At 45.5% G+C, this 133,840-nt stretch overlaps 3 protein-coding genes and 1 long non-coding RNA gene across 6 annotated transcripts; 2 read left to right on the forward strand and 2 right to left on the reverse strand.

Annotated features, from left to right (window-relative positions):
* Positions 1-3,748: 3,748 nt before the first annotated feature.
* AMOTL1 (angiomotin like 1) lies at positions 3,749-79,737 on the forward strand. 2 transcript variants are annotated; one of them, XM_066175704.1, is made up of 15 exons: positions 3,749-3,802; positions 11,021-11,156; positions 13,709-13,759; positions 34,448-34,594; positions 37,044-37,929; positions 48,199-48,469; positions 52,452-52,596; positions 53,661-53,750; positions 60,490-60,635; positions 66,373-66,522; positions 69,996-70,186; positions 71,502-71,627; positions 72,826-73,052; positions 73,752-74,021; positions 75,423-79,737. In XM_066175704.1, the coding sequence occupies exons 2-15, from the start codon at positions 11,072-11,074 to the stop codon at positions 75,524-75,526; spliced, it is 2,889 nt and encodes a 962-aa protein (XP_066031801.1). In that variant the 5' UTR covers positions 3,749-3,802; positions 11,021-11,071; the 3' UTR covers positions 75,527-79,737. The 2 variants fall into 2 exon arrangements, with proteins under 2 accessions (XP_066031801.1, XP_066031802.1); XM_066175705.1 differs by lacking the exons at positions 3,749-3,802; positions 11,021-11,156; positions 13,709-13,759 and adding an exon at positions 23,327-23,424.
* A 12,802-nt stretch (positions 79,738-92,539) lies between these two features.
* CWC15 (CWC15 spliceosome associated protein homolog) lies at positions 92,540-107,220 on the reverse strand. The gene is made up of 7 exons (XM_066175707.1): positions 107,113-107,220; positions 104,509-104,647; positions 102,343-102,455; positions 101,354-101,442; positions 100,506-100,616; positions 93,170-93,288; positions 92,540-92,888 (listed from the first exon to the last, which is right to left on the reverse strand). The coding sequence occupies exons 2-7, from the start codon at positions 104,637-104,639 to the stop codon at positions 92,759-92,761; spliced, it is 693 nt and encodes a 230-aa protein (XP_066031804.1). The 5' UTR covers positions 104,640-104,647; positions 107,113-107,220; the 3' UTR covers positions 92,540-92,758.
* A 2,457-nt stretch (positions 107,221-109,677) lies between these two features.
* LOC136285902 (uncharacterized) lies at positions 109,678-110,977 on the reverse strand. 2 transcript variants are annotated; one of them, XR_010719583.1, is made up of 3 exons: positions 110,855-110,977; positions 110,317-110,370; positions 109,678-110,109 (listed from the first exon to the last, which is right to left on the reverse strand). It is a non-coding gene; the product is annotated as an uncharacterized lncRNA (long non-coding RNA). The 2 variants fall into 2 exon arrangements; XR_010719584.1 differs by having other exon boundaries at positions 110,219-110,370.
* A 10,145-nt stretch (positions 110,978-121,122) lies between these two features.
* Positions 121,123-128,691, forward strand: ENDOD1 (endonuclease domain containing 1). Its single transcript, XM_066175708.1, has 2 exons — positions 121,123-121,701; positions 127,339-128,691. The coding sequence occupies exons 1-2, from the start codon at positions 121,408-121,410 to the stop codon at positions 128,503-128,505; spliced, it is 1,461 nt and encodes a 486-aa protein (XP_066031805.1). The 5' UTR covers positions 121,123-121,407; the 3' UTR covers positions 128,506-128,691.
* The last annotated feature ends 5,149 nt before the right edge of the window (positions 128,692-133,840 follow it).

Genomic DNA, 133,840 nt, shown 5'->3' on the forward strand with positions numbered 1-133,840 from the left:
GGGGGAGATCAAACCTGTGCACTGGTGAGTCACAGGAAGCAAAGGTGCTGGGTCAGCCCTGAACTGAATGAGGAAGGATTAGGAGCCAGACCAGGTGCAGGATGCCATAATCCTTTTAAGAAGTCAGATAGGGAAGGATGGACAAGGCATCCTTCACACAGGCCTGGTTTTGCCATCAATTCCTTGAGTAGTAACCCACATCACCACCACCTTACCAGCCTCTTTTATGCTCTTGTCTGATCCTGAGGAAAGTAATTCAGCGAGAGGCTGGTTGGATTCCCTCTGTATTTTTCTCTTCAGAGTTCTGATTTTGTTTAGCACAGAAAGATTGCCCCAAAACCAGGTTTCTCTGAAGAGACAGCTGTAAATATTTTATGTCTATGTCAGTCCTCTGGAAAATATTACAGCAAAAAGTGTTTCCTACCTGCCCATAGAGATCCTGCCTGAGCCTCAATTGCATTGAAGGATATATGTGGATATTTGAGCAAAGAAGCTTCCTTGGCCTGTCCTATCTTTCACCAGGGAGAAAATTATGGTGATTATGGCTATGCTGTCTGTCAGGGTCTCAATGAGACAGAAATCTTCCTCTCTGACTCCCATCACTGAATAACCCATGCACTGCTGCCCATCTCTGCCTGGCCCTCAAGTAACCTGAGACTCCCCACTGGCTGCACCTGGCCTTCCTACCACCAGTCACATTTTCCTCCTCTCCCTTGCAAAAGTAACCCAGCACTGTCTCTGAATAAGACAGCATTATAGGCATGGCATGGTCTAGGTATGGTGATTGGGACAAACCAGCCCTCAGCCAAGAAACTCCTCTGCTTCTCAAGAGGCAGCTGTGCAGGACCCCAGCAGTGTTCAGGATATGGACAATCTCCCACCCAACCTCACTCATGCCTGAGCTGCCCTGCAAGGTGAAGCCCAGAAAGGCTTTCCTAGGAAAAAGTGTCTGTTTTCAGACAATTTTCCAGGAACAGTGGGATGGCTCCTCTCCTCCTGTTGACTGGGATGACCATCTGTCTCTCTTTGCTCCACTCTTTTGGGGTAACACAGTGTTTACATCTGGGCAGATGTGCAGCAGAAGACAGACCGCATTGTGAAGACTTCTCCCACCAATTCAGAAAATCTAGTAAACAGGATGAGGAGCAAGGGATGGGAGTTTTTTACCTGGGTACCCAGGGGCATGGCTCAGGTCATGTGGCTGGAGAAAGGACAGGAGGCTGGTAATATCCAGCACCATGCCTTGTCCTCACCACAGGGTAGGAAGAGAGGAAAGTGTGGTTTTACGCACTTTGCGGGTAAACCTTTCTGCAGCAGATGCAATACAGTGCAATGACTGCTCATCTCTGCCTTGCCCAGACTCACCTGGGAGCTTGGCTTGGGCTGAAACTATCCACTCCACTTGATTCAAGGTAAATTGGTGCCTCTGGCTGTAAATCCCCTGGGAAGCTCATGATTCACAGCAAAAGAGCGGTGGAGTGCCATGAATTGTGCAGCACTGGCTTCTCACCCTCCTGAAGGCGTTTCTGGCTCCCCAGGATGTTTGTGCAGGAGTGGATGAGCCTGTGCCATGGTGGGGTGACCATGGCTCTGCACAGACATGCCAGGAGGATAGTAAGAGCATGCCCTGAGTCAACAGGCCTGGAAAAGCCACCAGGACTTGGTATTCCTGTCATTACAAGCCTACTATGCAGTAGTAGGGGTTTTTTGTGGTTTTTTTTACTTTTTTTTTTTTTAAAGAAGCTTAACCCAAAGTCTCCATCACACAAATGTTCATCACTTCACTTCTATCCAACCAGTAATTTCTCCAAGTTTCTCCCACTACAGAGTTGAAGCCTGGTGGAATCCCCATCCTCCAGGATGGATTCTGGTGCATCAACATGTCAGGGGCTTGGTGGGAGAGCTTTGACATTGCCAGTGCTGCTCCTGCTGCTCTACGGCTGTGGTGAGTGAGCCTGGGTGTGAGCAGGTCCTTGGGACACACCAGCACATCCAGGGCACTCTCAGATCCTCCCCTGTGCATAGGTGGTGGCATAGCCCAAATCTTTCACTGCTCCAGACACTGGCTGACAAGACAGCCAGCACGAGCTGGCACCCTGCTGGCATCATCAAAATGTCACTTGGTAGGAGCTTGAATGCTCTTTCCTTTGTGGCCAGAGCTATGCCATTGGAGAAGGAATGGGAATGCAGAGTATCTGAGGGTCTTCTTTCCCTGGCTGATATTTGCTGTTCCTAGACCTGGTGGCTTCCTGAATACATAGGTGGTCTGCAGCCCACCTCGTGCCTGGCAGCATCCCAACCTGCTCACACTGCATGAAGGGGCCAAGCACAGCCGGATTCTGATGGATGCTTTAGGCAATGCTGGCCAATGGAACAGGGTGATAAAACCAAGCCTCAGAGTCAGCTCGAATGCTGCACAGCACATTTCTTTGTCATCCAGTACACAGGGGTGCTTGAAGCCCTCCTGGCCCTGGAAATGGTGGCTGTTGGCCTCCTGGGTGTGAGGTTTTCTGTCTAACCTGGTAGCTGGAAGCACTTAACAAACAAGTTCAAATTTTATATAGTCTCTGGAGCACCATAAGCTGTCAAGAGACATCATGGATGGTGATAGTCTTCCAGGAGATGGAGGAAAACTCAAGATCTGTTCACATCTGCCGCAGGTGTGTAGGCTGCCTATGCTCAAGCGAGCTTTTGGATGGCATCTAGGATTTGGAGCTTCACTTCTGAGATGTCCTTGTTAGAAATCACGTAGAAAAACTGGTCACTCTGAAATAAGATTGCAGAGTGTGAACATCTGCTGGAGCCATTCTCACCATAGTAAGACCATATTTTCCCTTGCAAGAAGTTGGGGTAATCAAAGCTCCCTTCACTCTTTGCTCTTCATTGTCACCCTTATCTCCTCCCATCTGGTTGGTAGAAATGGCTTTTCTGGAAAATTAAGTTACAAGATATCCTGTTCTGTCATGTTATTTATTCCTCTTCTGAGACTGCCTGAGGTGGCATTTGATCAAGGCAGATATCCCTTTCCTGGTATCACTTTCCCCAGGTGCTTCTGACTCAAGGGAAAACCCAGGAAGACATCCACTGTCCTTATCAAGATGTAACTAGCCCAGACACCGCTGCATCACATAATTTTTTCATTCCGTGTCACTGATGACTCAGCCTTCATTAGCAGCAGTCATCAGGGACTATTTCACCCTACACTTCCTCCTGGCTAGAGGCCATCTCATAACCTGTGCAACCCAATGAGCTTCGGATTGTCTCTTACAGTGCCGTGGTTGCTTTTGAGACTGGGCTTTTCCTTCCTGGCACTTCCCACATGTGGTGCTGCAATACTGCTGAGGAAGGCGGGAAGCAGACAGCTCAGCATCTCCACTAGCTTTGGCATTTTGGACATAGGAATTAGCAAAACCTCTGAGAGGATCTCCTTGCAGGGCTACTTCTGGCTGTCGAGGGATTTAGACAGCCAGCTGGAGTTTTTTTCCCCTCTGCTGTGTTTCCACAGGTTCCTTTCCCATAGATAATTACGTGACTCAGGAAGACGGACACATACCTCGCATACTTGTGGGAACCATAATGCGATAGGTGGTGTAGAGCATTTTGAAGCTCTTTGAACATGCAGGAGCAGCTGAACTCACGTGACTTACCTACCCAAACTAAAGCAAGTCCAGGCAATGGCTACATAGTTTTTGTGGAGCTCTTACCCAACAGAGGACAAACATTTCCCGGGAAAGTTTTGGTCTTGCAGCACCAAGGCACAGACACTTTTTGTCTCCAGAGAAATCACAGGTGTTTTTTTCAGGTAAGATTTACCATTTCTGTGTTACCATTTTTTTTAGGGTGTTGTCTGAACTGAGGCTAGAACAGGAACATTTTCTCCTTTGACTGTAAAAAGAAGGCAGTCATGTATTTTCTGAGAGGTCAGGGAAACAGCACAGAGAAATTATCCTCTCTTAAGCAGATAAGTGATTGTTATGGCTAAAGTATCCTGGCAGTTAATTGCTTGTGAAGATAACTGGCAGAGCTGAGGTGTGGTGGTGTTTGGTGCTCCTAGTTTAGTACAGACAGCTCTGCAACAGACACAAAAAGAGACACAGGCTTTGCTTCAAGTGTTTTAACATTTGAATTGTGGAGTTGCAACTCAATTTTCTGACTTGGGAAGAAAAACAAAGAAGTAAGATAGAGAAATTTTTTTCCACATGGTGACTTGGAGGACCTTACAAATCTTAAACTCACCCCAAATCTGTATTGATATGTACACCCAGCACCTCCTGTATGGTGTCATCAGAGCAGCGGTCCTGGAGCACTGTGAAGTGGATCCTGGTGTCCTGCCATACCTGTGAGATGGCTGGGACAGGTTTGTGAGCAGCTCCTTTGGGACTATTTTGCGGGGTACCCTTGCTCAAGAGTGAGAGGAAGAGTTTGGCTGAAACTAAGGATAGTAATTTCAAAGGTTTTCAAGATTTTGTCTGGTTATCTCTGAGGATGGTTGCCCCTAGTAAGAGGTGGGCTATTTAAATGAAGTCATGACATATAAATAGGGATTTATTTATTGGTTTGCCTCCTACCTTTACATCCAAAGAGATGTAGAGGATAGATAGGAGCTTCCAATGCCCAACCCTATGAGTGCAGGTGTCCTGAAACTACCCACCTGCTATTATGTCCCCCTGAGTTCAGACTGGGGCAGGACCTCCAAAAGGGTTTTGTCCTACAGAAAGCTTATCAAAAATGCCTTAGGGTTCCTGAGCATTTGCTGGGATCCTGTCCCTGTACCCCTTCCCTGTCTGGTCGTCCTTGCAACCCTGAACTGAGTCAGGGGGATGGTAGCTGTGTTTTGGGGAAGGTTCCCTTTGGAGGAGATCGTGTGTTTCCTGGCTTGTGAATGTTTTTGTTTGTCAAGGTGAGGGGAGCAATACAACTTGCAGCTTGCCCTGACATGTGCCTGCTGTGTGTAAACCTGCAGCTTTTATAAAAAGGGCTCCTGTCTTGGGAGCTGTGGAGTGTTCAAGTGCTTCTTGGCTCTGGGCTTCTCCTTTAGCTGTCGTAAGATCAGATTAATGATGTATTAGTTTGAGATAACTGCCATGAGATCATGTAATTAGCTTGTGATCATGCTCCATGCCAGTTGGCTGAAACTTGATGCTTTAAAAAAAACCTTTTTCAGACTAGCTACGAAAGAGCTTTTTGATTGATGATATTAACAAATAGCTCATTAGTCACCTTTTGGGCTAATTAAAGGAGAGCACATCCAAGGCAGTAAAGAACATCTGTGGCTGATTAAAGGCAGCCATCAGGCTGAGCTCTCGGGTACAGGGGAAGTAGTTTATCACCTTGTGCCTTACACTATGCCCACACTGCTCTAGGTTAAATGAATTTGTAATGTCCCCCTCAAAGTCCTGATCCTGCCCTGCTCACATCTGTAAGGCTCAGTCAGATCTTCCCATTGCCTCTCATATTGCCTTTGGGCAGATGAACAGCTGCAGGAAGGCAGTGCCTTCACAGAGCAGTGATACCTGCCCAAGAGCAGCTGCTGCTTGCCCAAGGGACAAGACTTCCCCTTGGCACTGCTCTCGCATTCTGACTACACCACCTTTTTGACACAGAAGTTGTCAAAAGTTACTCAGTTTTTACTCTGGGCAAAACTATGGGTCAGGGGATACTTGAACTTCTCTGGACTCATTGGGATTGGGAAGGATCTGGGTTATTGTGCAGGCACCATAGGGCCCCTTTCATGAGCATGGGGAGGGAAGTTCCCAGTGCCTACCTGAAGAAAAGAAGGCTATCCCTGTATTATTGCAGGGTGCTGGGAAACATCACTGATAAAGGGATCTGTCTCATAGTATTTAATTCCATGTGTGATTTTTGCAAGACTGAGACCTTCTCCCACAGTCTGGCCAATCTTTTTTCCTCTTCTCCAGCTGGACCAAGCTCTTTTCTTCTGTCCCTGCTTCTTGTCTCAGCCTCAGTTCTGCCTTGGCTGCCCATATCATCTCTTTGGTGTGGTGAATATTGATCCCAAACCTCAAAAGTTCCCTGGAAGCACATGTCAGTGCCCTCTCTTGCTGGAGAACACAATAGCAATGGCCAGACACTGTCGCAGGGTTTGCAACACGAACAAAACCAGATTTTTCTCCCTTGTCCCAGCCTCTCTCTCCAAACTGATACTGAGCCCTGCTCTCCTTGGTGTGCTCCCTGCTGCCCCATCTACCAGGCCTCCTATGACTTGTGACCACTTCAACTGTTGTGTAGCCTTTCTCTTGCCACAGTCCCATGCTTGCTCTTACACCAGGCTGTTACAAGCCGGTGGTGGCCCTGCAGTCACCAGCCCTGGGCTGGCCACCAAGCAATGGGATGGTGTGGCTTGGGGCTGCTCTGATCCCAGGAACCAGTTTTGTGCATCCCACGCTGCCTGGCCCCCCAGGACTGATGCTACCCAGAAGGGATCACATGTGAACTCTTCTTAAGTGCTACAAGGTGTTGGAAAGGTTGCTCATCTAAATCAAGAAATCATTAAATGCAAAAGGCCCTAGTGCGCTGTTCTAGGGCCTCAGACCAGCAGGATGGTGTGTGAGTATCACCAGGCCTAAGTGATCACCAGCCTCAGCTGCTCACCAGCCCTGGTAGTGATCTAACTGGATCAGATTGAATTGAGTATCTTGTGACACTGTGCCCTTGTTTGTTTCTCATGGAGAAGAGGAGAAGTAACTGAGTCTTTGTCTTCTGGAAGAGCCATTGAATTTTACTCACAGTCAGGTAGGTGGATGCAGTTAGAGCTTTAAAACTGAACCATAGGCAAGGAGACAGGATAGCTCAGAGAAATGTGAGATCCTTTGTACAGCATCTGCATTTTCACTCAGCAGCACCTGAGCCATATTGATGGAGCCAATTTTGAGGGCAGTGCTTGGGCAAACACTTCCAGCCTATACTTGTCCAGCAGATCAAGCCCCTGCATGCTGTAGCATTTAGGGTTTGATGCTTTAGTCTCTTGTCTGTCTGGGTTAATCTCAGGTCATTAACTTTTATTTTCCTGCTGTTCTGGCCATGTGAATTCTACAGTTTATGATACTAAAAAAAATATCCCCATGCAGTTGCTGAGTGCCCTGAGAGGGCGTGTGGCAGATTGTCTTGAACTGGAAATGCTCCAGAAGAGGAGCTTAACTGGGACTTGTGCTCCAGCAGCCACTCCTGACAGATTAGAGGATTGTAAAACATTGCTGAAATGGTCATTCCAACATTATGCTATATTTTCCCCCCCGGTTTGGAAGAGTTTTGCAAGTTAGATTGAAAATGGACAGTGCTTGGTGATCTGCATTGCTGTTTTTGAGGTGCAGTAAAAGCTGCAGAGTGGAAGGTGTCTTTATGTATTTAGCCCCTATTACTTTTTAATATTGTGTCGGGATGTAGGAGGAATGTGAGTCTTTTCTCACCTTGTTTTTCCTCAGAGGAATGGTGGAAGTTGTAGGTGTGTAAAATGAGCACCCCTTCCCCTAGGTGAAGATTGCACACAGAACATGAGAGCAGGCCCTTTGGAAAATCTCACATTTGATTTGTCTTTTTGAAAGATGAAGGTAATGGGTGTTGATTTTTGACCGTAGCAAGGCTGAGCAGCTGGAGCTGTCATCCCAGTCCTGGTGAGACACCAGCTTGAGCAGTGATGCCTCCTTCTCCAGCTCTGCATTTTAGCAAGATGTCTACTGCATGAATGTAAGTGCAGCTAGTGGGCCCTGTCTTGTGTTTTCACCCATCCCTTTCCCTCCCATCCCATCATGTTGGGAGAGCAGATGGTGGGCACAGTGCACGCTCTGTGGTGAGACAGAGACCACAAACCCATCTCTGATGCTGGCACTGAACACCTGACACCATCAGGCTCTGCTGACATCAGGCTCTGCTGTGAACGGAAGAGATGGATGCCCCAAAGCTGCAGCAAAGACTGAGCTTTATGATCTTCTGGGTGTTTGTCATTGCTGATGTTATTGACCCAAATAAATTTTTGACCTTTGCTTTCTCAAATGTTGGTTAGACCTTACATGCCAGTGAAGCCAGAAGGTTTTACATCTGCAGTTAATCTGTGTGATGAGAACTCAGGACTCGTGTCTATATGATTTCATGTCTATATGATTTTGAGCAGAGTGGGGCAACAGGCAAAGACCTGAGGTTCCTTCTTTCAGAGAAACAAGTAAATGTCGAAAAGCTGTTTTATCATATGTGCTACGCTGATAAATTGCCCTTTTGTTCTTTCTCTGTTATACTTTTATTGCACTTGCAGACAAACCCCTCCCTTGGCAGGTAGAAAGAAAAAACTGCCAGCAGTACACATTGGAGAGATGCCTTTCAATAGTGTAGCTGTACAAATAATAGGTTTTCCATTTCAGTGGCTGAAGGGAAAAATTGAAAATACTTTTTGGTTTGGATCACCCCCTAAAGGAGAATGTTTCTTTTCTTCTTTGATTTCTTTTCATAAGCATAGCATGAGACATTCTGGTTTGAGATTATTTACTGCTTTTCATGACTTAAAAAAATAAGAAAAAAGAAAAGAAAAAGAAAACTAGGTCACTTTCAAACTAAAACCAGCACTTGAAAGAACAAGAAAAAAATTTCATTTTTAAAATGTCAGAATGGAGCCTTGCTGCTCTTCTCAGGACTCTTTTTCTTCTCTTTCAGCTTAAACTAATTATTTAGTCCACCTAAATTCGCCTGAAGTCTCAGTACCTCTTAATTGAAATTGAGGTGAATTTTCTACATCAAAAAACTCCAGTCCTGCTCTGCCTGTGCGTGCAGTGACCTGTCCTTCTTGCTGCTCATCAAACATTAATGGACAAGTATTTAATTCCACTCAATTAAAGTGTTGAGCAAGAGAATGTGTGAAACGACTTCTTGCAGGTCTGGCCAGTCAGAGACACCAGCACCAGCACACTCCCAGTTCATGCTGGTGAGACCTGGCAGTGGGCTGAGGCAGGGGCTTGGGCTGTGCCGTGCTGGGAGCCACTGGGAGCTAAATACCTCGGCGTGGGGATGCTGCCCCTTCCTGCAGCCCCCATCAGCAAGATGGTAGCTGAGAGGTACCAGTGCTTGAGAAGTGCAGTGGGATGGCTCAGCCATGCTTTGCTTCCCTGTGGAGACAAGACACCATCCATCTCTTTCTCGGCCTCACTTCCTAAGGAGATGGTGCTGGTGTGATGGTGTCTGTCCATAGCTATCTGCCCATTCCTCCCTGGAGAGCCCTGAATTAGGGTCGTGACAGCATTAATTTGTAAAAACTTCCTACAAATAATGACAAAGAAAATCAGAGGCTGAGTAGTGATGACCAGCTGCCAGTGTGGTGGGTTCTCATGGGACTCACCTCACCATGATATCAGCTCCATTGCTGCCATTTGGGTTCTGGGTTTGCCTCAGACAGTGCTAGGGAAAATTCTTGTTGCCTCCCTTTCAGCATCTTCCAACAGAGGCAAAAACTTTTTGTTGCATCACAACACTGTTATAAGCTTCCTTAATAAACTAAAGGTTGCTGATACTGCAAGCACTCTATTCCCTTTCAAATCCATGTAATCCTGAAAGCATTAAATGCATGTATGTACTACCCCACCAGGGATCATAGAACCATAGAATCACAGAATTGCTTGGTTTCCAGGGACCTTAAAATCATCTAGTTCCAGCAGCCTTGCTGTGGGCATGGGTGCCACCCACTAGACCAGGTTGCTCAAAGCCCCACCCAGTCTGGTCTTGAAGACTGCCAGCTGGGCAACCTGTTCCAGTGCCTTGCCACCCTCACAGTAAAGAATTTCTTCCTAATATCTAAACCTTTTTATAAGCCACCTTTAAGTACTAGAAGGTGTTATATGGTCTCCTTGGAGCCTTCTCTTCTCCAGGCTGAGCAACCCCAGATTTCTCAGTCTGTCTTCCTCCACAGGAGAGATGCTCCAGATCTCTGATCATCTTCAGGGCCCTCCTTTTGATTCACTCCAACAGGTTCATATCCTTCTTTTGCTGAGGACTCCAGAGCTGGACACAGCACTGCAGGTGGCATCTCATGAGAGCAGAGCAGAGGGGTGGAATCCCCTCCCAGCCCTGCTGCCCATGCTGCTTTGGATGCAGCCCAGGATGAGGTTGGCTTTCTGGGCTGTGAGCACACACCATTGATTCATGTCCAGCTTTTCATCCATGAGAACCTCAAGTCCTCCTCAGGGCCGCTCTCTGTGAATTATTCTCAGAGTCTTTGCTCACATCTGGGATAGCCCAGATGCATGGGTCCAAGGAGTGAAGGGAAGGAAAATGTCTCTGCGAGGATTCCCAGGTGCAACAAACCTAGGAATTCAGTGCAAACCTGTGGGTTGCACTGAACAACTGATAGTCAGGAAAATAATTTAGTGTCTACACCAGAAAGGAATGTTTTAGGGTGGGTAGCTCTTGTGTTAACTACTCAGTAATCCCCATCCTTCCCTGGTGGCTCACAGGCACTGCTCCAGGGCTGGAGCTCCTGTGAGAGCCAAGTGGGCAATGGTAGCATTGCCTTGGCATGGATGTCTGGCTGTAACTTCCAGACTGCAACTCCCATCCATGGAGGAGCTGGGATGTGGGAACAAGGGCCAGCAAGCCGGCCCACTTCCCTCACTTGCCAGGACATAATGGCTGGGCATGTAAAGCCAAGACATCCCCTATGGATGTCCCTGTGAAACATCACCCCACATCACCCCAGAGGTAAAACACCATCCCTGCAAGTATCATGATGGATTAGGAATTTCTAAGTGCTGGTTGTACTGATAACAGAAATTTAGGAGGTGCAAGTGTGGGTGGCCTTTTGATGCAGTGGGGAGGCTTGTTGAAAAGTTGAGTAGAGAAAGCAACTCCTTGGTCCAAGAGTTCCTTGTGAGCTGTGTGGGTTTTTCCTCAATTTTTAAAAAATTATTTTCTTTTTTTCCTTAAATATTGACGAGATTTTCCTTTGCTGAGGTGAGCCTCTCAACAGCTGTCTGTGGCCTAGCAGCATGGCAGATGCTCAGAGTATCTTTTGGTTATTCCCCAGAGAGAGAAGCAGGAGGCATTGCAAGCAGATCTTTGATGCTGTGGATCAGAGATGGACCCTGGTGAAAACTGGAAGCTGGATGAAACAAACTGGTTGTCTCATGGTGGGATCCACCCCTTTTCCAATGTGAAAGGAGGTAGGATATGGTTGCTGGCTCTTAATCCACCCAGGGAAAGTGCTGAGAGCCTTCCCAATGTGCTGCTGCTGTTCACTGTGCTTGCAGTGGTCCCAGGGGTTTTGCTGGGCCTTGTCCAGAGCCAGGCAGTACTTGGTATGAAGGTGGGAAAGGTCAGATCCAAACTGTGACACTGACACAGTCACTTGGTCTGCAGCTTGTTTTCCTTCTTTGGAGTGGACTTAAAAAAAAAAAAAAAAAAAAAAAAAAAAAAAAAAAAAAAAAAAGCCCCCAAGATCCATCTTTTGGCCAGTTCATGTGCCACTTGTGCTAGATATAACCACCCTCACCCTCCACTAGGAGGACCCTGCAGATGACCATGGTTGGGAAGGAGTGACAGGAGAACTCATAAAATATTCTCTTCAATCATATTTTGTGGGACAATTCAGGTTGGCTGCAGGGATACATGCTATCCTGGCAATGGCAGGGGGGCTGCCCCAACTGGAGCTTCCTGTGCAAGGACTGTTCAAGGCTTCAGCCCACCTTAGCCAGACACAAGATGTCCCACCCCTAAGGGTCCTTTGCTCTCTAGAAATTCCCTCTTTCAGGAAAGCACTTGGTGCAGATGCAATAAGTAGCCAGTAGTTCTATTTCCTTTATCACTTCATCTCTACCTAAATTCCAGTCAGCTGTTCTTACTGGCTTTTTAATCCCCATTTGAACATTTGGCAGGAGCAGCCACAAAGTGCTCCTTGCTACAGCCACAAGTGCACCAGGTCATCTTTTTTACCAGAGGTCCCTGTCCCCTGGGCCAGCACAAGCTGTCCCTCCCTGGGCAGTTCCTTCTTTGTCTGGGATGTGCTGTGCCCCAGATTAAAATCAAAATACACCCACAGCCTTCCAGATGGCAGCACCTTGGGAACGGAAACACTTTGCTTTGGTAAAGCGCTCGCTTATCTCCATCTGTTTCCCTTGGCTTCCCGCTGATAGCCCAGATGCTGGGGGAAGGGAAAGGGACAAACCAAGATGTGGCATTGCCTCCCTTTCTGTGAGAGTTGAATTACATAAGTAGCTTTATGCTTTTGAACCCATAAGTAGATTTATGCTTTTGAGCCCTGGGTTCAATAACCCCAGCAAGGCACCACTGGGCAATATCCTTATGACAGAACATTTGTTGCTTCTGCAGGTGCCATGCCCAGGGTGGCTCCAGGGGAACAGCACAGGGATGCTTTCTGCAGTCCATTCTTTTCCCCCATTAGAACAATCTCTGCTTCTATTGTTTCTTAAAAGTCTTTGCTATGTGCATGATTTGTGTTACTGTTTATAACTGTATTGGTTAAATGCCTGTAGACTTCAGAATTGCACCGTGCTTGTGTCTGTAAAGTAGAGGATGGCAGAGTCACTGCCGCCAGGAGTTCATAGAAATCCAAACCAGTTGAACAATTGAATGTGGATATACACTGGCTTTTTGTTTTGTATGCAGCCCATTGCTATCCTAAACTCATGGCTCAAATTTTTCTAACCGTTGGGCCTAAGAGCATTTTATAAAAGGAGCAAGATCTCTTAGAAAGGGCACAGGTGTGGGATTGCTGTAGGGCATTATGCACCTGCCCTTCTCAAATGTCCTCCTGGAGCCCCTAGGAATACAGGGATTCACAGATTCTAGACCAAAAGTTTTTTGAGTCAAACCCATTCATCGAAAACACCCCATGAATCGTAGAGGAAAAAAAACCTGCCACAAAATCCCCCACCCTCTGCAATTCAAGGTTTTTAAAATTTGCATTGGGTTTTTCAATTTAGCAGAACTTTTGACACTGCAAGAAATGTTTGAAAATAGCAAAATCCCTGCGACCTTCAAGCCACAAACAGAATTCAGCATTTGGTCACATGTTCCTGTGTGGTCGTGGATCTTACTGGCAGTGAGGGATCTGTGTGTGTTGTGCTCTGCAGCTGGGAGCAGGCAAGATTGGGTGGGCTCATTTATGGGATGCAAAATAAACTCTGACAAGTTTTTGGTGAGAGATGCCACCAGCTCAGGGATTTCCAGAGCCTGTGGTCTCACCTGTCACAGGCACTGAGTTACTGCAGTGCTGTTATCAGGTGACTCAAAGATTTGGTCAGCCTCTGAATGATTCCTGATCCTGCTGGTTAAACCTTCTCCAGCTGCTGTTGTTGGAGGAGACTGTAGCATACAGAAAAGCTTTGCTGCAGGCAGGGTGCTCCTGGCCATGTCCTGAGCACTGGGTAAGTTGAAGAAAGGGAGTGAAGAGCTGTGGTATGGATAAAATGGGGAGCACTACTGGGGATCCCAGGGAGGGTACAGATGGGGCAGTGGAGCTTCTGCTCTTCAGGGTTCATCCTGACAAGCCTCTGTCTTGAGTTAGTTGTGAGGCTTTTCAATAACAGCGGAATTAAAAGACAACCCACAACACGCACATGAAAGCTGTCAGGATGAACTGGAAGCAAGCTGAGCAGGGGCTTATCTACAGTGTGATTAAAACAGCATTGTCACCCCATCTGTCCTCATCTGCCTCTCCAGCTGACTTCCCTAGCATTTGTTCTTCTTCCCTCAGACAATGAGCTCTCCGAAGGTGCCCCAGCCCTCTTTGCTCTGGATCAGCTGGGTAAGTCCATGCATGACCATTTTCCTCTGCCTGATTTTTATGTTGAGTAATTAGGAGATGACTTAAGCAACAGGGCAGCTGCTAAATGCTTTTAAATTTATCAGCACCAACGCCTTCTTTCTGTGCTGTTTTTGAATATCATCCATCAGAGGGATGGAATAGCTTGACGCTAGATGTGTTTGATAGGTTTCTGTGTTAAATTGATGCAGGGTTTTTTCCCCCAGGAGAAAAACTGTTACCCTTCTGGTGCAGAGCACTATAGGATGATGCTGTTTCTTGGCTGGGGGTTTGAGGCTTAGCCAGCAGCTGGAGTTTCTTTGACTTTCTGGCACCTTGCAAAATGATGAGGGATTTTTCTTCACCCGGGAGGCAGAAGTAGAGATGTGTAAAGCAAGAGAGAAGAGTAAGACACTCAGAGAGAAAACAACCTCAAAGGAGCAATGGAAACTGAAGGCTTCAGCGGCTGTATCCGTGGGGAAACCTCATCTGGCAGTGATCTCCCCCTAATCCCAGGGCCAAGGTCAAAAGAGGTTGATTCTCAGGATAAGTTAGAGGTGTTCTAGGTAAGGTGTGGTGAGGACTTGAGCTGCAGGATGGGAAACTTCTGAAGGAGGGTTTTTGGCCACCCAGCACTGGAAGTCTGATGTATATGGAAAGAGGAAAATGACACAAAATGGGTAAGGCTGGAAGGGACCACAGTGGGGTCATCTGGTCCAACCTCCCTGCTCAAGTGCCATCAATTGCACAGAATTGCATCCAGATCCAAAATATCTCCACTGAGGGAGATCCCCCAAACTCTCTTGGTCTGTTCCAGTGCTTGGTCACCCACACAGTAATGAAGTTTTTCCTCATATTCAGGTGGAACTTCCTGTGCATCAGTTTCTGCCTGTTGTGGCTTGTGCTACTGCTTGGCTTCACTGAGAAGAGCCTGGGTCCATCCTCTTGACACCCTCCCTTCAGATACTCATAGATATTGATAAAGTCACCTCTCAGTCATCTCTTCACGAGGCTGAACAGGCCCTCAGCCAGTCCTTGTAAGAGAGATGCTCCAGTCCCTTAATCCTCTTTATAGCCCTCTGCTGTATCTGCTCCAGGAGCTCCATGTCTCTCTTGTACTGAGGAGCCCAGAGCTGACCAGCTCACAACCCCTCCTGAGAAGAGCATGCTGGAAAGTGTGAAATAAGATATGCTGGGAGATATGCCAGTCTCAGGACTAGGTACCCTGCCTTGCCCTTCGGCAGCATGGTGGGAACTGCTCCAGCACACTGCAATGTGCATCTTGACATGACCGAGCACTGGCCCTTCCTCACAAGGAAAAGGAACCCTCCTCTTCATTTTCAGGGCAAGAAACTCCCCATACTTGGAGATACTAAAAAGCTCTCTAGACATGGACCTGAGAAATAGGCTGTAGGTAGCCCTGCTTGAGCAGGCGATTGGACCAGATGAACTCCAGATATCCCTGTTAAACTCGGCCTTTCTGTGAGTCTGTGACTACCCTGATGCTCTTGAAACCCACCTTGACCCCAGTAAAGATGATCCACATGTACCCACTGGGTACTCACCATGTATGGCACTGGTGGAAACTTGGGATCGAAGGGTAAAACTGCAGGAGCCCAGAGAGTGGTTTTTGTCAAGTATGACTATCTCTAATGTGTATTTCTGCTGCTAAGAGACAAGTTCTTGAAAAAATTTCCTAGAAATACAAAAATGCTTAAAAACTGTGTGGTGCCTCACTGGTTCTAGAATGGGTGGTACATCGAGGGGTTGTCCTCCTGCCAGTGAGGATATACGCTGGATCACATTTGAAGTAGTTGGTGTGAGCTCTCTCCACTTGGTGTCAGGATAGAGACTGCTCTGACATGCATTCACCCAGAGGAGTGTCTTAGCAGGGAGTGGGAATAAAGCCAAGAGCCTTCCTTTGGCTGCCTCATTCATTACCTGATTGTGGTTAAAACATGTCAAATAACTTTAAAATGCATTTTCTGTGACAGAACTCAGACCAGGTCCTTTTTATCCACTTGGTCTTCTTTCTCTTATTCCTTGAACAGAGTCTTTCCTCATGTGCCTAACCTTGCCAAACCCTCCAGATCTTACAATTTAGTGACAAAAAAAAGGCTCCCTGTCCCAAATAACAAGTTGTGGTCGATTTCAGGAGGAACTCCTTGGACACCACTTTTCTCTGCACAAGAGTTTAGACATCTCTCAGTCTGGAAGAGATTATCCAAACCAGTGCTTGTATCACCTTACAATTCCACTCTGCTTTCCAAACATAGCACAAGATGTGATTATTCCATCCAAGGTAGACAAGACAGACGAAGGATATGAGATAGCAGAACAAGTAATGGAAATATGATTTCTCCACTTGCCTTCCTCCCAGCTGGTGAGTTTTCAGCTGGATCAGTCCCCTGACCTAAGTCAGGCACAGCTGTCTGGTTTGCAGTCCCAGGTAAGACAGGAGGTAAGACCAAGCACAGGTTAGAGAGGTAGAGGACAAGACCATCCCAGTAGCACCTTGGATTTATGCTATTGAGTGATTGTGTAAACAAAGAATCAAAATACCAGGTCAAAAATACTCAGCCCTGGTCAAACCACCCACCTGAACAGCCGGAGTTATTAGTAGAGGAGCAGCATATAAAGGAGTATTATAATAACAACATGCTGAGACAAAACACCAATATTGTACTAAAGCATCATAATGATAAAAATCACAGAAAGGCAGGTGTGAGCAGGACTTCAGAAAGACAGATACACCCCCACTTCTGCCTGGAGGCAGGGATTGTGTCTCCTGTTCACCCATCACCCTGCATGCAGGACCAACTCATCCTAGCAGTTTTCCCAGGCAACTCACCCCAGTGCTTTGCTGCCCTGGAAGGGTTTCCTCAGTGTCTAATTAGATTTCCGTCATTTAAGCCAAAGGCAGGCATGAGCAGGAAAAAGGCCTTCCATGGGTCAGATTGAGAGTTTCTTGCCCACTCTGCAGGGGCTGAAGGGGGGCATTCAGTGGAGGATCAATGGAGTGTATCCCTTTTTTCCTGCTCATCGTGTCTTCCTTGACCTCTAGTCCTGTGTCCAGCTTTCTGTCAGCTTGCCCCAGCTTGCTATTGACTGCAAATGTAAAAAGCTGTGCTTGGATTTTGCATTAGTTGTGGAAACACTGATTGGGACCAGATTCATGAGAGGTTATTTGCATCACATCATACCATGAGTAACTAACCTCTAAGAAAAGTTTTGACCAGTCGAGCATCCATCTTTTCGTATTTTATTGTAGCCCAGGTGTTCTTATCTTGTGTATAGTGACACCACATGACACGGTACCAGAAGTCACTCATACACCAACACATACAGCATCTGCACCTTCTCGATCATCTCCCAGTTTTATCACCTCATCCCAGCAGGTCAGATGAGTCTGACAGCTCTGTTCTTGCTGAATTTGTGCTGGATGTTACTCATACTCTCCTTTTTTACATGTTTGCAAAAATTTTAGTGATTCCAAAGCTTCCAATGATGGAATGAATGGGAAATCCTTTCCTAGCTCTTCTTTCTCTCCTTGTCTTAAAGATTTGTGCTCTGCTTTGCCATGCTCAACCTTTGAAAACTTTTCTGTGGTCTGCTGCTATTTAAGTCAGTGCATGGCTCACCTGTACCTTGTGCAATAAGAACATTTCTGACATTCCCCGGAGAAGTACCTGGCAAGGGAGGCAAAAGTGACTGAGGGAAAGAGCAGCTTCCATGAAAGCAGGCTCTGAGTAAACTACAGCTGAGTTAGGTGGAAAAGAAATGCTTGAAGGAAGGTACAGTAGCAGTACAAGAATTATGAATGGCATAAAAGTAAATAAATGTAAGAGAGACATGGACATCGTGGATGTAGTCCAACAAAGAAGGGACTGTGGCACTTCTCCTGTGAGAAAAGGCTGAGAGAGCTGAGTCTCATCAGCATAGAGAAAGAATGGCTTTGGGGATCTCGTCAATGTGTATAAATACCTGTAGGAAGGTTGCAAAGAGGTTATAATCGGACTCTTTTCAGTGGTGCACAGTGCCAGGACCAGAGGCAATGGGCACTAACAGAAACGTGGGAGGTTCCCTCTGCATATCAGGAAACAGTTTTTTCTGTGACAGTGACTGTGCACTGACACATATTTCTCAGAGAGGTTGTGGACTTTCCATCCTTGGGAGTTATTCCAAAGCCATCTGGACATGGTCCTGGGAAACAGGTTCTAGGTGGTCCTGCCTGAGCAGGGTGGTTAGACCAGATGACCCTTTTGACCTCAGTCAGTCTGAGATTCCGTGAAAGAGGGAAAGGCTTAAAGCAGCCCAAAGGAAGTATGTCTTCACTCAGCACAGAGTTCCACTGTGCAGCTTGCTGCCACAGAATGTCCAGGGTGCCAAAAGTATGAATGGGCTCAAAAGGTGATTGGAAAACATCACGAGAGAAAAGTCCATGAAGGGCTCTGAAACTTGATGATGCAGCTAAAACTTCTGGCTCAGGAAGGGAAATGGGATCACGTCCTAGAGGAAACAGCACTTGTAATGTTCTATGTATTTTCTCTGCAATCACTGACTGGAGTGGACACTAGGAGCTCTTAAACTTCGCAATAATCCAGTGGGGTCCTTCTTGTCTTAGGTTAACAGTGACTAACCAGAAGAAAAAAAAAATCCAAAAAAACCAAACCATCCTTTCCTTCTTCATCTTCTCTCCCACAGCTTAAGCTGCTGGATTTCAGCAGATATGAATCAGATGGTGACTGTTGTGTTCCTTTTGTTCTGTAAATTATTAAAACAGAACATTTCACACTTGCTTTGTGTCCCAGCAGAGAAATGCTACATTTTTGCTTTGGCAAATCCCGAGGTGGAATTTCTGGCTACGGAGAAAGTGAGATCAGGGAGAGAAAAACTATCCCAACAGAGGAACATATGCAGACTGCTTTTCTGTCTCTCCCGTGCTTGGCACATCTTCTCCCCATTTTCCATTTCCTCATCCCTCCTCTCTTTTCCACCTCCTTCCCACCCCACTGGCATTTTTTTCTGCTTGCTACTTGCTTAAAGATGATTTAATTGAATATCAGAAAAAAAAGGAAGCAGGCTGAATACTGAATAAAAAATGCAAGGTGAAAGCCCCCAGCGCAGAAAGTCCTGGGCAGAGTAATGAGAATGTGATGAAATGGAAAAATAAGGTGGGAGTGGGGGGTATGAACCTCACCCTGCCAAACTCGAGATGAATATGTATGGGAAATGCAATATATCAGTGGAAACCCCTAGGACCTGCGCCTCACATTTCCCGACAGCCGACCAGGGGAGGAATTAGCTGGCTGTGCTATTTATAAGTGCACCCTGGGCATGGTCAGCTGCTGGAGGAGGCTCCCCACAACAGCAGCTTGCAGGAAATACTGCTTTGGTGATACTGTCTGCCTGGGGAATAAACACGCCCAGAAACGAAATCCCATTGGATATAAAAGGGAAGGAAAGAAAAAGCCCTGGTCCCTGCCCTGTTTCTTCCCACTGCTTCATAACCATCCAGCTGTTTTTTTTTTTCTTTGTTGTCCTGACCTCATCCCACACTGGAGCGATTCCAGAGAGCGAGTGCTCTGCTTAGCTGTCTTCTGCCAGAAACCAAAGAGGTCAAGTTATTAGAGAAAAATGAAAGCTCTTTGGCAGAACTGGAAAAACAGATGTGCAGAGATATTTCTGCTGCTTCCAAATACAATGCTGCCTACGAAATGTGTATCAGAGGCGATCTGATAAATGTGGACAGTTGTCGTGGTAGAAATCTTAACAGTGGCTAATTATTTAACAGGATGTGTTTCTTTGGGGCTCCAGGTTTACTGGAGCTGAGTTTACTGACTGCCATGTTACATCATTACTTAAAAACCTTCTGCAGACGTGATTTAGAAAGTGGTGCTTCAATGCTGTAAGAGGACATGCCTCTGCCCAGTAGTTAGAAATCTCTGCAGGGCAAGTAAAGCCTGTGACTACCAAGAAGAGAGAGGGTATTCTCCACCTGAGGTATGGTAAGGACATCTTTTATGTCAAAGGCTTTGTGGCTTTTATTTACTAAATTTGCCTGGGTGGAAGTTTCTGTGCAGTGTATTCTGATTTCTTGATTCAGCTCTTGCTGTGGTCTCCGCATTGCAGGGCAGCTATTTGTGCCATCCCCAGAGGTGGTGTTAACGGGGCTGGAACCCTCTGGCTGCCCATCAGCCACTGTTGAAAGCAGCAGTGACAGCAAGAAGTGGAATTGTGTGCAGGCATTTGGGGTTGCCGCAGTGTCAGGCGGAGTGGGACAATTATTTGTTTGCTTGCAGCATTTGGAATCTGTGGGATTACATGCATGGTTGGCTGCAAATGTAACGAGCATCAATACCCGGGTGTGCTCGTGGTTTGGGATGGCTACATCCCTGCTGCAGGGCCTCAGGGGTCCAGTCCCAGGTCTGTCAGTAGCAATTGCTCAGAGCTCCCCAGCCAGCAGCTCATTGGGATGGTGCAGGGATGCTGAGTGATGCAGGGGGCTGCTAAGGACCAAGCCATAGTGGCACCTGGAAATGCTTCTCCCTTCCCATGTAGCTCACCAAAATGTTTGGGATGTCCATGAGAGGTGTTTGCTTTCCCTAGCAGAGTATAAGAGACATGAGATGTGTGGATAATGTGGGTCTCCTGAATCCATGGCTATCAGGGAAAAGCGGGCAGGAGGCAGTGAACAGAGATGGCACTGTCATATCCTGGAAATAGATATCACTGTCATATCATATCTGCTGACCTTACAACTGGAGCTCTGGTGACACTTGGTCCTAGTTGAGCAGGTTAGAACCAAAAGGGGTGAAAAATTAACTTCTTTCCTTCCCAAAATTCCTTAGAAGAATGACATAAAATAACACAAAAAGAAATATTAAGATATTGTAACTATTCCCAAATTGAGGGAACAATACATTTTAATAAATATATATAAATAAACAAATTACTAAGTACATATGAAATTTATTAAAATATTGGAGCTGCAAAGGGGAGAAGTTTGAGTGGCAGTTGCCTTGCCCTCCAGGGTAGACACAGCTCCCCAGAGGTTATCAGATGTATCAAACCACAAGGGGTTAGAGAACTCCCTCTCCAAACTCCCTTTCCAATCTGCCATCCTTTGCGGCCACTTACCAGTTTATCAAATCAAAATGGAATTGAACAGCAAAAAAAATTTTGAAACTCATGTGGAAACACACACTGGAAAATAAATAACGTGAGAGAAAATTGAAGCAATACTTCAGCAGAAAGAAAAGAGTCATTTCCTTGGGAGCATAACAGCATGATTCACCAGGTCCTTGCAATTCTACTGAAAGACAAGATGGCAGATAATATTTTTTCTTGATATATTTGTTCTTCTAGCACCAAAACCACCACTGATCACCATGCATCAGTAGATGAAAGGGGAGCACAAACCCTGGGGCCAGAATGAGAAACAATATAAGCCCTCGAAGAGGTTGGATCTGCTTGGCCAAGGGCAGTACAGCCAGATTGCCCCCAGGCAATGACACAGACTGGGAAGCAGAAGAACCAAAATAATGTGTCCCATTTTGCCCAACCAAGTGATAAAGTTGGAACGTGACAAAAAAGTAGCGCTTGAATTGCCACTTTGAACTGGACTCAGTGGCCTCACTGGACAGCAGTGCCCTCATCCCTCTTCATCTGCCACAGTGAACAGGTCCTTGACAAGCAAGGGCAAAATTTCGCCTTCATTTTATAGCTGAGCTGGTTCATGGTTCACCTGCGCTTATAAGCAAAGCTAACCTCTCTGGGGGAAGTAGGAAAATCTGAAAAATCCAAGGCAAATTCCTCTTGGGGACTGAGGTGGCTAACTCTATTGTCAAGGTTCTCCATGACTTTGCACAGGGTTTAGGCATTCAGAAACCTGAACTTGGGCTTGATCTTCTCCCACATAGTCAGGGCAGCTGCAAATGACAAAGGGATTGAACTTTTATCTCTAATCCAAGCCTGGTACCCTAAGCATTGGCCTGTAGTTTTTATCCTGAAGAGGTCAAGGATGTGATGGTTCCCCTTGCCCCCACCTCAAAAAGTAGCACATTTGCAATTCGCTGCTCTCCTGTTTGAGCACAACCCCAGCCTGTATTAGGCAACTTCAGGGAGACCGGTAAAAGATACTTTAGTTTCAGAGCTTCAGAGAGACATGGCAGGGACATCACCTGACTGGCACCTCACCTTGCATACAGGCATGGAGGGAAGGGCACCTCTGAGGATGTCCAGCTCACATGGCAAACATCGTTCTGGGGTAACTTCTGTCATGGGAGATGCACTGATGCAGAAACTGAGGAACCTGATTTCACCACCAAATATTTTTTCCTTCTTTGCCTGTTCCCTTATCCTATAGTTTCCCTGTGTCTTTCATCTGAGCAAAACCCAAACTTTGAGGAAAGCTGGGTTTTGTGATGCAAAAAAGCAGTCCCTCAGACTGCGGTGAACCACAGTACACTTTCAGTGCCTGGAGCTGCTGAGGTTCCTCTCTGCATGCATCCAATCCTGTAGCCATAGCACTGGACCACCTACTGTCTTGCTGTGCCCCTTTATGGGGCTATGGTGACAGTGAGTGGTTTCTTCTTCACCCTGTTGCTGCATTTCTTCCTACCTGCCTTTATCCATTTGGCACAGTATTGAGGAGGGAGAAGCCACGATCAGTGCCTGGGAGAAAGAAGTACAAATACAATGGACAATCCTGGCATCTCTGGGCAGCTTGCTGGACTGAAGGAGGTTCAAGCATTGAGATGGGGAAACCCAAGCAGTGTCCTGGCAGTGCCACTCATCCCAAAAGATGCCTACCCTATGGGGCAGTGCTGGGAATAGGGTGCGTTGGGACTATCCAGCCTGGTCTGTGCCCACATGGCTGCAGGGATGGGAATGCAGTGCTGTGCAAACACCAGAGGAGCACTTCTGCCATGTCCCCTCTGTCAAACCCTTGGCAACAGGGCTGGAGTGGCCTGGGGAGATGGAGCAGTGGGTCACTCCAGCCCTAATGAACACTCATCCCGTGGAGCTGGTGTGCCAAACCACAAAGACATGTGATGGAGCAGGTGGGCAGCAGGGTAAGGGGCTGTGCTCAGGACTGGGGCTCTGAGTTTAGGAACGGGGAGCTGAGTTTAGGAACGAAATATCCCCAGTCAATCCCCGAACAGCCATCGGCTCCTCCACGCACAGAGAGAGAAGCTAGAGCTCTGGAAGACGAGGAGGATGACCAGGGTTAATTCACGGACTTGGGACTCGGCGAAACCCCCACCAATTGTCCCGCAAGGGACCAGGCGTCCTGTGCCGATACCTAGGTCGGGATTTAGATCCCGAGCATCCCCAGACTTGAGGCGGGGCAGTCGTGCTGCCGCACAGGCTCACCCGGGGCGTACCCAAGTGTCTACAGCGGCTCCGGGTGGGGCTGCGAGCCTCCACCCTGGGGTGTGAGGCTCCCCAGAACGTGCCTCCCCCACACCCCCGACAGGAGGGGCGAGAGGGGCGGGCCCAGGGGCGGTGCAGGCACCTCCCGGCGCGGGGCGGCCGCTGCCCGCCCCACCGGCTGTCCCCGCCCCGGCCCGGCCCGCGGCGGCCGGCGGAGCGCGCCCGGCGGCGGCGGGGAGCGGCGCGGATGGCAGCGGTGCTACCGGGGACGGCGGGGCGCGGAGCCGGAGGTAATGGCGGGGAAGGAGACGGTGTCCGTGTGTCCCCGCACGGGTGCGTGTCCGTGCGTGCATGTTTGCGCACACGTGTGTCTGTGCATGGGGGGGGTGCGGGCTCCCCTGTCCACGTGTGTCCCGGGGAGCGCCGGCGTGCGCGGGGCTGCCGCTGCGGGATGCCGCTTGTCGTACCCACCCGTGAGAGCTGCCGTGCCCCGCCGTCCTCCCAGGGGGATGCGGGAAGGCCTGGGCTCCCGGACCCAGCGCACCCCGCTACTCCCCCGGGCTGCGTGGAGCTCGCAGGCGGTGCGGGAGCGGGGCCGGGGCCGGGCTAAGCCGCCCGCCGCTCCGTTAGACCCGAGCCGCCAGCCCGGCGGCCGCCGCTGCTCCCGCTCCTCTGCTCCCGGAGTGTTCCCCGGGAATCTCCCTCCCTCCGGGAAGGCAGAACAGCGCGGGGCGAGCCCCGAAACAAGCCCCGGTCAGAGCGGGGTGTCCGCAGGATATTCTGAAGGAGGAACGCGCTGGGGGTCCGCCGTCCCGGCGCTCCCGGGAAGAGCGAAGCGCCGGCCGGGAGCGCCGGGAATGTTTCCAGCGGCGCTCGGAGCGGCCGCTGCCGTTTCCGCAGCAGCGATGGCAGCGTCCCCGCGGGTCCCCAGCGCCGGGCTGTCACTCGGAGCGGCCCCGGAGCACCCACCGGGGACACCGGCCCCGTCCCGTCCCGTCCGCGGGTGCGTGGGGCGGCAGCGCCGGCCGCAGGGGACACGCAGGAGGGGCCTCCCACGCCGGTAGAGCGCTTTCTTACGTTGTTGTTGTTGCAGGGGGATGGTGAGAGGGAACTTTTTTATGTTTAACCTTCCCACCCATGCAGGGAACAAAGATAAACTCCGGTTAAAAAAAAAAAAAAAAAAAGACACCATTGGAAGGAAAAAAAAAAAAAAAAACCAAAAAAACCCACGACGTGCATTTAACCCGAATCCTGCCAGGTTTTGTGATTCATAGCTTTAAGTACAGGAAGGTCGCTGCTTGGGCTTTTTCCTCTTTCGATGGAAAGAGTTTTGTTGTTTTTTTTGTGTGTTTTTTTTTTGGTTTTTTTTGGTTTTTTTTTTTTACTCTTTCCCGGTGCTGTGTGAACATCCCGGGAGCTGTGAGCAGCTGCCGCCAGAGATGAGGATCTGGTGGCTGAGGGTCTGCGAGGCCCTTTTCGTGCATCCATTGAGTTCAGGTTATGTCTTTTTACGTATAGAAATAAGCATAAAAGCTTCCCGAGACAAGGGTGGCAGTGGACATGAGTCCTATGAGTTTTCCTGAGCACAGCTAGCTGGCAGCGCCATTCCTGCTAACAGGTGTGCATGTATATAGTTACATATAGATGTTAAAAAAATATATATAAATACATGTAGATATATGTTTATGTATTTTTATATATTTACATACATATATGGCTGCATATATGATATATAAATAAAATATAGACCATATGTATGTATTTCCTTTTACACATATATATGTGTATGTATACATAGTAATTTCTAATGGCCAGAAAAGCTTTTCCAAGGGTTCTACAAATACCTTATCAAGAAATGCCTGAGTGGAGAGGGCGGGGAATATTGGGTGAGCAAGAGCCCATAGTAAAACCCTCTCTGGGGCTGTGCTGGGTGCATGGTATGGCCCTGCATGGAGGGTGCATGTCCTGCCCAGCCTTCCTCATCCCCAGCCATGACTGGAGCAGTGATGTGAGGGGATGAATTCAGGGAGGCTGGTTTTACGTTGTTAAATAGGGAGGATGTGTGGCCCATAGTGTTGCTGCGGCTGGGCCTCCCAGTTTCCCCAGGCTGTGTGGGGCCAGTGGGATGCTCACAATCACCTGCATGTCCATTCTCATCTGTCCTGATGTCCATTGCTCTCCTTTTCTCTCTGTCAGCATTTGGCAGAGGAAACTTTGCTTTCCCTCTTCTTTTGGAAAGCACTGAGCTGCTGGAGGAGGGCAGCTTCAATCCAAAGGGGTGTGTGTCGAAATATCTGCAGGATTGGTGACAGGTGTGAGGGCAGTTTCCAAGTCCTGGCCTTCCTTGGCGATCTGGACCAACCCTCTACACATTTTCCCTGGATGGAGGGAGGGATGGATGCATGGATACATGGTCGGGTGCTCCTTGCAAGAGTTCCTGTGTGTAGAAATGCCAGCACAGAGCCGAAGGTTTTGCATTTCTCCAGCAAAGACACACCTAAGGGGGTTGGAAGGGATCCCAGCAGCAGCCTGGGGAGGGTCAGGCACAACCAGACTCTGTGCACACAAGTGTTTTAGGATTATTTGGAGATGTTACTGCTGACCATTGCAGCTTTCCTTCAGGAAATGAAAGCCTGAGTCCACAGTGCCTTTTTTTTTTTTTTCTCACTGACAGGCATGTAACTCGCTTTAAAGGCCAGATCTGGTATAAATGTTATTTGGTGCTAAGGCAGGAGTGTGTGCCCTGTGCAGCCTTCTTGTCCTGGAAACCATTAGGAGGATGGTTGCATACTTGGATTTTCACACACAGACTATCTGCTAATGTAATAGTCCCAGTGGAAAGTTTAGTGCTCGGGAATATTTTGCGGATTTGAGAAAAATCCCGGGAGGATTTTTGGCTTCATACAGCAATTGCTTTCTGGCAGCCTTGGGATAGATGTAATCTGGTCCCCATTTGTATCCTGAATTTTTAAATGGAACGGCCTGCCTTCCACTCAGGGCAGAAGTAGAAATAGATGGAAGTAGAAAATAGTAACAAGAACATCATCACCTCTAAAAAAATTAAATTCTTAGGGCAACTTTTCTGTTCAAATGTTGCATTTGGGAAATGCATATGTCCATTTTTGGTCCTTCTAGTGACTTTTTGAGTAGATGAGATACTACAGTGGGTGTAAATTTCAAGTAAATCCGTAGAAGCTGGTGAAACTGCTCCAGGTTTGGATTGGTGCATGTGAGAGCAGAGTTTGGCCACACAGTAAGGTGTATCCCATGAGCGGCAAGAGGTCCTGCAGCATTTGCTGGCATTCAGTGGCCTTGGCCAGGTCAGATGTGTCCCACCACGGTGTGTGGCTGTGGTTTTCCTGATGCATGTCTGTCCTACATCTCGAAGTTGTAGCATGTCATTTTTGTGCAAGCCAGGCAATGGACAGCCAGCACGTGTCAAGGCAGCACCAGCTGAGGAGAGGGGTGATGTACAGGGGTATGCCACATCTGAAGGACACATAGCATGGGATTAAATAATTGAGTAGCACATGGCATTATCTGCTCTGACCACATTGGCTAACACAGATATAAATGTGCTTTAGACAGCAGTAACTCCAGTGATCAAGTCTCAGGCTGGAAAATAATGATGTTGTTAATTTAATTCAATGAATGATTTAATGATTTAAAATGCTTTTAGTGAAACTCCTCCCTGTGATGGCTACCTGGGACAGAGGGTCTGTGCTAGTGACATGTCCCATTCCCTGGGATGTGTCGCTCTGACCAGCACCATTTTGAGACTGGTTTTGATATGATGGCTCCACAGCGGTGGCTGTTGCTGTGATTTTTCCCCGTTCTAAATCTGAGCTGAGACGTCTAGGAGCAAGATCTACAGGCAATTATCTTGTTAACACTTCTACATATAACACCTTTATTGAATTTCTGCATTTTCAAAGTGGCTGAATATAAATTGCATGTAATGATTTAATAATGGAAGGGGCATAATTGTAATATATATTCTGGTGGGAAGAAGGTTTAATTTCTTTTTGCTTTAAGTTATGACACTTAAGAATTGTGCAAAGACTCTGCTTAATGTGGGGTTATCACAAGCAGTTCTTCACACAGATCAAGTGAAGGACTTGGATCCTTACAATGGTTTGTTGCTTGTGTTAAAAAAATGGAAAAACTCTAGAAATCCATATGATAGAGTTCAATGCCCGCCTTTTCAGTTAGAGAGTACTGTACAGCCTTTGTACTATTTTTGTTCTGTCCTTATCCCAGGCTCCTTTGTACGCTACAAGTTTGTGGGAATGACTCAGGGAGAAAGCTATTTAACCTAAAGGACACCACTGGAAAAAAAAAAAAAAAGGATAAAGAGCAATGTCCGTGACTGTGAGTGGGAACCAAGAGGAGTATTAGTGTGTGTCTGAGGAAGAGAGATCCCAAAACCTCCTCCAAACGGGGTGAAAAAAACTCCTCTTCTTCAAGATGCTGTTTATTCAGTTCAAGAAGAGAATTTTATAACATAGTTGCTTGAAGTAACAAGGAACTAAGACTGAATGATCTGCAGACCTAGGTCCTATTTCCCTTCTGGTTAATTAATGGAAGGGCTTAAATATCCAAGTGACATGGATCATGCCAGTGCTTTTCTGTAACGTGATCATTTTTAAAGGGAGTAAGTACAGCAAAATTTATCGTGGCTTAAACTCCTGCTCTACAAGTGTCTTGTCTGTACGTTGTAGCTGATTGATGATTTTGCTTTTTTCCCCCAGTGGAAGAAGATTTCCTTCCCTAAGAATTTATGTGATGAATTTTTATCTTGGAGGGTTTTTTTATTGCTTGGAAATCAGGATTTATAGTGTAATGAAAACGTCTGCAGACAGTTGCTGGGGCGGTGTGGCTGTAGTAGAAGTGTTCTCTCACTCGTGAGCTCCATGTCAGCCTTTGTATTTCACTCTTATACCGGGAGCTTCTTCCCCTACTTTCAGCTCTGAATAATACTTATCCTTTCATCTTGGAGCAGCAATGCTGACATGAGTTGTCATTGTGCCACTGGCACTTTGATCAAAGCAGGAGTTTCAATTATTGATTCAATTCTTTGAATAAATTTGGGCTGGCTGTATTTGTAGACTCAATGTTATAGCTGTGAAGGAAAATGTGTAGCTTATAATGTAGAGGGACCTTAAAAATGCACGTATTTTTTGCAAAGCCTGGCACAGCTGCCTAAGGAGTATGCATCTCTTCCTCCATCGGGTTAATGCCCAGGTAACTGTTTGGCACCTGGAGGTGTGATGAGAATACTGCCTGTATCCTGTCTCTCCTCTGGGGTGAGCCTGGGTCGGGGGAAAAAACCAGCATGTTTTTCTAGCATTATAAAACCTGTTACCATCTGAGATGAGAGAGTGGTGATGGGCACTGTTTGCCCCTACACACCGGCACACCTGACTTCCATTGGGAAGGTGGAGAAGTGCAGGCATCCGAGGGGATCTCCCGGGGAGGCAGGCTTGGCTCCACTCTTTCCTGTATCCATCTGATCTCATGCCAGGTTTGGGAGCTGCTTTCAAAGCACATTTGCTTTGCTTCTCTCCGGTTTTTTTCTCCCCTGCTTTGGTTTTTGCTGAAGGGAAGTGTATATGAAAATAAGCACGTGACGCTGAAATTTCATGGAGAATGTTCATCCTTGTCGGCAGTTAAATTTGGACATGTTAGCACAATTCTCTGGGAGAGATGGGGTTTGGCTGCCTCCATTGCCTATTCCCATCAGTCTTGCTTGTGCTTTCTTGGACAATGCACTTTCTGGAGGGTGAAACGACAGTACCAAGGATGGGTGACTCCCGGAACTCCTCTTGAGCAAGGGAATAGCACAATGTGGATCCTGGAGCTGACACTGAAGTGAGGATATCTTTCCCCAGAGCGGTGAGTTGCGGAGGCGTAGCTTGGTCTGATAGTCTTGCCAGGCACAGGGGTGCAGCTTCTCTTGCTTTCATGTGGGAAATGAGAGGTGCTTCTCATTCACATCTGGTGTGCATTATGTATGTTGGATTTTTGTCCTGCAAGATATTGCTTTGCTCCTGTGAAAATAATACTGGTGATGCTTGTTCACTCCTTGCAGGGCTCAGGAGCCCTGGCAGAGGATGCGAGGTTCACAAGCAGGATTATGGGGTGTGAGGATGAGTCAACCACCCCAGAAGTGACCTAGAAAACTTGTGCATTGACTGGGGAGCTGCTGATGGAAAGCAATCACTAGTGGGTGCCTGAGCCCCTGCACTTCATTGGAGCTGTGGCTGCAAAAGAATCCCAGTGCTGCTGGAGGTACCAAAAGCATCCCTTGTGACATTGTTAGGAGTCCAATTTTTATACCTAAACCAAGAAGTGAGACAGATGAGTTTATTTTTTTTTTCTGTGCCAAAGGAAATTCAGATCTTCCTCCCAGCTTTGGGAGAGTGGCATGGCTGTGTGGCTGGGGTATGGCAATCCCTGTTCTCAAGACTGGGCTAATGCTTAGGAGAGAAAGTGGGGTTCATGGGCCAGGATGCACGTGGAGGGGAGTCCAGCCTCAACAGAGGGTCCCTGTGACCCACTGCAGGGACTGAATTGTCCACCCTGGACAATTCGTGGCACAACCTTTGTGCAGCCTCTGGCACCTTGGAGTGCGGTACTGTCCTTTTGGTATTTCCCTTAAATAATTCTCTTCCTTTTTTGACCTGAGATTTTTATGCAGCAACAGGGCAGAGAAAATATTTTTAATGTAGAATAAGGTATTTATACTCCTTTTTGGCATGGCTGTGATACAGAAGGACAGATGTGGGCTTGGAAATGATGTAATTTTTGTTTTGTCATTTTTAGACTTCCCTTACATACTGTGGCAGGGTTTATAGGAAAGTGTAAAGCTGCCTTACTTACTTTTTAATTTCAGATGATTGCTTAGGAGGATATTTGAAACACCTCAGTCTGTTTTGAACTGCTGGGTCAGTAGGGTACCGATTAAAAGAGGAATTTTTGGAGGTCACCTCTGCGGTTTTGTTTGGCTGGGTGGCTTTTGGGTGGTAGAGGAGGAATCATATGTGCTAGCAGCATGGGCTAGGCTGTGGGCAGCCACATTATGTGACCTGGGTGGGCAGTGGGGTGTGATGCAGAAACTCATTACCTGGGCTCTGCCTTGAGGCGTTGCCTCTAAACAGCAGCAAGCTGTGTTTTCATGGCTGGCGTCTTTCAGTGTTCTACTGAAAAGGAAAGTAGTAGTACAGTTTGACTGTAAGAAAACCATCTTCTCTGACTGTTTTTGTAAATTTGTTTCTTGGGGATGCTGTTACTGCTCTAAAAACATGACTTCCCTCTCATGTCACAGCAATGAGCTTCCTATGTGGTTTGCTTTAGATCCTTTTTAAAACCAGACTGAAGCCACATCAGAAACAGGAAATATTTAAGTATTTCTCCACTGTCTCTGGGTCCTGGCTGACTGTCTCGTGTTAATCTTAGCAACTGATTCATTTAAATAGCTCTGAATCTTCAAATGCATTGCACTGCTGTGCAGTAACCTCCAGGATAATATGTCTGCTTCTGTACAGTGGAATGCATGCTTATCTAAAAGAAAAGGAAAACAAATGAATTGGTGTCAGGCAGTCACTTAGATGTAGGGGAGTCGGTAGAGATGCAGAAATGAAGGCCTGGAGCAGCTACCCAATTTAGCGAGGACTGAACAGGGCCAGAAATATGGTCATGTCTTACAGAGCTGGCTATTAGAGACACTAGATACATGGCAATTGAAGGCATGATGTCTATGGACTAGGCTGCATCCTGACATTCTGGGGCTGAGGGGGCTGGGCTGGCTTTGGGAAGGGGAGAGGAGAGGGCACAGCACAGCTGGCAGCTGCCTGCAGGCATCTACAGATGTGATGAGTTGGTTCTTCTTGGCAGTGGCTCTCACAAAGCATGGGGCAGCAGCGGCAGCAGCTGTGGTTTGTGGCTTGTTTGGACTAGATATGGGTAAAAAGCCATTCCCCAGGGGCACGCCTCTGGTGGGGTGATGGTCTTCATCCTAGATTGCCCTCAACTAGCTTCTTACTCCTGCCTGCTGGGCACCACTGCTCTGGCCCCAGGAATCAGTTATAGGGGTGAAAACTGCTCTTGTGGTGAGCATTGTAGAGGAATGAGGAGGTCTGGGAAAGGAACGAGTGCCTGACCATTGGATGGGTGCCTTGCACCGTGTCAGAGCTGGATATAATAAAGCCTTTCCCTTCAGAGAGGGAAGCTGGGATTTGGAAGGCTCCAGTGAGAGCAAGGGGAGAAAGAAATGAGGCTTGTGCCTTGCTCCAGTTGGTCTGTGAGGTTCCACTAAGCTTTCAAGTGGTGCCTTATTGCCCATGATCTGGATTGTGGCTGTGTGCCAAGCACTGATCTCTTGGCAACTGTTTTCTGTGTCAGTTGCAGCTTACATTTTATTAAAACCTACTGTGAATGAGCAGAAAATATTGTTACATCATTCTTAACATCATAAAGCATCATGACATCATTTTATGATGATTAAACATGAACATGGGTACAACATAGTCCAGTAGTTTCTGCCTGGATTGGGGCTACTTGTTTTTGACTTTGGTGTAACAGAGATCAGAAACTGAGCAATTTGGCAGATGCTGGCATTTACCAGTCCTGATTTTAGTAGAATATTGTTCTGCCATGACAACCAAGGGCAAGTGGTTAGCTAAGAATTTCTTCTCCTGTTAAAGAAAAAAGATGTCTTTGTTTTCCATCTTGTAAAATTTGAAACCATGACGCAAGGGTGCCTACAGACTCGAAATGCAGAAGGCAAGGGTACTGTTAGTTTTACTAACAGTTTGTTTATTTTGAATTCTCTTTGGTGAGTGGTAGGGCCAAGCCAGTATCTGCTGGCTGTCTTGGTTGCCTGTAATGCTTGAAGCTGCTTGTCTTCTTCCTTGGGTGTGCAGCTTCTCTTTGCTTCACCCCAATCTACTTTTTATTCATAAAACAGGTTTGGGTTTGAAATGCAGTGGTTACATACAGAATTTCAAATTCCAAGGCAGGACTGTGTGTGTGGAGGAGCAGTGAAGCAATGAATTAATCCTATTCTCTACCAGAATAGGCCAATAATTTTGGAAATTAATGTCCTTGAGATTTTTCTTGGATCTGTGTCAGCATCAGCACAATTTACCGACCAGTCTCCTATGCTTGTTTTCACAAACATATATGGCTTAAATCTACTCAAGCAAGCAATCTTTCCCTCTTGCTCTCTAAATATAGATAACTGCCATACACATTCATGCATAATATGAATGGTAAAGTGATGAATTCATTAGCATTTTGCAGAAATGCCTATTTCCTCTCGTCTTGGCACAGAAGAAAATAGTATCTTCGTGCCTGTGGAAATGACAGGCTGGATCCTACCCTCTTGTTATCCCCCTGCTGCCTTGCTCCATGCAGTTGCATGGAGTTGGCGATGACCTCTGTAGTATATGCAGGGAGCATGCAGTTAGCTGAGCACAAACCAAGCAGTCAGGATTAATAAATCCAAGTCATTTGTGGCTGTCTTTTTCCTGCAGAGTGGGGTGCTGCAGGTCCTGGTGCCTGTGGGCTTCCTGCCCTGCAGGGATGGCCAGATGCCTCATCAGTGGCACTTGGAGCACTCTGCCTCCTGCTCAAACAAGTCCTTGGCAGTGGCTGATGCTAGGGGTTGATGACCATTCTCTTAGCCTAAAACCTGTGACAACCAGTGGGGTGAGTGGAGAGTGAGCCTGCCGTGTGCCTGTTGTGCCAGGGTACTTGGCAGCCAGGAGATTCCAAGGTTTTTCATTTCCAAGGTTTGAACCTCAAAGAGCCTCTCTCTACAAAAATAAGTAAGTTCTCAGTAAAATGAGAAAGTAAAAAAGCTTAAAATCATAGAACAGACCAGGTTGGAGGGGATCTCACAGATCATCTGGTCTAACCTTTTGAGGGAAGGAGACAATTTAGATGAGATTATCTAGGACAGCGTCTAATCGCATACTGAAAACCTCCAGTGATGAGGAGTCTGCCACATCCCTGGGGAGGTTGTATAGTGAGTGATTGTTTTCACTGTAAAAAGTTTCGTCCTTATGTCGAGATAAAACATCTCTTAGTGCAACTTGTGCTTGCCACCCTTTCTCACTGTAGCTCCTTGAGAAGACAGAGACTCTTTCCTCTCTGTAGCCTCCCTTTAAATGCTGCAAGTCTGTAGTGAGTGCTCCCTCACAGCCTTCTCTTCTCCAGGGAGAAAGGACCTAACTCCTTCAGCCTTTCCTCGCAGAACAGGTTCTACAGCCCACTCATGAACTTTGCAGCCCTCCTTTGGTCCCTGTACAGTCTGTGTCTTTCTTGAATTGTAGGATTATGCCAATGTCGTTTGTGGCTTGAAGTATAGGGTCAAGCCAATATCATTCCTGGCTTAACACTGCTGTGATGCATTTTGTGTCAGCTTGTTAAAGCAAGCAACCCTGAGAACAGATTTAGGATGAGCCTTGTTGTTTGCCAAGTTGCAGGCAGAAAAGGCCTTAAAGCAGTGTAAGTGCTGCTCACTAGAGACGAAAACATCCCTGTGTTATCAAGAGTGTTTCCAGCACAAATCCAAAACATAGCCCCACACTAGCTACTGAGAGGAAAATTAACTCTGTCCTAGCCAAAACCAGCACAGTCCAGCCATCAGTGGCTGTGGGATGCTGGGGCTGGGGCATGAAGCTCCTGTGCAGTTGGTCTGCCAGACAAATTCCCATGGCCCTCCAGCTACATCCACTCCATACCATATTAAGAACATCTGGACAAAGTGATTTATTAACTCTCTCTGTTGATAGCACTGGTTGTATTTTATGTCTTAGCAATTTTCTGTGTTGCTGAACTATTACTCATGAGCAGATTTTGTGGTAAGGCCTTTCCCAGACTATGGCCCTATTTAATGGGTGGCTGTGTCCTCACCTTTCCTTCTTTTTACCCACTCCCTTGTTCAGTTTTGTGCTGGCTCTGTTGGTTTCATGTCCTGGGGCTATGCCTTGATTTGTGAGCTTGTGACTTGTCACTGTTAGCTCTTACAAACCTTTCTTTGTACTTGGACTGAGGACCTTGTAGGCCAGGCTGGGTCAATGCATGAAACAGTGCTGGTGACTTGGTATTTTGCCTCTTGTTCCTCAGAGCTAATGTGTTATTTGAGAAGTGTGGACTGAAGAGGTGGTTTGCTCCCTGGTCTCAGAAGGGCTTCTCAGCACCTAGCCATGCTCAAGAAATCTTTTTGGACTACTATCATAAGTTATGGCCTCACATATTGTCATTCCTGCGGTTTCTTTACTGGCATTCCATTCTTCTTTCCTACAGGCTCCACATCTGTTTGTTACAAGCCTACCAGCCCAGTCCAGGTACTGGAAGACACTGGCTTTCTTTACCAAGATCACCAGTTGTTTGCTGGCAGGCATGAAGTGTCCCCACTAACAGCTGAAGTGATCAGTGCCAAAGAAAAAGCTGGTAAGTGCACGGCCACACTTCTGTATGAACCCACTGCATATACTTCCAGGTTTTTCCCAAAGTATAAATCAAGCAGTTTAAACCATTTGCAAATAATATTTAGAGAGCTGAAGGCCAGCTTCTCATTCTTTGTAGAGTCAAAGTTACGTTTGACTTGTGTGTTGTCACCCACCTGTATTTGTGGAGGGTGCATCATTTCCACTTGTCCTTTCGGACACGGTTGCTTTTTACTGCACAGCTGGACCAATTTCCACGGCTCTTCTGCTGATGGAGCCAGACCATAAGCACTGTGGAAAGCTCACTGTGGTCAGTCTTTCTGGTCTTCAATAATAGGCAATTTAAGGTACACCTCCCAGATATAAGGATGATAACATGACTAGCACAGAAGTGGGAATCCTGATGTATTATAAAGAACTACCTTGACTGTGTGATGTTGGCTTTATCCCCTCTCCTCAGGCTTTTCTCAGGTGTTGTCTTACAGCCTAGACTGTGAGATTTCTGGTGTGTTAGAGAGATGTTTTTGCTTGTCTGCAAGAATGTCCAGTGTGATGAGGCTTCTGTGTGCTGTGATAACAGGAACAAAGCGGCAAGAGTTTGCTGTAACTGCAGGGACATATTAAGCAGCTGGATAACTTGGCTGTTGAGCAGACAGGTAGATGGAGATGCACTGTGTGTCTGTGCATCTTCCTGAATCAAAGACCATCCTGAGGAGCTGACAGACCCTCTGAGAGCTGGTAGCCAGGCCACAATCCCAGCGGGTGAGGCTGGCAGGCAGATATCATTGTTTCAGGGAATGCAGGAGAGGTGTATCTTCTAGGGCAGGTGTGGAGTGAAACAGCCTAGCAGTCTTCTCTCCCTCTTGAGCCCCCACAATCATCTTTAAGGCTTTGCCACAGAAATGTTAGCAGAAGTGACCTCTTATCATTGTTAAGAGTCAAAGGCTTTTCTTTCCCTCTGGCATCCAAGTTGTATATAAGTTATCCCACAGCATGTACAGTAACTGATGAAACCTCAGGGAAATGACCAGACCTCAAGAGAAAGTTTGCTTTTAAACTGCTTTCAAATGCCAAAAAACAAATGTTACAAACTCCTCTGAGGATTTGGAACACCAGCAGGAGAGAGAAAGTTTCCAAGAGTGACCTCAAGAAACTGAACTGCAGAAACCACCTCCTTCATGCCTAGGGATATGTGAAGACCCTTCTCACTTTTGTCTGCTCTGGAGTCTTTCAGGAACATTCCTCTGAGCTCAGACAGTATTCAGATAGACATCTTACAGCACTTCTGGGATGGAAGAAGGGCTCCAGGAGGGAGGAATTCCAAAGGTCTTAGCCATGGTTAAATCATAGAATATGCTGAGTTGAAAGGGACCCATTGGGATCATCAAGTCCAACTCCTGGCCCTACGCAGGACGCCCCAAGAATCATACCATGTGCCTGAGAGCTTTGTCCAAATGCTTCTCGATGCTTAGCTTCAGGCAAGCTCCACTGCATATTTAGTGCCATTGTCTTTGAATGACTTCAGTAGCCTGTGTTAGGGTTGTGTAGCTAATCTGTCTGTGCTTTTTTTTTAATGCTGGCATTAAATCTATGACCATAATGCCTTCCTCATGTTGACCCAGCAAAATTACAACAGTTAGTATTGATTCCCATAGAAATAGTGTTTTCAGCCAGAAGGGAAATTGCAGTTTTAGAGGAAGATACCAGAGCACAGATGATTCTCAGACCTTTAGGACTGTTTCATTTTCAGTTCTATTTCACAGTTTTTCTGTGACACATTTTACATTTTATTTTGTCATGGCACACAGTACTCTTACACCTTTGACCATCAACAGTACAGCAGTTGGTATTGCCATGCAGGCTCCCTCTGTAAGTTGTGCAAGCCATCTCCAGGGAGAGGTCAAACACTGCAACGGGCTTCCTAGAGAGGTGGTCAATGCCCCAAGCCTGTCAGTGTTTAAAGAGGCATTTGGATAAGGACCTTAATAAAGTGCTTTTAACTTTTTGTGAGCTTTGAATTGGTCAGGCAGCGGGATGAGATAACCATTGTGGGCTCCTATCCAATCCAATCCGTGTTGGAAAATACCAGATTTCTTTGTGACATGGAACATTCCTTGGTGACTTAGAGGGAGGTTCAGAGCTGTGGGTATGGGATGCATGAAATATTATGTAGGAGAAGGCCAGAGAGGGGACTGGAATGTGTTCCTAGGGGTCACTACCAAACAGAATTAGGGTTTGGGGATGGAGGATGATCAGGGAGCAGTGCTCTGCCTCCTTTGTTGGCTTCCATGTCCCCTGTGCTGCCAGGGGAATCCTGGCAGGACACTCACTGCCCATGGGGGCATCCTGGGCACAAAGGTCACTGTTGTGGGATGGAGGAAGGGAAGAAAGAGCAGGGGGAGTTAGACCTCCTGGACAGCAGAGCTAATGGCCACCTCTCTCTCCCTGCCCAGCCGAGGAGACCCTCAGCACCCTGCGCCCACCCAGCTTCCGCCGTGTGCCAGAGGCGGAGATGCGAGGGGCGGAGGAGGTGGCAGCCGGCACGGTCCTGCAGCGCCTGATCCAGGAGCGGCTGAGGTATGGGAACCCCAGCGAGAACATGAACCTGCTGGCCATACAGCACCAGGCGACGGGCAGCAGCGGCCCCTCCAACAGCACCGCCAGCACTCTCTCTTCCGCAGAAAACCTTGCTCCCGAAGACCTGCCAATGGTCCAGCCGTCAGGGCGGCAGGAACCACAGGGGCAGGAGCACCAGGGGGACGGTGCTGCCATGGAGAAGCAGCCTCGGGCCCCGCAGCCCCCGCATGGCACTGAGGAGCTCCCCACCTATGAGGAGGCCAAGGCTCAGTCTCAGTTTTTCCGTGGCCAGCCCGCACCACCAGCCACCGCTGCCACACCGGGTTTTTATGGCTCCTCCAGCCAGAAGTCCAGGACGGAGGGGAGGCCGACTGTGAACCGGGCCAACAGCGGGCAGGCGCATAAGGATGAGGCGCTGAAGGAGCTGAAGCAGGGCCACGTCCGCTCGCTGAGCGAGAGGATCATGCAGCTCTCGCTGGAGAGGAATGGGGCCAAGCAGCATCCCCCAGCCCCAGGAGGTGGGAAGGGTTTCAAGGCAGCCCCACAACCCAGCAAGGCCACGGACCCACGGGGCCCACCTCCTGAGTACCCCTACAAAGGGAAGGCAGCAGCCCCAGGCAGCAAGGCACAGGAGCACGGGCTCTTCTACGGCGAGCAGTCGTCACAAGATGTCCTCAAGGCTGCCTATGCCGCCCCCCAGCCCGCCCGGGCGGAGCTGGCCCTCGTCCGCTACCAGCCACCCCCGGAGTACGGGGTCAGCAGGTAATGGCCTTTGGGGTGGGTCTGCAGGGGGGCCTGGTCCTGCCTGCGCTGGAGGAGCTGGTGTCTGTGGGGCTTTGGGCTCGTGTAGACACGGCCAGAGTGAGCTGTATTCTCCACGGTGGGGACATCACACCCCGCAGTGGGGACATAACCTCCTGTGGCCCAGCTGGTGGAGGCACCTGCATCTCTCAGAGGACTGTATAAAGCTTATATTCCACTTATGTGGTACTTAAATCTTCCCACAGAGCTCACGTGGGGCTTTCACAGAACTGGGCCCCTCATGCCAGGCCTCCCTGTGTGCACAGGTTTATTCCAAGCGCATTAAAAGTAATCCAGTGTTTGCTGGCTGTGCTCTGATCCCTGTGAGTGGTGCAGGTCCTGCCTTCAGACATGAGATGGTGTGTTAAGGGTTCTTTTTCCTTGCTGTACCTAAATGGAAGTGCTTCTCTGTCTCATCCCTGTCTTTTTGACATCTCAGACAGTTATTTCGTTGGGTTTGGAAATCTGAAGTTGTTTGGTGTGAATGTGAGCAGTTTCCATGTTGCAAGCTGCCTCTTTGGGTCTTTACTGACCCCAGAATCCCCAAAGGTTTTGTTGGTATCACCTTAAAGTTGCACACAGTTATTTTGCCACAGCACAGGCACAAAGAAAAGGTGGCGCAACTGACCTGGCTCTTTCCGTCCAAAATATGTAAGGCATGAAATGCAGGAGGGAATGCTCTGCTTTTCCATGTTTGCGGAAAGGATGGGTTTTGCGTTGAGACAGGTAGAAACCCGTAGTTTCAGTGACAGGGATAAGGTGGCTGTGACAAGCGGCAGGCCTGCGCTGAGTCTTTCTGCAGCTATGTGCATAGCCAATATGCAGAGTTTATGCAATTTTTTTCAGAGCAAGATGGTATTTTTAAGACCTCAACAAAAATGCCTGTTTATGCAAAGAAAGACCTATATGGATGTGAGGGCAACTGGGGCCACGCTTTCCTGCAGTTGTTTGTGGTGCTAACAAAGATCTCCAGCACCAGGCAGATTCATCCCCACAGGAAAGGAGCAGGTTTGGGTATTTTTATCACTCTTGGAAATGCTTGGAAAATGTTGGTTTAATCGCTTTCTGAGTCTGTGCAAGTGAATGGAGCTGGGTGCTGTATGCACTGCTTCAGCTAACTGGGAACGTTGGTGGGGTCAAGTGGAAAACACTTTGGGGCCACTACTAGAGCTTTTCCCAGTTGCCTTATCAGCAAGGTTAATGCTGAGAGAGCTCCTTGATTCTGTGCAGATTTCCATGCCAGTCCTCAGCAAAGGCTGGATCACCCCAGCAGCTGTGGGGAGAAATCCACTAACTTGTGATGGTGGTCACTGCTGGTTCCTGGCAAGGCAGCATCGTTTACCCCCAGATCACACTGCAGGAGGGATGTCTGCTACCCCTGTGTGCTATTTTCTTTGTATGATACTGGAGAAATCTCCCTCCTGTCAGGTTACAGGGGCACCATGGGGAGGGATAGGTGGTGCAGCAGAGGACTGGCAGTGTGACAGAGCAGAGCTGCCAAGTTTTGCACACTTACTCAAAAAATCTTCAGTGGTATCTTTCTTGCAACTCAGCAAGGGCTTTAATACTTCTCAGTCTGCATATATCCCTGCTGGCTATGCCAGTAGGCTTGTACAGATATAGGTTAGGGGGCTGGCATGGCTGAGGGTTGTTTCACCAGGCTGGGTTTGCTCTAAGGTATATGGTGTCTCTTGAGTTTTATTTCAGGCAGTTCTGGATCTTGATGTACAGGTCATTATTTTCAGGTCTTTCTTGGCTCCCTTCACATGGTGTCAGGATTTAGGGGAGGTTTCTTTTTAGTGAATGGAGGAACATTTGGCTGTGTTCAGATGTCAGACAGTGAGTCTCTGGGTCTCAGCAAAGTGATGGTCTTCATCCTCATCTCAGGTTTGTCTATATTCTTTAACACAGGGGGGTCAGCCTTTCCTTTGGCACACTGAAATATTCATTACCTGGGCTTCTTCTCAATTACTATGAACTGCTGTCACTAAACCCCAAAAAATTAACTCACTTAGTTTATTCTGTGCTTATTGCAGTTTATAACTGGTCCCATGGTCTGTAGGATCTCTGTATGGTCCTGCCACCCAGGAAGATTTGGTTGACAAAAGCATTTAGGGGGTGACTGTAGTCCCTGTGTACTTATTCATCACTTGTCATTTCTCTCTATCTTCAGCAGCTGTGCTCCAGTGCATCCCTGCATGCATCTTGGGCTGCATGACAGGATGGGCTTGCCCACATCTGGGATGGTTAAAATGCAGTTTCATGAAGTGGTCTCTGTGCCAAATGTTTCAATCTTTGGAAAGGATAAAGGCAGGTTACCTGTTCATGGGTGTCAGCCCTGTCTTTACTAGAGGGTTTTTCTGGGCAGCAGTCACTGTCTGAGCCCTGCTGGAGGAGTAGGGTGTGTGGGGGGGCTGTGTTTCACTCCTGGGTTGCTCCCAAGCACTTGCTCACTTGACTCTGCGCTTGCTTCTCCCCTTAACTAGGCTCTGGGGAGGCTCACTGCCAGGCATCTGGCTGGGATGGAGGACCTTGCCAGAAGAGGTTGAGATAGGGGACTACCTGATTTCATAAGGTTAACAGTAGGGATAGGGTTTGGAGAGGGTGGTTCTTCTGTTAGAGGAGTAAGTGAGGTGAGGAATTTCAGCTTTCATCTCATCAGGAGTGTCTGGAAAAGAAGCTGATGGGAACAGAACTTGGCTCACTGTCAGACGGGGGTCTCATATACCCCAGCATCTCCCTCCCTCTGTCTTGTTCGTATTAATTCCCCAGCCCATCCATCCTGGCATCCTCTGGACAGGGACCATGCAAAAGGCTTCTGTGTTCCAGAAAAGAGGAGAAACACAGAGTGCATCAATCCAGAGAAAGCACTCACAGATACCAGGGATGGAAAAGACCCAAAGGGTCACTGAGCCCCCAGTTCCCCACAGTCCTTCTTTGACAAGGGAAATGTGGCTGGAAAGGGATCAGTGCTGGGAGGGAGTTGTGGAAGGATAATGGAGTAACTGTAGCTGCTGCTTAACTTCTTTTTTTGGTTTGACTTTTTCTTTTGCACAACTGGTTTTGAAGGAAACATTGCCTTTATAATCATCAGTGTGAAATATTGTAATTTATTGTAAATTTCAAGATAATTGGTGTTGTACTGAAGAACTCCTAGAGTTATATGATATAGGGGTAGTCTCAGCATTTATATAAATTAGATTTAGTGACTTCTGTTTCACGGACATCACAATTGCAGAGCAGAGCTTGAGCCTTGAAGCTTAAAGGACAAAACAACAAGAAGGCAAATAAAAATGAAACAGTATTTTTTCCTTTTAAAAACCAGTGTTTTTAAGCCAGTTGCTCGATGTTTGGGGCCCTGACTCACAACTTCCAAATGCTTTAAGTTGGCCAAGTATAATAATCTTTAGAAAACGTTTCCTTTCCTAGATGTGCAGCTATTCCTGAACGGTGTCTTTGCTAACTTTCCTTAGGTGGAGGTTCAGAAAGTCACAGCTTGTTAGGTAAAAGGGCTTAGAACTAATCTAATTTAGTTTATTTGCACAATGCCATGAATTAATTCCAGTTTGTGAAACATTCAGTCCTGGTGAGTATAACAATCTCCATCTGGAGAATCCATCACGGCCTTTACAGCCTTGTTCCACTAGCTAATTGCCATCTCTGGCATAGATCTCCATTTTAGTTTCAGCCTGTATTTTCTAGTTACCAGGGTTTTTGCAAAGTCTTGGTCAGATACAGTGAGGAGACCTCTGTTATCAGTCCTTTAATACATTTAACAGATGGAGCCCAGAGCCCTGTATTTATGTCATTATTGTCAAAATCCCTTTTTTTCACTGTGGAAAGCCAACCTGAACACTGGTTCAGTACCCGCTGGACCAGAGGCTAATCAGGCTAACACCTCTGATTTGACTCAGTGTTCCTTGTTTACATAGCTCATTAACACTTGCAGTTGACATCCTGGGATCTCTCCATGCAGCTTGTTCTCCGGCCAGGCATGTGGCGGTTGCCACAGCCCAGGATAGTATTTTCCACCCTTTTACTTTAGCTTGCTGTATTTATTCCTGGATGGATGAACTTGGACCAGCTCAAGTCGATATTGTTTCTCCATGTCCTGCTTAAACAGTGATCCAGATCGCTTGGTGCATATGAATCCTCTTCATTGATCCCAGTGGCTCTTGTCAGATCCTGGTGTCTTCTATTCAGAATGATTTCTTTCTCTGCACTATTAATAAAAAGCGTGTATAATGCAAATTAAGCCTTGAACTGGAAACTCTGCTTCTTACTGAGGGGAATTAATCTGTGGTACGTGCAGAAGACAATCATGGAGGCACCTTTTCATTCTGATTTAATCCATGCGTTTTGAAAGTCAGCATGCAGAATCAATGAAAAGAATAAATCTGGGCTGATTTTAAATACATCCCATTTTTTATGTGCCTCATAAAATTCCACCCTGCCAGAATGTAGAAATCTATAATTAACTGCCAAAATAGTCTGCTGCTTCTCCAGTTATTTGTGTATTTATTCCCCCCACACATATTATTACTGTTTTCAGACAACCTGTTGATATTTACCAATTCAGCCTTGTCTGTAGCTGCTGACAGGACACAGGGAGCTGGTTTTCTTCCCTGAGACAGCCCAGGCAGGCAGGTTTGCTAGCTGTGTGGACATACTGAAGGCTGTTAGACCCAAACTGACTTGTCCTGGCTTTTCTCTCCGAGGATAACCCAAGCATGAGCGTGGGTTGGAGGCTGCACTTCCATCTGACGTGAATGCTGAAAGCCCTGCAGATGAGCTTTGCTTTGTATTCTCTCCTTCTGGTCTAATACGCCTTACATTAAAATAAATGAAAGAGAAATGAAACTGTTTCCACAGCTTGGGTGATGCCCTGTCGTTTCTCCTTACCTTTCTCTATTATTATCTCAGCTGGTTCCTCTAGAAGTGCAGAGGTTGAGGAAGGCACCTTTTCCTTATGCTGAGCATCTGTTCTGAGCATGGATCTCTGTAAGGAAATACAATATCCTGTCCCTCTCTTAACTACTGAGGATATGTTTGATACAGCATATGTCTTTTTAGATTATAATTTTACCCTGCAAAATCTTTACGTAATCATGCCAAAGAAGCTGGGCCAAGTCTTTCCAGAACTAACAAATGTCACCGACAAAACAGTGAATTCGAGAGATGTGAGTCCAAGTCTGCAGAATGTTTTTTGAAGCAAACACTTGTGTTTACAAGGTGCTGCAACTGTTGCTGATTCCATAAGGCAGAGAATACCACGAGGGCCTTGGGCTTTGGCAAATGTTCTCCCATTTCTTTCTGTATCATCATTTAGTGACGGATATATAACTGTGTTTCCTTGCACCGTTACCATCCGACTGGGCTTGCTGACTTTGCCAGGATCCTGGTTTTTTTCCTGCATGGCCATAATACTGTTTCTTCCACGTTATTCACAGTGAGACAGAATAGCGTTTGAAGTCTGCTTTGTGAGTGCAGAAATCATAATGATATCAGGTAGACACCTGGTCTGAGGTTAGTATCCAGACTGAAGGCTCCCAGTCAATGGGCAGGAATAAGCACATTTCACACACTTTTTTACTCTCATTGTAAGGTAAAAGCCTGAGGCAACTTCAAAGAACTGCACCCCAGAAATGCCTTATTCTCATCGCTGACTCAGCCGGAGCGTCCACAGAAGACGCATGAAGTTGTGAAATAAAGTTTCTTGGGAGAGTCTTTGGAAGATAAAATAGGCCAGTCTGCCCTAAAGGCAAAGGAAGGCAGAGCATTCAGAGAAAGATGAGCTAAATAGGTTAGAGGAGGGCATTTTAATTATGAATGTAGATGCCATGGTGTGTTGGAAACAAAGTCCTTCCTCCACTGGCCCCTTTCTGTCCCTAGACAGAAAGAGAGCTTCACTGTACCTGTAGCGAGGCTAAGGTGGAATTTCCTTTCCAGAACATTTACAGACATTTTAATTTTATTACTAATACTGTGCTGCTTTATCCAACAACAGCTCTTCTGTATTTATGATTTCCTGGTCATCAACAGCAAGGGGACTTTATCATTAGTTTTCCCTTCCAGGTTTCTTACTCCTACATAAAGTTAAAATTCTCCTCAAATTCCTCTGTCTTGGTAATTCTTGCTCCCAGGTGGTCCAGTATAAGAGGGGTATTAAGACCATGCCTAAATTTGGGGGCTTGGGCAGCGCCAGCATCTTGAGGGATTTCTTATGAAAGTGAGGTCCGTTGTCAAGTATTTTGCTGAAGACATTCTATTGCAAGCTATAGGTAGTAAGCTGTTATATATGTATCACAAGCTGTATCTGTGAATAGAAAGAGAATGCTTGATGACCCCAGCACAGTAGCCCTTGAAAGCCTCACTGCCTGCTGGTGCTCTTTATTCAAAAAGCTGTTTTCTTTAATTTTTTTTTCTCTTTTTCCTTCTTTACAATACATTGCAGAAGCTTATGAGGGCCCTACTTCTACAATAATGCCAACAAAAAATATGTTTTTAATAGAAATGTAGCTGAAATGTTAGAGAGATGGCCAAAACTCACAATATTCCACTGCCACATGCTTTTAAGGATGATTTTCTACTAGAATGTGTTTGGCTGAAAGATTTTAACCTGCTCTAATGCAGAGTAAGATCAACATTAAAATACAGTAGAAGCATTGTGAAAATGTCATTCTTTACTAAGCCCAAAGGACCTCAGGATAATCCTGATTGCTGCGTTTCTTTGGAGCTTTACATGAGAATTCGGATAGGAACTAAGCTGATGTTATAAAATTCCTATTTTTGCAAATGCTGATTTGTTAATGTGAGTTGCTGTGTTTATTTTATTGCGTATGTACTCAGAGATTTTGCAGTTGGCTAAGTCAGAACTAAATTGGGTCAGATTAAACAAGTAAAAAGAAAGTTAGAAATGTTAATTTTGTTGAATAGCTGTGTTTCAAGAGGTATAAAGTCAGTTGTACCTGTTCAGTTTCCACGCTGGAAAACACTGGAGAATCTTTCCTGTGGCCCTGGCTGCTGAGACTCTGGTGGCTGGCAGCTGCTACAGGGTGTAAATCTTTAGCAGTTGTAAAAGTCATTTGCAGTTTAAGAAAATAGAGATCTCTGTGGTCTTTCTTTCCTCTGTAGTGTAAAGCTAGACAGATGAAAGTGACAAGAAAAAGACTAAATGGGTGAAAGGCTAAGATTTCCCAAAAGTACAGTGTCCAAAGTCCATGCAAGGGTCTCAAGGGTGTATCTGTGGACAAAGATTGCTGTGCTTCATAAAGAAAAATAAAAACTGCTGCATCTCCACTGGTTTAGATTCAGAGTTCAATTTAATTCTATTGCTCTACGCTATTCCCATAAAGAAGGGAGAAAATCTGTACCTGCAGCAAATCTTCCAAATTTTCTGCTTTCTACTAAGTGTCTTTGTAGGGATGTAACTGTATCCAGACAGTTGGGCTTTTACTTGCATAAAACCAGCGGTGCCTTTTTTTTTTTTTTGGTAAAGGCAAACAAACTTACACTTAACTGAATTAATTGCTGTGGTAAAGCACAGCACAGACTGGCTGTCAGCAGCACTGAGGAGGTGTCATGTGCTTGTCTGAGTTCACATTCACTTGTGGAGCATCTTTTGCATTGTGAGTGACATCCCTCACTCATGATGTTATTTATTGCTCAGATTTTTGAGCAAAAGAATATTCAAGTCCCACAATGGGTATAAGGTCCCTTGCACGCTGGAGGACCAGAAGGAAAGGGGGACTGTGGGGATGGATGAGGACTATGCCCGTGATCAGAGGGCTGAAGCACCTCTTCTGTGAAGACAAATTGAGTTGGAGTTGTTCAGCCTGGAGAAGAGAAGGCTCCAGGGAGATCTTACTGCAGGCTTCTTATACTTAAAGGGGGCTTATAAGAAAGCTGGAGCAGGATGTTCTACCAAGGCCTGTAGAGATGGGACAAAAGGAAATGGCTTTGAACTGGAAGAGGGTAGATTTAGATTAGATATAAGGAAAAAAAAATTATGCTGAGGGTGGTGAGGCATTGCAACAGGTTGCCTATCCAGAGAAGTTCTGGATGCTTCGTCATGGGAAATGTTCAAGGCCAGGTTGGTTGGAGCCCTGAGAAGCCTCATCTAGTGAAAGGTGTCCAAGCCTATGGCAGGGTGGTTGGACTAGATGGTTTTTAAACATGACTTCCAAGCCAAGCCATTCTGTGATTCTATGAATTCCTGTGTGATTGGTTGTGAAGTGTCATATAGCACCTCCCTGGCTTCCTGTCTTTTGGGAAGTTTTATCCTCTTTCAGTAGACATTTAGCTCCTTAGTTGTTAGCTTGCACCTATGCCAGAGAACTAATATCCCTGGGACTGAGAGCAGCTCTTCTGGTCCTGGGAGCTGCCCAGAGGGAATGGTCCCTGTTCTGAGCTCTTGAGTTGCCCCTGTGAATGTTTAATTTACGGGAGAGACACTGCCTTAGATCATGTCTGTGCTAGGCAGGTAAAAGCCATCTCAAGGCCAGATTGAGCTCTGCACAGCTTTCCTCAGTGCTGGCTGCATGAAGCTCTACTGGGATCTTCTTCCCAGGAACACTGGTCTGTACTGCTGACCAGGTTAGCAGTGCACTTGTGTTCAATGTTTCCTCCGTTTCAGTACCTTTCTGTGCCAGAGTGGATGCATTGGGAAATGCTGGGATGAGAGTGTGGGACTGTGTGTGTGCAGTGTCTGGGGGCCTGCAGAGCCTGATTTGCTTTCACTCTAGTTTGGACAGAAGATTAAGGCTGAGTTGCTGGCTTTCTTTGCTGTCGTGCAGCTTGGTGGGGACAAGTTTGTTTGAGCAGTGCTGTTCATTTTCTGGGGCAGGATTTTAAAATTGCCTTCACTTTTCAGCTTTGTTCTGCTGCAGTTGAAGGAAGTGGTGGGTTATTGTCAGTAGAATTAGGCCAACACTGAAGGTTTTTGAAAACCCTGTTTTGAGAAGCTGTGTAGGTACTGAAGATGACAGTAACCATAATTACTATGTATTCATATAGCACTAAATTGTCTGTCTAAGAAAATGCATTCATGGATCTTTGAGGCCCAGTGGGGTAAATGTGTCTGTTTATTATGTCTTGTGCCTTGTGTAGGGTACAGAAATAAAGATAATGATATCAACAGCAAGCCTAATAGCTTGTAGTTCCATTAAAATACAAATCCCGGAAAGTACTTGATTGCAGACTTTCAGGTGGGGTCCAGCAGCCAGCTTATTTTCCTGCCTAACTGGGCCCAGACACTGAGGTACCACATGGCCTGGGTTGAGTCTCTTTACAAGATCAGTGTAGAAATATCAGAACTTTGGCATCAGGGCTGAGGAATGGCTCAGCCTGTGCACAGTGAGATTTTGCCTGGGGCTGCTTCCCCTGGCCGAGGCTTCAAGGGCTGCCTATGCAGTGGATGGAGGGATGGAGATGGGTTGGGTCAGGGACTCTGATCCCACCTGGCTGTCAGCTGCAGGCTTACCCTCACTGCTGAGACATCCTCCTGGGTTATCTTCAGCCATTGCAAATTATGATTCAGGTGTATTAAAGAGCTGCCTGCTGACAGCAAGCCTAGCTCACAAGCAGATCCACTACCAGCTCACTTCTTATTCTTCCCTGATATGAGTCTGGTGAGTGATAGATGCCCTTAATGGGGGAGTGACACAATGAGGTCTCCCACTGGAAGATGGCTTTCATGGTTCACTGTGATTGAACGTGGCTGTGCCTCCAGCAGTTCCGCAGCAGCACTTCCCTCTTCCACTTGCCAAAGCCACTCAGGGATGCTGCTTTGCTTGCACCACTTCCTCTCGCCTCCTAGCTCAGCTGATCCACTGGTCTTGCTCTGGGCAGGGAGCTGTGTTCCAAGGGTGAGTAATGCATCCCTTGTGTTTTCCTCAAGCCTGCCAGCTTATGCTTCTCAGCTATGGCGTTTGTGGGAAGGGGAGGCAGGGAGAGGCTGGCTGCTGCTGAAGCATTAGCTGCACACCTAGGCAAAAATGCTAGTTTTGAGTCAGTGCTTCCTTTGTCCGTTCATACCAGATGTGTACGTCACTGTCAACAGCAGGCGAGGAGACAATTTACCCAGTCTCTGCTGCGACTGTTGGTATTTAGTAGTCGTGACTGTCCGGTTATAACACTATTAATAAACCGTGCAGTCATTAGGTGGGAGCTCCCGTAAGCGTTTCGAGGGCGTGCGGCTCTAACGCTTCCCCCATGTGTGCTTTCCCACAGCCGACAATGCCAGCCGCCCTTCCCGCCGGTGCAGCAGCACAGCCCCATGTCCTCGCAGGCCACCGCTGGCCCTCTGCTCCCGGGCTCCTTGCCCCCGCTGCCGGCCCCTGCACCTGCCCAGACCCCGACGCTGCCGGGCCAGCAGCTGACACCCGACGCTTTTGCCATCGTGGAGCGGGCACAGCAGATGGTAGAGATGCTCTCCGAGGAGAACCACGTGCTGCGCCAGGAGCTGGAGGGGTACTACGAGAAGGCAGACAAGCTGCAGAAGGTAGGTGTGGAGATTGGGATGGAGTCTGTGCCTTTGGGCAGCTGTTCTTCATAGTTCTGTCACTGCAATGGGGATGCACCACTGGCCATTTCCAGCTGCTGCTTCTCTATGGTGGTCTCACAGAAGGATAATCCTGTGCCTTGTGGGCTCTGCTGCCTTTAGGATGAAACAGGGCAGCCCATCAGATATCTCTCAACTGGATATTTTCCCCTTCTGTCCTTCCATGCTGGCCTGACTGGAGCTTTCCCTGGAAGCCTCCCATGGGCAATATGTTCCTGGTGCACCATCTGCACAGGGGTTAGAGATGCAGATGAGAATGATATGAAGAGCACATCCACATTGGTCCCAAGCAGTCTTGTCCACCACAATTAGTTTGTGTGGTGCTCCACACTCTTTGGAAGTGTAACAGCCACCAATGGAGTTGTCCATTGTTTGGAAATAGATTACCTGGGTTGTCTTAGAGGCTTTCAGTTACTACTCTTTGAGTTTCTGAGAACTGATGTTAGATGTCCATTTGACCATGTTGGTTCTAAAAGCATTGCCCCCTTATCTGAAAGAACCATTTGGTAAAGATTTTGCTCATAACCCATTTTTCTAAGAGATCCTGCATCTTGCATCCATACCTGTAAGTATGCAGGTTTTTTGGTGGAGAATGGTGATGCCTTGTGCACTGCCTGGGGTGGGATGAAGAGTTGTATCAAACAGAGTAGAAGTTGCTTAAAACGGTGGCTTGCTGAAGGCAAAGCAGAGATGCTCCCCACATCTGCTGGCTTTGGGTCCCAAGGGCTTGGACCAAATAACTTATTTAGGACCCTGCACTACTATTTCATTTATGTCTTCCCACCACTTAGTCACAAATGAGCTTGGACTGCAGGTCTTTTCTCCTGAATTTAGGAATCTATAAAGGAGCTCAATTTCTTTCTATGCTGTGTGGATCAGGATGTTCTTGGAGACAGCCTTCACAGAGGAAGAGGCAACTCTGAGAGACCATGCCCCAGCCTCAGCTTTGGGTGAAATATGTGACAATCTTTTGAAACAGATCAGAAAAAAGACCAGATGTTTTGTAGCTGCTTTCTCTTCTGTCTCCTTCTGTGCAACAAGAGGAGTTGAGTTTATTCACAGAATTTCCTAAACTTAGTTAAAAAAAAAATACGCTGCAACATTAACTATCCGTGAAGAAATCTGCAAAAACTTTAATACTGACTTCCCTGTGGCCTTTGTGGGCAAAAAGAAATATTCCAGCTATTAATTTTACAAAAGCTGCGTTGTTCGGTAAAAGGTATTTAAGTGTAATGCCCTATAAATATTCTGGTTTTTTTCACTCTGGGAAATGGCTCTCTCTTTATCTTGGATGCCCTGCAAGTCTATTGCATCAGACACCAACAGAAAGGTATTCAAGCATGGGCTGAAGTCTCACTTCAGTCGATGAAGTGTGGACTTGAGTCCCATTGACTTTGGGGGAATGTAAGCGGAATATTAAAGTGAAACACATACTCAAGTGCATTCTTTCTTCAGGAAACCAAATCTCTTAACACATGGTATCCCTCCCATGCTGCTTTTGCTGTGTTTGAACACAAGGTCAGAGCAGGTCTTCCTTGGTTCCCACAAACATTGCCTCTGAAAATGTGATTGAGTACAACTACATACTTTGGATGTGAAAACTCTTCCCGCTTGTTGCAAGTGGAAAGGTCAGGAAGGAGTACTTCTTGTTTGTGGGTAACAATTTTATTCTAGGTAGGACCGCCTTCCCATCACTTTTATTTGTTACAGAATAGGAGAAGTTAGAGAAAGTCAGCCTGACTTACAGGTCTTCCTGGGCAGTTGTACAAACAGACCAGTTCTGAGGGTTGTCACATTCTCAGTTGTGTGTGAACAGACTTTTTTATAGAGATTACAAGGTGGTGATGAATCCCTGTGCTGTTTGATGAGTTGCCTCTTTTTCTTGCCTAAAAAGAGTTGGAAAAGGAATTGTGTGCATTTAATTTTGAGCTTTTTGCGTGATTTTCCCTTTTCTGGGTGGTGTTACCTTGCTAAATTGAATTGCCAGGCTGGGCTGGCTCTTCTCTATGCTACATGTGTGGGTTGTTTGAGTGGGCTGGCTCCAGGAGCTACCAGGCAGAGAAAAAGCTGAATTGTTTTTTTTCTCCTGCATGGAAGAAGGAGAAGGAAATCCCAGGGCTGTTGAGAAACGCCAACACAATTTATGGCTGTTCTTCTGTTCTCCTTTAATTTTGTTCAGTGCTGATGGAGCACTTGCTACAGCAAGTTTTTGCCTCCAGGGCTGCAGGCTGTGTGGTGATGTGTTTTGGGAAATACCAGCATATAGAGGGCCAAGCAGAGCCCTTGTAGTAACCAGCAGCATTTGCCCAGATTGTTAGCCTGTGGAAACCCACTTTTGTGCTAGCAAATCTGCTTTGCTATGGTAGGAGCTCTCTGGAGAAAGCATCTTCTCCTGCAAATAGTGGCTTACCAGCTCCCTGAACAATTCTTGAGTGAACCAAATTAAAGCACCTTGCTAAGGGCATTGTTCAAATGCCTCTAAAGCACTGACAGGCTTGGGCATCGACCACCTCTCTAGGAAACTTGCTCCAGGGTTTGACCACCCACTTAGTAAAGAAACACTTTCTAGTCTGAATCTCCCCCCTTGTTTCAGCTTTTGTGCTTGTGTACAAGCTGGAAGCAGAAACTGGGGAAGGTAATCTGGTTTCCCCATCATGGCTCTGCCAGGCTTTCCTTGGTGCATGGTTTGAAGGTGCTGCCTGCCCATGGGCTGTATCTTGACAGAGTGACTCCAGTATTATGGGAAGTGTAGGTCCATGCTGCTGGTGCCTGGCCACAGGTTCCTACACACACAGTGAGGTGACAGCTCCAGCATCCCTGGAGCTTTCATTCTCCAGGTACTACAGCTGGAAAATCATGCCTGAAGCTTACTGAGAGGGATTGAACTCTTCAGCAGGTGGAGGTGAGCTCACACCCTGGCTTCAAAAATCATGAATCTGTCCCATCCATGACTCAAGAGGCCAAAAAAGTGCCAGATTTAGAAAGGTATGTGGGAGGCTGTATATATCTTTTGGTTTCTCCAGCCTGTCTCCACAAACAAACGGGCCAGGCATGCAGGAACAGATACCCACATCAGTGTTCACCATCTCTGCAGCAATGATTTTACCAAAGCTATATCACTTAACATGACATTATCTTATTCAAAGAGTTGGATGGATTGAGCTGAACAGCAAAACTCTACCCGAGACTATTCTTCTATCAGTCTATTGGACTCAGGTCTTAAGATGCGAGTTCACCACTAAGGGGTTCCTCTGCATACCCTGCCTGCAGTTTGCCAGATTTCAGGGAGATGAAGTTAAGATTGAAAACCCAGAACAATTGGTTCTGTCTGTTACAGAGAGTCTCTCTTGTATAAAGCAGTCTTCAGTCAACGATGGAATGGATCACAATAGTTTAAAAGTGACATGAAGCCACAGCTGAGTCTAAAATACTTGTGGTGGCATTCGGAGATCAGAGATAAGTTTTGGATCAGGGACCTGTTGAATAACAAATGTTGTCTCCTACACCCTTTCTAGGAGAGTATACAGCTCACACAAGTACACCATTTCCTGTTTTTTCTCCTCTTGGATGGCATTAAAGCAGTCACCATGGTAATGGACTAAAGGCAACCAAGCAGTTCCATCAAGTCTAGCCCACCTCAAGGTTTTTTGGGAGCTGCCAATGGGGTGTCCTGGGGCGTTGTGACATGGTGAGCTGCCCCACAGGGTGTTTACAGGGATTCCCACCTGCGGGAGCCACCAGCATTGCTGGAGCTTCATGCCATCCTCTGCCAGGGAGATTGGTCATTGCAGAGTTGGTGACTGGTGTGACACTGGACATGAGCATTGCCCTGACCCCTTGTGTCTTATTGGAATGTGCTGGGCAAACACTGGGATGGGACACATTCCTGCAGGGCTTTAACAGGAACTCTCTCTCCTTTCAGTTTGAAATAGAGATTCAGAGGATTTCAGAAGCTTACGAGGGTTTGGTCAAGACCACCACTAAGAGGGAATCTCTGGACAAAGCAATGAGAAACAAACTTGAAGGGGAAATTAGGAGACTTCATGACTTCAACAGGGATCTCCGTGGTATGTTACAGTTGCTTGTGGCTTTTTTCCCCCTCCCATGGTGGGAGGTTGATATGGTGTTTCACTTACAAGCTCCAGAGCAGCAGGCTTTAGAGGAGTGGCGTCATACAATAGTCAGAAACACATCATGAGAAATAAGGTCCTGCGCATTGGCATTAGACAAAACTGCTGTCACCCCCTTGGTGGCAAAAAAACTTTCTGGCATAGTTGGCTCCAGTTGGTGTCTTTGTGTTCAGCGCTTGAAAATATGGATTTGACAGCAAGGCCACCAGTCACAGTATCCTGTGCACTCCTGAAGGGCTGAAGAGCAAATTGTAGTGTAGAACAACGCTGCACTACGCATAAATCCCCAAAGTCAGTGCCTTCGCAGACCACTAGCGAGTATCAAAGGGTATCTCTTTTAAAAAACTTTAAATTGAGGATGTATCCTTCTGAGAAAGTAAATGGGGGATATGTTGGGTAACTATTGCCCATCTAAGTTCCTGAGAAGGGGTTACTTTGGTACTCACTGCTCATGCAGTGAGGTGCCTTCTGCAAACTGACTTAAAATTTTGCAGTGGTGGGTCACATGGTCTTTCTGAAGGGGGGGAGTTTATGAAGGCAGGATCTTCCCAGGGAAAGTGGTCCTTGGCTGCAGAAAATCCCTTCTTTCCCAGGGCATCCCCAAGGATTGGTGTCGCTGGGCTGGGGGCTGCCTTTCTCCCGGATGTCTTGCTGCACCCAGGGGCAGCTCTTCACTGCAGGAAAGCAGCCATCCCCTTGCAAAGCTGGGTAATTCAGATTGCAGATGCCTTGTGCATTTTGAGTAGTGTGAGAGATGATTGCCTGGGCATGTCAGCTGTGAATGGCAGAGGCTTTCCTCCCAGTTTCTGTGAATCTGAGTAACACAGCTTCATGGAAGAGGTCAAAGGCTTCATCTTTTATGTATGTGTCAGCCTCCATTTTAATATCCTCCTTCAGAGAGTCTATTTATACTGCTCTGCTGGCATGCATCTTATTTTCTTGGTTGGCCTACAATTTTATATACATTTATTTATACTTGAAGTATTTCCTGTTTTTTGCAGAACGGCTGGAGACAGCCAATAGGCAGCTGGCCAGCAGAGACTTCGATGGGCACGAGGATAAGGCAACAGAGGGCCTTTGTGCCACTCAGAGTGAGTACTGTGCTTATCTGTTTGAAAGATGCAGGTACACATATATATATATATATATATATATATATATATATATATATGTATATATTTGCATATGTGTACTTGGACACTTATATACATGGTGGAGTGGAGGTGAATACTTTGCTTTTAATTGTTATCCTGCTTGTGGCTTGGTGTTATTCAGCTGATTAATCACGTACTCGTGTTTAAACTGCAGGCCGGATTGTTTAGGGTAGGGTTTTTTCTCTCTGAGCACCAGAACCAAGCAGTGGGAGTTAATGGTACCATAACTCTATCTTGTTTTTGATAAATATTTATCTGAAATTGTGAAGTGTTGCTTGTAGAGATAATCTCTAGAGATGCATGCTTTTTAGAGATGCCAGATGTGTCTCTTTGCTGGGAAAAGCTCAGAACGAGCTCTGCTGACTAGTTTGTCAGTGCCATGTTTTGACTAATAGCAGTAAGAACAGAGCTCAACCATGCTTTTTACAAAGGACTGAAGTGACAAAGATTTTACGGCTTCTGTTGCTGTGGAAGCATCCATTCCCAGTGGTAGGCTCCCATAATGACTGGCTATAGTGCTGCTGATTTCCTTGCCATGCACTGATGTGTGTGTGACCATCCAACCTGAGCAGCTGGATGTTGTGTGGCAGTGTGTGGCTTCTTTTGTATCCTAAGCACCTTCAGCACGCTTCCAGAATGGCTTGGCCACCTGGAAGCTGTGCAGTATCTTGTGAGCTTAAATCCCAGTGAAACTCATTGCTGTGTACAGCTCATCCTTCTGTTTTATTGCACCAAGAGCTTCCTTGGAAAATGAGCTGCAACTGCAGTGGAGAACCATCCACCTCCATTAGCACTGAAGAGTTTGCTACTACTCAGTATGCCTCACCACTAAATGTCCAGCAGCTGCTCCAAATGCTGGAGAGCCTTCTCCTGGCTCCCACCAGCAGCAGTGATGCCAGCATGGCTGATTGTTTGGTACGTGTGTGCACAAACCAGAAAAGAATCCAGTGATCTTTTCCATGACGTGTTTCCATGACACTTTGCCATATTAGCAAATGACATAAAGATGTGTAGACACTGCTGTAAATACAATGGGATGACGTCTTAAGGAAATGGCATTGATGTGTAAATCTTGTCATCCTCAGGAAGAGTTCAAATGGGATAAGCTGCTCAGTGGAAATTGGAGGCTGGGATCTGCTCTCTTCATGTAGAGACAGCCTGGCAGTGTTGCTATATGCTATTAGCTACAAGGAGGAGTTAAATCCCCAGGATGGACTCAATTTGAGTTCTTTTCCAGTACACAAACATGCTGTGTACTTCTACTGATAAATATCTAGCAGTGAAACGTTGCGCTGTGCACTCAGCATATTGCTGCAATCAATTCACAGCTTGCAAACAAATATAGCTTTTCAAATTCTATCACATAAGAAGGTCTGGATGCTTGAAGTGTCTCCTGGCTAGGCCAGAGAGCTCAATGTTACTAATGCAATGCAGAGTGCTTCCAAGAATAGAAAAATGGGCACATGTAAAGCAGGTCCTCTTCAGTCATGTTCTTTGGGCTGTTGGGACATGCACCGTACTGACCTCGATTTCAGGGTGTCTGCCTAAAACACTCCTCTCAGAGTCCATAAAAGGTTCTGCTTGGAAATCCTCTGCTACTGACTGCATTTATACACTGATGTTTGTGTGTTTCTGAGTCTCCCACAGGGGCAGACTGTGACTGGGGTTTGGTTGTACCTCACTTCTGACCTGGGGTTTTTGCAAGCACAGTTTGTACCTTCCCCATGTCTTTTAACAGGATGCACAGGCAGAAAACTGCAAAGAAGGAAACTGAGTTTTAGCCACTTTATATACACTGAGATTTAAATTGTCATTTTTAGAAGAAGAGAAAAAACTTTGTTGTGAAAGTGATGTTCTGATTTTCTCCTAAGGGTGGCAGGTTATTAAGTAAATGCAGATTAGCAAATGCAGATCTTAATTTTCATACTAGGAAAGCAAAAGCAGATTTCTAGTCCCTATGTTTGTGGAAGACAGCTGGGAAACATGACCCAGGTTGTATAAGAAGACTCCAACATCAGCAGTTTCCTAAAACTTGTCATTTTTAAGCCACTCTGGTGATGAGCTAAAGAAAGAAGGCTAAGATTCTTGAGGTTGGTAATACTGCATACCAATTTTTCTGTGGTAAAACTCCAGTAATGGGAAAAACTCCCTGAAAAATCTGGCAAGGCAGGATGTTCAAGTATCATTTCTCAGTTCCTCGCAGAGCTTTCCATTAGCAGTGCAACGATGCAGAGCAGTCATGTGCTCTGAGATGAAGACTGCAAGTGACAAAAAAAACTTATTCTTTGCAATAATAATAGACAAAGCCAGGCCACATGCCTCTAAGTATTGAGTGCTAGGCATTTGTGCCTAGGAGAAATGCTACTGTTCTATCAGGGGCTGGAAAATACTCACATCGTATTAGTTTCAAGATAATTGTGTGATGTTTTGTCAGGGAAAAAAGGGTTTTTGAAGGAAAGCCGTGAAGCAGTCACTGATGAAGGCATATGGGTCCATACAGGCAAGAGAAGAGACACTTAGGAGGAGGCTAGGAGAGGCTGTGGAAAGAAAGAGGCAGGAAGATTGAGGATGGTTTCAAGGGCATAGGGCTGAGAGAAAGCTTGCAAAATCATATATTGGGAAAAATATGTTTTGGTGGAGTGTGAGAATTTTGTGTGTTTTTGGGGTTTCTGAACTGTGAGAGCACTGTTTTTTCAGGTGTCTGAGATAGATTGAGGTTTGTGCCCATCCACATGGCTCTGCATCTGTTAGTGGGGATGTGTGGGCAGTTTTAGTAGTTTGTTGATACAGCCTTACACTTTGTGGGAGTGTTCAGTTCATGTGCCATGAACTTGTGCATATATCTCTGTCCCAGATATCCCAGGCAAAGAAATGTTCCCATTTCCAGACCGGAAATAATCAGGAAATAATCTGCATTGCTGCTCCAGACCTCCCTTGGCCCAGCTTTGTCAGCATCAAACCACAGCTGCCGAGAACTGAGTGAGGCCTGGGCAGATGGACAGATGGACAGTAGCTCTGTTGCTCCTCTGGAGGGAAACCTCAATGTCTGGACCTGGCAACCTGGCCCTATTTAATGTGCAGAGAATTCAGTAAAGCTGTGGAAAACCTTTTCCTGTTTGGCTGCTTGGTGTAGATACTGATTCATTTATTTTGCTTATTGTTTTTGGGTGGATACCAGCTGCTGAAGGTCTTTGGAGCAGGCAACAAGGTCCTGTCCTAATTTCAGATTCCTTCTGACAGTCAGACTGGGGAGACTGTCAGAGCATGAGGGCCCATCCTGCTCTTGAGCCCTGTCTCACAGCCATGGCTGTTCAGGAAGGTTGGGCCACTGGAGTTGGCTGGGGCACAGCTTGATCTAGGTGGGCAGAGGAGGTCACTCTTGTGCCCCATCCTGCTACATCAACTGGTTGGAGGGTGGCTGGCAGCAGCTGCCATGTGACTAGGGAGGGCAGATGGCAGAGCTCCTCCACACACTTGGCGTGTCAGGAGCTGCAAGACTGACGAGAGGCTAAAGAAGTCCCTCAGGTTTCACTGAGGAAAGGCATGGTCCCTGGAAAGCATCTGTGGAATTAACAGCTGTGAGTGAAGAGCCACCATTGGGAAATGAAAACTTGCATAAGAGAAATTATTGGAAGTGCTGTAAGGGATGTGGTATGGGAGCTACTCTTGTTTGCAGGAAATCTCCTGCAGCCAAATCAGTCTCTGGCTGCCGTAATTTGATATATTTTCTTCTGCCAGCAGTGGTCATTTTGTAGTAGCAAGGACTGTCTGTAAAATATGTCCATGTTGCCACTCTGTAACATCAGAGCAAGGCAAAAATGAGCTTGGGATGTACTGAGATAGTCATTAAATTGGTCAAATCAGTTGATTCTCAGACGGAATGTGTGCTAAGGTAGGAATCACATCTAAGTTACACTAAATCTGTATCATCTCATGCCTGTATCTTTTTGTCTAAAATTTCCAATTCAAAGCAGGTTCAAGACTTGTCTACTTAAGATTCACTTGCCCAGCCTGACAAGTCAGAAAGCCTGTTTGAGAAGTACTGAAGCAGCCTCCTTGCTTTATCCACTTTCTTCTACCCAGCCAGAGTATAGGTGTAATATCCACGGTGTGTGCAGGTGCAACAGTCAGAGGCAGTCTGTAGAAAACTGTGAGACAACAACTGTGAGCTGTAACAGTGAAGCCTTTTGGGAACTGTTCTGTAATGGGGTGTGGCAGGGACCCACCAGAACATAAAAATAGTTACTAATTCGAGTCCTTTAGTTAAAAAGGTGTATGCAAGGGTAATGTAGTGAAACCGTTTTTAGACTTTCAGGTACTTTGTTTGCACTTGAAGAAGATTAAAGGTCTGTTCGACTAAGTCCTCCTTCACTAAAAATTATTGCAAGTAAAGTACTTATAAAATGTACCTCCGGGATTTTACAGGATGAAACTGACATAGAGAAATATTGAAAGGTGTTCAGGAAATTTTTCTTGCCACCTTTCTAGTGGTGATTATTTTGTGAATTTGTATATAATTTGTCTTCTTTTGGTGGGATAGAAAGCACAGTGCAACAGGGTAGGCTGAGGGCTTCAAGTTCCATGAATGGAAGTTGAAAATGAAGATCTCAAGTCCTGTTTTGCTGTGTGTTATCCACATGTGTAACGTGAAACACAGGTTTCAAATCCAGAGCAGAACGTGTGTAATCCCAGCATGAGGTGGTGGAGTGGAGGGCACATGTGAATGTGCCTCATATATATGAATGCACATAGCATTCATCTTCCAGCTTCCTCACCCTCTAATGACATTAGCTCCCTGATAATTTTCCCAATTTACACTTTTCTACAATATTAATGATATTAATTAATATCATTAATTAATCAGATATTAATGTTCATTCTGCCTAATCTGATTGAAGTAAATATTTTTGTATTGGAGGAAGAGATCTGCATGGCTAATATAAAATCCCTTGCCAACAAGGGTAGAAGACGGCCACCATCATACCAAGATGGCTCATGGTGGCAGTCAGTGGTGTGGTGTCCACAGCGCTCACTGGGTCTTGCTTGTGGGCTTTGCAGTGACCAGCATGATGGTGTTGCTGCCAGGATTTTTTATGAGGTGCTGAGTTCCTCCTTTTAGGATAAATGAGAACACAGCTGGGTGGGTTTGGGGTCACCTCATCCACTTTTGCCTTGTTCCGCGTGGCTCAGCTTGTGTACATCTCACCTCGCTGCAGGCACCTGCTGATTGTGCATGAATTAAACCTGTTCTCATCCCACCTCACCATCTGCTGGGGGTAGTTCAAGTCTGAAATGGAATGGCTTTGGCCATGTGAAGATTTCTGACCCTGCTTGGGGGAAGGTGGATGGTTGGGCTTTCAGCTTGAGTGGTCACATTTGGGTGGCATGGGCTGAGTGTTTGGGGCAGATTTCCCATGTTTCTGTGTTTTTGAAACAACTTTTCACTTCAGTTAAAAAGTAATAAATTATGTAATGCTATGTTTTAAAAATCAAAAATCAAAACAACATTTAATTGATGCCAAATAAATTTTTGGAGGAAATTTTCCTTCCTGGAGGTTTTCCAAGTATCTATTTTTGTTGTCATTCAGACTGAAGGCCAGATTTTGAAATTTAAGATGTCACTGAATGAAACCTTGATCCTCTGCTCACCCCAGTTATTAACTACTTGTGTTCTGACATCAGGGATCCAGTGATTGTCCTGTGACACTTGTGTGCCCAGGAATGGCTTCTCAGCACTGTCAGGGCAGAAGCAGATGGAGCCAAGCATTTCCCCAGGCAGCTTGCCAGCAAAGTCAGTGGTGGGCCTGCAATTTGTTGCTGAAGACAAAGATGTGAGCAGAGCTGACTGAACTTAGCCAGTTGTTTATTTTTTTAATGTTGTTTTAAATCTTACCCAAAAAGGGATGATTTTTCAGCACAGAGGTTGTCTATGTGCTTTAGTCTCGCTTGTGATGCTTAACAGAAGGGGAGCACTGGTCACTGGATCCTTAAGTCCTGCAGGTCTGGAAAGCCACCCAGGGCCCCCATAGGCCTGAAATGGCTCCCACAGCCTCCCTTTTCTCTGCATGGTCCGAGAAAGCGTGTACAGAAGCCTCCTATCTTATTTTTCATTACTGCTTCCTCGTCTTTCCATTTTCAGGCTGTCTAGCACAGATTTGTATTTACTGTTTGGCTTCTTCAAATTTTCTGTATGTCATGATCTCCATCCTTGCAAATAAAAAGCACGAGGCACAGCACAGCCCACATCCATGGGGCTGAGGTTTCTTGTCCATTACAGAAGGCATTGAAGCTGGCAGCTATAAGCAGCTCTTGAGGTAGGGTGTTGTGGAAAAAAGGAGTAGTTGGTGCAAGCCAAAATTTTGCGGGGGGATGTGCTAGCAGTTCAGCAGAATAGAAGGCTGTGAGGCAGTGCTGGGGGCCGCAAGCTCTGCTAATGCAGATGCAGCCCAAGCTGCCACTCATCTCTGCTGCTGGTGTAAGGCTGGGCACTGAGGAGCTGAGCCCTAGCAGTAGAAGCTCCTTGCCCACTGTGTCTCAGCACTCTATTGTAAAGGCCCTACTCGCTGCCACTTTTCATAATTTTTGTTTTTCTAGGGAGGTGATAGCTTACCTCTGGTGTGTGGCCTGGGGCCTGTGAGCTGTCTGATAGTGGCTCTTGTTCTTGTCTTTCTTTCAGACAAAGAGCACTTGAAGGAGAAGGAAAAGTTGGAGATGGAGCTGGCAGCTGTGCGTTCAGCCAATGAGGACCAGCGGAGGCACATTGAAATCCTTGACCAGGCCCTAAACAATGCACAAGCCAAGGTTATCAAGCTGGAAGAGGAGGTGAGGCATGGACAGTATTTCTGTGCTCTGAGGATAGACATGGTTAGACCTTTCTCCATCCCTGATTCTCTTCTACCCACAGAGTGCTAGGTCTTCCTGTTTCCCTTGCACTTGCCCTTTCATAGAGAAAGTGGAGGGTTACACAGTATTGAGCAAACAAGCAAGCAGAGGAGACCATAGGTGTGTCTAGAGCAAAGTCTTCAAAGTGTAACCAGGAACAAAATCAAATTCAACTCAGCTGGTGGCTGAGATAATGGTAGGATTTAACAGAAAAATTGAATAAAAAACTGACTACTCACTGGCCTGGGACTGTGATAGAGACTTGAGGTGTTAGTGCATCCCATTTCTCACCAAAGAATACCAGGAACCTTTTGAGATGCACACAGCCCTGTGCTGCTGTGTGCGTCTTTTAAGATGTGGCTTTGCATCTTAAAATATCTGGCCAATCTGGCTGGAAGCAGACTGACTGACCAGGATTTTGAGCTGCACGAAGAGCACCTATCATACTGAGAGATCCAAGAAGGGTAAAACTCCCAAGAGGTCTTTAAGCAGTAACCATATAAGCCTGATAGTGAAAATAGGAATTCAGATAGGAAGAGAAATCCTAGGCACAGGGCTCTTTAAACTGACAGACAGAACAATACCTAGTAGTTGGAAGCTGAAAGTAGACAAATTCAAAGTGGAAATAATGCTTACTTCTAACTATGACTAAGAGTGACATTATCAGTTCTCTGTTACTGGTGAAGAATCTCTCAATTTATTGTATTCTTTAAGGACCTTCAAATCAGGAGGTGTGGATCTAGTAACTATTTGAAAGTTTATGCATTCCAGCAGATTGGAAAAAAACTGTCAAAACAGGCCTTTTTGACCTTTTAGACCCCTAAAATCTCTTTCCCAGGGACCAAGAGAGGGAGAATGTTTTATGGAAATTAAAAGGAACATGATCTTTACTACCTAAGTGGCCAGGTCATTGGTGATGGAAAGGCCATTGATGAACCTGTGCCCTAACATTTGGTAGAGGTTCAGGCTCTGGCACAGATCTTGGGCAGCCCTGTTCCCCTTCAGAGCCTCATTTTCCACCTGCAGGGCTAGCCAGGGGAGCAGGGGATGCAAAGGGTCTTGTGGGGCCCAGAAAAAGCCTTTCCCAAATACCTGCAATTAAGTGCCATTCGTTATCTTGGAAGGATGAAGGGAAAATTGACCTCTGTGGTTTTTGAATCGTTTTTATTGACAATAAAATGACAATGACAGACTCCCTGTTAGGCTAACCAATGGTTACTTAGAGTCTGGAAGATTTAAAGTATTATATGTGAGTGCTGAAGGCATTGCTGGTTTGTACCTGACCCTTGGTCCATTCTGACTCCCTGTTTAGAAACATTTTAAAAACTCCATTTCCTCAGATGGGTGCACTCAGCAGCAAGAAGAGGATCACATTAAGTTTAACTGCTCCTTTGTTAGTTAGAGTAAAGCCTGCTCACCATCAGGGTGTATTTGGGGCAGTCCCTTTGGGGTAGCTGCAGGAGCCAGTATATCTTTAGTCTGTACATAATCCACTTGACACTCTTTGGCTGAAAGGCAGCCTGAGGTTTTATATTTGCATTTCATTACAAAGGGCTGAATAAAGGAATGTTTTAGGTGGCAATGCCTGCTTCTACAGTCATGGCATCATGCAGGGGATGGGAAGAAATAGTGTTATCTTGTGTCTGGTCCGCAGACTGTCAGTGTGGTATTGGCAGGTAACTTCGGCTTGCTGAGTAGAGACTACTGAAGGCAGAAGCGTATACAGTGATTTCCAGGCAGGTGGTTCAAGAACCTATCTTGTGCCTGCTGTGTTGTAGTAAATATGTTTGCAGCCTTAGAGCTCTAACAGCTTGGCAGTAGTCAGGTTTTAGTCTAGTCATCCAACAGAAATGTGCCTCTGCTGGATCCTGGATTGTGGACTGGTAGAGCTGAGAAGAGGTTAGATGTTCCCCTCTAGGAAGCTCCTAACCTGCCCAGGCCATGGCAGATGTTCTGGAGGTGGTAAATTCCTGCCTGGAGCACTGTAGGTGTTACAGACATGGTAATCTCCTGCCTTGGGCATGGTAGATCCCAGAGGTGACACAGGTGCAAGTGATGCTGTGGTATTTGCCGTAGTATATCAGAGTCCTCATCCTGACAAACCCATATTGATCTGGTACCTTTTAACTTCTTTTTTCATTCTAGGGGCAGTTCAAATGAATTTTAGCCCAGCTGCTGTGTTTTAATTGTTCAAGGCAGTGTCAGGCAGCTTGGGTGAAGTGCAGTTCATCTGAGGCTGCCAGCGTGTGCCCAAGCTCCAGCACTCACTTTCCCTTTTGTCCCATTTCATGGCTGAATCAGAGCACCCTTTTCAACAGTCTCCACTGTTTCTGGATCTTAATTAGACACATGCAGAAGATAAGTTGCAGTGTTAAACCTTCATTTTAAACCAGGGATTTTTACTATAATTTGGAATATATTGAGGAAAACACAAATTCAGTCAAATCAAAATGACTGTTATTGTTAACAGAGCTCTAGCTCATGCACTGCTTTGTAAATCCGCCCAGATTTCTTCCACCACCAGCATGTAATTAACAGCGTTTTAAATCAAGCCTTGAGAAATAAGCAGTAGCTACTAAGTTGAATTATCATAAGATAGTGTTCTATGTAAATCTGCATTATCCTGGGTGCCTGCTAGTAGAAGGATTTAATTCAAAATGTGTAGGTGGTGTTATCACCACATGTCATTTAGCAGACTGTTGCATGGAATCAAACTCAGTAATTGGAGAGGGCTGTACAATTTATTTGGAGTCCAGAAGCTGTTCTTTGCTGGGAAAAATTAAAGTGAAAAGTTGTCTGAGCTTCGATGAGTGCACCTGAACATAAATCACTGAATGGGTAAGATTAGAAGTGATGACAGTGGGTCATCTGGTCCAGCCTCCCTACTCAAGCAGGGTCATCCTAGAGTATGTGGCACAGGATCATGTCCAGATGGTTCTTGATTACCTACAGTGAGGGAGACTCCACAACCTCTCTGGTCAATCTGTTCCCATGCTCTGTCACTCACAGAGTAAAGAACCCCCAGTCCTTCCCTGTAGAGCTGCTTTCCAACCCTGTACTGGAGTTTGGGGTTATTTCTCCCCAGGTGCAGGGCTCTGCATTTGCCCCTGTTGAATTTCAGATGATTCCTCTCTGCCCACCTCTCCAGCCTGTCAAGGTCCTTCTGGAGGGCTGCACAGCCCTCTGGGAGTATTGACAACTCGTCACAGCTTTGTCTGCAGGGAACTTGCTGAGGAGGCATCTGCCCCTCCACTCAAGTCATTGATTAATAGGTTTAACAATGCTGAGCCCAATATTGAACTTTGGGGGACACCACTAGTAACAAGCCTCCAATCAGACCCTGTGCCACCCTCTGGAATCTACTGTTCAGTCAATTCTCAGTCCTCCTCACTGTCCACTCATCCAGGGTTCCTGAGTTTACCCATGAGGTTGTTGTGAGAGACAGTATCGAAAGCCTTGCTGAAGTAGTAGACAATATCCATCCAGAGATAGATGAAGAAGGGAGATTAAACATTGCTGTCAGAGAGATTAAACATTGCTATTTAACATAAGAGGAAATAATGAGATGCAGTGTTTGGAGGTGAAGCTGAGCAAATCAGGCTGAAAATAAAGAGTTAAGAGTATTTAACACTGAAACAATCTACTTAGAGTAATAGCAGATTCTCCATCTCTTACAGTCTTTCATTCAAATCTCATATCTATAGAATTCAATTGTTCAAATTGGAGTTACATTTCTAGCATGGATATTTTTCCAAGACCTACTCATCTTTACTCAGATTTATTTGCTTGGATGTCCCCTTTTAGCCTTAGCTCTTCTTCATCTTTGTTCTCCTAATCTCCAGGACAAGGTCAGTGTTCAGGCAAGTTTGCTGATCTAGTGAAGAAGTGAATTGTTTAATTAAATGCTTCTTGCTCTAGTAGATCACAGTTTGGAAACAGAACAAGAAGTAATTTGCTTAAATTGCATAAGAGAAAGCCAGATTAGGCATTAGGGTAAAAGTTTTCTGGCAGTAAAAGAAAATAAGCTGTGAAGTAGTTTGCAGGAATAGGCTGTGTAATTCCTACCCCTGGGTGATTTTGTAAACAGCTTATACAGATGTGTGCCAGGTTTTATGTACAGTTGATCCTACCATGCAGCAGGAGGATGGATTGGTACCTCTCCAGTTGCCATCCAGTTTTGGGGTTTTTTGGAGTCTGTGTGTCTGTGGGGTGTTGGAGCTTAATGTCACATCTCTGATTGTAGTCACTTCTCTCTTATGGATCCATGCTTCACTGGCAACCAACTTAATTTGAATTACAATATTTTATACCTTGTGTTTTAAATGCATTGGTGATTTTTTTTTGTTTGTTTGTTTTTGTTTATGAATCTACATGCAGAATAGAAAAGTCAGAATTGGCTTGAGAACCTCCCTATAAAATTATGAATGTGAGAACTGTCTTGTTGCATATCTCCTGCAAAATTGTTTTTGAGGCGGTGGGCGTGTGAGCATCGCCTCACCCACAAGGGCAGAGGTGTGTGAGTGTGAACCCTGGGGCCTAGAGGTCTGCTCCAAAGCCAAGTTGTGGCTGCTATGATACAGATGGACCCTGCAGCATTTGGCAGGACATGGGAGAGCAGATGAGGTCTGCTGCCAAAGAGAGACCGTGGGGGAGCTTCCTAACCCTTTCTATCCATGCTGGTGTGACTGGAGGTGACACAAATACCTTCCTACTGCCAAAATAGCACATTCAGTAAGAACCCTCTGCTCTGTGGAGTTGCCAAGTCATGAGCTCCTGAGGAATGCAGTCTTCATGCTGCTGCCAGAGACTAGTGGGGATTATAATCTCATTAATTTTCAGGGGAAGGCCAGAGTGCTGTTAGCATTAGCCTAGATTGCAGCAGGGCTAAGGAAGTCACTCTGCCAGTTGTTGGTGCCAGGGGTTAGGGAGGTTTGTTTAGACCAAGTTACGCTTTTGCTGTGAGCAAGCCTGTATTTCACTTCACCTGTAAGATGGATGGATTTAGGGTGACAGAAGAGGAATTCATACCCCTTTTGGGGTATGCTGCTTGAGCAATCTCTGGCTGTAAAACTCTGCATTACAAAACCTTTGTGTCAAGTTCAGCCCTTCAGTAATTGCATTATAGATGTAAAGAGGACTTGGCTTTAGCTGCCTGGACATCCCATCTACAGATCAGTGTGGACAAGCCTGTGAGCAGAATGGAATAGGTGGAGCACTTCTGGCTGTTGGCACTCCTCTTGTTTCACCAGTGTAGAGCAAATATGCAGGAGTGAAGAAAGAGCCCCTCTGTTTGGGTGCAGGTGGTGTGCTGAGTGTCAGCAGTCAATAAAACTCATGGAGATTCCTCTTAATTGGGTCTGTCCTGTGTGTTTGCCCAAAGAGTATCCACCCACATGACAGCTCTTGCTTAGAAATGGCCTGGGGGGTTCATGGTTAATAGATCCCCAGTGGGTGGAAGATCTGGGGCGGCATTCCTTCTGAAAAGGGTAGCTCTGCCCCAGCAATGCCTGCTGTGCACATTCGCTGCCCATCAAAGAGACACTGTCCTTTCCCTAGAGAAACTCTTGGAAGCAAATGACCAAAGCCATGCTCAAGCTCAGTGTGTGCCTGCAAGTGCACAGGGGGCCCAGGGTGGGGTACAGTGCCCCACAGGCTGCTGACCCCCTGTGCCCCACAGCTGCGCAGGAAGCAGGCCTATGTGGAGAAGGTGGAGAAGCTGCAGCAGGCGCTGACCCAGCTGCAGGCGGCCTGCGAGAAGAGGGAGCAGATGGAGCGGCGGCTGCGCACACGCCTGGAGCGAGAGCTGGACTCGCTGAGGATGCAGCAGGTGAGGACAGGGTGATATGGGCAGGACCCCAGCATGGGGCCTTTGGTGTTGCTTTTAACAGAGATGGTCACTTGCAGCCCTGCCAGGTGACACCTTACCTTTGGATTTGGCTTGGTGGGCTTTCCTCTTAAACCGTTCATTTGGATAGGGTTGTGGATCACTGGAAGTGTTCAAGGTCATGTTGGATGGGGCTTTGAGCTTGTGAAGTTTTCCCTGTCCATGACAGGAAGGCTGGATTTAGATGACCTTTGAAGGTCCCTTACAATCCAAACCACTCTATGATTCTTATTCCTGATCTTCAGCAGAGGATGGGGCCGTTCTGCTGTGGGGTTGTTGGATGCAGTTGAGCCCTGCCTGCTGCTGGGCTGAGATGTCCTGGCTCCCCTGCCCAAGGGCAGGCAGGGCAAAATGTCCTTCCAGGTTTCTCTCTCTAGTAATGGCAGATTGGGCAAAAACCGGCTTCACACAGAAGGAGAAGGGGAAGGCTGAGGTACACGTGAGATTAACCCCGAAACTTTTAGCTAATGTTTCATTGAAAAGGCCAAGTAGGATGATGTGGGATCTGGTAGGAGCAAGACCTAGGCCCGTATTTGTTCTGTGAAAATCTTGATGTGTGTGGTTCACAGAAACTTTGACCCATGACAGATCTTGACCCAAGTGATATCATCTTCAGCCAATAAATTATTTATATCTCAGTCCAGAATGGGCTAGGAGCATAGATTTGAATTTCTGTATGTGTCCCCTTGTTTTTCAGCAGCCCTGTGTCCTTAGACGGGTATTGTTATGCTTGTATTTTATGCACAGTTATTCCTTTGTTATAACACCTTCATCCCTAAGTCACGAAGTCCAGTCATCTTGAAAAGGAAAAAAACCCCAAAACTAGGAGGTTGCAGGGAGAATTTCCAGGCTGCAGCCTGCACCAAATGCCAAATATATGGGCATTGGCTTTGGAGGAGAGTGAGCAGATATGCTGATTGTATCAAACTACGGCTTGGGGAAAAAACAGCAACATAAGCAAAGCATGATGCTCTTGGAACTCTTGAAGGGCTCACTCGTATCTGTCATCACATGCATCTGCTACTATAACCTTTCCTTATTTGTAAGCCATTAGTGGACACCAAAGCAGCTGTTACACAGAGCTTGTGCTGCCAGAAAGCAGAGGAGCTGATCCTACTGGCAGGATGCCATTGGGAAATAGTTCTACGGTCAGGGGCAGTGTCAGTGGTTTGCAAAGTCCTGAGGTGGCCAGACCTGAGAGCATCCCCTTCTTTCTGGCAGACCCAGGGCAGGGCAGGTCCTCCAGCACCCTTCCCAGGGTAGCACTCTGCTGCTGTTCCCTGCAGACCCTCATTCATCTATCTCTGCTCTTTCTTGCTGCCATAGAAGTGTTTTAAGTCTTTCTTGCCCAGTCCACCATGGGCTTGGTGTTCAAGAGTTCTCAGTTCCCCCTTAGCCAGCTCTCTTCCAACTTAACAAAGGAATTACATGGAATATGACATGCTAATGCCATTTGAGAAAAGAGCATCTGAGAAAAATACAATTAAAATTCAAGTGAAGGTAAAACTAGAACTAAGAGAGGCTGAGATACAGAGGCAAGTTGATATATTAAATAACAGCGATGGACTGTTGCTGAAATCCTTGTTTTGGGAGTTCAGGCTATGTTCAGTTTGGCAGAAAATTCCTCTGTAATTTACAGATTGTTTAATTTTAAATTATTTTTGGTACTGTAATTAGCAATTGGATTTTGAGTTGACATAGTTTTCAAATGCCTGCACCCATTCCATCTGGTAAGTTTTAAGAGGAAAGATTATCTTAACTTCTTGTCTTACCTGTCAGCTTTGAGGGAAAACTTCAAGGTGTTTTTACTATTGTTATCTATACTGTTTGTTTATGAGCCACAATGCTGCTCATAATCATGTGGCATCAAAATACCCCAGCTTTTTGCTTCAGAGCTGTCTTCTCTGAGTAGTCAAAGTTACAGTTACTGAAACATTTTCTCATTGCAGAGAAAGAAAGGAGATGTTCTTTTATCGTTTTTACCAGAGTCAGCAGAAGGGATCCAGAACACAAGGAGACAGTGAGCCAGAATCTCTTCAGTCCCTGGCTTGCTGGTAGCTGAGTCCAAATGGCAAATCTTCCTTATCACTGACGCACGAATTGGGACCAATAAACAAACTCTTTCAGTCAGCACTGCAGGCTCAGTTTACAGGGATGGCAGATGTTTTGACTTAGAAGATGACAAGCACCTGTGATGTACCAAGATACTATTTGTAGATCAGGACCACAATTCCAAAATACTACCTTCCTGACAGAGGTTTGACAATATTTTTGCAGGAGCAGAGTCACAGCCATTTTTCCCAAGGGCCACTCTATACTGCATTTCCAGAAAGCGTCTTCCAAACATGTTGTTACTGCACCAGAGGCTAAGGCCACAGCCCTTCCCTGGTATCTCTAGTTTCAATGGTACAGCTTTGCCAGTGGAACTTCAAGGTGCTGCATCAATGAGAAGCCAGTGCCCCTGAGACATGGTTTCCTCTTTAGTACAATACTGTTCACTGTGGAATATAACAAATCTCTTGCATTTTTGTGTCTGAAAATTAATTTATTTCTGCTGAGTTCTCCCAGAGCTTCATGCCTCTCCCCTCAATGTGCACTCATCCTTTTGCTAAGCCAAGGACTGGATCTCCCTCTGCTGCTGCTCTCTATCAGCAGTGAGAGGAGCTCAGGGTAGCTACCCATGCTGCTTAGGTGACTTAATTAAATACTGTAACTGGGTGAAATGAATCCTGCCTGGACAAGCTCTTTTCTTGCAGCATAGATGGAAAGAGTTACACACCCATTGCTGCTTGTCAGCATCCCATGGGAGCCACCCCACAGGTGCCTGGGGATCTTCTGCCCCTCTAGTTAGGAAGTTAGCTGTTACACCACAGAAAGCATCCCCTGAGGGCACAAGAGAACTAATGTGCCAGAAGGGACAAGCTTAAATGCGTGGCTGGGATATTTTCCCAGCCGCTGCTTTAAACAGGGTGCATGTAACTAGGTCACAAGGTGCTTTTTTTTCAGCTTTCATATATAAACCCTCTGGTAATAACTGCCTGTCCGTACTGAGCACTGCCCAGCCATGGGCATGAAGTCCCTGCAAGAAGAATATCTTTTAAAGCTTCATTGCTTCTTTTCCTACCAAGTTTTTTTTCCTACTTGTTCCCTTGGCTTGGGGTATCCCAGGAAATCTCTGCACATCAGGGTAGCAGCCAATTCCTTGCTTCTGTCAGCATGGTCTGGGGAGCCATGTGCTAGGGTTGCATATATGGTCAACTCACCTATTCTCCTGCAAGCTAAGAGGTTTAGCCTGGGATTTCCACCTGCCCCTGTCAAAATGGGATGACTTTGTATGTGCCAGAAAACTGAGGAGGAAAAGGGTTTTTCTTCATGCTCAGCAGGGCATGAATATCTGTCACTGTTTCCACTGACAGAGGCAGGGCAGCTACCAGACAAGCAGCCTTCCGGAGCATAATGCCCCAGCCCTGATGGAGCTGGTGCGGGAGAAGGAGGAGAGGATCCTGGCCTTGGAAGCTGACATGACCAAGTGGGAGCAGAAGTATCTGGAGGAAAGTACAATCCGGCACTTTGCCATGAACGCTGCAGCCACAGCTGCGACAGAGAGGTAAGATGACCTTGCTGCAAGCAGGCAGCCCTGTTCACCATGGAAAGCATGGCAGAATAATACAGAAGGGGTGTTTTCTTAAGGCTGGATGTTGCTTGCCATTCCCTGCTGGGTTGCGCTGCCAGAGTTAATGCACTTCTCCAGGGTGTTGTGCCACTGAAATAGAATTGTTGGTTGAGACAGGTTTTATCCTTCTGACCGGGTCCAAAAGTTTAACAGATCTAGGCATCAGATTGAAGCAATGTCCTCTGGCAGTCTCAAGGTGCCAAATTACACAGCACAGTAAGGCAGCTCCCAGTATCCCAGCAAAGTGAGCAGGGACTTCATATATGGCTGCACCCATCCCATGGCCTGTAATAAGGTTGTTTAACCTAGTTTTAAAAACCTGTAAGAAGGGAAATTTTGTTGCCTAAATAACCTTTTTCACCACCTTATGAATCTTCAAAACTTAAAATGTTTTTCTTGATAGCTAAGCTAGACTTCTTCACTGCAAATTACCTCCATTGATTCTTGTCCTTCCCAGGCATACAGGATGAACAGCAGATCACTGTTGATGTTCAAACAGCCTTGTAAATATTGGAAGACAGATATTCCCTGTTGTATTTTCCCTGGTCTGAACTAGCTTCCTCCCCTCAGCCATTTCTAACATGCCCTAGTGTAAACCCTTTCCCATTCACATGGCATATGTCTGGACTATCTGTCTCCAGTTTGTCTGTGTCAAAGTGTGGTGGCCAACAACACAAAAGGCGGTGACCCTTCCCAGCGGTCAGGAGGATAGGATAGTTATCTTCTCACTCCAGTTTCTTAGGAGCCAAATCCCCAGAAAACATCCTAAAACGAGTTTTGCCTTTGAAATGCCTTTAGGTGTGTGACTCAAGATGGACTTTCCTTTTGCACTCCAGTTTTGGCAGCAATTCCTGTGCTGTTTTTCAACTTCCAAAGTGTAGAGCTTTGTTACTGGTTCATACTGTAATCTTGTTGACTTGGGATCTGGTGAGTGGGTCCCTCTGATGTCTGACCCTATCCTTCTGGGTTAGCCCTGTGTGGGTCACCCATGATTCCAGCATGCTCTCTGTTCCTTTAACCTCGTTAAATTAATGGCATTAATGACCCAGCCCAAGTCAAGAGTAGCCTGCAGCAGGATCCCCCCATGCCAGGTAGCCATCCACTTCAGAGACAGCCATCGCTGGCCTGCTCTTTGAATGTGGATTTGGGGTTTTCTTTGCAAGTTTCAATCTCACTTTTGCACTGAGGGTGCAAAAGCCACCCTCACAGTCTCAGGAGCCTGACTCTCTGTGGTGAACCTCTTTGCCAGGGATGCCTCGGCCCCGAGCCACTCACACAATGGCAGCTACGGTGAGACAGCGCTGGAGGTGCGGGGCTGGCAGGAGGAGGAGGAGATCGTGCAGGCCAACCGCCGCTGCCAGGACATGGAGTACACGTAAGACATGCCCTGCTATTCCTGCTTGTTGTGTGTTGGGGCTGGGTTCACATAAACCAGGATACCTGGATAAGATGGGCTTGGCTTCTTCACTTAGATTTAGTTTTGCTCTTCAGCATTCAAACAGGGATTAAAGAGGAGTCGTCATTAGATAACTTCCTCCCTAGCTTCCTGTTAAGCCTTCTGTGGCAAACCCAACATTTTTACAAAGCAGAGATTTTTCCACTATTAAAAGTAGTCTGGTATGCCAGGACACAAGTTTGCAGACACTTTTATAAAAAATATGCATTTGTTTCTTGTGGAAAATACCAGTGATTGTTTTTACTGGGTTTGTGTTTTGTTTTTCATTCACAGATGCAAGCTAATCCTGCTTCCAGGGAAGTGCATCTTGTGTTTACATTGCTAATTAAACATGTGATGATGAAAACTAATGCTTTCACTATTTACAAAATGCACCTGCATTGTGTTATATATTGTACACCACAGTCAGGCTAGTTATTTGACTGTCAAAGTGTACAAATTTTTTAAAAATATGGTTTTGTAGTTGTTCAGTATGATTTGGTGTTAATCATTCCTGGAGAAGAGTTCAGATAATCCTAATTTTTTTGTGATTTGAGAGTCTTCAGGGTTTGTATGAGGGAAGTAGCGAGCTTTGCTAAGCTCCGAACACCATGTGCTGATTGTTTTTGCAGCAGTGAGGGAGAAGGAAGAGCCCAGACCACCTCTCAAAGAAACCAAAAGGAACCTTTCTACTCACTTCAGCAGGTCTTACTCCAGCTGACAACAGACCTGAATCCTGGGGTTAATTCAGTCTGCCAAAGCACTGTTTCCACATTTGGCCCCAGTGTATTACAGGGGTGAAAATTGCCTTTGTGTTTGTATTGTAAAGGTTGCAACATGCAGCCTGGTCAGGATACTGCCCACTGCTCCTGATTGGTTAGTAAAACCATAGCAGAGATGGGTTCAGTTAACTTTGCAGAAAAGTTTGGGTTTAATAGCTAGAAATGCTGTCTGTTTTGAAGTGCATGGTTATCCTTGGAGGAGCTGCTGGGAGCTGTCTTGCCCAAATACCCAAAACCAGAGAGGACAGAGCAGCAGGGCACCTGTGTGGGGACCTCCCTGCTGCCTCCAGGTGTGGAGACCTACCTGTATGAATGTTTTTTCCATTCCTGTAAGCAGAGCATTCCTATTTTGGTAGAATAAAGAATCTCCATGCCAAGATAATCGAGAAGGATGCCATGATCAAGGTCCTTCAGCAGCGGTCACGAAAGGACCCTGGGAAGGCTGACAGCGCCAGCCTGCGGCCGGCCCGCTCCGTGCCCTCCATTGCCGCTGCCACAGGCACGCATTCGCGCCAGACCTCGCTCACCAGCAACCAGATAGCTGAGGAGAGGAAGGAAGAAAAGCTCTGGAAGGGAAGCATAGGTGAGTTCAGCTTTTGCTTAAGCTATGGTTCATCCATCATTTCATCCTAATCCTTCTGCTGGAGCTCAGCAAAAGTGCCTTGGCACACATTGCCCTGACAGCTCATTTCCAGAGGACTTTCCAGGGGCAGAATGTGTGTCCTTGTGCTTAAGTCAAAAACTAGTCATGCTTTAACCTTGCATTGTATCTTAATTACATCTTTTAATCATAATAAATCGTTCTGCACTGATTATAGACAACCTTAATTGAGGGAAGTCCTCCCAGATACAGGCACACAATGTTTGGAACTTTATGGGAGTAAATAACAAATTTGGACTAGAAATAAAGCCTGAATAAAGTTAATCAAGAGGGTGATTATCCCTTTGGATAGGACAGCATTATGTGATGTGTCGGATAATTCAGAAAATCAGTGCAGGACTGCCTGTTGTTTGGGGCCACATAGGATGGGGTGTGGAGGTGTGCAAGGCTGTGTCGGGAGTAAGTGCCACTGGGATGGATGTGCAGAAGGGGAGGCAGGGAAGAGAAAGCCGCTTTCAAAAAGGTAGGAAAGTACCATATGAATGCCAGAAAAAGCAGCATCAAGGGGAAAAGCTAAGCCGAACGAAATGAGCCATACCCAGCATCTTGTAGCTCCGAGGTGGGATGGGGGACAGCACATACATTTGAGCTTGGATGTGACTGACCTCTGTGTGTTTTCAGGGCTACTCTTGGGAAAGGAGCACCATGACCACCCATCAGGCCCCTCACTGCCTCCGCCTCTGCCCTCCTTGTCTTGCATGCCTGTGCCGGTGCCGGCAGCCTCCCACGCAAAGACGGGCAGCAAAGACAGCAGCACCCAGACGGACAAAGCGACGGAGCTCTTCTGGCCCGCCACCGCCTCCTTCCCAGGCCGGGGCCGCCTGGGTGCCACCCCAGCACACAGCCCGGCCCCACGGCCCCTGGGGACACGAGTGGCCAGCGAGAAACTGGGTGAGCTCTGCCAGATCAGATCCCCCATCAGTGCAAAATGTCAGCACCCCCGGGGCTGTCAGCAATCCCCAGAGACACATCAGTATTAGTGGGGACAAGGTGTGGGGATGTGATGCTGCCACAGTTCGTAAAGTAGGGTGGAGGTTTCTTCAGGGAAACTAAAATTGTAGAGAGAGAACTTTCTAAGGCTGCCTGGAGTGGCTTTGTGCTTGGCAGTCTCTGTAAAGCTCTGTTTGTGACAGGGAGAATTTGCAATTATTCATGCTGCCAGATATAAAATTGTGCAGTTTCACACCTTGAAAACCCTCCACACCTGCTCGCATACTCAGACTCCTCTTTTTTTGCAACTGAAACCATGGTTAGTTAAAGCACCATTTTCTCCCTAATTTTTAAAGGAAAGCTGTGGGGAATAGTAAGGAGAAAGCAGAGATCTATTTTTAGAGGGGGTTAAAAAGTACAATTTTAGTTATTTTTGAAAGGTGGAAATTGATGGTTTCCAGCCCTAGCAAAGGAGACATTTATTTTATGCACATTATTTTGAAAAAGCCTGTTTCTTACACATTCATCTCCTCTTGATGCCTTGGAAGGCTGACCTGAAACAGAGACTGGACAGAGCTAGAGAATAAAGTAGGTATTTAATGAAAGGCCTCCAGGATCCGCCCTAGGCAGGACAGGAGCCCGACCAAGGCTGCACCCAGGGTGGACCAAGAATAGTCACAAAAGAATGGCTGCCTGGTCATGGGATCATACAGTTTTATAAGTTTTGGTCCATTTGCATATCGGGGTTTAATTGTCCCATTACAGCTTCAGGTTGTGAGGTCCCATCCTTCTTGTTCCTCCCTTCAGTCCACCGTTGTTTATGCTTTTGGGCCTGAAAGGTGTCCTTGGTCCTCAGCAGGAAAAGGATTTGTTTTGTCTACCTGCTCTGGGAAGAGAACTTACTAGCACTTAATATGAGGCTCAGAACTACATCTCTAGGCAGCACAGAATCTGCAAATATGAAAACTAAAGCTTAAGGCGTCACTCTCAAAAGCAAATTTTCCCTCTAAAAACGTGCTATGTATCATTAAAAGAGCTGACTATCACAGAACTAGATTGTCTGTAGCATCCCTTCCAACCCAGACCATTTTATGATTTTAGCTAATGAGATTCTTTGGTCTGTATCTCTCAAACGTCATCTTTATGCCTGCCCTCGGGGTCTATGCACACTGACACACCTGCTTTCATTGTGCAGGGAATTCAGCATCACATGTTCCTAGTGTCCTGAACAAATTTGGCTTTCAGTGTGTAGGATGTACAGGGAATACATGCCCGACCTTCAGGGAATGGGATGATACTTACTTTGAACAAATTACTGTTGAATTTGGACTGAAGATCGACTTTCGCTTCTTTCCATTGCAGAGAACTCCAGCCACGGCAAGCTGCCTGACAGCAAAGGCAGAGTGAGCAGCCTGCTCCACAAGCCTGAGTTTCCAGATACAGACATGATGGAAGTCCTCATCTGAGCAGAGGACAGCATCTCTGGGGTTTTGTGTGTGTTCAGCCAGGCCCAAGATGGTCCTCAGTGTGCCAACCTTGAAAACTAACCCTGAAAATCTGAAAAAACAAAGTTTATTCCCAAATGGAAGCTAGAGTCTGATATGTTGAGACTTTTGACCAGGCAAGAAGTCAAGAGCAGTGGAGTGATAAAATGAACGTCTGAGATTTTCTGAACAGAAGGGGTCGTTGAAAATGGAAAGTGGTGTGAGAAGGGGAGTGTTGAGGTAAAAGGAAACTGTTTTCTGGTGTAAAGAGAAAGTAGTGAAGTTACAGACTGGTTGCACACTGCTGTCTTCCTGCCTCCACAACCAGGACAGGGAGCGAAATCCTGTCTCTTTGGAGGCCAGAGAGAGTTTCTGAGTAATCCAGGAAAAACTTGCATCTTCCTCAATATCAATACATTTCTCAAAGGTTTCAGTCTCAAAAATTTCACATCTTAATTTTTGTGAATAATTGGTCTGTAAATGTACATGGCAGATTCTCGTAAGTATGTGTTTGAAGTGGCATTGGTGTGGCTTTCCTGGGCAGGCAAGTCAGGTGCCTCTTTCCTGGCTGGACAAGTGTTTCTCTTGGAGCTGAATTTATAGTACAAATATTCATGTCTTGCAACCTCAGAGCTTGCTGAGACTTCTTTTTTTGATAGGAGCAGTTGTTGGCTGGAATTCTCCTGGTGGATGAATGTAGAAGGGGGAGGGGGGACCCTGCTGAAGTAAACCCTGTTGTAACTGTAGGAAAGGTGGGGGAGGATCCCAGCAACTCCCTAAAAGGGCTGTGCATTATAGAGTTCCTTTGGGGGGAGCTGCATGGGCTTGTTTTTAGAGAAGTTAAGCTGGGTTTACTTACGGGATCAGAAGATACCTCTTTCTGGACACTGGTTCATAGTATTGGAAGAATCAGTGTGTTTGTGGCAAGAACAAGATTTTTCCTTTCAATTCTTATAGCCAAGTCCTACCTTCCTTGAGCATACAAACCTGCTGTTCAAGCTGATGTGGGGCTGGACATTAAGGAGTGCAGGAGCAGGCTGGGAAGGGTTTAACTGCAAAGCAGTATGTGAGCATCATGTGTTTTCTGTGCTGAGCTGTGGTTTCTTTTCACCTTATTTTACCCAGGGTGGAACATTTCTTATTTCCAACTTTGTCCCTGAATTCAGTAAGAGGCAGCCAACTCACCCGCTGTGTTACTTGTGGCTTCGTGCACTGCACATGCCGATGGGGAAATTTTCCTCTGTGAGGCATTTCTGTATTGGCTCTGCAGTTGCTGAGCCTTGTGGTGCACCATAATGACTTTAAGGAGAGCTTGACTTTGGGAAAAAGAGTGATGGGATCTAATGTGAAGCTGCCTAGAGTGGAAAAGTAATGGGTGCTAAAAGTAATTGTGCACTCAGGGCTGGCTCGAGGTCACCTCCTCCCATAGGTGACAAATCAGAGCCCTTGACTGCTGAGAACACCAGGCATTTTAAACTCTGCTTTTGCCAAAAACTGCAGTCCTTGTGAGCTCAAAGCCTTCACAGGCCAGAGCCTTGTGCTCAATACTGCTTGGCTGATACCTTTTTTTTTTTCAAAGAACAAAATTGCTATGTTAAGGCTATGCACTTATTTCTGCGTGTACCTAGAATTAGACATATGTTGTTGTCACCCTCTTTCTGAGTTTTGCACTTGTTAAACAAAGTATTGGTAGGTAGGTTGTGCAGGAAGCAAACTGTGTTTCAAGTATTAGCAGCTTTGCATTGTGAAACCAAAGGTGTAAAACCCTTGGAAGATGTTATGCAGCTTAATATATGCCTTGTAAGATAATTTTTTTTTCTCTAAAGTTAATTTAAATGTTGTAATTGTTTGCATAAAAGCCGGGACCGTGTGTGGCATCACCACTGACCCACTTTCATGGCCCTTCCTCAAGCGTCTGTGGTAGGAATGGGGCAGGAGAAAGACAGGTCAAGGGAATACAAGTAAAATGTTGGTGAATTTTTCATTGCATCACTTTTTATCCAAGAAATAAGGATACCCAGGTACTTGGAAATCCCTAAGCATTTTGTTACCAGCTGTAATATTTCTTTTGCTGAAACTCTTCAGTAAGTTGTGTGCAGGCAGACAGTGAGGCGTCCAGGAGAAACAGTGCTGGATCAGTATGGATCAGCTCTCAGTTATGTTTGGTAGTGGTTCAGCTCGATTTCTCCAAGTCAGCTAGAGCACAGCACTCCTCCTTGGGGAGACCACAGTCACTCCAGTTTCTGCTAGCCAAAGCTGGCTTTACACTTGATGCTGCCCCAGATTCACAGTCACATACAGGAAACTGTTAGAGACAGTGCATAGGCAACTGTCATTGTAGGCAACAGCTCAAATGAACCAAAAGATTAATTCTCACCAATTGTGTTGAATTCAAGAGATGTTAGTTTTCCAGGAGGGAAAGTCTGGAGGACTGGTGTGTCTCCCTCCAGCCCAAGCACTAGCAGGACTTGCGTGGAGTACTACTGCCATATATCAGCCCTGCTGAGCAGAGCGGCACAGCTCCATTTGTGCTGACTTTCCCAGCTCTTTAACTGTTTAGTGTTGTTGGGAAACTGTGCTGTAGCCATTCCAGGTGATGTCAGTGGTAACTAGTTGTAAAATACTGTCATTTTTTATTGTTGTTGGTTGTATAGAGAAGTTTGTGTACAATGTTGTACAGCTGGAGGGTTATTTGTACATAGGGGGGGGAAATGAAGGCTGTTCTGTGTCACCCCCAGCAAATGTTGATATTGTTGGTCAGCCAAAGATTTCTTATTCTTTGCTGTTTAAATTTGTGCCTTACTATTGTAGATAATAAATGTATAAACATGTTTATTTTCTCACTTTTCCAGTGTGAATACATTCAGTCCTCCAGAAGAAAGGACTTTAAAAAAATTCTTTAAGCTTTGCAAACAATGTGCTAAGACTAAGAGGGGATACTCAGGGACTTTTAAGGTTGCATCTTCCCCATTTTTCACAGGTGTTAATGAAAGGCCGCACAGCAGGTGACACCAGTAGGTGTATGTGAGCATGGTATCAGTGGGTTTCCAAGGCAGAGGATCAAACTGGGAGTTTGCCCAAGCAAGAAGAGCATGATTTTAGAGATGATCAAGAAGAGATGATTTTAATGAGATCATCTTCACTGGAAGGAAATGAGAGGGGAAACTTAATGAGATGCCTTGGTGAAGATACACATATTTTTTAGTCCTATGTTCCTGCTAAGCATAGAACTCCCACTGATTTTTTTGTATTTTTTTTTTTTCTGGAGGGTCTGGGGCTTCTTTATTTGACAGATGTTGGATCAGTGGGAGTGTGGTATCTAGATATCTTTTATATCTAGACATTCTTGAATTATATACTGTGCTCAGTAAGGAGTAAAGACCAGATCCCATTTCATGTACAAGGGGAATGCTCCAGCCTGGTGGAAATATTGTTCCTATGTTTGTTTATGCAACTGAAATAAATGGGGGGAAGGGAGCAAAAGTTAGTCAAGTGTCTGGCTTTGAGTTAGGGGTTGAATTGCTCAGCAGGCTCTCACATGCTCTTGAAAGTGTCTGTTAAAAAATTCCTGAATCAGGTCCCAGGGAGCTGCAGGCATGAAAGGCATGAATGCCACTAAGGGCCTCTTTCTTCTATGAGTTCTTTGCCTGTACCAACCTTTTCTCCCCAGATCCTTGCACACGTTATAAAAACCAACCTGTCCTGAGCAGAAATGTGTCAGTAAAGATCCAGGGGGGTTGCAGAAGCTTGAAGAGAAGTTTGTTTGACCCAGATCCCAGCACCATGTGTTCCCCATGTAAGCACAGGTCAGCCTGACCCATCTGATCACTCCATCTTCAAGACATAGCAGCTGGTAGTATTTCTTGTGCCAGGAACAAAGGTTTGGTGGTTGTTGAGATTGTGGCTTTTTGACTTCCTTCAAGTCAAGATTTGACAGTAAAATTTGGCATGTATCTTGTTTTTCAAGGCCATGGAAGAAAAAAAAACTAACAGAGGCCAAACCAGTATTAGGATGGGAAAAGCCTCATGGCCAGGTGTGTTCAGGTATAACAAGGAGGAGGCTTATTCCATTTTTCAGTTGTGTCTTCACCACAGATCCTCCGGCCAAAAAAAATGAATGTCACTGTAACACTGTCTGCAGGTTAAATATATTTTGCATATTAATGTCAGGAATAAATATGTAAAGAAGCAAACTTCGAGAGTCAGTTTGTTTAAACATTAAAATCCATTATTCCAAAAGCAGGTAACAGACCTGCATCATGTAAAGAAAGAGCTCAGAAGAGCTAAAAATATTAGCAAGATTGCCATTTAGAAGTATTCAAAAATCTAGTCCCATCCAAAATGACAAGACATTTTCAGGATTCACTTGGATTCTGTGCACTGTGCAGCTGTGACATCTCTTCTGCCCTGGTTTGTTCCACATTCAGGGCTTTCTCCTCCCAAAGGTGGAGAGGGACAAACATACAAACAGCAGTGAGGTGCATTCTTGGGGAAAAGCTATGATTTCCAACATCTTTAAATACCTTCTGAGTCTGGACTTAAAGTACACTGCAATGAAACTTGAAAAGTTCAGATCTCACTCCCTGGCAGGAAGGATGCTTGTTGTCAGGATTCCCAGTCTGGGGTCTGGATGCAGTCCAACAAACTGGGCTGGTCTGAGCACCCCGCTGTGTTCCTAGACCACTCTGAGTCAGGTAAGTCGGCCTGAAGGTAGTAACCCCCCTCTCTGCAAACCAAAGCAAGTGGGGGAAACAGGGTACAGTGTCCTCAGTGCAGTCCCACCTGAGAGAGGGGTAAAAACACGAACAGCTGTCATTGTGCCACTGTGATTAATGTTCATCCAGACCTTAAGCTGCGGCTTCGAAGCCTTGTAAAACCAAACACGAGTGCCCAGCATTCCTGAGCTATAAAAGGCCCAGGAATTCATTGACTCGAGGTATGAAGACCACAAGCTATTTTCTTTCATACCGACCACTTCAGCTTTAGATGAACAAAATATCAGTGTGCATATTTTCCAGAGTAACCCTGCATGGCCCTGCTGCAGTCCAGAACTCAGTGCTGTGCCAGTGCCCTCCAGTCTGACACAAAGCAGGGCAGCAATTACAAGGTGAGACCTAGGTCCATGTTGGCCCCACATCCTGTGAGAAGCTGGAGACCTGCAGCAAAGTTTAGTGCTGAAAGGGAATTTTTTCCCCCAGTACCACATGATGAGGCAGCGATGGAACTTTTGGCAAGCTAAAAGTTGGAGGAGGGCAGTGCCACCGCCTCTCTGGGGGTCATACTCACACCTGACCATTGTGGTGGCTTTTCCAGCTGCTTGGTGGACTCTGACTCCTTGTTCATGGCTCCCCTGGTGTCTGTGTGTCCTGGGAACACCTTCAGTCCCCTGCAGAAGCAGGGTGGACAGCCAGTGACCCTCCAGGCATGTGAAGCTTCCTACAGGACAGCTGGGCTCAGAATGAGAACAGGGGACTGTGATGGCAGCTGACATCCCTCCACCAGTCCCTGGTTTGCGCCTTGATCAGCCCAGGTAGGAAAAATCTTGCTGGGATGAAGCTCCAGGAGGGAGAAAGGTGTTGTAAGGTGTGAGGAGATGGAGGTCCTCCTGCTTGACCAGTTACTTGGTCATTTAAGGTCATTTTTAAGATGACCCTTTCTAGTAGGCTTGCTATTAAAACTGCAATGCAATTTGGTGTGCAAAAAAGAATGCTGCTTGCTGCAAATCCCGTCTGAATTCATAGAAGGAACCTTAAAGACCACACATAGTTCCAATACTCTTACCCTGGGCAGTGACACCTTCCATGAGACCAAGTTGCTCAAAGCCCCATCCAACCGGATCTTGAAGGTTTCCAGGAACAGGGCATCCACAACTTCTCTGGGCATCCTGTGCCAGTATCTCACCACCGTCACAGTGCAGAATTTCTTCCTTATGTCCAGTCTAAACTTTTCCTCTTTAAAGCTGTTACCCCTTGTCCCATCACTAATGCCCTTGGAAAAACTCCTTCTCTGGCTCTCTTTTGTAGCATCCCTCTTGTAGCTCTGGCCTTCATCCTCTCAGTGCACATCCTACCCTGCTTCTCTGCTGCACCCTCTCACCCTGCTGCCTCCAAAATCTTTTTCCAGCTCAACCATGCCAGAAACAGGCAGAGAAAACCCAAGCAGTCAGGTTTTCATATGCCACCAGTTTTACTGTTCAGTTTTAAGACTGAACAGCTTAAGAGGAAGGGGCTACTCTCATCTAGGTGCTTGTACAGTGCCTGGCACGGTGGGGCCATGTGTGGTAGCCCCAAATCATACACTCAAGCTATATATAAGGGTATTTGTTGATGGTGATGATTATCCGCGTGCCAGCTCTGTGCACCTCTGCTTTTAAAATGAAATCATTGTACACATTCCTCAAGCCTAAATCTGGTGCACAGGTCAGAGCCTCTTTCACTTAAGTTGTTAAATAATGCCTTATCCCCACCACAGGGCTTTTTATAGATGGCTCAGCCTTTCTTTTCAGATGCCATGAGTGCCTTATCATGTTACCCAGATTGGCTGTGTGTGCTGGCTCTTCTGCCTGCAGGGCTCTGAAGCCTCACCCGACCCCGAATAGGACTAAACCACCAGCCTACATCATCCCTGTCCCCATCCACCACTAACAGGTCCCCTGTGCCATTCTCCTGCAGCCATGGGCCGACTCCTGGGCAAAGCCAGTTGGCATAGGGTGTCCGCCCCTGTGCCGAAACAGCGTGGGAACCACTCCCTCTGCTGGCTCGTCCTGCCTGCTCTTACCTGGTGCTCAAACTGGGAAGGCTCTGAGATTTGGTCTGAAGGGTGGGTCCAGCACGGAATGATGATGCTAATACCAGTAGTACTATAGTTACAGTAATCACAGCAGCAGCAGTAGTAGATGGAGAGAGCAAGCGGAGTAAGACTGACTAGGAAGAACCTGATCTAGTTCAGATGGCCGCTGTCATTGCATGGGGGTTGGACTAGATGGCCTTCAAAAGTCCATTGCAATCCAAACCATCCTATGATAAGGCTATAAATAAAAAATAAGTATAGGAATCAGAACAAGAAAATAAGAAGGATAGGAATAGGAATAAGCATAATAAAAATTTTGGTTTGTTACAGGGAACAAGAAAATTAAGAAGGAGAAAAAGAAATCTGATCACCTCTAGTGGCAGAAGAAAGCTTAAGTATGAAGAATTTGATTCTAGACTGAGCTAGACATTCATGCTAAGGGAAATTTTTCTGTTATCCCCCAGTGACCCCTGGCCCTAGCAGTGGCCAGGCCTGCTCAAATGTAGGCTTTATCAGGTAAAAAAGCTTGATCTAAGCACAGGGCTTTGAGCTTGCAGTGAGAAAGTGGGATTATGTGTGGGAACTGGGTCTGCATTTGAAAACTAGTTTATTACATAGCCCCTGAGTGTGAAAGTTCTCTGTGCATCATCATACAGTTGAACTGTTCAGACCCAAAACATCTACCACAGACCAGGTTCACTTCAGTTTTAGAAAGGAATTTCATACACCCCTTTAGAGCAAGTATTTCCCAGCACTCGACAACCTTCACCCCACACATGTCAGCTTTCTCCTTGGATCCTTCACCAGTGGCATGGTTTTTCCCATGTGAAAAATGTGCTTGAGGTTCTAGACAGAAGAGATTTTTCTGAACACAGGAGCTGTCCCTCAGCCTGCTGGAGACAGGAATGCCATTTAGAGGCCCCCTTCAGGAGCAGCTCCAGAGTTGCACTGTGCTAGGCATTTGTTGGGGGGCATGCCCTGGGGTCCCAGAGGCCCTGGCAATCCTGTGTTCTCATACTATGCAAAAATGTGATCATCATATGCATCATATGCTGGATGCAAAAATCATGACCCATGGCTAGGCACCCATTTCCCTCCTGATCCCAGCAGAGCTGGCACAGAAGGGTGCTGCAGCCCGGGATTACTTGGGCACTGGTCATCAGCTGGGAATCTCTTTGGCAAGCTCCTCCTCAACCCACCAGCTCCACGTGTCCCTTGTGGGGACAATCAGGAAAGTACCATGGAGTCTGTACCCAGCACTAAAGCAATTTATGTGGATTGTCTTGCTAGATGCTGGATGTGTCAAAAGTTTTCCCTTACCAGAGCACCAGAGAAAGGGGGAGAACTGTCAGGAAAAATTCATCACTGAGCATTGTTTGTTGGGCGGTGTGGGACGTCAGAGGGCAGAAACATTGCGGCCCTGCCATGATCCTCATGGCCTGCATTTTCTAGGCCCAGCATCACTGGACCTCTAGGCTCTTTTCCTCTCTCAACCCTAACAGGAAGCCTAATGCTGTTTTGTTGTTGGGCCTGAGGTCACCATCACCATGGGTGGTCCAGATTAGAAAGATGTAGAAGCGGCAAGGTTGGGGCCCTGCTGGGATCGCCTTGGCAGGACTTTTCCAGCCCCAGTTTTCCTGGAGCTATAGGCTTTTACTCTCTCAACCCTGACCCTAACCCTAAGACTAACCTTAACCCTAACGGCAGCTTGGCACTGTGGCAGAGGTCCTCCTTGCCATAGGTGTACAGATTAAAAAGTGTTGGGCTGGCAATGTAGCACCCTGCCCTGATGCACTCGCACTGCCTTTTCAAGTGCCAGTGTCCCTGAAGCTGCAGGCTCTGCAGCAATCTAAACCCTAACCCAAACCCTAATGGCAGCTTATTGTTGCTGAGAGATCCATACCACCACGGCTGGATTAAAAAAGCGTGGAGTGAGCAATCTGGGTACCCTGCCATGACAAAAATCCTTCATTTCATGAAAGTGAACAAAATCTCCAGATTTCAGTGAAACTTACTTCATGATTTTTGCTTCATTTTGATGCACTTCCTTTCTTTCAATTCCATTTCCTTGTTTTCACTTAATTCCTTCACGAAAATTCTTCATTTCCTGAAATGATTCAATTGAAATCTCAAGATTTCAGGAAATAAATGAAATGAGGAATCAAGAAATGAAGTGAAATGAATAGATAGCAAAGGAAATAAAATGCCACGAAATGAAATTAAAAATATATATTCTGGCCTACTGAATGCTGGATGAAAAAACCCCAAAAGGACCAAGCCCTGGACTCACTCCCCCATTTCCAGAAGCTGGTTTTCTGAAGACCCAGTGCTTGTCTCATTGCATCCTTCAAGCTCCCACTGCATTGTCCCCATACTTCCTCTGTTTTTGCTGTGTTGGCCAAGAAAACTTGTGGGGAGTTTTCAGCTTCCTGACAGATCTCTTTTCTTAGGAAGAGCAGCTTCTGGATTAGTCCATAATGATGCCATTCAGCATCAAACCACCCCTCCTGTGCCTAGCTTGCCACCTCGGATTTGGAGCTAGTATTCTCAAACACTCAGTTATTTGCTATCCCTGCAGCTGGCAGGGGCAGCTCATCCTACCAGACTCCCTGCACTTGGCAGGAAAATACATAGTTGACTATGATGTCCATGATATTAAAAAGTCTCTTCGGTTTATTGTTATTTTCACTCTAGAAATTGTATTTCACTAAAAAAAAAAAAAATTCCAGATATTTAGAAACATATTGGTCTTGCTCTCCCATTTACAATAGTAAGGACCAAGACTAACTCCACCACAACCAGCAGTGTAACACTGGGATAAAACCAGAGCCATGCCACAGGATTAACATCTCAGAGCACTGTTTTTTTGAGCATTCTAGGACAGAAATCAGAGCTTTAGAATCTTCCAGCTCCCTTTCAGATGGCTCTTAACTGACCACAATCCCAGACGTTGTGCAGCATTTTCCTGCAGACACTGAGTGCTTTGGAAAGCCTGTTGACAGCCCCCTGGATTGGCTGTCAAAAGAACAACTATCTGTGCTGAGAGTCTGGAACTCATTCTTTGGGGCAGCTGAAACCAGTGCTGCTGAGCCCTGGAGAGCAGACAAACGAGTCCACCTGGTCCTACTTAGTGAGTTATCACCTCTTTGTCTAAAGCACTTTGCAGGAGTGGGAAGAGCTCCTTTCTGTCCATGTTACTCTGCTCATCTTTCCTGCTTATCCATCACACTCCTTCCGATCTACTCCCTATAGATCTCAAAATCTATTCCCTTTACTTAATTTCACCATTTTATTATCTTTTTTCTTTAACTTTCTGCATCTGCTAGTTCTGCATTGTGTTTTCCTCCAGCTGAGTGCAGTCTAAACACCCTCCAAGTCTTCTGTGAAATCCCTCCTCACATTCCCTTGTACCAAGGCACTTTGCAGCATCTCTCCATTTTCTTGCAACACACTCACTCCAGTCCTCGGATTTGATACTCTTGGCAAGGAGTATTTACTGTGGGGAAAAGAAAGGATGAAATTAAGTAACAAACCCACTCCAAACCAACAAGTGCTGAAGAGGAGCCAACAAGGCTACAGCAGTAAGGAACAGAAAAGCTTTACCCATACATGCTCCCATTTGCAGTCAGCAATTGCAAGTAGCTCTCTATTAAGTGTAAAATGACAAATGTTTCTGATACAAATCACTGCTAGTTGATGAAAAATACTGAATTTGAAAATAAGGAGTTTTAATGAAATCTTTATGCCAAAGGCATGCTCACTGTGGATCCAGACATGCTCTCATGCTCTGCAGCTAGAGCTGAGCTAAGAGGCATCTCAGCAGCCAAAGGCATGTCCCAAATTCCATCCTCCTGCAGGAGTCTGACCTGGAAAGTGTGAACTTACCCAAGTGACCAATGCTGAGCACTTCTCCTGCTACCCCCTGCCTTGAGGAACATTAACTCAGGTCCTCTTGCTCCAAGTGGTTCAGCACCACAAAGGTAAAGGTACGCTCACTTCCATCAGGAACAGAGCTGGGTAGAGCTGGGATGTCAGCACCCTGTTCTCTCCTCAGATCCACGGTTGGGACTGGAAGAGTTTACATGCCTGGGCTTCTCTTGTAAATCCACAAAAGCTGAAGCAGAGCCAAAACCTGAACCCTGCTTTCCTCCCACCTGAGAGCAGGGCTAAAATCATTGCTTCATCCTTTTGCTTCAAGCCCAACTCCATGAATATAACAAGTTCTGCAACACAAACCCATCAAGAGGAATAAAATCCAGGCCACCATCTTGGCTGCAAACAGACTCCAGAGCCCTGCTCTAACACCCACATAACACCATCTGGCTTTTATTCTTTATTGGCACAAATGGTAGAAAGGGATATTACATAAAGAAGGACTTTTATTTGCTTTTTATGTTTTCTTAATTATTTGGCTCTAGAATTGTCTAAAATGATGCCTTCTCTCACTTGAAAAGCAGATGCATTGAAAGAGAGAATATACATTTTTAAAAGCTGGTGTTTGCAAAGCAAGCATAAATTAAAATACGAGGCCGGCATAAAACAGCTAGAGATTTCAACATCTATGAATAATTTCTATAGCTCTCATAAAACATGATTTATTGTTACCATCAGCTTATCTGTGCTCCAAGCGAAATGAATAAGCCCTTGAAGTTTCGAACTGCAAAGAAGTTCCAATGAAATCTTACTTTCTAAAATAAATCACAATGCAGCACTGCCCAAAACAAGTCTTGCAGTGAGAAATGTGATTAATCCATCTATTGATAGGAGGAGTTGGTTTAACACAATCCTTTCAGAGGCCCAAGTGACAGTTCTCATCACTAGAAGAAAGAAACCAAACAGGTCCCCAACTTCTTCCACTCTGTGTTTGGTCTGGACATCCTCGGTTGCTGCCTGGTTTCACCACGAATCCCAACCACCCATGTGCCACCAACTTCAACTGGGCAAGCCCAAAAGAAAGAGACCAACCACAAGGGACCCCATCTGGAAATAAGCAGATTAACTGGCAGATGTATCCCTCACCCTCATCCATCTCAAATTCACAGCCTGTTCACAGTGCAGGAAAAATAACCATTTTTCACTGGCAGAAGCCCAACTCCTGGAAATCCCATCCACTAGAAACAACTCAGAAAAAAACAGAAATAGCCCAATTTCTCAACCGGAGTATTTCTGAGACAAGAGCTGGTCAGAGTGGCAGATTTGTAAGTAATGCAGATACCAAGGGAAGAAGAGCTCAACAGTCAGCATCCAAATACAACTTTTTGTAGGACTGAACACCCTGTTTTCATTCTGCCCTTCACCCTGACTTCTGAGCATTTACGCTCATCAGAATACAGCCTGCTTTATAGCCTCTGTTTCCATAAAAGTTATCATAACAGCTGGTGTTATGTGGTCTTTCAAATGATATTCTAGTATACAATTTATTTTCCCTATGATACTGATTGCAACAGAGAGCAATCAGATTTCTCTGTTCCATTCTTTCACCTCCTGTACAAGTGCTTCCTCCCTCTACTTCAGAATGTACTTCTTAGGCCTGGTGGCAAACTGAGATTTGGATTAGAAGATGTAATTTGTTTATTTCTACATGACCCTTTCTTCTCATTAGAGCTGCACTTGGCACACTAGAATTCCAAGCAATTTTGTGCTTGTTTTTTTCTTTCTCTGGTTTTGTTTTTTGATGAAAACTTCCCACTTGAAATGACAAGCTTTGGTAAAATCAGTGACATGAAGGTTCGAGCTACTGGTTAGATGCTACAATGGGGAAAGAAAAACATACTACACAACCCTTTGGTATATTCCAACTCTGAACTAGAGCAATTTAAAAACTAGACATAGTCACTATTTAATTTTCAATCTTACTTCCCCACCAGACACAAATAGATGGTCATTCTTGAGTTACATCTCATGATACATCCACCTATGCCAAAGAAACAGTCAAGTCTGAAATATAGAAAAGCCAACCTGTCTGACCTCAGCCCAAGGAGAAATGCAGCACAACGGTAAAATCTATCTGCGATTGAACAAAACAAGAACTCTATTTGGTTTTGGTTGTTTTTTTTATTTTAAATTTACTTCAGATGAGTGACTGGGGCATGAATAGAAACATTACTCTTCTTTCTGCTTATCCACACAATTCAAAAAGAGAGCTCAGAGAAGCCTTTCTTAGGAAACATGAATTTTCCAAATGTGCCCATTTATGCACTGCTTGCACTGTATCTTGGGGGACATAAAGTGTGGTAGCGAGGCTGTACCTGCTTCTATCACTAGAAATGACGTGTCAATCTGCCCTGGTAGATTTTGGTAAGGAAAATATAGCTGAACTAACAACAAACCTCACAAGATGACTTTGTTTCCTTGGAAGAAGCTTCCCAAATTTTTTCTTCCAAACAGGCATGACAAAATTAGGCAGGGAGTTTTGTTTTTGAATAACAACTAATTAAACTTCCTACTAGAAGCTGACAGGAGATGGAATGAGGACTCCATGTATGAAAACATTTCTGTGGGTTATTTCCTTTCCCTCTCCCTGAATCTGTATTGCAGAGCACTATGCCATGCAAAAGAAAGAAAATCAGAGAAATGCCTACATGTGATTCTGACTTTCCTTAAAAAAAGAAAAAAAAAGCTTCTGACTCCAACTAGCACTGGCTACAGATATAAATAAACACTTGAGTTTGAAGCACTTTCTGAGCATCAGTACATCCTTTCAAGGCTTCAATCCTAGATTTCTTTGAAGTGAAGCACTTGAGGGCAACATCTCTGTCCTGGGTTGTAGTATAGGATGTGCACAAAGTATTCTATCACCATCTTCATGAACTGTTGAATCCAGGTGGGGCAGTGTTTTCCCAGACCCCTCCCTCTGGGCCATTATCTTCTGTTAATGGCCCATCAGATGCCTTGCCCATGACTCATAGATAACTCCCTCCGGGAGTTGTCTCTGTTTAATGGGCCATCAAGGACCCCCTGTATGATCCATCGTCCCATTGTGAGATGCTCCGCCCAGGGGGAGGAACCAAGTATTCTCACCTGGATATAATCTGGGGTTTGAGACAGTACAGGGGGCCCTTACCCACTGGATTCCCAGAGGAACACAGCTACCAGACCTTTCTACAGGATCACTGCTTCAGGAAGACCTCATCTGGACTGCTTCCATCACTCTGCTCAGGTAGTATTCTGACTCTGTCAGTGGTCTTTCGTATTATTGCATCTATTTTACTTTACTTTCTTCCTATTAAATTGTATCTCTGACTTGGAGCCTCTCATTTGTTTTGCTTTCAAACCACTACAATCTCCCATGCATTTGATGCTTTGACCTTGTGTTCAGATCTCTCCTCCAGCATGAAAGACTTTTAGTTATTTGTAGTTGTAGAGAGAAATTTCAGCACCTCAGTGGGAATTGATACCTGCCTGGCTGAAAGGAGACACTGGGCTGTCACCACAGCAGGCACCAGCTGGGCTGCCCATGAGACACTCCAAGGGAAACAGAGGAAGTACCAGATCACCCCTGCCCCAGGATTTCACTTCAAACAAAATACAAGTGAACAGAGAAACTGGAACTCACCAAAAGAGGTTTGTTTGGTTAGTTTTTTTCAAAAAAAGAACTCTTTCTAGGCATTGATAGGATGCCTATCTGGTACCTATAACAACAGGAAATCCTGAAGAATGCAGATGGCAATCTTACTGGCTGCAAGAGGAAGCCTGTAATATTCAGCCATCTACTCGAGGAAGACAAATAGATGCTAAACATTTCAGAACCCTGTATACACAGCACAATTATTTCCAGCTGCAGGACTACCATTAGGCTTTACTCCCCATACTATTAATCCCTTCAGAATTATAAAACATACTCCAAGAAAAATTTGAAAGATGAGGCTTTGTAAAAAAAAAACAAAACAAAAAAACTTAGAAGTTTAACTGTTAGCCCCTATGGAAAACAGATCCCAGTTTTCAGTTGCAATGCTACTGCAAAGGTAGCCATAAATAATGGGGATCCTGTTTATAGAGCAGACAGGCTTTGTCTATACTTCCCAGTTATAGTGAGTTCACGTGTTGCTTACAAAAACACAGGATTAAACAGTCTTGATTGCTATGAACTACAAAATAATGCCTTCCTTGAAATACTAAACATTAATTTTCTTCCACTTCACCTCCTGGAACAAATTGCCTTTGCCAGGTCCACTGTCTTTGTTGAAAGCTATTTGTCATACTGAACAGGGGTTCCTCGAAAAAAAACTCTGCTGAGAACAGAGGTGTAGAATGTCAATTTGATTTTTTTTTAAGAACTCAGAGTCACACTGCAGTTTTACAAAAACAAATGACCTGCATATTTTTCCTAGATGTGTGCAAGAAGCACAGTAGGAAATTAAACATCAATACCGAAAGCATTTCCCCGACAAAAAATCACAGAGCACTTCAAGACTTTCCAGTACAAGTAAAGAAAGTTCAGTAATAAATGATACAAAACCCACCAAAGGTAAGATTTGAGATTCCTTAATTATCATATTGTGTTGGTGTATTGCTGAGTCCTCAGACTGTGGGTCAGCTTACACTCCAGGAGGCTAAAATACAAAAGCTTTAAGGGGGAACATCAGAGATAGGACCTGCAAATTCTGTGGTGGAGCCGAAGAACAATGTCAACAAAAAACCTCAAATGAAGCTGCAGCCTGGAGCTCTACAGTCCCTAAAGATTTCTCCAGACCCTGCAAGGGAGGGAGCTACTGGAAGAAATAGCACAGATCTGCATTATGCCTAAATTTAAGGAAGGGATGCTCCTGCAGGTACACAGAACAGCTGCCTGCATGCCTGTGGAAGAGCTCATTCAACCCCAGCCATCTGACTTCTCTAAATGTTATTTTTTCCAAGAAAAGCTGTGTTACTACAGGAACACAAATGATGGTCACTCTGCACTTGAGATTTTCTATGAGGGCATTGAACTGGCGGTCCATCTATGTCTCCCTCATCCAATAAGACTCTACACTCACTCACTTTGGCACAGCAGTTAGATCTTGGAATACTGCAAGACCAATGTATTTTTTTGTTGTTACCATAACAACTGTGCTGCTGGGTTGGACCTAAGGCAGCAGCTGGCATCTCCACTGCCACACCCTGACAAGTACAGCCTTTAACTTCTTTTTTCCCCACCTTCATAACCTGTTGCCCATACACCAAGATTTCAGTCGCTTTATTTTAAGAGAATTACAAACTACACCCACTTTTCTGCTTCCCAAGAATCATTTCTGTCACGAAGCAGGCAGCAGAAATAACACAAACACATATTCCCCCAGTAGCTCACATGACCCTAAGCATGCTGAAAATCTCATTTCCAAGTAAAGGTGGGTATGAGCTGCTGGCATTAGTACGCAATGCATAGCTTAGTGAAAGGGTGGTAAATACAGCTAAAGCTAAGGAAAGCTTTTACAGGATACCAGTCATGCCAAATAAGAATCTCAAACATAATGCTCTCTTAAAAAGAAAATCAGGTAAGTTTTCAAATTAAGAATTTGAAAATAATGCTAAGAAACAGCATCTGTGAGAACAAACTCAATTGACCATAACATAGGCAAGGAAAAGGGCAAGAATGTTACATAAACACATGTGAGTTCTGCCACTGTCACCTCCTAGGCAGGGAGGTAACGACTCCATTTTGAAAATGTTATCTTCCTATCCACTGCCTCACTTGGCCAAAATTTCAAATACAACTGAGATGACAGGAGAATAGAAAAAATCCCCAAACTTTTCCCATTTTAGCTTTTTTTGCAGTCATTCACATTTTATACTGTCGTGTTAACATGGACATTAGAGGAGTAAACAAAGTGTACTATGGTATCTTGGTATCACTTATTTGATGAAAACACTTGCAAGTTTCTGACACTTCTATTATTACCACTAAAGGACACACACACAGACTGAAGAAAGAAACTAAAAGCAAAGATTAACTAAGTTTCTAACTAGCTTTTAAGAGGAAGTCCAGTTCGCTACAGAAAGCATAGTTCTTTTCAGTTCGCACTGCTTACCATACTCAGCTCTTACTCACCTTTGATTAATACTGACATCTATGTAAGTTGTGCAAGTTACAAACCATCATCACTACAAATACAGGGCATTTTGGAAAGTAATTTAAATGATCAGCAGTATTTATTGCAAATGAGCTTCTCCCTTTTACCATTTACAAGGTGGACAGTAAATGTAAACACACATGAAGAAAAGAAAACATTCATGAGACACAAACTGGTTTAATTAAAAATGTAAAGGAAAACAATATGCAGGAATAAAAACTCCAGATACATAGTACTTATAATTATGAAGCTGTTGCTGATCTTGGAAAAGCATTTGAAAATCCATGACCAAACATTCAGCCTTAAATTCTGTGGGATAGGGAGGGAATGGCCATGACCTACCAAGTCCTTCCGCGCTACTGCACAAAAAACTGCACTACTTGATGTATTTTTCCATGAACTTTTTGTGAAACTCTGATCGCAGAGTATCATTGACAAATCTTTTGTCCTTTTTTGTTTCGTCTATCCCCTTGGCACAGTTCTTGAAGACAACATCATCATCCCACCTGAAAACAAAGAAGGTTTTAATTTCAGTAAGCTTGTATGAAAATTAGGTGCGATATACAAAAACATATAAATGGAGTTTGACCCTCTTACAGAACAACTAGTCATTAGGATTTTAGTCTTTAAGAAAAGATGATCTATTTTTCTACCCCAAGCTATCTCCTACTCACTTGTGACAAGATCTGAGGAAGGAAATAGAAAGCAGCTACAGTGATAATTTTTCCGACTCTGAACAGCGAGAGTCAGCAAGGGGATGGGTGTGACTGAACAGACTGCACAGTACCTCCTTTTAACTTTGAAGTTGGCCTGAGGCTGTGCTGGCCCAGTAAGGTTCAGCAGTGGGTTACCACTCAGGATGTTCTCCATCCGAATTCTTTCTTCTTCAGCCTTTTGCTCTTGCTCCTGAGAACCAGAAATGGATACATTATTTTTCTAGGCCACTTTTTTTCTCTCCTTGGTAGAGATACACATTATTTAGCTTTGAACACTCACACAGATGGAGCTTTAATTCTTAGCTCAGACTTTTCAGAGTGGCACTTGCATATGAGGAGAATAAGGATAGAAGCAGAGATACTCTACAGAGCTTAACTTTGCTAATAAACTGTCAAACTAGCAATACTCCTATCGGCTCTACTTAGCTCTGATGCACCATCAAATATTCAGGTAAATTCTAGCTTTAACTTATACATATTATATTAAAAACTGAATACACATTAAAAGATTTTCTTTATCCTCATGAGAAAAGACAGTACATCATCCAATATTCACTAGATAGAAGAAACCACACAGCATGTTGAAACTTCTCTATTTTCAGCAGCTGTTTGGATTTTACAACTACAACTTCCCTAGGGACCAATTAAAAAGAATATTGAGAATCCCACAGTGAAATGAACAGAGGATGTCATAAGGCTATTTAAGAGTTGCAATATTAAGAAGCAGACACATGTTCTTGTCCTTGTACTGTCAAATGCATATAACTCAAGCCGAAGTGAAGCAATGCACTACAAGCAACACAAAGTAATTTCACTGCCCACACTTCCAAGCTCTATTAGCATATCTAGTGACTTAAATGTTTACAGACTTCAAAATTAATGTTTAATATTCATTTTATATGTTTTCCCAGCAGCTTTCACAAATACTGCAGGGAGTGTTCTTTGACGAAAGAACTAGTAGGCAAAAGAAAAGCAATTATTTAAATTACGATGACTAAGTAGGTTTCCTACTCTAAAGTATGGTCTGAAGACACTCTGGTTAAAAAATGAATTGAAGCCTCATTAGCACTGCAAGAGAATCAAACCATGGTTTTTAAAAATGATATTAACTAAAAACAAAGAGATCATAAGGTCAGGTTTTTCCTCAAGTTGGGGGAAAAAAAAAAACCTGCAGAAAATTGATTGCTGAGGACTCCTACAGGATCCCAAGAGAGGAAGCAGTTTCCTTGCTGCTGGAGTTTACAAGGTTTAAATGCTAAACTTGATGCTGAGGCTAGCCAGAGCTCTCTAGCTTCACACATTTAATCAATACTAAGTTATCTATCATTACCTACAATTTACAATATTTTTCCATCAAATTGATCAGGTATGTGAAATTTTAGATGGGCTCCCTACCCGTGGAAATGTTTAGGGCCAGGCTGGATGGAGCTCTGAGCAACCTGGTCTAGTGGAAGGTGTCCATGCCCACAGCAAGGGGGCTGGAAGTAGATGACCTTTAAGGTCCCTTCCAACCCAAACCATTTTGTGACTCTATGAAATTTTCTTTTAAAATACCTCAGCTTTCTTAAGAACATGGATTTAATGTACACGCAAATAACCAATGATGTGGGATCACTGGTAAAGATTTTACTTTTCAAAATCTACTCAAGTTTTAGTTACAAAAAACATTTTTCATTACACTGCTTCTCACAAATAAAATGTAGAACCAGCTGCAATTAATTGCCAGTGGGATGGAAGAAGCTCCCCAAAAGGGCACATTGCTCAAAAACAAAGCACAGTTTCAGGACAAGCCCTGTAATGCCCTTATTAAAATATATGCCTCGGAAAAACTTGCTCTTTCCTGCTACTGTATCCATGGAGCTTTAACACAAACCACAACAATTAGAAGTTATTAACACAAATCAACTAAGGTTTTGAATTTTCAAACAGCTCTAAATCTAACATTTGCAGTCCAACTTCTGTTATTATCAACCCAGTAAGTATGGAAACCCGGAGAACAAAAATATTTGATATGGAACAGCAATTTCCTCCCATATTAGAAATATAAACTCAAATTATACTTTTCTCTGTGGATCAGAGACAAGAAACTTATGCAGCTGCTTCTGCACAGAATGCCAACCTTTGATTTACCATTTTCCTTCCCCATAACATGGCATAGCAAAGAGCCATGAAATCCAATTTACTGCAGTCTGCTGCCAGGTGTTCCCACCAGAAGTCCAGCAGCCCTCGGATTATTGTACAGCACATGAATGCAGAGCACTGCTTTAAAACAAAGCAAAATCTTGGATACTGGAACAAGCAAAAAACCAGTACTCATCTTCAGGTACCTCCCAGGAGGTGATCAGATACTGTTTACAATCATTAGCGAATTTACAGCTGGAAGCAAGCATGTGAAGTTTTCTCTGTGTTGTCCGAAATGAGGTGGGCTCTGCACCATTAACTTTAATCTCCTGTGCTCCATTAAAAGTGAGGCTTTGAAAATACAACAGGCCTGGGAAAAACACTGAGAGCAAATGAGAAGGCTACAAACCAAAAATCCCTAATCAAGAGAAGGTAGCACTACTAAGACCATTGTAGGAAATTAATAGTCCTCTGTTGAAAAATGGTTCTGCGGAGGGAACTTGCTCCAAGTTTATATATGCAAACAGACACAGCAGTTTCTCATTTTAGAGCTGCACTCCAGGTGAACTCCTCTGAAGGTGGCAGGCAGAGCATGGCACAGTCTCATCCTCAAACTTCTTAGACATCAACTTCAGCTATGCTCCAAAGTTACTGAACCTGTGCATCATGCATTACATTATCTGAGGCAGCCATTACTGTTTTGAATCGGGTTTCTATGATGCATGAAAATGCATCCACACACCACTGACATATAGAGAACTACAATACACTCCATATATGATGTTTTTAGTGGTCAAAATTTGACTCTGACTGGAATCAGCCAGCAACTTTTCAGGAGAAATTGCAGTTCTTCTTCCCTCCCTTTCCATGTTTCAGATTTAATCTCATCAGCTCCTACAAAGCTGATTCCAGCACTCTCCACCATGCATGAAGAGAAGCAAAAAGCACTCAGTCATTTGAAAGGCAAATATTCAGAATCACTAGAGAAAGACAAAGCCAATATTAAGAATCATAAAAAATATGCATACAGTACTCTAATGTACTTCCTTACACACAGATGAACATTCTAACATTCTATACTAAGATTTTTAAAAGGCATGTTACACACCATCCTAATTTTTGACATAACCCATACAATATCCTTCAGCCTCAATCAGCCTGACATAGTTCAATTTCTGATAACAAAGAAAAGCATTAAGTGATAAAATGTGGTGATAAAAAAGAAAAAGCTGAATTAACATGTTTAAGAAGTGTTATACTACAGGCACTAGTGTAAGACTAAAAGAGAGATTTAGCCAACAAAGGACACCAACAACTGGACATGGTGCCATAGGCACCTGAGCTCACATCTTGGCAGAGAAGATACAACACGGGGCCAAGACAGCTTTTGTACTCACACTAAATTATGCCACATGGGACCAATCACACTCCAGGCTCTACTGGCTGCATCTCCACTAAACCACCATGAAGGCTAGGACACACAACTTGTACATTGACCCCAACAACTTGGCATTTCAGGCTCAACCAAATTCTGTCTACAGCTGATTATTGCTAGCAAAAAAATGCATTGACTTAAGTCAACTATAATTGCAGAGGACTGTTAAGTGGCAGATAAACTAAGTGGTAGAGGCAATCCTGGGAATTTCTTTCCTTAGCATATCTGTTTCTGACTGCAAAGGAAAGAAAAACATTGTTACCATGTTTATTTTGAGCTTAGTTCCTACCCTTAGCGCAGGGGAAGATTACTTTTACAGACAGTACTGAAAATCGCCAAATTACTCCATTGTATTAAAGTTAATTATGCTACTCAGTTTTTATAGATGTTGAGCAGCTGAAAGAAAACCTGAAATACCCACATTTCATAGAAGGCTGAAAAAAGAAGTTAGTATCTATCAAGACTCATTTTGTCATGTTTTATTTGAAAGCCTGTGACATGGGTAAAACAGGGGGCTGAGCTAAGATTTACTCTGATCACTGGAGAAATAGTATATTCAGTTATAGAGAAACTTGGTGAAATAAAACTGTTATGAAAACAAATCAAAAACTTTAAGTCTGCTCTCAGCTAAGCAAAAAACAACTGGATATTAAAACAGGTTTTGCAGAACTGCACACATACATTCAGCTGCTCACTGGTTTGAAGTTTCTTCTTAATTATTTCAATTTACTTTCTAAGGAAGCACTTGAAAACTGAAAAACAAGAGCACTGTAAAGCTTAATTTAGAATATTGAAACGTTTCCTGAAACTTATCCATGGATGGTTAACACAGACACTGATTTAGTGTTTGCAACCTTTTATACAGACCTAGAATTATCCCACAGAAATGACTTTCAAAACTGGAATTTCCTGGTCAGATTAGTGTCTACTAGAAACAATCTGAGATAAAATTGTAGAGGAAATGTCAGAAGGACTCCCACGCTCAAAGAATTTTTTAAAAACATTCACAGTATTTATTTAATGACTCTACGTAACTTCAGGGAACTTAAGCATTTTGAGAAGACAGTAAACTTTGAGAGGAACTGTTCACTTGGCTGACAAACTATTAGAACCTCTTAATACTAATATCGTCAAAATTAGATTTAGAGGATTTCTATGGAGATTGGTGTCACCTACAAGGGAAGTTAACAGAGAACAGGATGCCCCATAAAAAGCAGATTCTCATATTTTGTTTTTAATTGCTGTTTCACCACAGATCCATTTGGAAAGAAGCCATTCTCCTTCAATGGCAATTTAAATAATGGAGACTGAAGTGATGAGTGAAGACTATTAACAAAAATACAGTTTACTCTAAATGAAGTCTCAGAAGTAATTGGACTAGCATTTTAATAAATGAAAATAACTAAAGTGTCAGGGGAAAATCTACATATGGCAAAGGTTTGGGTTATATTACAGTAGTTTACCCACTTAATCTTGTTAAGACCCTGGGATGTTCCAAGAAGATGACAAGAAGAGACACATTAATCTGTCTGAATAACAATGGGGTTCGAGAATGATGCTCAGTGTGAAGAGAGAGCAGTCCAGTGCAGCACTGGACACTAAAAACCCTACTGCTGGGGTAAGGAGAACATCCATGAAGGTAACACATTACACCTGTAAGAGACAGCAAAATAAAACAAGTGCTATCCCAAATACTTCACGGCTTTTAGCACCCTCTAGTGACAAAAATAGAATTTCATGGAGATTATGATGTTCACACTTTCCATACATGATAAACGAAGCAGGGACTTGATTATCTGAGCTGCAATTTACTAACCATTATTTTCCTAATGCAAGTTTTCTACACTGAAATGTGACAAATTATGCTGTTTAATCTTGATGCATGATTTCAGCTATCAAGCAAAGTGGAAAATCCACACAGACCTAAGATTTCCGTTTAAGCACTGTGCAAGAAGGACAGCTGAGGTCAAAATCTTTCCTACACATGGCCACACTTAATTTGTAGTTCAGTACATTTCACATAGGAATACACGGTCGAGTTGTTGACAGTATTTTTAAGTAATGTTCACCATGTTGTTACCGCAAAAGACAATTTCATTGCTTCATGATGTGCCTCAAATGCCTAGATAAAGAGACAAGAGATGCTTTCAGACATCCTTTAATGCAGAAGACCTCCCACAGGCCAGATGGGCAATCAAGTAGCAACAATCTTCTACAGCACAATTTCTGCAATGAAGCAGAATGGTACAGCTTTTAGCCTTGCATACTATTTAAGTGCAAAACTGCAGAGCTCCCTGGTTTTACAGGACTTGTTGATTCTAAAGGAAAATTTTTATATTGTTAGGCAAGAACAGGCTTGCTGTTCTAGCCTAACTACAATGCTGCCAACAGCAGTTAAAACATTATCCTCCTACCTGCTCCTAGTGTCTGCTGGAAGCTCAGCCCTGCTCACTGCCAGCTAAGCATTCATGAAAAACACTGAACTATGAATGTGTATGTTAAGCTACAGGAAAGGTTACAAATAGTTCAGAGGCACTGAAGTATTACATTGTCAGAGCAGCCTTTGATTAGCCTTCTGATCAGCATTCTAATGTGTTTGTTTAGCATGTTCTAAAAAAATTACTTCAGATTAGTTTATACACAGGAGACAGGTGGCTTGGTTTTCTGACAGACTTTTTGTTTGGTTTGGAGTTTTTGTTTTGTTTTACACTAATGGATAGTAACTTACAAAACCATACAAAACTACTCCAGATGAAGGAACCAATGTTTCACGAAAGCACTAAAATTATTTAAGCCCTAGTCAAAAAGAGAAAGCACTTAGTAAAAGCAGATGAGGGAATGCTGCACATATCCACTACTTCTATTGCACCACCAGGGGAGGGTGTTTCAGCAGTGCAGATGAAATACCTGGACTCTAAACTCTGCTGCAATACAATGTTAGAACCAGTACCCAATACAAACCTAAAACGTGGTTAGTTTGACTACACAGACCCCTCCCAGAAACCAGTCCAAACCCTCACTCCCTAGGAGTCCAATCAATAGTTAGGAATTTTGTTAATGCACTCCATCCCAACAATCTCTCTTACGCCAAGGACATAACAGCACCACTAGCATAGGATTTAATCCCACTCATAGGAAAACATCTCTAAGTACAGGGACCTTCCTCCCCTCAAAGGGCAGAACACAGTGTTTCTGTCTGTAGAGAGAGAGATTATAAAGAGGTACGAAAGCTACATGTGAACTGAGTTTCCCAGTTCTGAAAAGACTGCTGCATTGTTATTTTGTTTTGCAGAGATATTTTTCAAATGAATTTGCCTGTGTATAATCACATGAAAATAGTTCTGGTCTTACAGTTCAAACTGGTGCTCCTTGCAACACAGCACCAAAGCTGTGAAAGGACAACTACTGTATAAAACTTGCAGCCACAAGAAGCAGCACCAAAAAGCACACATCTTTACTTCATTAAAAAAATTAATATTTATTGTAAAAGCTAGTTAACAAACTAAATTACACTGGATTGCATGCAGCTCACTAATGTCACTATAGCCTTTGGTATGATAGCTGAGTGCAGGGGACTTGCACATGAAATCAAGATTATCTTGACTCACTGCCCAAACAAAGTGCAGGAAGAGTGAATATAATGTTTCAGTGAGTACAACATTTAGTATGCATTATAAAGAAAAAAATTTTAATAATTATTAGATAGAAGAACAAATCCATCATACCTGAGAGGAGGTTTGAACAGCACTTTGTTTCCCAGTTCTCACTCATCCCAAGTACTTAGGGCACACTGGTTTTAATAGACACCAGTACAAAAAAACCCAGGTGTTTTTTAATGTGTGAGAGTTTACCTTTCGAGCTTGTTCTTCAGCTCGTTCTTTCTTGATTTTTTCCAGTTCAGCCAGAAGAGCTGCAGTGTCATCATCATCACTGTCTTCCAAGTCCTCGTCCTCGTCATCTTCCTAAGAGTAACAAATGGAAGGTAAGAATCAGTCTGTTCATTTATATTTTAATTAAAAACGGCCCTGTGCTGCCCAGCTAAAGCTACAATTTGCTGCTGGCCGATTTCTGAAGTACTTGGGTAGCAAAAAATACAATAAAGATAGGGTTTTTGCTCTGTTATAGTAAAGTAAAGAGAAAAATATGTTAGTGCTTTTGGGATGACTGCAATTAAAAATGCTATGTGTAGCTGACAGACTCTAGAGAATGGCTGTCCCCAAATCACTCTCTAATCACTGTGATACAAGTCATTCTGTGTGCCGGAATACCCTGTCCAGTACTGCTGGGACCAAACACCACAGGATTAAAAAACCCAGAGCTTTAGTCAAGCCTTTGACTTAATTCCTAGATGTCAGCAATAAGAAGCATATTCAAAGGCAAGCATTTGTTGCTCATGCAGTCAGACATCTGCACGTATCTAAACAGTTCCACCCTTGGGGAATTATTACTAAGCCAGTGGTAATTCCCCATGCTGTAAGTGGTATTTTCACTTTGCTAGATTTTTTGTGCTTTCCAAGAATACCATTACAGCATGGACTAGAATCCTCTGAAGCACTCTGGACTTTCACCACAGTACAGAAACTGTAAAAGGAAAAAATGTTGGAACAGTCTGAAATCTTTAGGCAACCTAGAAGATACTGCATTAACAGCAAATCCTTAATGCAGGTAATGAAAGGAAAAAGACAGAAAAGATACATACATCAGTAAGAGGATCATCTGCATCAAGATTTGCTGCAGGAATCTGGTCTAGCCGAGGCTTCTTAGACACAGAAGATGATGTTGTATGTTCTGTGGTGTAAGAGTTAAAAGAAAAAGTGTCTAAGTCACTTCATTTAACAGCATCTAAAGTCAGAAAGCAAAACTCCTCACAATTTGTCTTGCTTTAGAGTAAGAGAAACAGGCTTATGCTTTTGCTTTTCCCTCATTTCTCAACCTTAATGCCCATGTTAATTCCTCCCCATCAGGAAGCCTCAAGAGCAGCAATAGCATCCCAAACTTACAGTTTGGCCTCCAGAAGTTTTTTGAAGTCATTATTATTTCAAGCACAAAAAAAACAGATGTGGAGAAATTTTCTTATTATATATATCCAACTAGAGGATTCCCATCTAGGATGATCCCAAAGCATTACTGTTGGCTAGTTTGGTACAAACCACATCTGCTTTCTTCTGTGAATTTGAAAGCCATGCAATAGCTTCACACCTAAGCCTTAAGTATGAGAGGCTGTACTTTAATACTAAAAGTAAGTATTTCTCAAAAAGCTCTTTGATTCTGTTATTACTTCACCATATCTGAAAAGAATAACATACTTTCAAACAGATTTATTGTTACACTGGTGCTGTTACAGCAGAATGTAACAGTCATTACCCTTTCTTCCTGTCTTGCTGGTACAAGTACAAAAAAAAAAGCCCTTTATTAGCTGCACACACTTGTTGCCAATTCATTACAATTACACTGTATCAGCTGGGCATGCTTTTCTATTGCCTGGACTAGATTTATGCTAGCATGAAGCCAGCATGAAAGCCTGTGGACACTCCCTTGCACGTCAACAGTTCTGAACTATCAGGCCAATATCCTAAATTCTGCTCTCATGACACGCTGTCTGCAACTGCAAACTTCTTAAAACACCAAATTTCATGCAAGAGCAAATGTTTCACAAAGGTGTTGAGATTTTTGTTTCCTGGATTTTACCTCTGGTTGGTCTGTCTCTGTTCTTTTCTCTTGCGGCAACTCGCTCTCTCTCCTCCAGCTCCCTCCTGAAGTCGCGGTTACGCACCTCCTCAGGAGCATCCTGAGTGGTCTGCCTGGAACAGTAAACCAGGAAAAACCCTGAGGTGACAGTCTGCAGCTGGGGACATTTTTCTCATGAAGGCCAGTAAATCCTGGGCTGAACAGTTAAGGATAGGGAACAAGAACTGGGTTCCATGTAAATGTATGTTTATCCTCTCTTCAGCAGAGCCCTCCCTGTGCACGTATGCATTGCACACACAGATCTGCAGTGCCACACACTCGTGCTCCTTCTGGTGGCTCTTGAATGAATAAAAAGACCCTACTTAAATTCCTACAAAACAGGATGGAGACATCTGTCTGGATCTCACTATGTTGAAATATTCTGCTCTCCAGCAGTTCAATCCCAGTGTCCTAGCAGACATCCACAAACATCATGGTCACCTTTCTTCACTGTTTTACCAAAGGTGCTGCTGCAAACCCAATCTCTAAGGCTTACAGATAAGACCAGGACTGGAACATCCTTTTCATAAACTTTTTCTTTTCCATGAGCCCAGACCATGACCAATAATAAAAAAGTTCAGTAACAGGCAAAACACCTTGTAAATTACATACAGGGTCACCCCTCTTTTATATAACAACACACCAGCAAAAAACAGTGAACTACATATATGTGAGTCACATTAAGTTCCAGCTAGAGGCTGCTGAAATTGCAATGTATACCTTGAAAAGAACTAGTGAATAAAAAGAAGCAGCAATTGCTTTTACCTCTCTGTGAACCCAGAGCTGGAAGTAAGAGTGCCTGGAAGAAACCCCGACTTGAGCCATTACAAACACAATGTATGCACACCCTGTCATTATAATGAAGCACTTTATTTGCTTTTGTAATTAAAAACCTGAATTTGGAACCCTCATTAGAGCTGCAACATCTCCCCAAACCCTGTGCCATGCAAACAAACATGAGTGGGACTGAAACACTGGACTTTTCCTGCAGTGATGCAGTCCTGGCAATTTAACAAAGACAACTTTTTATTAGCTGTTTGGGAGGAAGAACTGAAGACACTTGATGCTCCCTCCATGCTCCCTCTCACACAAAAGGAGGGATTTGTTAAAACATACATTGTATATTCTCATATATACCTGTACCAACAGACTTCTTCCAAAGCAACAGACTTTTTATACAAAAAAACTTTTTATACAAAACAAACCACCAGCAATTTTCCCCGTAACAGCAAAATGCATTTCACAGCACCTTCTGTGTTGGTATTCTCCAAAACACTCAGCTTCCTTATGAATAAATATTCTTAAAAAACAAAGGGGCAGGAGGGAAGAGGTGACAGGGTAAATATCTACACAAAAAAGTGCAAAAGTAAAACCTGAACAGTAAATTCACTGACAAGAGTAACATCGATTAGATAAAACAAGAAAAAATCAATTTTTAGATTGATACATTTAATTTAAATTCAATCATACTGATGCCAGATTTTATTTACTCTTTCAGAAGAATAAAAAATTAATATGCATTCCAAGCACAGGAAAATATTCCTAAGATAATGTGATCTTTCTCACCGGTTAAAGAAATTTCTTCTCCCAGGACCTGCATAAACCACCTGCAGCTGAACATCAGCTGCAGTTTAACATCAGCTCTTCCAACACATCCCACTACCTGAGTGCTATTCCATGGCTCCCCTGCCTCCTCTTAATGCCCTCACCAAGTGGTCCTTAGCCAAAAACATGATGTGGTTTTCCTCTTTTTAAGATGTTCTCAACTTCACTTCATCTTGCTCTGCATGTGACAGTACCCCCTGTGGCTCAGGCCCAATGCCAACTTACTTTCCACTTCACTGCCCAAGATGTTCAGTCTCTTACGCTCATCTTCTTCTGGTAATTCATGTGCATGAACAGCAACAAATTATCACTAAAATTAAACATCCCCAAATCACCTGCAATGCATCTGAGCTCCTAACTCTGCTTTTGAGACTTTCACTTTTAGCCCACTTGTTCACAATCTCTGGACCTTGCTCAGTGTCGAGCACATCAACTTGTATTGAGAAAATTGCAGAGTACCACTCATAAAAAAACAGTCATTCCCAGCCTGCTTTGCCCTGACACTCAAAAAATCATACTAACCTGTATTTGATTTTAGTATGAGAAGGAAGATCTCTGCTAGAATATTGTTTGGATAGCTGGCTCAAGTCTCCTTCACCTTTTCCCCTTCCTCCTCTTGCAGGTTCAAACGTTGGCCTTGCTGCTGTCGTCATCTTCACTCCTACACAATCACGGGACAAAACAAGTTGTTACACCAGCTTACAGTGTAAGACACTCATTAGGAGCTACTTTGCTCCTGGAACTGCAAAAGCAGTGGCAAGCCTCACTACAGTATACCAGCTGTATATATACTCAGCTCATGATCCTCAACATTGAAGTAGTGTTTTATTAACAGAATGTGTGCAGGTTTCAAAGCAGAGTCTTTTCCAATATGCTTGAAAGATGATTCCTGGACTCTAACTTAAATATGAGGCTGTGTCTGTAAAGTAAATAACATCAGCCAGGAACTGATCCCCCATCCTGAAAGCAAGCAGTACAGTCTTGTAACTAAACTCTTTCCCCTCCTGAAAAACTGCAGTCAAACATGACTGCCTACTGGGATGACTCCTTCATTATTGCCCAGACCACTGCTACATACCACCACCAGAAATGCTGGCTCACAGAGACCACAGCGTGCCTAGGATGGTGCTGATCATTAACCACTGATGAACATCAGTGCAAGAAAAAAAGCTTGGATAAATGAAGAAGTTGTCACCAGCTCTCCCCTATAAACTGCAGGAACTCAGTACATCCAAAAATCAAATGAGCGGATGCCCAAATTTCTACTCTCAGTTCTACTGTGTGTAAGAGGGAAAGAGGCTCCAAGCAGGCTCAGCCACACAGACACCCTGTGAGCACACACTGTGCTCAGCATGGCCTGGCAGCACCTGGAGACCCTGCAAGCCCAAACCACTGTGCCAGCCAAGGGTTTGAGATGGTTGATCAGTGCCAGAAAACACTGTGTGATCAGCCATCAGGACAGGAGGAAACAGGGAAGTTGTGTCAGGGGAGGTTTAGTTTGGGTATCAGGAAAAGGTTCCTCACCCAGAGGGTGGTTGGGCACTGGAACAGGCTCCCCAGGGCAGTGGTCACAGCACCAGCCTGACAGAGTTCAAGGAGCACTTGGACAATGCTCTCAGGCACATGGTGTGACTCTTGGGGTGTCCTGTGTAGGGCCAGGAGCTGGACTTTGATGATCCTTGTGTGACCCTTCCAACTCAGGATATTCTATAATTTTGTGACCTTAAATCTGCTATCTGAAACGATTCTCATTCCTGCTTCACCAAGGCACACATATCCATTAGGCACAGCCTAAAGATATTTACGACAGGAGAGAGAGACCTGCACAGACTCATGAAGGTATCAGTCCTACTAGCCAGAAGGCTGAATGTTGAAAGGTGACAAGACAACTTATTAAAAATATTGAAAAGCAAAATATAAACCATGACATCGTTTCACATACCTTTGTGGCACACAAACAAAAGTTATTTATGCTCTGCTTATATTGTTATTTTGTCACTTTGAATGAGAGCACAAAATACCCAAACTCAGCATCAAAGTGGTAATATAATGTGTGGCTGAAAGTAACATCCCATAAGGCAGAACAGTGACTACCACTGAACTACTACTCAAAAAACAAAATTAACAGAGGGAAACACCTTTAAAAAGGAGCGAGACCATAACTAGCCTTGGCTTGTTAATCAGGGACAGCTGACACATTTCAGTGATGCTGTACAAGTCAGCTGAAGCTCAGTGAGCCATCTTAGCTCTCTTGGCACACACTCTGCCAGACCCATGATCCAACAAAGTCACCTGTTCCCATAACTTATCTGTGCTAATTATATGTAACCGGGGGATCCATGAAATCAGGTGAAAAACGAGATCTGGTGTGGCTGCAGGAAGTTTCAGGAAGCATTAACAAACTGTCTGGAAAGCATTCCTGCTTCTCTTAGCTTACAGAATTAATCAGTCACAAAAGACCTCTGAGATTGTTCAGTCCAACCTATGACCGAATATAACTTTGTCAACTAGACCACGGCCAAAATCTAGTCTTTCTTTAAACACCTCGAGGGACAGTGACCCCACTTTCTCCTTGGGCAGCTCATTCCAATGCCTTATCACCCTTTCGCTGAAGAAATCCTTCCTATGTCCAACCTAAATCCCCACTGGCACAACTCCAGGTCACTTCCTCTTGTCCTGGGAAAAGAGGCCAATCCCCCGGTGGCTCCAGCGTCCTTAGGGGCAGCTGTAGAAAGAGACAAGGCTCCCCGGAGCCTTCTCCTCTCCAGGTTAAACAGCCCCAGCTGCCGCCGCCGCTCCTCACAGGACTAAGTCAGTCCGTATTCAGCTTGACCGTCAAAGACCCAGACTCAACCTGAAACCTCTCCGGTTTCAGAAACACCTGAAGAAGCCTCTTCAGCACTACCAGGAGTTATGGGCCAAGAGAGAGTGACCGAGCTCGGCCTGTAGCTGAATTGCCTTGGCGGGCTGAGCCCTTACGGGGGGATCCGAATCGCAGCGCCAGGCCCGGCCGCAGTCCGTCCCCTCGCCGCGCCCGCCTCTCCCCCGGACACCCCCCGCCCCAGGGCCGCCTCTCCGCCTCCAGGGCCCTCCCGCAGCCTCCCTGTCGCCTTCCCGGGCACTCACAGCGCAACCTCCTCCACCCTGCGCAGCCGGGCCCTACGCCGCCACCATAGCTCCGCCAGACACCCACAATGCACCGCGGCGGGCCATAGACACGACAGCGCTGACCATAGAGAGGGGCGCTAGCGTGTCCGCCATGATGGTGCCGGAGCGGAAGTGCGGGCAGCGGTGGTGGCCGCCTCGATAGCAATGGCGGCCGCGCTGCGGGCTCAGCGCGGGGAGGGTCGGGGTTAAGGAGGGAGGGAGGGTCGGGAGCCTGGGAGAGATAATAGGGGAGGATAGAAACAATGGCAGACGGAGGAAAAGGAGTACCTTAGGCGTTCTCTTTATTCGGGGTGTGGGGGGGGGGTGTGTAAGGAACATCAGCCCGACTATAGGGCAGCAAGTGACGTCTGACGTGTCCGTGCCCTCCTTGCAAAGAAGTCCTTTACGTGGTATAGATGTCTATACAATAGATTTAGATTGGCTCTAAGGAAGACATTTTTACTGTGGCGGTATTGAGGTGCTGGGAGAGGGCGCACAGAGAAGCTGAGGATTCTCCATCCCTGGAAGCGTCCGGGGACGGGCTGGACGGGGCTTTGAGCAATCCGATCTAGTGGAAAATGTCCCTGGTCATGCCAGGGGAGTTAGAGCTAGATGCTCTTTAAGGTCTCTTCCAACCCAGATTGTTCTGTGATTCTGTAACCATTGCCGTCTATGTAAAGAAGCCAAAGCAAGAACGACGATGAGTAAGGAATTGATTTCCCCCTCTTAAAATGCAGCTCCTTGTGTTTATTGCTCCTTTTGGATGCACTTTATTATCTATGAATCCACACTAAGGCATATGAAGTAAAAGGCTCTCTAATGTATCTACAAATTAGCACGGAAACGTTTTCCTGAGTGCTCGACACCCAACATGCAGTTTAGAAGAGAGCCCACAAGAGGTCCCGCAGATGTTGCTATGCAGGGAGCTTCAGCAACAACGGAAATTGCACCCTTTTGCGTGAACGAGCCATCAGAGAAAGCCCTTGGACCAAGTCGGCTTTTAGTATAGAAAGAAACCAATTATTTTAATCAAGTTAAGCTTCACTCTGAAGTTGGATAAATAGTGACAGTAATTACTGTGTCACGTCCTAGGAGCTACACCTGCCAATAACCAAGTAACCAGCATTGCATTTTCTCATCTGCAAGCCTCTATCAGCACCCTGGGAAATGAGTTTATGATTTCTTCCACTACAGCCAGTTTAAACTCAAGATCAAACCTTGCAGAGAAGTCTGGCTTTGGGAAATTTGTGTTGTTGGGCTACAGATCACAGCAGCCTGAACTGAGTGCATCACTCTGCGGTGGTGGGTGTTATTCCTAGATTACAAATCTGTGGACTTTAAATCAAGAGACACTGACTGTTATGCTAATTTGACTGTCGTGGTGCAGCAGAATGTTGTGTTTTGCTCAGTAACACGTCCTGAAGGCAGTGCCTACTGTTCAGTTGTAATATCCATCTGGCAGAAGGTATCGAGTCTTGATTAAAGACCTCAAGAACTGAAGGGACCTCTCCTGCTCTTGGGTTAGAGGAAAAGGCAGCATTCCATTGTGTGTTAAAAACTAGCACAGTCCCTGCTCTGAACAGATTGGAAGATTCTTCAAATAGTAAAGGAATGGCTTTGTGTCTTTGGCCAAGATTGTTCCCCAGGGAGCTTCCCTTCCCCCAGATTGTGTATCAATGTAAAGATGTGTTTTATGGTCCAGGGCTTGGTTTCCTTAGAAGACATAAGCACTAAAGAAGGATATTGGTGAAGTGGAGGTGCCTGAGCCCAGAATCCTAAAAATACAAACTCAATGTTGTTGCAGAAGCACCTAACCTTCACAGGTCCACAACATTTGGATTTAAAGATCTCTAAAAACATACACAGTTTTTCCCAGTCTTGAACATGTTTGGATTTAGTTTAGGAGTAAGAGGTTTAGCACCATATTGTCTCCAGGGCCTAACAATAATAGCTGGTCTGTTTCCCAGCTCAAGTGTTCAGACAGCCTTCATCCAGTAATTATTCTCAGAGCATGTCCACACTCGTCAATATCAGCATCAGCTTCTCAATCCCTCTGGGTCAGATCACAGTGCTCTTTCCCAAGCAGGATTCTCCCCACATGTGGAGAATTATTGCCCCACCCGGCAGGCTTTGACATTTAGGGACATTCTCTGTGTGTTTTTGACTAGCCAAGCATAAGGGAAGGGATTAAAGATCCACCAAAGTGCAGGGATGTTCAAGGAGACGCCACTCAAGTTCAGTGGTAAAGGTGGCAAGTGTGAATTCCTGTGTTCCTGGAATATGCATTGAAGTGTTGTCAGGTAGTGTAAACAACCAGACAACAACAAAACCCCAGATCTTCCCATGGCTGCTCCAATCTTTGCTGAGCAATTTGGCTGTGGCAAACCCTTAGAAGAGTATCCTGTGCTGCATGGAAAACATGAAAAGCAGAAGTCACCACTTCCCTTGATCATTTCCTCCAGTGATTAATTATCCTCACAGTTTAAAACTGCACCTTATTTTTAATTTCAGTCATCTTTGTTTCCAACCACAGGTACCTTTTGTGCCTTTCTGTGGTAATTTTAAAAGCCTGTGTTCTCACTAGGTATTTGTACTTTGTAATGTAGTCTTGCTGCTGCCTTTGGATTAAGTAAGCAGCCTGGGCTCTTCTAGTCTTGGGATTGTTTTCTTCCTCATACCAATTATTTGAGGGCTTTTTCTTGCTCTCTATCCAGTCTATCAACAACAAAAATATAAAAAATGGTTTCAGCATCAGCTCCGTCAATGTGAACTAGAGAGATATAACCACTTTCCTTCCACAGCTTTCTATGTGATTGTTTATCTGAGGATCACACTGGCCTTTTTACCCACACCACTGAGGGCTTGAATTTACCCCATGCATTGAGGGCTTGAATCCTGGTACATGTCCATGGTGAGTCTTGAATCCTTCTCAGGGTTGTCATTTTCTGGATTAGAAAATTCCATGTAGTCTTTGACCTGCAACAAACAAACATATTTAATTGTGTTACAGGCATCAGTCTTAAAAATAAATCCTCTGCTGGTGTCACTGACATAGCCTCTTACTGTCCCAAATCCTTTATGGTACCTCTACACATTCTCAGTGCAATTTTGTATTTGCTTGTGGATCACACCAGGAGACCAACATTCTTTGGTTTTCCCAGTGCTTTAGGATGTAGGTCTCACCAAAGTGCTGGTTCTTCTCTGAGATCATGGCAAGACTGCAAAAGACATTGTGTCCTGAAAGAGAACAAAAACGTTTCTAAAAACCTTGTGCCTGTTTGGAGCCTTGTTAATGTTTTTCTCATCTACTTCTTGGCCTGTAGTGTTGTGAAGATTACTTATGTTCCTAATAGACTTTAAAAACTCCCTTTTAGCCTTGCCAGTGTAGGGATTTTTTTTCCTGTTTTTCCTGTGTAATTTTTCTGGTCTTGAAATCTTTCAATGTATATTCTTTGGGTTTTGGTTCCCCTTTTGTCCATCTCTAGCATTACTCTTACTTAGTGATTTTCACTGATTTTTTTCTGAATCCAGAAAGAAATTTAGTTGAAGCAATTGTAATTCCTGAGTTTTCATGTCTCCCACTGTAGGCCGTCTTTTTCCCACCCTTAAAGTACAGCAGGATGATGCTTTCACAGCAATGCTCTGAAGGTGACCATTTTCCCTAGCAGGGCAGAAGTTCAGTGCCAGAATGGAAATCTCCCAGCTTGAATTTTCCCCTTACCTCCCTTTTCCTGTGAGAGCTTGTCTCTGGCCATCTGAAGCACTTGCATGGCCGATCCAGCAGTAAATTGTAAATCCCGTTTCTGCTTTGGAGCAGCCACAGCACCACAGCACTGTTTCCTCCCTCAGGACACTGTGTGCTTTGAAGGATTGTGTGTCCTGCTGGGAAACATATATAGAAGGGCGCAGGGGATTGTCAAGACTGGAAACTTGGTGCAGGAATGCTCAGCATCCAGAAGTTGTTGTTTCCTTGATTGGAAAAAGAATAGAAGCTGGGCAAGGCTGTGACTCAGCCAGTGAGTCAGCAGGGGCTGCTTTCCGATGAGGCCATTCCTGTTCTTTTGCTCTCTGTCACACCTTCCCTACCGCCTGCCATAGGACAGTAAATGCCATTTACTGCTGTTTCTCTTTGCTCACAGAGTCATTCCAGCCCATAACCTCTGCCCTCACGGCTCCCAGCCTCCCACTGCACCGTCTCTCCAAATTTCTGCTTCTGTGCTCCATTCCATTCCCATGGCTTCTGGGATTTTTGTGCCTTCAGTACTCCAGTCATGGGTGTCTTTAGCAGCTTCAAAGTCTTGCTCTGCAGCAACAGAGACAGATTGTGACCTATTCACCACAGAGGGAAAATCCCAGGAATGAGTGGGAATTCCCTGGAAGAAAAGACACAGCATGAGGAGCTGATCTGGATCCTCCCCAAGGCAGTGATGGCCTTCATCAGACACCACAGACTGTGGCTCCTCAGGCAGCCATTAAACGAGGTAGACCAGTGCTGCAGGTCCAACACACTGGTTTTGAATACATCTTCTGTTAATTGTCTCTTTCTCTGCCTGCTTCCCCACATGCGCGGCTCTCCGCCGAGATCCCAGTGCTTTTCCACCGTGAGACGTGATGTCAGCCAAAAGGCACTCGGGGACTTGGGGAAGGGAGGGTGCTGCAGGAAGGAGTGGCGCCCCAAGACACACAGAGCTAATGCTTCCTGGACTCACAGTCTTGGATGCATGCTCAGCTCCATGGAAGCTCTCTTGTTTCTGTTGAAGGGATTTTTTTTGAGCTTGGACAAAGCAAATAATTTTAGCCATGCACTATTTACATCCAGGCAAGCAGCCAGGACATACCATTGTCTATGGTTGCATCCACTGTTAAGCAAAACTGTCCTACTGTTTTATTTATTAACCAAACATTTCTAATAGCCAAGCTAATTTTATCCTTTCCTTAATGCTGGCTGATGATGACTCAGTCTGTCTGGGAGGAGTAGCATAGTGCCCAGATTTTGAAAACTGGTGTTGTACGGAAGAAAGGGCTGGCTGTCCATGGACCACAGTGGCTGTGGCTTTGGACATGCTCACTTTACCTCTCCCTTTGTGTATATGTGGAATAAAGAAACCAGTGAAGTATTCCACAAGTCAGTTTATTAGGCAGGGTGGAGTGGAGATGACCTGGTCTCTGTAAGAGTCAGCTGCAGCTATAACTTTTAGCAATAACATCAGGAGCTGGTACATATATTTCTCTGTAAGTTTTTTAATGTTTTATTGCTTTATCAATATTTTCTGCCTGAATCAGTCTTCAGTTTATGTGCATTACTCCCTTAGCTTTAGGATTACTCTCATACAGTTCCAGGTAACTGAGGTATCTAGTCTAGGCAAATCTTTAGGGCCCTTTATCTGTTCAGTGGACAGTGACAGGTTCCTCCGGGAGGTGATTCACTCACTTGCTTGAGCAATCCCAGAAAATCCTGCTCTATATTTCATTAGTAATTTACAAAGGCAAGCAGAAGATGTGGAGTATACAACGTAAAACGTCGTAAGTAGTTATGTTCCAAAGATGAGGTTAAGTTAGATGAGGTCCTTCTGGATTTAAAATTTCAGTTACTAAAAGCTTCAAGATGCAGGTAAGTACTTTTTCTTGACAGGGTTCTAAGAAATAGAGAATCCAGTGTGGAAGCCCAGAATCTCCTAATTTATGTCCAGTCTCCAAACCAAGAATACAAGGAAGTTTATAAGAAAAGTAAAACAGCTGTATGTCATCCTGACCTAAAACACAATTCAGATTCCTTTCCAGCAACATCTTAGTAGTGCAATCCTCAAACCCATTGAAAAGAAGGTCAGGCATAGGATCAATTTCTACTACCTCCAAAGATGCCACATGAATATAATATGTCTGCCTACCTAAGAGGATTTTAGCTGGTATCAGCCAGCAGCGAGTTCTCTTAACCACTGTGATAACCTTTAGCTATCCTTCATTTACTGAACTAGCACACTGTGCAAAGGGTTTGCCCGGTAATGAGGCCGCTCGGGCTTTGGAAGCATTTTAACCAGTCCTATTGTTTCTCTCAGACCTGGGCAGAAGCGAGTTTATTCTGATTCAGACAGAAACATAGAACAAGAGCCTGAAAAACAATGAAACCCCCACAAGTGGGATCAACCAAGTTGTTTTTCTTTTAGTTCTTGACTGCAAATTCACAGTATTTTAGCTGCTGAGGCCTCAAGGGAGCCTTTTGCTTTTGCGGAACTATGTCAGTGCAGAGGGCGGGCACTCAGGACACTGTTATTTTCTTCCTAGCACTGCTACTAGCCAGGGGACCTTGACCCCCTCTCCCCAAGTCTTATGCATTTCCCTTTTTATAAAACCACAAACAACGGACCAAAGGCTTTTTCTCTGCAACCTATAGTGTCCCATTTAAGAGCAGGCTCTGAAATTTAATTTCCTGTATTAAAAAGCCCATAGGGCTTTGACATTTAATTTTGCCATCAGAATGATCACCTCTATTTGAGCAAGACTTGTAAACTGGGTCCTGTTGTGGGACTCAGACTAAGGATAAAGCAGGCTGCTCCTACAAGATCAGTAACCCTGACTGAAGCCACTACAGATGACACCAGCCTGGCAAAATTTGTTCCCTTCCTGGGTTTTAATCTCTGTTTTGTGATTTGTGCCGAAAGACAGGAGGGGTTCAGTTGAAATTAAAGTGGTTAATGCTGGTTAGGAGTATAAAAACATGATTAGCAGAATTGATTGGTTCAGGATTCCTGGTGGCCAGTTCCTTCAGCTGAATATGGAACTCCACCATGGGTGTAAGCAGGAGGCCTTTTGAATGGGGCATTGCATGCTCCCCTGAAGACTTGGGGCACACCAAGAAGGTGTGTGTGCTGCAAACGCCTCTGCAGGCGTGCCTCATCTTGTCAAGACCTTGTTTCTATATCATTGCTATTGAAGATTAGTAATTTGCATCCAAGCTTTGCATTTCCCTCCCTTTTCCTGTTCTCCTTGTCCAGTTGCCTGTCAGGAGCATGGTGAAAGCAGCCACATCTCACATGTGTCCCTGCAAAAACATGCACATTGAGCAGCTTGACCTCATTGCTCTATCCAGGACTATCTTACTGTGCCCCTAATAACTTGGCTTTGCTATCCTTGGAGATAAAAATTTAAGCAGGAATAGAGGGAGGAGTCCTGGTCCAGTGCAAGGTGCTGCGTCCCACTGGTGGGGAGTTCCACTCACCAGAGCACAGCAGTTCATGAGCAGCTGTGGAGGGAAGACCGATAGAGCTGGTGCCTGTGGGGGTAGGGCTTGCATAGGAATGTTTGGCGTGTGATGAATGTGCCCTACTACTTACATCTCCCCCCCCTTCAAGTTTTCATTGCGCTGGAGCCTGCCTACTCCAGCAACTCCAGCTCCTGCACTCTTTACCAGCTATGAGCTCTGTAGTCCAGTGCTTGGTAGACTTCAAAGCACTTCCCATCAGGTGTAAGAATGCTCAGTTAAGAACATGTGGAGTGATTATGAAGCCCTTGTGGTGGAGGGAGGTTAGAAGGCTGTGGTGCTCTCAAGGGAATTCTGGTTCCTTTGGCTTCTGCACAGAGGAGATTGAGAGCACCATGTCCTGGCACAGGCACAGGGGCTGCTGCTCAGAGGGACTGTAAGCAGAGTGGTGGTGGCTGGACTGCAAGACTCTTGCTCTTGTGCTTTCACTACAGAACTAAAGGACGGAGGGTGATTCTCCTGACTATTTGTGCAAAGTTCAGTGGCAAGCAGCCCAGGGCAGCAGAACAGCGATTCCTGTCAGTGGCTGTTACAGGCATGAGACATTTGAGGCCAAACCTCTTCTGCCGCCTCCTGATGGAGACAAGATCTAAACCTCAATTTCCTAGATGCTGAACTGAGTTAAAGAGAGAGACAAAGTTACCTTTCCTCAGGGGCTTTGGGTTTTGCACTAGTAATTTAACCTGCAATCCCAACAGCCACCTGTTTGTTTAGAGGTCTAATTTGAGGCCACCACTTCCTTCCACCCTACTGTCAGTGAGACTAAAAACACTGCTGCTTTTTCATTTTAGAGGAAATACCCTGTCCCGGCTGTCATGCACCAATACTATTCCGTGAACTCTAAGAGCAGAATCTGAGCCCTATACTCATGGTGGTGACAGGATCCTGGGACTGGTGATTGTGTTTTTCACATCTGAATTTTTCCCTAGGCAGTACTGGCCAAGAAGAAACGTATGTGGAAAATATGATATTACGTTTATGCCTAGAGCAGTTGCAACACGTATTTCAGTAGCAAGCCAAGGCCTGAAATGGGAATGGAGAAAGAACTGCTCACTCTTCCCTCACAGCCGACGCACTTTACTTTTCGTGGGCTAAGTCTCTGTGGTAGCAGGAGTACATTAGATCCTGCCTGAGGTTTGTCTGACCAGCTGTGGACATCCTGGGTTCACTTTAAAGCTGGTGCAGAGACAGAGGCACATGTGGAGATGCCATCTCATCCTCGCCTGGCTGTGTAGAATGATGCAAGTCAGAGCCTTGTGGTGCCTGCCTCTCCACTTTGGCTGTTGGGATGACTGTGCTCCATAGTGCGGCACAGAGGCTGCTGGAGCTGGGAAGCAGCTGGAATATCCATGTATCAGGTCTGGCCAAACCTTTAGTGCAGAACATGTCACTCCTCCTATTACTCCTTGATTCCAAAACACAGTGGTGTTTCTGGAGACAGGCAGTCCTGGGTGTGGCTACTATCTTGCCTCTTGATTAGAGGTTCTGGATCCTGCCAACAGGTTTAGCTTTCTCAAGGGTTATGGCTTTCTCCTTCCCTCTTCTGAAGATGATGCAAGGCTAACAAGCCTGTGCCTCTAATTTTCTTCCCACTCACCAGTCTTTTGTCAATGCAGACTGTCAGGAGCTATCTCACGCCTTGTTTTGGACAGCACGGCAAGCTCTCGACATTGACTGAATCACACCACACTTTTGAAAATATAAAATAAAACAAATAGTAAAAAAAAAATCAATATTAATACCTAGGAAAAAAGCTTATAAGTGGATAACTTCCCTCTCCAAAACAGATTTAAGGTGTGTAAAAACTGTTGTGGCTTTGACTAACTGACAATCTGTAAAACAAAGGCCATTACAGTTGAAACATCAACTCTTTTTTTTTTTTTTTTTAGTTACTGTGTTAAAAAACTCCTCCTAATTTAAAGAATGGAAGTACTGGAGCTTTCAGCACATCTCTAAATAGCTCATTTTGACAGATAATAATTTGCACTAATAAAAACATTGCCTTATACTGCTAATCTATATCCATCCTGCTTTTGCTGTCTAGCATGGGATTGTCACTGTGCTACTTTTAAACAGTCTGAAGATTAACAGAGATCTCTAAGGTTTGAAAACTGTGATAAAATGCCAAAGAAAGCAGGCTTTGGATTTTATTAATTTTATTCAGTATTTATACAAAGCATGTATACTTCATGGTTTACAAGGTGCCTGTCAGACTTCCACTGTGCAGGTTTTTGTACAAAATGAGAACATGTCTCTGTTCTGATGGTGTTACCATCCATAGAGCAGTTTGGGTGTTTCACTCTTCCCAGTTGCCAACCTTTTCCTCTGATTGTACACCATGAATAATCTCCTCTATAATTTTTTGTTTAAAACTTCATGCTCTTTTTTTCTTCTGATTTCAACTGTGACACCACTTCAGGACATCCACTGTCTGCTGTGGGTGGACACTGAGTCTGGACAGAAGAAAATGCAAGTGAAGAAGCAGAGGAGCCAGATCAGCATCCTTGGCAGTCAGAGGCAGTTTATGGCCTCCCACAGGCCACCCTTGCCAGTGAGCATCATGGCAGATGTGAGCAACAAAGCAACACTGCCAGTGGAGGGCCATTTCTCACCAGCACCAGGGACACTATGGGGAAGATGTGAAGACAAAAGGCAGCAGAGACTGGCATCAAAACCTCATTTTAAGTGGGACTCAAAATCCCAAAAATGTGTTTTTAAGCTCTTCCCTAAAGAGTTTGTTGTCCTTCTGCCCACCCCCTCCCCTTGTCCTCGAATCTCTTAGTTACAATAGGAAAATTGTTTCACTCTTGCTTTTCGCTGTAGGTCAGCACTGGGCTCCCTTCCCGGAGCAAGTTTTCAAACTAATTTTAAAAAGAGACTGTTTCCCCATGAGACAGTGAGGAGGCACACGAGCCCTCTGACATGCCATGGCATGTCTCCTGGCACTGTTGTGCTCCAAGTCCAAGCTTGGTATGCCTACTGAAACAAATGGTGTCTCTCTCATGCGACTGCTTGCCCTTGGAGACACTGTCTTCTTCCTTTTCTTCTCAGGAGAAAGAGACAGTCACATACAACACTAGAGTCTCACAGAGGCCATGATAGCAGTCTGGAAATCCAGCCTGAAAAAATATTTGGAGTCAAGAATGTTTTGAAAGACTAGGGTAGAGGGGTCAAGCATGTGAGGGGATAGATTTTCTATTTGTAGCCAATCCAGTGTCAGTCGTGTGAACAGAGACAGGGTTGGAGAAGCAGTGTGGGAAAGCAGACAAACAAGCCAGGCAGCTTCTTAATGGCTAGAGAGTTTGGATGCTGACATGCTTTTCAGGTTTGTTTTGCATGGAGGTATTCTTCCTTTTGAGACCTCGTTCTTGATGCTTGTGACCCTCGGAGAACAGGAAGACTGCTCATCCATGTCAGGTCAATGAAGATGGATGTAAACCTTTCATTCTTCTTTCCCCCATTCCTCCTCATGTTTTCTCCTCATTTTCTTGTCACAAGAGTCTTTCCTCAGATTTCTCTCACCGTCTCACTTGACCTGTTACAACCCGCCTCCTCGGTTTCCTCACACCTATTTCCATTCATTTTCCTTCTTCGCCTTTTCTTAGCACCCCAGATTTTCAGGAATGCAGATCCTCCTCAACTCTAATTTTTGCCCAATATCTTCCTTTTCTTATTGGTCAATACCATATTCTGGATCCTTACCTCTTTTTTTGCCCTTCCTTCCCTCCAACCTCTCTTAATTTTCCCCAACACAATTTATCTCTGTCATGCCTTGAAAACTCTGTGTCTCTACAGTTTGTTGTCTACAGCCTCTCTTGTCTCCCACACACCTCTGCCTGCCACTGAGTGATCTGCTTCTTCATGGTGGGAAGTGGAGGGCTAAACACTGATCTCTTCTCTGTGGTGACCAGTGACAGAACCCAAGGGAATGGCCTGAAGGTGAGTCAGGGGAGGTTTAGGTTGGGTATCAGGAAAAGGTTCCTCACCCAGAGGGTGTTTGGGCACTGGAACAGGCTCCCCAGGGAGCAGTACCAAGCCTGACAGAGTTCGAGAAGCATTTAAACAATTGTCTCAGTCGTGTGACTCTTGGGGTGTCCTGTGCAGGGCCAGGAGTTGGATTTGATGTGTGTCCTTGTGTGTCCCTTCCAACTTGGGATATTCTGCGACTCTATGATCACTTTTCTCATGTGTCCCTTTGGCCACATCACTCTGCATCCTCCCTGGCTTCCCACTGCTCCATCACAGGAAGCATCAGGTTCCTGCCCACATTGTTGATGCTGCTCAGCTTATTGCACTGTCACCCCTCAGTGGGTTTGAGGAAGGCAGCCCCAGGTCCTGTGAGGCCACACTGCTGCCACAGCTCATGCTGACACCACCAGCTCTCACTGCCCATTGCCCACCCAATGAGTATTTTGCCAGAGCCTTTCTGCTCACATCAGCAGCCTTAGGGCTGGTTTGAATCTGATCTTAATACTCCTTTTTGGCATCAGCCCCTACAGGCATTGCTCCCTATCACTGCCTACAGGCATCCCTCCCTGTGATGCCTGTAAAAGCGTCTGATAGCAGATAGGCTACTGCAGCTCTGAATCTTCAAAACCTCTGGCCAACTCCATCTCTCTGTGTTTGAGTCCTCTGTCTGTGGTCCCTTGGCTGAGAATGTAACCTTCCCCGGGCAGAGCAGTCCTTTTGTCTTTATCTTTTCAGCATTGTGATTACCACAGCATGATGATGGCACTAGTTCCTTTAGTAATAGTGATGTTAGCAAGAGAAAAAAATACACAGCTCTGTGTTCAAGGTCACAATAGCTATCTTAAATTTGTTAGAAACTGGAAAGAGACCTCGCTTGGACAGAAAATCGAACTGGGAGCAGAGGAGTGGAACTCCATGCTGGCTTTCAACTGATGGTCCTCATGGGAGGTGAGAACCTGGAGCTCCTGCGCTTCAGGATGAGTCAGGTTTATGTTTGCTGGTAAATGCAGAGCTAAATTGGCAGACAGACCCCAGCCTCACACCCTGAAAGGAAGGAATTCCACTGTTTCCCAAAAGCCCATAAAAGCCCTTGAGGCTAAGAAGACAATTTGGGGTTGTACAACCCATGAGATAGAGGTGCCGCTTTGAGGCAAGAGGTTGGTTCGCAGGTCCAGGACAGAGGCAGGATGTTTCCTGGTGGAAATCATTGATCTGTTCAGCCTGCTAGTGCTTGCTCCCATCCACATCTTGAGACACCTCATGCTGCCTTTTCATTGGGTTGAGATCATGCCCATCCTGAGGTAATGCACGTCAGCCTTGAAATGGGGTGTTCAAATTCATTGTCTGACCTAGCTTTGCCTAAGTAGCAGGGCTTACCGTGCTTATGAAAATATTTTCTTCTGCTGGCCAGGTAATTGCAAGTCTGGGATCAGAAAAGCACCTAACAGCAAAGGTTCAGTTTCAGTTCTTGATTTTCCAGGAGCTTTTTTACATACAAGAAAATGAAATTTTATGCCTGTGCTTTCCTTTCCATCACCTCTCCTGAAAATGACTAACTCTTTCTGGCAAGGCTGGGTGACCAGTCATCTGCCTGGACCAAACCCAAGCCCACTTACTACATTTCCTGTTGTTCCCCAGCCTGTCCAGCCTGCCTCTCTCTCCCCTAGCTGATATCACCACACCAAGAGGTGTTGACGTATTTCCTTGTCTTGGTACTTCCAGAAGTCATCCCTGAGGAGAGGAATGATAGTCATACAGTGCAGTCTATTTTTAGCCTTTCACAGACTTCTTCTCTGACCTTGGGCAGGCACTTTAACCACCCACTGTCCCACTTCATAATTTTCAATATGGACATAATCCTACCTTGTCTGGAAAGCACTTGTGGGATGGTAGCACTTGGGAGGTTTTTTGCTTGGAAATTGTATTATAAAAGGGACTTGTGCCCTACTGGGATCTAGGATTTTTTTAAGTTGTTGGTAACACAGTTGATCACATCTCACTTCTTGCGTGGGAAAATCCTACCTTTTCTTGACTCCAAAGTACTGCTCTGTAATCTCCTTTCCATCTCCACTATTTTGAAAACATTAATTTTCCCAGTCATTGAAGGAATACTTTTACCCAGCAGTAGCCAAGGTATCATAGGCAGCTGTCTATTGGGTGGATGGTTACTCTGCTGAACATAAACTCAGAAAAGCAGCTTCATTTCCTTTTTTTGCCAGTTCCATAGGTTTGGCCAAAATGTTCTGTGATGGATGCTTCTTAGGGGTATGTGATCTGAGGATCTTCATCCTTCTGCCTGTTAATCTCTTCTGAGAGAGTGTCTTCCAAGATGAGGGGATACTGGAGGGTTTTGAATTCCCCATGCAGTGCCAGGAGAGATGGGAGGTGAATGCCTTTCCCAAGCATCTAAGCAGCATGTGGCTGGCAGCAATAGTGATGACAGACACCCCAAAAAGGGACAAAGGGGGCTCCCATGCGGCTCCAATGTTGCCTCCTCTCTTCTTTCTCTCCCTCTCCTTTGGCCAGGCTCACAGTTGGAGAGGATAGCTACTACCTTCTTTGGGGTGGTGAATCTGACTTTGCAGCATCCCCTCTGACAGCCTCAGAAACATTTCTGGCTGTGTCAGCCAAAATTCCTGCCGGGGACTGCTGCAATGCAGAACACCACACCCCCGCCGGCGCTGAGCCCGAGCCTGGACAGCCGGTGCTGTTCGGCTCCAGCCCTGCCGCTGCCATAGGCGTCCCTCCTCCTCTTCCCAACGAGCCCTGATGATTTCAGGTTGCTTGGCATCATCTCCCGCGGGCAGTTGGCGTCCGCAGCTTGTATCACAGCAGCCGGGCGCACGTTCTGTTTCACAACGTGCTGCCTGCAGAACGCGCTGCCTCCCCGAAGGGATCGGCTGTGGTTTCAGATTTCATTTCCCTCGCACGCTACACCCGAATTCCAGACGCGTTCTGGCTTCGCTACTGCATGGACTCTGAGCGTCGGCCCTTTGCCGTACCCAGCGGAGGCAGACGGGACTTCCCTCGGCTCCAGGGAGTGGACCATGAAGACGTCAATTGTATTCTTGCTTTGCATCTCAGTTTTCCCAGGCTTTTCCCAGGGCAGAGTTGTTAGAGAGGATGAAACTGGTTTTGCCGAGTGTAATGTGTTCTTCCCTGGACAAGTCCCACCAGAAGGATATACGGAGCCGTTCCATGTGAAAATCTGTCAGCAGTACAACAAAGAGCCACGCTTTGCAACCCTCTACAGTACTAAGGACAAAATCCCTCTTTATTCAGCTTTTAAGTTTACAAAGTCAGCTCAAAGTGAGGAGGAGAACTGGTTGGTTGAACCGCAGGTAAGGCAGCTTTTCCTTCGCTGTAAAACAACTGTTCCTGGAGAACAGTTCCTCTGGGGTGAAGCTGGGGCTAGAATTTTGCAAAGGAGGCAAGAACTCTGCTTGTTGAACTTCTGTTGGTATGAATTTAGCATGAGCAGAACTTATTTTTTGTGCTTGGAACTGAGCAAACAGTTTCTTGTCCCACGGAGCTTATAATGAAAACTGAGAGGCTGCTGCATGAATATGCAGTGCCAGGGGAGAGGGAAGCCCTCTCTGACACCAGTGTTGTGTTTGTCCTGCCCAGCCAGCTCTTGTGGGCAGGGAGTGCTGCTGGTGGGTTAAACATCACAGTGTCAAGTTCAAGTTTGTTCTATTGCCAGTATGATCACAACAGTGTTTATAGGGGTTCTTTAGCTTCACTGAGCAGAGATAAAGCATCCATTTGTGGTTCACCAAGTTGATGCTGCAGCTTTTCAGTGTGTCCCAGTGTTGCAGACTGAGGTAGGAAAATGAGTTGTTGTGTCCTGGGGCGTGCAGGCTTCAGTCAGGTCAGAAGTATGCAGTATAAAATAAATTTTGCCAGAGCCTCAGTGGTTTTTGTCTCCCCTGACACTTGGCATGTTTAAGCAAGGCCTTCAGGCTGTTCAGTTTAAAGGAAATCCTTTAAAACGTGGTGGTGCCCTAAGAGAACTTTAGCTCTCCTTTCCCGTTCCCCCCTCCCCTCCATCCCCCATGTTTTAGATTTTTCAGCAGTGATAATGAGGAATATTGTAGCAACATCAGGCTACCCCATCTGTTGAGCTCAGGAAAGATTGTCAGTTCCCAAGGGTGCTTTGTTAGGGCAGGAATGGCTGCAGTGTCAAAGCAGTGTGTTAGGAGTGTGGCCCTCAGCTACTGGATGTTGCCACAATCAAAGCTCACCCCTCTGCCAGGAGAATCCTGCACTTATTTTTCTCATGTGTGGTGATGAGATACTAAGGCCACAAGGCCACAGGCATTGAAGACAGGAGATACTAGATACTACATGGTTATCTTCAGCCTGGATTGTCTTCTGACTCTCTGGGCTGGGTTTTGAGTTGCAGGAGTTTCTAAGGGCCTTTTGGTCTGAGCTCCTTCCACTTCACAGGCAAGCTGTGGGAGCTTACCCTTTTAAAACAGGAAACCTTTTGCAGGTTCTCTCATTACTGAGTTGTGGAATATTTAAACTGCAAAGGGGAAAGCACTTAAACTGCTGGCAAGAGTCTTTGGTCGGTGCCATGGAGGCAGCAAGGTAAAGCAGCAGAGATGAGATCCTTTCCCATTTGCTTTGGCCAGTGACACCCTTCATCACCTCCAGCCCCCATATCTCCTCCTGCTTCTTGTGGTCCACCTCTCCCAGGCAGCTCAGAAGCTGTTCCTGCCATGGAGCAGTGGGCAGCCTCCCCCCACCCCCCACCTAGAAACTCCAGTTCCCCTGGACCTCCCTTTACCTGCCTTCTCTGCCTTTCATGCTCCATCCCTTTCGACCCTTCATCTTCTCTTGGTTCCTGCCAGCACTCCGGAATCCCAAGCCTTGTGTGTCCTGCCACCAAAACCTTCTGCAGCCTCAGAAATAATAGGTCGGGTGCTACCTTTGTTTGCTCTGGCTTCTCCAGAGCAGCCTCCCTGGTTGACAATAGTTCTTAGTTGACACAAATGGGTCTCCTTCATCCACTAGTGAAATGCAGATGTCTCAGAGGCAGGAGTTAGCAACTCTGCAGTTCCCTGGGGGAACCTCTGACTGAGATAGAAAAGAATTAGGACAGAAAAAAAATCATCTGCAGAAGAATATAGAAATCAAAAATATGAAAACTTCCTATAACTCAAGAAATAAGTGCAAACAGTCCTCTCAGACACTGCCACTTGGAGGAGAGAGTGGGAAGAGCTTTGACATCCATTATGTATTGTTCTACCAAGGCCAGGTCAGATGGCTGCTGAAGGGAACCCTTACCAACACCTGCTCAGCAGCATGGCCCAGTGAGCTCATATCACTGATTTTCTGGGTAATTTCCTTGCCAAGACAGGGATAGCTGGGTATGAGCTGGCTCAGCTGCACAGTGGCATGTGCTTACACATGGAGATGCAGACACACGGCAGAAAGAAGGAAATCACTGTAAAAATACTCTCAGCGCTCCAGTGCGGGCCTCAAGGTTGTCATATGCATTTTTTGGGGGGATAATGATGTTAGTGGTGAGGGCACCATCTCACTCCCTCCTCAGGAATGTCTGCCTGAGAAACAAACGCCAAATGTGGCACAGAGGCAGTAATTGGGTGAGAAGTGTGAGGAATGTCAGTGCCACCCACTGCAGATTGGCATCTGGAAACAATGAATTAATTCAGCAATTAGTGAAAAATTAGAGAGCAGGAAGGATAGGCTGATGAGCAGGATACTGATGGGACTCCCCCAGGCGCAGGTCTGAAAACCTGCTCTACCACAGACTTCCTGGGGGTTGAGAGCAAGTCACTTAGGTGCCTTTTACCTCATTCCATTTTGGTTGTCTGAAAATCTCGGTGTTTGATTCTTTCTGTAGCTTAGGGAGAGATAAAAAACTCCGGAGTTGCTTTTTTCGTCCTGATCTGTGAGGGGCTGTATGAATTACCTTGTGTTTTCATTTGGCTAATGGCTACCACCAGGCAGACGACCAAGGTGGGATTCTTGCCCAGCTGTAGTGCAGCTACCTCAGAGCTGCCCTTGCAACCTCTCTTGATAGAGTCAAGAGAACAGGCACTTCTAGAGCCACTCATGAATGTCCTACTGCAGAAACCTCAGCGTAAGATGCAGTGTGCCTCTTCCCTGAGGTGTGAATCCCCCACTAAGGTTGGATCAAACATTTCCACTTCAATCAAAAGTGTAAGGGTGCCTGAGGAAATAGCGGTGGGAGAGGGAAGCTGAAGTTCAGGGATGCTACATAGCAGGGTGGGGAAGGTGGGGGGTGGCAGTGTCCTGCCTTGTTAAATGACCAAACTCAGTGGAAGCTGCCTGCCCTAATAACTGTGTGTTGCCATACTTTTAATCCCCCTCTGCCTCTGTCCCGTCTGTGAAACTGCACCCTCCACTTAATGACACACCGTATTGTTATGTGCTAACATCCATACAGGCTTCAGGCACATGAATTATTTTAAAATCTCCATTCTATGATAAGGAGTTTACCTGTCAGCCTGGATTTTGCCCTGAGCTGTTTGGACAGGTGGCTTCATGGCTGACTCCATGAACACAGATATGTTTCGGGGTGACACAAGGCAGAAGCTTTTTGAAGCAGGGAGGAAAGATATCTTGCAGTGCAGATTAGATGCAGTGCTGAGATGGCCTGCCTTTGGGACTGAGCTGGAGGAGGCTTGAAAACCTCAGGTACGCATTAGTTATTACAAACCATAGTAGGAGTTATTATAAGCGTAATTAGGTGATGTCAGAGCCTTACACATGAACAGCACACAGCTGCATTTTTATCATATCCTTTTTTAATTGCACCCAAACAATCTCGATGGCATGTGCACAGGCCTGCAACTGGACAGGTAACCAGGGACTCCTCAAGGTTTGCATGCAGCAGCTCACAGGGAGAGAGAAATAAAGTTTATTCTTCTTTGAGTAGGTTGGCAATTTCTGCCAGGAGGCAGAGCTAATCCATTTTAGGTCTATGTGTCCTTGTAGTATGGCAGCACTCACCAATGGGAGTGAGATGGGATGAGTCTCTGGGAGGGTGTAAATCTCCAAAGGGTCATAGCACTGAAGGTAGTTCCCGTGCACAGCCTCACATCTATGCCAAATCCCCCTCACCTCTTCCATGCGATTAAATACACTGAGTGCATCCCTTGTCCCATGGCACACCATCATCTCATCAGAAGGGGAAAATGGCAAGGGAAGGGGAGACAAGAATAGAGTGCTTTTGTGGAATGCAAAATGTCTGACCTCATCAGCCATCTGCAGCCTGTTGTTTGGGGTGACTGAGCATGAGGAGCAGAATAAGGCAGTAAAAGTGCAGAAGAAGTCTTTTTTAAGCAGTGCATTTAGAAAAAGCTGTGACTTGTGCATCAGCACATGGGACTCACTATGATCCTCACAGTCCTGAAGCAATAAGCACCAGATGCTTCAAAAAAAAAAAAAAAAAAAAGAGCAAGAAACCTCCTTAGCAGGAGGCGGGGTAATGCAGCCCTCTTCAATGGCCAAGCTTGGCACTGTGACCAAGCTTGGTGCAGAGGGAGCCCTGTGCCTTGACTGCAGGGGTTTGGCTGATGCAGGAGGCCAGCCAAAGCTCAGTTCCCAGGTGAGGGTGATGAACAGTTGCTGACACTGGCCCTTTCACCCTAACTCTCAGCACAGGCTGGTGCAGAACTGTGAGGAGGTAATGTGGCACTAAGAGGATGCAAACTCTGTGTAAGGTTGCAAGGACATGGTTGGATATCTGTCCAAGTGCACTGCAGGGTGATCAAGAGACAAGAATGGATGACCTGATTCAAGGTAGACTGTGAACTGGCTGCCATAGATGTCCTCAAAGTGCATATTAGATAGCGCAGTAAACAATTTATAGGCCAGGGGCAGAGGCAGGAGGTTTAATTGGGCCAGCACAGTGCTGGGACCTGAGGGCCACACCCTCTGAAAGAGAGACTACAGAAGGCAGTGACTGCCAGAGGTCATCTCCCACCCCTGAACTTCTACCATCATGTTCACCCTCTCATCTGAGGAACAAAATGGCAATTTGGCACAGCCCTCTGGAGCAGCTGCAGGCAGTGTCAGTAGGAATGACTAAGGATCAGACAGAGCTGTGGCCACCTTAGAAAGACCTGAACACACCCTAACATTTAGTGCTTCTCCTCCCACTGCTCTTTACCACCTCTGCCTGCCCCCTTCCCTCCTGTGTGGCTCCAGGACAAATTCCCTCTGCAGTAATTGCTACCTCTGGCTCCACTGCATGGGAACCGCAGACACAAGCAGGTAGCACAGATTCCATGGAGGACCTTTGGTGATGGCACCCTCACCCACGTTGTGCCAGGAGCTGTGTGGTTGTTAAGGATGAGGTTCAGACTATTAATGATATGAGGGTCAGGTTACCGATGAGCAGCCTTAGGAGTTCACTGCTATGTCTCCTGTTCAAGGTGGGGTAGTTCAGGTCACCTGACTTGATGTCTGGCTTCATTCTTGCTTCTTACAAAATAAGTGGTGGGAGGTAAAAGCCTTCTTCAGACATCTTGTACACCGTGGCTTGTTTGGATTTTTTTCTTTCCCTATGGCTTGGATTTGATAGTTCAGAGGAGTTTAAGGTGCCATGGTTATGTTCTTAAATGAACTGCAGGTGCCACCACAGTAGGAGGTGAAAACATGACCCTAAATCTAGCCATCTATTGAAAATCTCTTCTAGGACAAATTACAGGTGAACGGTATGTGGTATATGGTGCCTGGTGAGATTTTGAAGTCTCTGTTGTCCTGTGGATCCTAAACCAATTTGTTTGACAAAGAAGCTAAGTAGAGAATGCACTCCTCTGAAGCAGTTCAATGAAAGTAAGGAGAGGGTGCAGGATAATATAATCCAAGGCATGGCATGTACTAGTAGTCCCGATGAAATATTTACATCAAGGCCTGTTTTACACATTGTTTTTAGGAAGGTGAACTGCATGCAGTAACACTTCTCTCTACTCTTTCAGATAGATGATCCAGAAAACGACTTGCATGAAATGGTGCATGAAGCCGATATTGGTGGCACTGTGGCCAATCTTGGTGCAAATCAAGCCCTGACCTCAGACTATGTGGGCTCTGGCTACGAGAGAGGCCTTCTTAATCCCAGTTTGCTTAATGAGGAGGATTTCCAGATGGCCACCTACACACTCACAAACGCTGTCCCTCTGAGCCCAGCTCTGAGCAAAAGCTGGCACAGAGACATTGGGAGGGTTGTGGAACAAGCTCTGATCCCTCACTGTTCCCAGATGGATCATCTATATCTCCTTGCAGGTGCAATTCCTTCCAGTGTCCAAGTTAAAGGCAAGGTGTCAGTGCCAGAGAGCCTTTGGCTGGCAGCCTGCTGTGATGCTCCAGAGGGCTGGTCCCTGGGACTAGTGAAAAAAATCAATGATGAAAACAGCTTGGCAGACCTCACAGTGGGAGAGCTGGAGAACCAGCTTCTACCAGGGGTTCACTTGTTCAAGGGCAGCTGTGGGGAAGACAAACAAAGCCAGGAGAAAAGAGAAGCAATATTGCAAATTGTCAGTCAGATCCGCTCTGGAGAGCAAGTAGGAAAAAGTAATAACCCAGAGACCAAAGACCGACCAGAAGAAAAAAATAACAACCAGGAGACCAGTGGCTGGGTGAGAAGCGTGGCTGGCATCATTGCTACCCCTTTCATCAAACTTCTGGAACTCCTCATCTACATCTTTGTGGAGCTGGTGAAATTTGTGTTTTATTTTCTGTGGCTTGTTGTAAAGCGAGTTGTTGGTACAATTCTGGATGTGGTCTACAGCCTGTGGAATGGGATGGTGTCCTACCTTAAAGCTATCAGCATGGTGCTCATCAGCATCCCCTATGATGTTGGAAGGGTCATCATCAACATCTTCCTGGGCTTCCTGCAAATTGTTCGAGATGTGGTGTCCCTCACCTACAGGATCCTGAGCATCCCTGTGGGGTTCATCCTTCACCTTGCTGCTTTCCCTTACCACACCATCTGTGCCATTCCCTCTGTCCTAAAAGACGTGGCCACTGGGATTGGGGGCACCTTCTTGCTGGTCATCGATGCCTCAGCCACAGTTCTGCATGGCTTTTATTACCTGGCTTGTCACATCATCAAACGGTTTGTCCCTAAAAGCTTTTCTGATGACTGACAGGGACGGAAACCAAGGCTGCAAACACATGGAATGAAGGAGGAGTGGGGCAATGCTTTAAGATACGTGGCCAAATGCTGTCAATTTCATTCTGGTATTTATTGTAGTGACATTAATAAAAGTGAACTGACTGAGGAATAACAAGGAGGGCCACGGCAATGAAGCTCGTGGCCACCACCACTGTAACTCGAGTTCCCTCTGTTGTAAAATGTTTGGGTTTTATTGGTGCAGGCCACAAAGTTTCTGTGATTTGCAGGTGTCAAGATGCTTCCTCTGGGAAGTGCACACTAAATGTGGTACGAGGTAATTTCTCTCTGGCTATGATGACACTGAGACTTATGCAGTGGCAGTGAGCTCTGCAGAAGCCCATCCTTTCCAAGGTGCAGGTGGTGGTGGTTAGGGGAGGACGGGAGTTACAGAGGTTTACTGGGACTTGATGAAAGGGTGAAGGAGGCAAGAGTGCAAAGACTTGGGGCTGGGAAACAGCAGGAAGCAGGGTGGAATAGGGGCAAGCTCCTGCTGTTGGCTGCATTGCTCATTTCTCTGGTGTCCCACTGGTGGAGGGGATGCAGCTAGGTATATCTCATAGTCTTCAGGCCTTTCCAGACATCTGAAATTGCATGGATCTTGCTGCAACGAAAGACCCACTGCCCATTTTTTTTTGCATGATGGGAAAGCCTTTTTTCTTTAGCCATAGCAAGGTCATCTTCCCCCAACCGTTCCTTGCTGTCTGGTGACCACTGAAGGTCAGAGCCCAGAATCTTCAAGATGTGGTGTTCCCTGAAGGACTAAACCCATGAATGTCTTAGCCTTGGAGACCTCGTGTCTGCTCCAATGCTCAGCCAATCTGGGAGCCGCACTTTTGGATTCAAATCTGTTGCCACCTGCCTTGTCTCCCTTGAGAGCTGACTGCTCCTGAAGTACACAGGGGACTATGGGCTGTCAGGTGGGAGGAGAGGCAGGAGGGATCCCGGGCTGCAGTGCTTGTTTTGCTGTGTGAAGACCCACCTGGTGAGCCCATGCACAAAGAGACACCTTAATGTTAGAGGCAGAACCAGCTCCTCTTCTGCACTGCTCATCCTCTCCACTCACTCCTCAGCCCTTCTTCCCTGCGCCAGCATGAGCCATGTCCCCCAGCATCTGCAGCTCTGCAGCTGGGGCACACATCTGGGCTTTGCAGGGGACCAGCAAGTGTTTGCAGCCAGATGAGGGGCACAGAGACATCTGCCACTGCTGGAGAAGGGCACAGGAGTGCTGCCCTTCTCTGGGGCTTGGCTCAGCAAGGGACTTTCGATCTCTTGGTGCAGTTGCCTGCAGGAGGGAGGCTTCCTGTCTCAGCAGCATTTACTTTGGCTGGACTGCAAGAGGCATTTGGGAGTCCTACATAGGTAGTTCCTTCCTTTCACACCCATCTGTGTCTCTCCTTCTTGTGCCAGCTTGATATGGATGCCTGGTCTACCATAGCATCCCATAATGAGTCCCAGGAGTGAGCAAGCTGGTGCTGCCATCTCAGTGGTGCTGTGTTGGTGGTGGCCCATCCTGGGCTGAAGAAAATTTAGTTACTAACATGGCAGCTTTGCCTTTCTGTATCGTGTAGTCTGCAGCAAGGCTGAGCTGGCATGGATGGATTCAGAGGGAAAAGGAGGTTTGGCTGATTCATGATGGGGCAGAGTTGTTTCTTTAGCTCAGGGGCTGTGTTCAATGAAACCAGATGTGTGTGCACATCCCAGTCCAGCACATCCTGGCCAGGTGGCACCCTGTTCAGCAGTGTTGCAAATGGCAAAGTTGGGGATGCCAACAATGGTGACAAGGTGGGGAAGCAGTGGCATGAGGGGAAAGAGACAATGAGTCCTTGTCTCTCCCCAGGGCCACTGCTAGTTTATGGAGAAAGAGAGGCTGTCTGCAAGCAGGACTGGCTTTGTTCAAAAGGAAAGGCAGCTTTTGTGTGCCAGTATGGGTTGTGGTTGGGTAAAGTGAGTGGTGTTTTGCTATAGGAATGTTGGGTGCAAGGGACAAGGTCACTGCTCCTAACAGGCAGAGGCCAGCCAGTGGATGTTCTCCAAACCAAACTTTGCATGTCTGCCCACTCAAATACGCCTGGTCTGCTGTCAAGACAGATGTGGAGCTGATTTTCCACTCCTTCACGAGACCCTGTCTCAGTCCTGGTACTCCTCTAGGGCTACGTGGCAGCTGTCAAGGCAGGAGAGAAGCCAGCTCAAGCCTCAGGGGATGTTAGGGTGGGGTGACAGGGGCCCCAGGATCCCCAGTAGCCTCTGAAGGCACATGTTGACAGCAGCAGCTCTCAAGTGCAGCCCAAGCACTGGGGAGAAGTGGTAGCTGCCCCCCACAGCTGTCTTGCACCTTCTGTGTGGCCTTATCTCTGACCCATCTTAGCTGTGTGGCACTGCACAGCAGCCAGCCATGCACTTCCTGAGGGCTCTGTGCCCAGAGCAGCTTCCCTACACCTGAACCCACCAGCCCCTGCATCCTAGGCCCAGATGCACCTCCAGTGCAGCTCTGCAGATGCAGTGACGTGGGAGCTCATGTCATAAGCAGCAAAGCTGAGGCACCTCAGGAGGTCTGCATTGTCAGTTTGTCGCCATTGTTGTTACCCCATCTAGCTCAGGCCAGCACATCTCTCTGCAGCCATGACTTCTGACAGCAAGTGGACAGTCCTTGAAATCTAAGGTGCTGCGGCTCTTTAGGATTTAGGCAGGTGTGCAACAGTATTATTAAAATAGTCTTAACATGCTCAGATTTCAAATGCTAAGAACAGTAAGTGGCATAGGGCATTTCTCTTCTGTGCTGCATGTCTGAGCAGGCAGTGGGAAATCTGCCTTGAACGTTGAGCAATTATCACTGAACAAGCAACGTCCTGCAAAAAACCACTGTTTGAGATTCTTCTTGTCTAGGCATGATTTATGGGTCCCGAGCTTTACTCTATCCTTGGAAACGTATGGCTTCAACAAAATAAAATTACTTTTCCTAAGAGGGGCTGGTATCACTTTCTGTCACAATTGCAAATGATGTAATACAACCCAGGGTGTCCTGACTAATCAGGAAAACACTGGCAGCATGGTTTTTCCTTGTAACAGCTTGACATCTGATGTTAATGGCTCTTTTGTGCTTTTTAAATACCTTTCCTTCTCAGAGCACTCTAAGACTCAATTAATTAAGCTGCAGAATAAGTTGGTAAAAGCTGAGGTGTTGCAGGCAGTGAATATGACTCTGTGTGTGCCAGGAGAGGGGACTGTTTTATTCTTGTGTGATGCACCTGGAGTGAAACATGATAGCCAGTTTTCATATAGAAATCGCAGCACAGCAGCACAGTTCTTCACAGCTCACAGGGAGAAACTCCCTCTTGTGCAGTGCTGGTCCCCAGACTGGCATGGTCACAACTTCCTTACCTTCCCTAACAGGGGTAATTATACTCCACTGAAAGTACAGAGGTCCTGTGCTGAGTAAACCAGATGTTGGCCCCTCTGTTTTGCAGGTACCTCTCTTTGGGCAGATGAACCCTTGCAGCTGAGTCTGCATCTGTCTCAAGTCTGGCACTGGTACAGGTTGCCTGGAGAAGCTGTGGATGCCCCATCACTGGAAATGATGAAGGCCAAGTTGGCAGGTTGGGTGGGGCTTTGATCAATGCGGTCTAGTGCAAGGTGTCTCTGCCTTAACCAGATCACCCCAAGCTTTGACACAGGGCTCTCTGTACCTTGAGGTGGCCCTTGTCTCTGCTGCATCCACCCTGGGGCTGGGCACCCATAATGGCAGTGGGACTCAGTAGCCCTTCAGGACAACCCCTCAATTTCAGGCCCTCTGGATCACACCTCTGCTACCACTGCACGTTTTGAAGCTGCTCACCTTGCATGGAACTCCATCAGCAGCTCCATCCCTCCCTCTGGTCAGGGAGCTGCTCCTGTTCAGCAGGGAATTGAGCCATGCTTGCTCACAGGTTGTCTCTCCAGTGTAGCCAGTGCCAGAAAATGGAAAAGGTATTGAAAAATAAATACCAGTGTAACTCGTTTGGCCAGGAGGGATTGTCTGGGAGCAAGAAGTGTGAGGTGTGTCCGGGGTGTGTGTGTATTAGTGAGATTGTAATACAGTGGGTTTGGCATGGGATGATTTCTCTTTGCTGCGCAGATTCCTGGGCTGTTGGACTTACTTTGGTGGATCTCACGCTGGGTAACATCTGCTACTGATTTCCACAGAACTGGTGTTTCCAGCCAAGCCAAATGCCTAAGGACTTTCCAGTGGTGTTAGTGTTACAGCTGGTTGGAAAGTCTCCAAGGAATTATATTCTGTCAGAATGGGGTGATTTATCATACAGGGTTCTTTTCATCCCATTTATCATTTTTAGTGGAAAATGTTTTTCAAGTCCAGGTTGGAAGAAGGACAGGAAACATCCAAGAGCAGCCCAGGGTCTGGATTAGCGGTTTGGATGTGGACATTGAGCACCCACTCCTGCCTAACAGCAGCAGGTTTGGCATATGAACGTGGCTCTTTCTGTCTCAGAGGCATATCCTTCAGCCATGGCCCATCTTAGCATATGGGTAATTTTCCTCCATTTTTAAGGGTGAAAAAATCCTGTCTCCTTTCCAAAAATACTGAAATTGTGACAGTATTCCTGGGAGGTAGAAGCCATTTTCTACTGAGCCAGCAGCAAAGTTGCCTGCAAAACTGAAGCGGAGGTTTCAAATTCCTCTGCAGTATCATCTTTATTAATAAGTTGTTGTTTTAATCTAATTTAACATGGTGAAGAATGGACATCTGGAGCAGATGTCACTGTATGACTTTTCCAAATCCCCAGTACCTGATGGTAGAAGATGGTTATGGACCAATGCCAGGAGCTGCAGCAGGTAGGAAGGACCGTGCTGGTGGGCAGGGGAGGAAATGTGGGAGAAGAACATCAGACTAAACAAAAGGAAGGAATTTATTTTAAAATGAAGGTAAATTACAATGGGTGAAACCCTGGTTCATGTTGTCCAGAGAGGTAGTAGGTGCCCCAGCCTTAGAAACATTCAAGGTTAGGCTGGATGGGACTCCAGCCTGGTCTGGTTGAAGATGTCCCAGGTTGAGCTATGTGGCCTTTAAAGGTCCATTCCAACCCAAGCATTCTATGATTCTGTGAAACCAAGTGGCCAGTAGCTAAACAGTGAACAGTAAGGGCTGAGAAGTGGTCTCTGCTTGACCCTGACAGCAACAAGCTGCTGATATGAGTGAAGCAGCTCCAGAGGGATGATACAATAGACTCATGGAGACATCACTTTCTGGATTTATGCCATCTAAATGTAGGCATTTAAAATTTCTTCTCTGCAGGCACAGGGTCCCTATGCTC

Source organism: Chamaea fasciata, unplaced genomic scaffold (genome assembly GCF_029207755.1).
Source record: "Chamaea fasciata isolate MVZ Bird 193981 ecotype frontalis unplaced genomic scaffold, bChaFas1.0.hap1 SCAF_2, whole genome shotgun sequence".
Lineage (NCBI taxonomy): Eukaryota > Metazoa > Chordata > Aves > Passeriformes > Sylviidae > Chamaea > Chamaea fasciata.

Coding starts and splice junctions, on each gene's coding strand:
- CWC15 (XM_066175707.1), bottom strand. CDS start 104,639: ATGACGACAGCAGCAAGGCCAACGTTTGAACCTGCAAGAGGAGGAAGG. Junction 101,443..102,342: donor CAGAGACAGACCAACCAGAG/GTAAAATCCAGG, acceptor CTTACACCACAG/AACATACAACATCATCTTCT. Junction 93,289..100,505: donor CTGAAGAACAAGCTCGAAAG/GTAAACTCTCAC, acceptor TCTGGTTCTCAG/GAGCAAGAGCAAAAGGCTGA.
- ENDOD1 (XM_066175708.1), top strand. CDS start 121,408: ATGAAGACGTCAATTGTATTCTTGCTTTGCATCTCAGTTTTCCCAGGC. Junction 121,702..127,338: donor ACTGGTTGGTTGAACCGCAG/GTAAGGCAGCTT, acceptor CTACTCTTTCAG/ATAGATGATCCAGAAAACGA.
- AMOTL1 (XM_066175704.1), top strand. CDS start 11,072: ATGGACCCTGGTGAAAACTGGAAGCTGGATGAAACAAACTGGTTGTCT. Junction 53,751..60,489: donor GGGCCTTTGTGCCACTCAGA/GTGAGTACTGTG, acceptor TCTTTCTTTCAG/ACAAAGAGCACTTGAAGGAG. Junction 74,022..75,422: donor AGTGGCCAGCGAGAAACTGG/GTGAGCTCTGCC, acceptor TTTCCATTGCAG/AGAACTCCAGCCACGGCAAG.